This window comes from Vidua macroura, chromosome 2 (genome assembly GCF_024509145.1).
Source record: "Vidua macroura isolate BioBank_ID:100142 chromosome 2, ASM2450914v1, whole genome shotgun sequence".
In the NCBI taxonomy this organism is placed as follows: Eukaryota; Metazoa; Chordata; class Aves; order Passeriformes; family Viduidae; genus Vidua; species Vidua macroura.
In genome coordinates this window covers 106413796-106557974 of record NC_071572.1, presented here as the reverse complement: position 1 = coordinate 106557974, position 144179 = coordinate 106413796, and the positions used below count along the sequence as shown (strand labels likewise).

General features: G+C 39.0%; 1 protein-coding gene and 1 long non-coding RNA gene across 6 annotated transcripts; both read left to right on the top strand.

The window, feature by feature from the left end:
* The first annotated feature begins 25527 nt into the window (after window positions 1-25527).
* LOC128804219 (uncharacterized) lies at window positions 25528-34709 on the top strand. Of its 3 annotated transcripts, none has more exons than XR_008435977.1 (5): window positions 25528-25730; window positions 25876-26538; window positions 27026-27138; window positions 29506-29619; window positions 33812-34709. It is a non-coding gene; the product is annotated as an uncharacterized LOC128804219 (long non-coding RNA). The 3 variants fall into 3 exon arrangements; XR_008435976.1 differs by having other exon boundaries at window positions 25540-26375; window positions 26464-26538; XR_008435975.1 differs by having other exon boundaries at window positions 25549-26538.
* Window positions 34710-48703: 13994 nt separating this feature from the next.
* Window positions 48704-137115, top strand: USP25 (ubiquitin specific peptidase 25). Of its 3 annotated transcripts, XM_053970592.1 has the most exons (26): window positions 48704-48789; window positions 70234-70311; window positions 71396-71540; window positions 80560-80683; window positions 86647-86809; window positions 98330-98416; window positions 103002-103139; window positions 103989-104065; window positions 104839-104912; window positions 106386-106534; window positions 108781-108908; window positions 109678-109773; window positions 110077-110238; window positions 112615-112823; window positions 113034-113104; window positions 116478-116706; window positions 117958-118155; window positions 119548-119687; window positions 122340-122453; window positions 124232-124327; window positions 127635-127813; window positions 128569-128647; window positions 130429-130508; window positions 135063-135186; window positions 135877-136072; window positions 136519-137115. In XM_053970592.1, the coding sequence occupies exons 1-26, from the start codon at window positions 48745-48747 to the stop codon at window positions 136689-136691; spliced, it is 3354 nt and encodes a 1117-aa protein (XP_053826567.1). In that variant the 5' UTR covers window positions 48704-48744; the 3' UTR covers window positions 136692-137115. The 3 variants fall into 3 exon arrangements, with proteins under 3 accessions (XP_053826567.1, XP_053826564.1, XP_053826565.1); XM_053970589.1 differs by lacking the exons at window positions 122340-122453; window positions 124232-124327; XM_053970590.1 differs by lacking the exons at window positions 48704-48789; window positions 70234-70311; window positions 122340-122453; window positions 124232-124327 and having other exon boundaries at window positions 71424-71544.
* The last annotated feature ends 7064 nt before the right edge of the window (window positions 137116-144179 follow it).

Below are 144179 nucleotides of genomic sequence, written 5' to 3'. Positions count from 1 at the left end.
ACAAGTGAACTACTCAGAAAGACAGGCCAAGTTGGCGAACTTGCTCAAAATAAATGACCGATGCAACTTTCCATGTGTGCTTATTGAAACTCAGACACTGCTAGCTGGGCTGGCTGCTTGTCAGCCTGCTCCTGTGGCACTCAGCTCCTGTTTAAATCAGAACTTGTTTTGAGTGAAATGAAAGTTAAACTGACAGTCAGAAATGTGAAGTAAATGACTAAATTTTGTTTGTAGAGAAAGCTGAGCACTTATTTGCAAACACATAAGGAAGAAGTGGCTTCTGTTCAGTGGGACTGCTCCAACGTGGGTAGTTACTCATTTGCTGAAGTGTTCACAAGATCAGATCACAACATCCAGAAACTCAGCTGCTACACCCAAACATTTTTCCCACAGCACTCAGTTCTTAGTCACTGCTCTCCAGGGAGAGCAGACGGTGTAGAGAAGAAGTCATTGTGGTCAGTGTGTGGCTTATTTAGTAAAAGAACTTATCTTGCTCATTTTCCATGATTCATATATCAAGAATGCATTATTAATTTCTGTCAGACTAGATTTGTACTAAATCAAATGCTGCAGACAGGCTTGTCATTTGTTCTAAAGCATAGTGTAAGAACACTAACCTCACATATAAACAAGGTAACACTTAATTTAGGGTCAATAATATTAAGTTTACCAGTGATCGGTATTTTCAAAAGATACAAATGATTTGGGGTAGCTCCACCACCAAGATTCCTTTAGGCGGTGTGATACTCAAAAGGCAGGTCCTCGACCCTTCTGAAAAGCCAGTGGCTCCCTGAGATGTGTCAGAAGGGTCTCCTGAGACCCTGTGCCAATTTGGAATATCATTGCCAGTTATTTTAGTTATCCTGCAGAGAAAATGCCCTGTCTAACCTGCTGCTGTTTGCTACCACGCCTTTGGAGCCTGCAGTACTTTTGGATGTGGGTAAATAATGACATTATTCCCTGTCATAATGTTTATTTAGCCAGCTGGTAGTGGACAGTCTTAAGACCAATGTTCATTCAATTTATGAGCCTGAGGGAGAAGTAAAAGGTAGCTCTGAAACACCTACACACCCATTCCCAGCAGATTCCAGCAGAGAGAGCAGCCTATCTTCCTGCTCACTGCTGCCCAGGGAACCTCCCTGAGCCCCAGGGCTCCTGGTAAAAACTGAGGGGAGAAGCAGTTCCAGCTTCCAGCAGCTTACAGGAACCACTGGCTCTGCAGAAAGCAGTAAGATGCCTTCATTAAACAATGCAAAATTTACACTAGAAACCACACCAGGAGAGCTGAGGAAAAAATGCAGTTACATTTTTTAAATACCTCAGTCAATTCATTCAAAAAATATACATTGGCAGGAGGAGGGGAAGTAGTTTAATAATTTTAATGGCCAATACTTTAGAAAAGATTAAAGGTCTAATACATTAAAAAGGAAACTCTGCTGATGGTAATCAGTTCTGCTGCTTTTATGCATCATTTTGTTCCATGTTTGTGTATGAAATGAGGTGGGGAGGCAGGGTGGGGGAAATTTGAAGATTTAGGGAGATTATTGCTTTCATGAGAGTGTTTTATTGCACTTTGGCAGTTCTGGATTTAACCAGAAAATCCAATTGTGGAAAAAGGATGAAACAATCTGTTTTTCCTCTAATCAATCACAAGGTTGCAGGACACATTAAAATAAATTTGTGACCGCCATTCTTCTTCCTTCCCACTGCTGTCGTAGCAAATGATGATCCAAAAGCTGACTGACACTTCCCATATCAGCCCTGATGCCTGCTGCGCTCCTTCTTTTACCAATTCTTATGATTACAAACAAGTAACTTCAGAGCTGTTGCAAGAACATGGAGAAAAGCCTTCTGGCAGATGAAGCATTTAAATAGTAATAAAAATTTAACCCAAAAATATCAGCCAAATTACAATCAATCACATGATGCAGTAAGAACAGAGTAACAAATACTGCAAAGTATTCCTCCTTGCTTTTGCCTACAGCTGCCTGCTATTCCTAAGCTAGTTGTTACCTCAGATAAAGCAAGTAGCAAGGAAAATCAAAAGCAATGTGCTCAGATCAATAGCAATTGCAGAATCATTCCCTGCCATTGCAACAAACAGGAGCGGCACAAGCCACCATGCTCCTGTGCAAAGTCTCAAATCCAAGGTAAGCAGAATTTAATGTCCCAATTCAGGACACCAGGAATGTGCATCACATGTAGACCACTGGCAGGCTGCTCATGGTACCCAGCTGGTTCCTGTGACTGCCATGGAAATACACACCAAGCTGAGGTACAACTCATTGTCCTGTACTTAGGAATCTAGATTGGAATTATCTAGGCTATAAGAGAAAGTTAAAGGCATTACAGAAAATCCTTGCTGAGGAAGCTTTCTCTTCTGCTGAGACCAGGTATAGAATAGGTAATGAGTATTTAGGAAGTTAAATTCAGATTAATTCCATCCAACATTGACTTTTAGGAGAAGCAGTTATTTAGTTACTACTGCGCCAGTGATCCAAAATAGGACCTTTGCAATATGGAAGATTGCAGACTCAATTTCAGTTGATTGAGGTAATTAACACCATCTTTGGACAGCAATTTACAGTATCTTCCTAATTACTAGAATTACTAGGAACAATTTTCCCCAGTCCACCACAGATAGATCCCTGGACCTGTTCACAAGAGGAAGGTCCTCCCACACTATTTTTTTTTTTTTTTCTGGGAACTATTCCCTGGTTCTGTCAAAGTTTGTGGACTTGAACTCACTGCAGTATCAGAGCCCAACTGCAACATCTGCACCTGGACTGTGCAGCTGTGATGTGAATCCCTTGGAGAATTCCAGTAACAAAGAAACCCATCTAGGCATATAAACAGCACCCATAGTCAAAGGCTCTATGACCTGACAAGAAGTGATTAGGATTTGTTAGGGCTCATATCCTAATACCAGTGCTCACCTATGTGAACATTGGTATTAGATGTTACTGAGCAATTACCTTTTTGCTAATGTCCAGATAACAATTAATTGGGAAAGTGAAACCATTGGTAGGTATGGAAAAAAGTGCTGTATTAGATTCCTGTGTGGTATTTGTCCTGTGCCATGTTTTCTAAAGCCTTCTCATTTATCTTTTCTCTAGTGCCTTTCATGAGCTAAATATAAAAGTGGCGTACAAAGGTTAAAAATATAGAGTCTCTCATGCATCAATGAAAATGTTCAGGTGTAACATTGAAAAAAGTGATTGAAAAAATCTTTGCCTTCCAGCATGGAAATAAATGCTGCATAAGAAGATAATTAAGCAAAAGCCTGTTGCTCCTCAAAACAAATGCAGCAGTGGTCAGGAAGGTTTTGCTGAGTAACGTTTTAGTGAAGGAGAGAAAAAGAAACTCAAAAAGAAGCAGCAGACCATACAGAGACAGCTTAAAGAAGCACTGGAAATGTGCCCTTGAGAGAAGTCTTCAGACAAAATTCTGGGCTGACAGCTGAGTAGCAGGGGGCTGTGAATAAAAAAAAAAAATAACACCTGCTTGAATTCTCCCATGTGCAAATGAATGGCTGTGGTACATGTTTTGTGTAAAATACACACAAAAAAAAATCAGCAAAGGCAACAACTCTGCAGATCATTTCTCTTTCTAATTAAGTCACATCCTTGAAAATTAAGTAAACTTCCACACAAGGGGTAAGACCAAACTGTTATCATAAATATGGCTTTATATAAGGCACAATTTTTCTACTGTTCATTTGCTACAATCTTATGCTTGTTTGTATCCTTAATAAAATAATAAAGATACCACAAGTTTTGATCATACAGATATATGGTGAATATATGTTAGGTCTAAAGTGCTCACCACATAAATATTTATCATACGCATTTTTTTCTGTGCAAGAACTGCATTTAACTTCATCAATTCAATTTCGTTTAAAAAAGACTAAGCCAGCATATTGAACTGATTTCTGGCACAATGGTAAGATTTTTTTTTCTTTACTGTCATTTTAATTCATTATATTACTGTGCTATTTTTAAAAGGTCCCATTTATATTGTACATTGCAGTTCCAGAGATTAACAGTTGGAAACTAAAGATTAATTTACAGGAAATGCAAGGAAGGCAGCAAAGTGTAGTGATACGGCTTTTCTTTAGAGTTATTTTTGATATTATACCACAAAATCTTTACCATGGCATATTCTGTGCAGTTTTGATTTTAAAGGCAGGCTAACTACTCTTGACACTTCTGTGAAATAACATAAGTATACCATGTCTTATGCTAAATTACAGCTTCATTCTATTTTATCAAATACATCACATGGTAAATTCTGCTTACAATTTAAAAGAGGGAAATTAATTGCTCTAAAGTACCAATAATAAAGCTCAGAGTAGAAAATTACAATATTTCAGTTACAATTACAAAAGCTAACCCAGTGCAGGTGAACAGCAGCTGAAATTTATCACCACCTGATGGCTGTTCAGTGGACCATGTGAAGGGAATTAACTTGTCTGTCCAGTTTGGAGCTGAAAACTCTCTGTATTCCAGAACCTGCCACCAAACCTGGCACGTTCATTGGCAGAGAGCAAGGGTTAGGTGGGTGTTGGCGACGCAAGTATTGCTGTGCTTTTAACTGCTGACAGACTAAGTGCAGAACTTGATTTGTCAGAAAAGATGGCAAAAGCATTCAAAAGTTTTAAAAAAGTCCAGAAAAAAACCAAACAAATAAACAAACAACCAGCAGAGAGTTGCAGCATTTGCAGAAATTTTCCCAGTTCTTTTTTACTTGGAGTCACAGGCCTGGGCACTGAAAAGAAAATCTGTCTCTAAAAGAATTATGATCACACAAGCATGGGTTATGGTCTTGGGGCAGATATTAATGGGTGAGATTCTCTGGCCTGTGTGATACAAGAGAGTAGACAGAGCGATCATGATAGTCCCTCTGGCCTTTTAAATCTAGGAATCTGTGATCAGTAGATGGAAATCAAACTGTTTGCAAAATCAGGCAATGTCTCTTTTTGTTTGGTCTACACAGTGGCATCTGCATTGGACATTTTATGCTGCAAAATAATACAGAGGTGAATAGTCTATTCTCCATGTGTGTGGGCATTATCCATTCCCACAGAAAGCTTTCTGCATCCCAGACTCTATCACATGACCCGTCTCAGGTCCCCTTCTGCTGTCAGCATGGCAGACAGCACTTTATCACTTGAGTAATGAAACTGCGAGAGGAAGCAAAATAGATCCGTCAGTGCTCTGTGGATTTTAGGCTTGCACTTGAGGAGTGCATGAGCAAAGGCAAGGTTATTGTCTCTCTTCTTATTCTCTCTTCTCTCACTCTGGTGTATGATCAAGCTCCTTGCATCACCAAAATAAATGAGAAGCAATTTCCCTACAAGTACTAGGAAAGGCTAGGTGGGGCTCTGAGCACCCTGGTCTAGTGGAAGTTGTCCCAGCCCACAGCACAGGGGTGGGGACTAGATGATCTTTAAGGTCCCTTTCAACTCAGGCCAATCTATGGTTCTGTGATTCTGTGATTATACATGTGTACAGAACTACCACTTTTCCAACCATTGTCAACAAAATTAAGTTTACCAGTCCTCCTCACTGTTCTGTTGGTCATGATGGAGTGGCATCGAAATTTGACAGATTTAGTTTGGAGAAGCTGGATTTTCATTTACAAAGGCTTTAACTTTTCTCAAATTAAAAAAATTAAAAAAAAAAAAAAGGCCATAATACTGTCAGTTGGATAGAAGATAGCGCTGCAAACATAAATTGATAGACTGCCTATCCAAGTGAAGCATACAATTAGTTCTGAATACCTTTCTTTCAAAATTATACTGATAATTGGCAATCTTATTCACCTGAGTTTGCATTTGGCTAAATGACAGAGAATTCTATTAACTGATGCATTTTTTAAAGTTAATTTTCAAATAGCAGGATTTACTATTTGTGAGAGGCCAGTTTTCTTTCTATTAAAAATAGAGAAAATTATCAAAACTATTCTTAAGGCATGATTCCTTAGGCATGATCCTAGCACACAGTGTTAATCACAAGATTTAGGATTTTAGAATATGTTTAGGAGTCACAACTTGAGCTATGTGAACAGCAATACCTCCCTGTATTTTATTAACCACCTTTTTTTTTCTTAGTTCCTGCTTATTTATTTTCCTTTCCCTGTATGCTGGCACCACTCTGCATCTGGTCATGTTGGGAAGCAGCCTCAAGAACTGACAGGGCTTAAAAACCCAACCTAAACTGAACAATCAATAAAACCCAAACAGTAAAAGGGAAAAAAAAATAAAAACCTTATTTCAAAACTTATTTTCCAGGATCTGGGTGCTTGTGGGGCAATGGACAGAGCCATTCTGGCAGAGCAGAGGAAGGTTACACATGGGGCAGGAGCTTTGATCTACTCCAATCATCACTTCTGCCTGAAAAGAAGGTGTCTGGACTGTGTTCAGGCTTTGTGAGTGACTTACGTAAGGAGATAATTTCAGCCTCTCTAGTTTTGCAGGAAAGGTATTCACCCTCTCTGCACTTGAGTAACTGGGCCATTTCTCCTTGCCCTCGCTATCCCATGACAGTTTGCCACAAGTAGGTTCAGAATTTGATGGTGAAGTTATTCTTTGTAATGTACTTTATTGCCACTGATGAAAACCACAAAAAGTAGGAAAGATCTGCACTGTGTACTAGATGCTACCTGCAGTGAAGTAGAGAATAAACCCCCAGTACAAGACAGAACTGGCTATTATCTCTCCAAGCTGTTCTCAATGTCTTCTATTAGTCTGGAAAGGAACAGGAAAGTTTTGGATTTAGCAAAATAACATCTCTGAGGATCAGAAGCCTGGCTTCTGTTTCCCCTCATAGAACTCATGGCCATATGATGACCTATGCCAGGTACTTCCTAGGAAGGTGGGGGGGGAAAGTTTTAGAGCCTATTTTAATCCTTCCCCTCGGTGACACCTCATTGTTTTAGACTTGTAGTGATAAATGTGATAATGAGTAATGACATCTATTCATGGAATGTGTGAAAGCAGGTCTGAAATGTCAGGATTTAGCGTGAGGAAAATGTGTCTCCAGCAAGGTCAGCTGCATTGACTTACTTCAGCCCATCCCTCATTAAAACACAGCCTGGATTTCTCGTAAGTCTGGGCAGAGCACATTCTCCGTCTCTCTGTCTCCTTCCCTCTGTGCCTGCAGTTTTTTTAGATGGTGCTCAAAGGCCAAATTATGGGAATTTTCAAACTCATTGTTCCCCATTAAAATGCTAATTCTGCCTGTGATTCCTATTGTTTAATCCCTTGAGTGCTCTCGGACACACAAGACAGAGTGCACATTCTGTGAAAGAGCGCTCACCCCGTGTGTTTCCCGTCCCACTGCCAACAGCCAGCCAGGACAAATGGTGTGGCTTGGCGAGGGGACAAGAGGCTTCAGCGAGGTGCAGCAAACGAGCTGAACCCACTTGTCACGCTGACTGTGCCTCTGGCATTAGGTGGATGTACCTCCTCTCCTCCACACTGATCTGCAGTGCCCATCACCAGAGTGCCTGAGGGCTTTCTGATAGTGCAGCAGCCACAGCACCCAACTTCTGGCACATCCTTCTCTTCTCACCCTGCCCCCGGGAAGAGAACCTGTACAGAGAAAAACCTTTGGTAAAGGGAGTTCTTTTTTATGAGAGCAAGATAGGGAAGGAGGATTGCTTTTTAACCCTTTGTTAGTGTATATGTTGTTGTAAATTTATATGGAGCAAGGGCAGTGGTCAAAAAAATGTACTTGGAGCAAAAGGTTATGAAAGGATATGATGGTTCACAGTCTCTGGGGCATTTGACTCTACAGGGTTGGTGGAGTCTTGTGGAAAGCCTTGATCTGAACATCCCTGTGCCACAGTCATAAAAGTGCCCACCACAGTCCTGGTATATGGGAATAAGACCAAGATTTTGAATCTGACACCCAAAATACTACCAGTGGTCAACACCAACAGCAGCAAGCTTCTCCATTTGTTTTGGTTTCACTTTTGTACACCTTAAGACAGGTGAGACTAGACACTGACCTTTGCTTCCAAAGGAAAATGAAGATGTGACATTTTCACCTAGAAAACAGGATTGTTCCACTTACCATGATCAGCAAAGGACTTCATTTGACACCTATGCATGTGCCTGGCAGAAATAAAGATGCCTTTTTTGCAAGAAGAGGCAAGGAATCACAGATAATGAATTAAAATCTCCATGACTTAACTATTTTCTGCAAGATTGTGTATTCTCATTTTCATTCTGATACCTATCACTGTAGAAAACATCTTTGTTCTACTATATAATATTTTGCCATTTTGGTTACAACCATGGTCTGAGGATACGAGTGAGGAAAGGGAGAGGATGCAACATTTATTAAGTCAGATAATATTCTGGGAATTATGCTTTTGGATTTGGCCTTAAGGGATAACAAGTCCAAAAGCATTTCCATTTTATTCAACTTTATCAGTTTGTCTAGGAAAAATATGTAGTTTTTTCCAAAATGCCGCTATTAAACTCTCCTTATATTTTTTGTGACTATATCTAGTTTTTTAGGTCCCCGTTAAACCACTGATAGTTCTTCCTGCTCTTCTGACTTCAGTAATTTCTTTATACTTCCTGAACCATTTGGTTTTTATTCCATGATAAAATTATCATCCATGCTTGGCAGACATTGCCTGAGAAGACTCTGCAATACTTCATACATGCTCACTAGCTAGTTTAAAAGCGTATTTTGACAACACTGAATGGCTTATTGTGTCTTTTCTGTTTGCTTTATTTTAATTTGTTCTGATTATTACTGCCTTAAATTAACTCTCAGGAACTTTGGCTATATCCAGCTAAAATGATATTTGATCATATGCAAGTAGGCAGATAACAGGGTTTAGTTCTTAGGTTTGAACCTAACTCAAGGAGTCTTGCAACTGGATTATGCTACTCTCTGGAAATGTGCACTCTTTTATTCTGTGACTTCCTTGAATTTATACCTAGGAGAATCCCCTTCTAAGCTGTGTCCATTGTACAGACCATCCATGTCATCCAGCATCAGGTAATTAACACTAAGGTCATCAGCCTTGCCTTTTGACAATGAAAGGTATCCTCTTCTTAAGTTCATCAAGAAGAAAGGCAAGTTACTTAATTGGTATTGTAAGGTCTGGGTAATAGTTTGCTTTCTCTTAGCTTAAGTTTGCCTTTTGAAGAGCTCTTTGCTTTTCATCAGTATTTTTCAAAAGCAATTACAAGAAAAAAGCCAGAAAATCATGCTTAGCAGTAAATATTTTACATATTTTTATGCTACTGAAAGAACAAACATCTGTAAAGTGCATCTCAATAATTGCACTTAGGACATGGTAAAAAAAATTGTTAGGCACAGGCAAAACATGAAATCATCACACTGTGTTTGTGACTCTAATCCATATTAGAGGATCTGGCTTTAATATAAATGTACCAGAGATGTAAGAACATCTTGAATATACACAGTAGACGTTGCTCAATCAAGTCTGTGCTATTTAGCAAGTGCTTAGAGACTGTTTGCACAAAGTGATGGATTCACAATATATTGCCTTCATAATTTTCAATGACTGCACCCCTTGAGTCCTATCGTTTGTAGTTTCATAGGGAACAGCCATGTGACTATAATGTCCATGAGGAGGAATTAAAAAAAAAAAAGCAAACCTAAGTTTGCTAACACATCTTTTATTGGTCTAATTCTCTCAGGCCACCTGTTCTGTAGCTGCATAAAACCAAACAGCTGTGAACCCAGTGAACTCCAGGAAAGTGCATGAATCCAACTCTGCAGAGCAGTAGCCTGGATGTGACCTAACTCCAGTTTCAGAAACAAAACAAATAAAAAACTAAAGTGGTGTTTGCATGACATTTTTAGTGGCCTGAAAATCTGCCATATCATGTTGCATCTAATCTGCAGCTGACAGCATGTCCTGATCTTGCCCTGCCATCCCAGCCAGCCCCATGGTACCCCCAGCTCCCTGGCAGAGAAGCCAGTGCTCTGGCACCAGCTGCAGCAGGTTTTGTTCAGGTCGAGCCAGGTGATTAATTCAGCTCACCTTGCAGCCACACAATCATTATATCTGCTGGAGGAAAGGAAGAGGGGACACACAGCCAGGCACAAGTGGATTGATGGGGGACATTAGCCCTTTCATTAGCATTTCCCCATTAAATTGGGCAGGTTAACATGAAAATGGATGCTGAAAAAAAGCAACACTTCATTTCCCCGGTGTTTCAATAATCTATATAAAGCACTAACATATTCCCACACTCACTAAAGTCAAAATAAAACAATGTGGTCACAGGTGAGAATCGTGTTTGGTAAACTTTTAAGTGTGAATGTGTCAAAACCAGGGCAGAATGATAGAAAAGGGTGAAGATATGTTCCAGAGTGCAACAGTATGTATAAAATATTACACATGCATCAAAACAGAGTGAGATTTTCCATGCACTTCAGTTCAATCTCACAGCTTGGTTAATTGATTTGGATGCTGCTTTAAAAATCTGCTTCCCATTTAAAGCTAAAGACGGAACATTTGAGACTTCACACGAGTCCCTCAGCATTGACCTCATTCACACATTTTATAAAGTAACCACTCTGACAGTAAGGACCAAAGGACAGGGTCCCAAAGTCTCTGTGTGAGAGATGAGCATGTCATTTCAAAGAAAAGAGAGTCCTCTAGCGGAGAATTCCGAGTTTTACGCTCCATGTAGCATTTCAGTGATTTAACTGGGTTTGTAATGCAAAAAATAACCCAGCTTACGAGACCCTAAGTTACAGTCAACATTTTAATACCTACCTAAGTTCATGATCATTGTCACCTTCTTGGACAAATTTTCCTGTTCCTTTTACTCGGGTTTTTTGTTGTTGTTGTTGTTTTTTTTGCTTGTTTATTTGTTTTGGTATGCTTTTAAGGACATTACAGCTGTATTAAGAATCAACAAATATATACATGCTTTAATAATCTTATTTTTTCTGCTATTGAAAAAGAAGTGTCATATGATAAAGAAGGGGAAGGAATCACTTGTTTTATATGGCTCTCCCAACAACATGAAGGATCAAACAGAGCATTGGCAAATTGCTCAAACACTCTTGCAAAGAGCACATATGCTTCCAGGAACAAGAATTGGTTCACAAGTAATGTACCAGTAGCAGAAAGTTAAATTAGCAGTGAATATCAATCACAATGAAGCACTCAACCAGCTCTCGATGTGACACAACTTGAAGGGACACAATGTACTTTGAAAGGGCACTGATGTAATAGGATGAGACACGGTGACCTTTGTATGGTTGCCTTATTTGCTACACAGGCAGCAATCAAGCAACTATAAACAGCCCTGAGATTTCGTTCCTGACCTCTTCTGAACATTTTTCATTTAATAACGTGTCAATGGCTTTTACATTGTCCCTTCCTGTTTGGACTGCACAGAGGTGGGGAAAAGAGAGACCAAGGCAGATGGCAAAAGCCTGATCTGGTGGAGGAAGGCTCTCCCCTGTGAAAGACCTCTGTGAGTTACAGGGTTTAGGAGATAAAACCTGGGCTCATGTCAAGAAGAGGAGCCAAAGCAGTGCCGTTCATATTCTCTCATTTTTCTCTGACATATTTCATCTTAGTCCGGTATTCCTGTTACCAGCCCTCTATCTATCTCACACCAGATAGGGAATTTCCTGTGTAGGGTGCAGCTTTATTGTACCAAATGTATTGACAGATCTTGCAAATTTATCCCAAGACCTGCAATTTCTGGAAGTATTTGCAGAGACCAGCTGCCAGACCATAAAGTTTCAAAAGAATGTCAGCTTTTATTTAAGGACAAAAGGGGAAATTAAAAAAAAAAAAACAAAAAAAAAAAAAAACACAAAAAAAAACAAAAAAAAAAAACAAAAAAAAAACACCAAAACAAAACAAAACAAACTAAAAACACCCCCAAAAAAACCCCAAAAAACCCAAAAAAAACCCACAAAAAAACCACCAAAAAAAACACCAGAAAAACACCAAGAAAAAAATGAAGTTGAAGTCTCCATATCCAGAGTGTAAATGCAAAAATGCAGAATATATTAGTCTGTTTCATACTTTTAAAAGCCCTGTGGCACTGCTCTGAGGCTTGAGCTGTGATTTCCGACTGTCTGGATCTGCCACTTCTGTGCCTGTGATAATTTCTCATGTGGAGACTTTATTCTCCACCACACAGCTCTGACCACTTCTGAGTTGCAAGGCACAAAGTGAATTTGGCAGACAGCAAGATCTGTCTGTGTGCGTCAATCACGCTCACTAAAACGTCTCTCCTTATTCATTACATCCAAATGCTTTGTGAGTAAACTAAGAGTGAATTGCAGAGCAGAGGAAGTTCTAGTGGTTGGAGGGCACAGTTTGGCTAGAAAAATGGAGTAGGAACACCTAATTCTTACAGTATTTTTTTCCTCCTTGCCTCAAATACTGAAGTACTGGGAAACATAATCTTCAGCAGTATTCCTGCACATTTGCTTTCTAGTATTGTACCTGTGCTATCTCCCCTTTCATTTCCTTCCCTGGTAACTATATGCAATTGTTCACCTATATGCTATATGCAGAAGCATTGGAAAACCTGAAAATGCAAAGTCAAGATAAGTCTAAAGCATAATTTTTCTTCTAAGTTCAATGATGATTAAATAATAAAATAAAAAGAAAACATTATAACATCAAAAATAAAACATTATAAATACAGTCTTTACATTATTTTTCTTCAACTGTATTCTTAGTATTTTGCACCCTTTTCTTCTTTCTTATATTCTAGCAGATGGTATCTCTGGGTGTATGTGTAGAATCACAGGACTCTGGCAGTAACCTGTGTTCAGTCTCATTTGTTGTTATGAAAATTTTCATTTGGGTTAATTTCATCCAATAAGAAAACTGAAACCTACCTTAAATTACATGAGATTTCTCAAGTAAATTTTAGCTGGCAACGAAGTCCACTGCCATTCCCATGGCTTCTCTCTGATTTTTCAGCTCATGAGTTTTCTGGGTCTCAAGCATTTCCAAAACTACTAACTTTACTCGAGCAGTCCTCATCTCCCCACTCAAAGCAGGAATAATAACAGCAATTCTTCATTGCCCCATCATTACCTTAATATGCTAAGCTTATGCCCAGCTTAATACTTCATTAGGAATGGAAGGCACACCTAACCTATGGGGGCAGAGAAGAAAAAAAAGGGATCTAGAATGCTTTGAATAAATTAGTAGAAAATGTACATTGAGTTTTTTGAAGCCTAATTGTGCTGTGCTTCTAAGAGACTTTGAGGGCTTTTCCCATGGATCCTCTGAAGACTTGATTACTAAAAAGAAGATAAATTAGATTACAGCATAAAGTGAAGCATTTGGTGCTTCGGGACTGCTTGTTATACAACGCCAGAGGTTTCCACAAGAGTGAGCAAGCTGTGAATGCAGCATTATCACAGAAAGTAATATAAGCAGAGCAGGCAGAGTCACTGAGAGACAGCAAAGCTGATTTCAGGTCTTTTTCTCAATTTCTCAATATAGTTTTCTCTAGTGAAAGTAACCACTACCCCAGTTTTGACTGCTGGTGCCCAGACTGCTAGAAGCACCAGAAATCACTCCCTTGCACTGTTTTAATCCATTGGCTTGCTCTCACCATCACCTCCTGGAATGACAGCTTTTCTACAAGCGCTCCTAGACTGAGGCATAGAAAGGGGAAAAATCAATTTTCAGTATGAAGGAGGGTTGTAGACCTAAGTTTCAGTGGTGGACTGGTGTTGAGGGTTCAAGCTTTTTTTTTTTCCTTTTTTCAGGGAATTTTCTTCCCATTTGTTGTCAAGGAGATGGTGAATGGACAGTGATCTAGAGACCAGATGGGTGCCTTACTTTTGGAATGGTTCTGGGGGAGGGGGGAAAGCAGGCTGTTTTTGGCAGCTTCTTGGCAGAGTGGTGAGTAGTTTTAGCACAGTTGGGACCATGGTGCTTCTTCACCTTGGACCTGTCCCGTGCAGTAGTTTTCAACACTGCCATAGGGCTCTGCCTGCCGCTGGCTTGTGAGCTCGTCACTTGCAAGAGAGGAAGAGAGTCCCCACTGCTCCACTGACTGAGATTTCCTCAGCTGCCACTGCTGGGAAACCATCCCAGCCCGTGTGGGTGCCTGAAGGAAGTTGTCCCCCCTGCCACCAGAGCTGCAGTGTGGGAAGCTGCCTGGAGCAAGAGCAGCACCCCTGCTGGACCTCTTCTTTGAGATGAGGGAGAGGATCCATCAAGGATTATCACAGTGGAGGAGAAGGAAGATGATCATGATGACACTGAGAATAGGTACATGTGAGGAACCAATTTAATTTTTACTTGTACCTCAACATTGTCTGGGTTTTATGTTATAAATCCATTTTCTGACGTGGAGTGAAAATTACTGTTACTGTACACGTGCGGGGAGCCTTAACACGTGCCACATGCAGGAGGCAGCTCGGCCATGTGAGGGGGCAGAGGCCACTGACATTAGGGTCTCTAAGAGGACAGCCCATTTAGAAAATGGAGGGAAGCTCTGTCCCTGGGGTGACTTCGCCTGGCAGCTGATCAGGGAAGAGAAAACTTCCACCACTGGGCTTCAAGCAGCTCCCCTTAGAGGCAAGGAAACTCATGTTGTCTGGGAAAAGTTTCCCATGAAAGCAGTTAACTGTGCCACAACCGGGCTCCCTGCATTTTGCTAACACACCTTGCTAAGCAGGTGTTGTAAGTGCACTGCAGCACTGTCCTGCTGCTGGTTCTGTTGGAAGTGTAAGGTTCCTTACGAGGATCTTTCAGGCAGGTAAAAAGCTGCTTCTGTTAATTGTGAATTTCAGTGAGTTCTATGAACAGAAGGTGACAATTTGCATCTGTGCAATATGCAGTGCTGCAATATTTTCAGACCTAATTTGGTTACTATTATTACTTAATATGCTTTTTTAACTGGAACACCTTTTTAAATGAAGAGAAAGCATAAGTGTGAGGAAAACCATATTAGATATTTTCATCTGTTAATTCAACTGACTTTTAATCTACTTAAGAGTACCTGAAGTCACTAATGTGAGTTAAGGCCTTGATTCTGCAAGCACTGTGCAAAGGCTCTACTGCTATCAAAGAGACTAATTATATATAGATATTTTAAGTCTTTGCATAGATATTTTCAGAATGGTGGCTCATATGTATTGCTTCACTTTCAAACTCAATAAAAAAGAATCTCTGTAAGATACACTAAGTTAAGACGTGTCATATTTTACCAGTACCATTGAAGCTATCAAAATGTGCCTGGCTAGAAATTTAAAAGCTTCATTTCCTAATGAGTAAATGCACAACATGAAGTATTGCTCAGCTCTGAGCCACGGTTCCTTTTTGGAAGTTATTGCAGTTAGACTGAAGAACTGTTCAATTATTTTTTATACAGTATTTCAGAAACTGTTTTTTTTTTGTGTGTGTGTGTCTTTTTTTGTTTGTTTTTTTTTTTTTCTTTTTTTTTTGTTTTTTTTTTTTTTTTTTGTTTTTTTGTTTTTTTTTTTTTGTTTGTTTGTTTTTTGTTTTTTTTTTGTTTTGTTTTGTTTTGTTTTGTTTTGGCCATATAGCATGTGTGGGCCTAGCTGCTGATGGACTATTTTTCTGCTTCTGAGCCTTACTAGTTTAGAATATGGAATCTTTGCTTTATATCCTTTATGGAATCTTTTTGGTTCATATCCTTTATGGACCTCAGTTTGCCATCAAAATGCTGCTGTTGAATCAGTTCTTGTGTGTTTTCAGTCATCAAATTTAATCTAGTAATTCAACTCTTAAAAAAAGATGCTTTTGAGGGACTTGACAGCACAGGGTCATAAGCAGAACATGTAAACTTTGGTAATAATAAAATTGAAACCTCTTCTCTGTATGGTAGTGTGACATTGCAATAAAGCCCTTTTTTGTTGTTGTTGTTTGTCTTGTTTTATATATATATAAAACACATGTATATATCTATATATGTTTTTATATATAACATACATACATACATATATATGTTCTTGTAAAGAACTGTTATTCCTTTTCCATATTTTTGCCTGGAAGCCCTGTCATTTCAAAGTTATAACAATTTGGAGAGAGGGGGTCATCTTTCCATCCAGGAAGGTACCCACCTTCCTTGGCAGACATCTGTTTTAAACCAGGACAACTGACTAATGGGGACACCTTGTGCCCCTCATCATTCCTATTGCAGTCCACTTTCTCCTCAAAAACAGGACAGGCTGTTGCCATGACCTTCTTCACTTTAACTTTTGCAGATTCTTTAGGTATCTGATCTAGTATGCAAGAGTGAAAAAAATCTTTTTTTTTATCCCAGTAAACCCATAAACTCAGAAAAATACATAAAACACACAAAACTTCACATGTACTAATGTATTTCTTGAAACTATGTGGTGCTTTACATCACTCTATTTGCAAAAATTGTACAGTGGTACAGGTTAGTTTATTAGCAATGCAGAACCCCTAAGTAACATATATCACCTTTTTATTTGGACTGCCCTTTTGACCACACTAAACATTGTCTTTCGTTGATACTGGCAGCCTATAATTATATCTATTACACAAGTCATTTTTGGTCAGTCTTGTATTGGTCTTTCTTTGTAAGACAGTTCTAGGTCAATTGCTCAAGTGAAGTCCAGAAAATATTGAATGGTTTGAACATGTGTTTCTTTACTTTCTACTGGGAGGACTTGCTTTCTGGATTGCCCCATTCATATTTCATGTGCTTAAAAAGCAGAGCTGGATTATTCTCAACTATTATAGGTAGACCTGGGAGCAATATGGAAGATTCTCCCATGCCAGCTCTAATACTTTTGATTTGAAGCCCCTGCTGAGAGGACCTATAAAGGTTATGGTTACAGGAAGATTTCCTCTGGTTTTTAACAGGTAGAACGATGAGCTTTGTGCATTATAGACAGTCAAATCTGTTTGGGCTGAATCATCAGATCAGCGGCAACATGCTGACCAGCTTCATGCTCACTCTTTCCTCTTGTTAGTCTGACAGTTCATAAACATTTATCATTTTTGTTTTAATACTAAGGGGAAAGAAATGCTTTTTTACTTTTGGTTCTTTTTTTTTTTTTTCATTGTATTGCATTCCAGTCTTCATATACAACAGGGGCCTGACATAGTACAGTAATATTATTAACAAATAATGCAGTTTGACCAAGATGAAGTACATGAAATGAGAAAAAAAGTTCATATATCAGGCAATTCTGACAGATTATTAGCTCATAATGTACATCAACTGCTTGCAATATGTAAAGAAAATGAGTGCCTTATGAATGGTTTTCTGAAGACCCATTATCAATCCTTCAATTCCTCAAATATATTATAAAGAAACCAGAATCACAATGTTTTAAGATCACTTGCTGGCAAAGGAAGCAACCCCAAAGTTCAGTCTCTGGCAACAAACAAGGAAATGTGTCCTGTCCCATCCATCCATCCATCCATCCATCCATCCATCCATCCATCCATCCATCCATCCCCATGCTTCCCCCACCAGCTGATGAAAACCAAATTCTGTAGCAGGCAAAATGAATTCAATTAACTTATTTTCTGTCCTCTTATTTTACCCCATAGTTACAGGGATGCAGAAAACTTCTACAGTATGAGTGCTCTGGGCAAAATATAAATTCTTTGTCATAAAAAAAGAAATGCATAGGTAAGGAATCTGGGCTGCAAAAGTGTCACTGCAAAATGTTATGAGTCTTAAAGCTCATGAGATACAAACTAGAGGAGGTGAGGGGTTTACAAAAGAGATAATTCCAGACAATCCTTTATGCAGGCAGTGTACAGGGGGGAATTTAATCAGTTCAGAGGTGGCTCATTATTTTTATATAAACAACTCCTTTCCATTTCCAGCTAGCTGAGTGCTCCTGCTGCTGGGCACTGAAGGAAACTCAGCAAGAGCACAGATGTTAAGAACTGTGGTAAGGTAACTTCAAATGATTTAATGTCTGTACTGTAAGTGAAGTTAATTTATCATGTGAGAATGAATTCAGAAAAGAACTTCTTATTTCTACTAATAAAATATCTTCTTGCTAGAAACCTAGTTTCAGTTTTTCATGCAGGCAGCAATTTTTATTAATCTCTACCATTTGACTGACACATATTTCAATTTTCAGATGATTTTTCTGCAGTGCTGGAACAGTATATTAGCTGAAAAATACACTCTGGAATGTGAGTGTAAAGCATGCATCCATTATGCAGCAGCATCAAGGCAGAATTAGACTGCACTTTGAGACAAGATATAGTATCTGTCGCTCCTGTGAATGAGCCTTGATTAAATTAAATTCCCTACAGGGACAAAGGTTCAAAAGTTCCTGGTTTAATAAAACATACGGCAGAAAGTGTGGGAAATAGTCAAGTATGTGAAGCATTAGTACTGTAAATGGTTCTGTTTCCCAAGTACGTGCATTTCCTCTGTACACAGCTACAAATACTTTGTTCTTAAATAACTCAGTGTTTGCACTACTCACAGAATGTGTGTGAAATATCCCTCAGTGGGCATAGGTACAGCTTTGTGTACACTTTGAATGAGGAACAGAAATTTCAAGATACCACTGCAAACTGGAAATTCTGGGGTCTTTTATTTAACTGAAATATATTTAAAAATATAAAAGCCATTGATTTTGCTATTCAGTTCAACATAACTCTAGCCACATTTTCAGCCTTTAGAGAGCCCTTTTATCTTCTCTCAAATCTTCCATAGATAATGCCTCAAAGAAAAGTTGAACTACTTGTAGCTTGGGAAGATGATGGGAGGTAATTATCAGGGTATGGTTTTCACATAAGCATTTGATAGTGTTGAGCAAATATAAGACCATTACATAAACAAAAGTTTATAAATTATATTATTCTATAAACCAAAATACAAAATCATTCCAGGTCCTGGAATGGAGGATGACCTGCCCAGAGACAGTAGGATGTATAAGTGGAAGGAGATGACAGAGGTTTGGGGGTTTAACCATCTTAACTGAAACTGTGACCAACTGTAGTGCATGCTGTTGAACTTTTCCTGATTTTCCCATATTAAGGATTCAAATAGTTTGGTAATGTCTTCTGGGAAAAAAACCTTTTTGATAAAAGAAACAGAACTGCAAACTATTCATAATTTTCATGGACTGCTATTCAAACTTTTTCATGTATCTGAATTTTGAGTCAAGTGGTTCAAGGGAAAAAAAAGTTTATTCCTGACAAGAGACAAAAATCCTACCCGGAACAACCACCACATAGAAACAAAATCCTTCCACAGGCTTATATTGAGACACAACACCATCAAACACGAGAACCGAGTGGATAATTTTACACTATATAGTATATATACTAGTGTGTCTACTATATTATACTATATATACTATACTATATATTTTTAATATGCGTTTCCACAATCTTTTTTCCTTTCAATGAGTATAGGACTTTCAGAGGGAAGGATATGCACCTTCAGAAGGAAGGACAAAACCAGCAGATTCATTTTCCACAGAAGAGCATAACTGATCACCACATCCACTGTGAATTCTGTCAGGACACTGTCAGCACTAAGGTCTTAATTGTTCTGACCAGCTTCCCTGGAACCACCCCTCCCTTACCCCCAGACCTCCTCTGTCCCTGTTCTCTAACAGGGCTTCCCAGGTGGATCCCAGGTTCATGCCCTCTCCTGTGTCTGGGCTCCTGTCACAAGCCCGTGGCTCTGCTCACCCCAGCTGTTAAGGGCATTGCCTGTGCTGGAGTTACCCTTGTCCCCTGGCTCATCCTCCCTTGGGAGCAGCCCCACTGTCACACTGTTCCCTGACAAACAGGACAAAAGTTTACTGAACTTACAGCAAAGTAAGTTCTGGACAACCATTAAGAAAATTTCCCAACTATGCCTTTTTTTTAAGGTCCCTTCCAGTCCTAATTTCCCAGAACCTGTGAGGTGCTTGCAACAGCCACAACTGAATCTAAATTCACTGGTTATAAAGCTAAAGGATTTCAGGTTTTGGTGTTTGTTTTTTTTCTTTGTTTGTTTGTTTGTTTTTTTGTTTTTTTTTTTGTTGTTTTTTTTTTTCTCTCCTGAGTGGCTCCAGGGTGTATTTGCACGGTTCTTCACAATTACAGCTGACACCTCCTCTTCAAAACTCTGTGGAATTGCTGCTCTGCAGCAGACCTGTAACTGATATTATAACAAAATTTCAGTTACCTGTCAGCTTTGGCTGACAGTGGTGGTCCCACTAACCCAGCAGCTCCTCTTTAGCTTTTCTCACAGAATACAAGTGGATCTGCAGACAATCTGCTCTTGATGCCAGTAAGTGCATCTTGAGACCTTTCTATCTGCCACTAAGGTATATTCTGGCCATCTTCAGAAAAAAAAGTAGACCAGATAAGCCCATATGGGATTCTTATAATATCTGTAACATTCCAGAGTAACAGATTTTGCTATTTTGCAAAATACCACTGCAAGCTTTCCTGCACAATGCATTTTGTATGAGGCATGAATAAATTTCCTTGGTACTGATATGCCCAGCTGGGGTGTCGTAGGCCACAGCTCGTGTGACACAGCACCATGGCATCAACATGACGGCTGCCTCCGGACAAACATGTTAAATTAAAATAATCATGAGCACAAACTGGAAAATAAATGAGTTAGCTTTGTATTTGCAATGGAAATCAATCAGGGCACACGAGAGCTTTCACTTTGATGTTCTCCCAGATTTGTATAATTGCTGTTTTGATGTTTGCCTGAGACGTGCCTCCATATTTTTCCAGCCCTGTATCAGGAAGGTGAATACAAATGTAGGAGCTGACTCTCTCTTCTCCTTCACTTAAGTCTTCCATTGTGTATCAACACAACGAAAGCAATCCAAAAGATATATTACTTCAATTAAGGAAGTCACGTACAGGCAGTATGATGAAGTGGGAGATAAACACTATGTGTATGGTCAGAGGAACTATGCTGGTTACAGCAGAGCTGAATCGATATTTGATTGCCACCACCCACACACAAGCACCCCCTCACCTCCCCAGAACTGCTTGTTCTCACCTTTAGCTGCTGCCTCAGTGAGATATCCCTGCCATTGGATTTGGGTTTAATTTGCTTGTTCCACTTTGAACAGGATGAGGTATGCAGGCTCTAAATCAGTTCTGAGAAATGACCCAAATGAAAAAGAAGAAGAACGCTCTTTATAAGAAAAGGGTTGTTTCAAGCCAGCTCAATCTGCTGGCGAGAGATCAGCCAGGCAAATACTTAAATGAATAGTACTGAGAGGTGAAATCTCTGTTGGGCTTGAGGTGTGGGAGGAGGAAGGGGTCAGGGAGATAAAAGATTTTCCTGAATCTGCCACCTGCAGCACAGCTTGTATGCCCATTCCATAAGGTGAAAAGCATTACCTAAAATACAGAAATGAGAAGGAGATTCCCTTTACAGCACCCTCATTAGCTGTCTTATTCTCAAATGACTGAAAGGACTGATTAAATCAGTTTTAAGACACTATAAAAGAAGTCAGCTCTACTAGTGGCTCAGCTCTATCAATGTGAGGCTTTTCTGCAACCAAGAAGTTGAATCCAAGTGCTGCTAAATTAAGATTTTAATGAAGTTGCATTAGATTATGTTTCTTATCAGGAATTTGGTATCTGCTGGTTTAGCCTCTCCTTTGTGAAGTGACATGCTTTTAAACTTGTCAAGAAAAACATTTGTCATTTAAAAAAAATCTCTAAGAACTAACCCATCTGTAATTATTAGAGTTCTATGCTCTTCATCTTACTGCCTGCCTTCCGTGTCTTCTTTGACGAAGGTTTCTCTAGCATTCATAAATTATTGACACTGTTGATGATTTTTCTTAAAGTATGACATCTATCAAAGACCTTGAGAGAATGGCAAAGATAAAATAGCATAGCATAGTTTCTTACCCAGAGGAGAAATAAAAAATTCCAATTCCTGAAGATGCATGCCAGTTAGGATAGATTTTTCATTACTATTATTATTACTACCTTCCTCTTTTGTCTGTCTTCCTTTCTGTTTTTGTTTGGTTTTGGGTTATTGGGGTTTTTTTAAGAGTACTAAGGTTTGATAATTCCTGTCAATAAGCAAGGCAACACTTGAATCCTCCTGCACATTTGGGGTTCTGGCTTTTGAAGAAATATAAAGTAAATTCTTCTCAGTAAAATTTTCTTTGTGGAAAAAGTTGTCAAACATTGGAACAGATTGCCCAAAAGTGGAGTAACCATCCCTGGAGGCTTTTAAGAAATGACTGGATGTGGCACTCGGTGCCATGATCTAGGTTTCAGGCTGGAGATCTATCAAAGGCTGGACTAAATGATCTTGGAAGTCTTTTCCAATGTAAATAATGGTGTGATCCTGCCTGGAAGGGCTTCCTGCTAAATTTTTTGCCACTAAACTGAAAGGAAGAAGGGGCTGATTTTCCTGTCAAAGAAGAAAACTCTTACAAGTTATGACTTTGACCTTCAAAAACAAGGGCCTGTTTTCCTAAGGTGAAGGCTTATATCAGTGGTCTGAGACCCACAAATCCATAGGGTCACTTTCCAGTGCATCATGTGAATACCCAGATACTGCCCACTAGCTTGGGTATGAATGGGGCTTTTTTCAGAACAAAGTATAAATCTATCTAGCTTGATCTTTGAAGACAGTCTAGGTATGCTTTTCTCCTCTACTGTTTATACTGAACTAGACCCTTTTCATGACTGACCCTGTGTCTGAAAGTGAAGGACTGACCTGTATTAGTCCCAGCAAGAGTTACACTGGCTGCCAAATTTAATCACACAGGCCCAGGCACTGCACACTAAAAAGGGAGGACAAAAGTTACAAGATTCATACACTCCACAAGCTCACTGTAGTCTTAGATTAACTATGAAAATTTAATCTAGTCATCAAAACAATATGTAACTTCTTGAGAACATCACTGGCTTGGATGGTAAAAGAAATGGTCAAAAATGGTCTTCTGCAAGGTGTTCATCTCAGATTTACACTGTGGTTTAACTTGCAAACACTGAAAAAAAATAGCACTGTCAGACTGAGGGTAGTCTCTGGTAGCTGCTAACACCTCAGGAGAGAAAAGAATTAAGAAGCTATTCAAGAAGATTAGGTGCACCTGCAATATATCTGTAATACTGTAAGTCAGGGATAAAAACCTGAAATTAGGTGGAGAGCAGTATTTGCAGGTCTATGTCTAAAAAAGACACAGAGTCAGTATGCTATGACTGTAAGGTTTTAGAACTAAGGGCCCTCTTCTGGAACTAAACAGGTCTAGCCTTATGAAGGCAGTATTTTATTTTTTTTTCTGACTAGAAAGTGCTATATTGACAGACAGTACAATTGTCCTAAGAGAAGGCAGCCCCACTCCACTTACTAAGATGGAGATATTACTCAGGAGGTGATGGGAGGGTTTCATTTGGTGGTTTATTTTCTCTGCATCAATGGTGAGATCACTGTCAAATGCTGTGTCCAATTCTGAAACTAGTGCCTCCAAAAAGATACTGAAAAATTTGAAATGGCCTCAGAGAAGAGCTCTGAGAATGATTGAATCTGGAAAGGTCCAAGAAGGAAAGAAAGAAAAACTGTATGTATCAGTAAGAATATAGTAGATTACTGAAGTTGCACACAGATAAATGAAACCAAAGGTTTTGTTTGCCTTTACAAAAAAAGCTTACTCAGGATTTCCCATACCAAGCAAAAGTTGAGTTGTTTTCAGTCCCTGATGTTACCTCCAATGGTGTGAGAGATGGTCGAAGTTTCCTTCATTTGCCTTACGACCGTCGCAAGGACCCTGAAGACCCCTGACAGGAGTTCTGGCCTGGCCGAGGTGGACACGGACGCTTGCTAAGTCACTGTTAGCAGGTGCACTCGCTGTGCTTCTACAGAATGCTGCATTCGAGCAGGTTGTGACAAGTGGTGGCTTGTACCTGCATGCCTGCACCTGCTTCACAAACTAAGGGGCTCTTCACAATGGACCATCAATCTTGCCCACCTTCTGGCCAGATGCCACTCGCTTTGGCTAAAGACTATATAAACTGTAACTTTTTGGGAAGACTTTGGTTAACCCCCACGGACGAAGGCGAATCTATGTGGCTGGACCATTGAGGATCTCGTCTCGGCGGTGGTGGCTATATTCCCCTTCCCCTCTTTTCTCTCTATTTCCCTTTTCTGTCCCTTCTATCGCATTTTCTGTTGGTACCTAAATAAAGGTACATTTGTTGTGATTAAACTGATGGTCGCCTGCTGTTTGCCATTTTGCACTTTTGGGATCGGTTAACGAACCATCACGACACCCCGCACGAGCGGATCGTGACATAAAATTGGCGTCACGGACAGTCGGACTTTGGACTGTCTCTCACAAATGGGAACCGTGGCTTTGTGAAGAAAGAGCTGGGGTGGGACCCAGACGATCAAAGGCCAGGGCTGCACGGCAGGGCCGGGGAGAGACTCAGAGCAGCTCCTGCCGGTCACGGCAGGACACACAGGGCCTGCCTGGAGCTGCGGCCATCCTGAACGCAGGACAGCTGCTCCCAGCACCGTGCGGGCCACACTTGGGCACGGGGGTAGTAGATGGCTGCTCCAGCCATAAGAAAAGGGTTCAGCTCTGTCTTTGTTGCCTTTTCCTCAGCCTTCCTTGCCCAGGTGCTGAGCTGGGATTAAGCAGTGGTATGGGAGGGCTTTGCCACGGCAGCCCTGTGACAGGGTACAGGGGCACGGGTGAACCAGGGCTCTCTTGTGTTCAGGGTGCTGCCACCCCAAACAAGCTGACCAGTGATCGTGTTCACCCTTACAGCCCACAAGGCTGGCTGTAAAACAGCGAGCCTGACCTGACTTATGAAAGCCTTAAATCCGTAGTAGGCAAGTATTTCCTTCGCCTCTGGAACAGGGGGATTGACTTAACGGAATTAACTACAAACATAGCTGCCTCTCAGGCGTCTCAACAATCCCCTGGAAAACACTGCAGTGGGTGAGGCAGGTGTATGCTCCCCGGAAATAACCAAGCACGCGTTCGGCGGAATCAGGAGCGAATCACAAACTGTACAGGCCCGACCACCGCACCCCACCACTGCCGCAGCTGTCTCAGAGCTCGCCCAAAACCGGCGTAACGCGGCTGCCCGGGATTGCCCGCGGGTGTGCGTTCCCCAGCGCCGCTCCGTCCCACGGCCGGCGGATGCTGCGCCACAAGGTGGCGGCACGGGCCGGGGCTGTGGGGCCGGGACCGCCCTTCTCCCGCGGGGTTCGTCCTTCTCTGGCCGCCCTTTTCGTGCGGGTACCGCCCGCTTCCGGCCGCCTTTTTCCTGCCGGGAGTGCTTTTTTCTTGGTGGTGGTTGTTCCGTGCCCGCGCTCGCCCTCAGCACGCAGCCGCCCGCGGGAGGGAGAGCCGGGCCCGCCTCGCTGCGAGCCCCGTGCGGAGCTCGGAGCGGGAGCGCTGTGTGGGCTCGGTAGCTGAGAGGGGTGTGCGTTTCGGAAAACAGAATCACAGCGTAGTTCGGGTTGGAAAGGGCCTCTGAGATGACCTGCTCTAAACCCCCTGCCAAGGCACGGTCACTTGGAACAGGTGACACAGGAACGTGTCCAGGTGGGTTTGGAATGTCTCCAGAGAGGGAGACTCTGCGCCCTCCCTGGGCAGCTGCTCCAGTGCTCTGTGACGCTTAGTGCAAAGTTCTTCCTGATGCTGAGATGGATCATGTGTTTTGGTTTATAGGCACTGCTCCTTGTCCCGTTGCTGGGCACGACTGAGAGAAGCCTGGCCCCAGCCTCTTGGCACCCACCTTGGATATATTTATATGTATTGATGAGCTCCCCTCTCAGCCTTCTCCAGACTGAACAGGCCCAGCTCCTTCAGTCTCTCCTCATAAGAGAGATGCTCCAGACCCATCATCGGCTTTAGTCAGATGTTACTGACCTATAATTATTTTTTTTTTATTCTTTAGAGCATTGAATATGTCAGATTTGTGAGGCAATAACACTCTTATACTATGGTGTCATTACAATTCTGCCTCGGGGACATGCAAATATAGAGAGCCAGCTTGTGTAAATTCATCATGGTAGTGTATTTAGCTGGATTAGTTCCTTTAAACAAATCTCCTCAGGCTTAAGTTTTAAATTAAGATAATGAGCAGTCCTGCTGAAGTTGGAAAAACAGAGAGTTTGGTATGGAAATTCACTGAATCAGGACTAGCCTACGTATTCAGCCTCTTTAAAACATTTTCCTCTTTGGAATGTGGGTGGAAAACAGGTGGAAAACCTGTTTTACCTCCTTTGGGTATTCCCAGTGTGCCTGCACCCATAGCACATCTGGTCAGCCTCCCAAAATGTGTGAGGAAAATAGTAAAGATGCCACAAGATATGGTTCTCTTCAGTGTGACCTTAGATATTTGTTGGCTTTAGCGAAGTTCTGCTCAATACAAATGAAAGTCTGAAAGGGATAAAGGTATTAATAATTTATGGTAATTCTGTTATTGATGGTAAGAAAAGCAAGCTCTCTAAAAATGAACACAAGCCATGGTGTTTGTCTCAAGGATTCTATTACTCAAGCTGAGATACCAACAATGCACTTTGAGGGTTAATTATGGACCACATGATGGCAGCAACAGGTGAGATGTTGTAATCGTGTCATCACCAGAGATGCTTTAGAGACTTACATCTCCAAAGGTCTATATTTAAAAGATGAAGAGAGATACTGCAAAAGGTAGGAAGTGGTGATAGAGAAAGTATGAAGAAAAACTCACCTAGTGAGCAGTTAGAAGTGACACTTGAGTCAGTGAAATACCATTCTGCTTGTCTAGCATGGGACGTTCCATTTTAGCATATAAAGGAATTCAGATGTCAGAACAAGTTTACAAACCAGAGATTAAACAACCAAACTTCATTCACACTTTTGGTTGTTAAGGAGAATATATGCTGATTTACAGTGACTATTAAAAGTTACCATATTATTTTGAAGGCTTATATATGGTTATAGCCTTTTATTGCTGACCAAAAATCTGAACTCCTAAGATAATTTTTAAGTCAGTTTCCTATGATGAAGGAAGTCTTGTCAGATGTTAGATGGATCCTGACTAATTAAGAAACTGCTTTCAGGCTCTGCTAGAAGATCAGAGATTGTTCTTCTTCATCTTAATAAGAAATCATTGATGGCCTAAAGAGTTGCTTTGGTTATTAAAATATGACCTGAATATTGCAACCTGTTACAGGTAAGTGTATGTTGATATGGAAGTGGCACAGAGAGGATAAATTATCACACTTTTCTATTTTTTAGTTGTTTCCAGTTCATACTGTCTGCAAATCAAATTAAGGGACTCTAACATTCTTACTAAATTTACTGCTCAGGAGCTGAGGAACATTATTAAGTGCTTGCATTTGCTGCTTGAAATACGACAAGAAGCAAAGATGTGTAAGACACCAGTAAAGAGCAATTTTATGCCTGGTGCTTTCAAGCTCACCTCTTTAGATACTATTTAATGTCATCACTAGTCCCTCTTCATCTTCCACCTGCAAAAGAGGAGGACATGGCACGGGCAGAGGGAATTAAATAATAAAAGGGACGAAATTCAAATGGAGGAGGAGGCAGAGTAATAATGAGATTTTATATAATGCTCTTTATCTTGAGTACTTCTTAAAGCTGAAGTGAAGGGTAACTGTAAACAAGGTGTTGCTTCCTTCCCTAGCTCAGAAATCCCCAAGCTGTAGCATGATTAGCTGTCAGTCAGACTGCGGCATAAACCCCTAATCTGTCTCTAAGGCTCTGTGCATGTGTTAGGTACTGAGGGTAGTGTTACTAAGAGGTTACTCATACCCTTCTCTCACATGATGTAATTAATACAGAACAAGTGACTCTAAAACCTAAGAGCGGCCAGAGCGGAGTAATTGTGGATTGTCCCAAATCTCAAAGAATGTATGAGTGGATGGTGTTAATTGCCTGATTACGTAGCAGCAAGGGTTTAAACATAGATTATGAGGCATGTAATTTTATTCCTTAAGGGGCAACTAATTTGGCAGGGAGCACCCTTGGTGGGGGAAGATGGCTTTCTAGAGGAGCTGTGGGACTGGCCAGCTTTTATTTCAGGGAGCACGTAAGTCCTGTTGGATGCCCCAAGTGTTCATACCTGATCTGTAGTGCTCTGAGAGCATTTACAGGCACCCTGACTCACCAGGATGTCTCCTGCTTTTACTCTTTTTTAGGGCTTAGTGTTTTACGAAAAATGTTCTACCTTGTTTATACCAGTTCTGCATCTGTAGCAAGATTTCTATCAGATGTCACAGGCTCACTCCTTAGAAATTTTGCATAGCAGACATTTATGTTTCAGAGGAATGGCACTTGGAAAAATCAGCTCCAAAAACTTTGTTGACCTTCTGTGAACTATGTTAAATGATCTCTATTAGAACAGAGAAGCAGTAGTAATTGTGTGCTCAGTTTTAGCTGCCCAAGAAAAGGTGCAATCATACAGGTACACAGAAGGAGTCTGAGAAGACTATTCCTGTAAAGTTTTATGTTTCTTAAAATTTTCCTTTCTGGTTATTGATGAGATCTGCTTTAGAAGGTTGTAATTGTTTATAACATAATTTCTGTTCTGTAACACTGCCTCAATTCTCTCACTGTCAGAGATTCCTAAAACACAGTTGTGCCTAATCCTATAGAAATTTAACTATGTGACAATTTCAGAGGAAGTTCAGCTTTATTTGGGCTGAACAGCTGGAAAAATTTTAGATACTTCATGATTTGCAAAAATGTTTCTGAGTTCTCCTAGAGGTTTTTTTTAAGAAAAATCATGTGATAGCTGCACAATAAACTAAATTATTGTAACACCAGGCATCAATCAGAAATAATTTCAAGATACAAGGAGACTGTATATATGCAAATATCATACAAGATATTTTGTAACAAACCCTTCAAAATTATAATTTGCAACTTGAAAGGCTAAATAATCTGATTTTCTTAGAAGTGTATTTCAAATGCCTCTTGATTTGGAGCAACTGATACCTCCTAATTTGAGGGACCTTTTCAAGTCTGGACTAATCCCCATTTCCTTTTTAAAACCAGAGAGAACGTGTAGGAGTTGCCGCTGTGAAGATGCATTACCATCTCAAAAGCGGCCGCTAAGAAATTATTTTGAAATAATAAACTGGAGTTCTATCAATACTTGAACTAGCTTTAATTTAGCCATTGAAGTAATGGAAGTGGCAATGCAAGAGTTTGATAGGAATAATTGGCTCTCAGCAGGTAAGCTGGGTAAAACTCTGCTCCTTCCTGCTGTGGATGGCCTTTAATATAAACTTCTCACACTTGACCAGCCAGTTCCAGGTTAACTTGGCTATCTCTGCAGTGCTGCTTGCTCTAGCTAAGTTGTCTTTGTGTGAAAACTGCTCTAAGTTGCTGGCCTTAAATGGTTTCTGAATCCTCTTTTTTTCTTTCTTCTTCATTCCAAAATAATAGCAATACATGCTCATTCATAAAGCAAGACATATTTTTCTTTTAGGAGCATGGCATTTATTTCTTTAGTCCAAGCCTATCTTCTATAAAAGTTCAATTCCCATAGATTAAAATCCTGTCTTTTTTTCAGCTGAAAGAAGAGATTCAAATGTTTCATCCTTGAGATCACCACCTCAAGCCTCAACATTGAAGATATTGAAAAACAGCAGATGAATTTCTTACTGTACCAGCTGAAGCAGAATGAGTTAAGTATGGTGCCAAGGTCAATAACCTATTTTAAGACGTGTATTTTATGTCAAATGATCCCAAACATTGTACTCAAGTAATAGTCAATTACTGCTATCGAGAGTGTTTACCATACTGCAGTGTGTAGTGGTTTCTTTTTCATATGCTTAGAAAATAGGTACAAAGATAGACATTCACATGAAAAATGTCCAGATTTTTATTGCTGTGCCATCTGTGCTGAATAATTCTCTAGTTTCTGGTTTACGTTAATGGCATCATGACAACTTATGACAAAGAGGAGGGAAATAATCATAGGTGATTCAAAATTATTCCTGTAATACCTGAAATCTGTAAATTTGTTGGATGATATGTATTTAAACATTTGTCTCAAGGAAAAATAAAATTGTTGAGCAGTGGTTTGAATGGAAGGGCAGGCCACAAATGTGGCTGAGAAGTGAATGGACCAGTCTGAGCTGTACTGTTCAGGTAATATGGTACCTATCATATTCCCTCAGAGCCTGCTGATTTTAAATTCTTTAAATGTCATCTTCCTTTTCTTCTTTCCTTTCTTCTTTCCTTTTCTTCAACTGTATGTATGTGTATTGTATGTGTGTCTAGAACAGCTTAGTGGAAACCTTAGTTCAAGAAATGAGATTTTAGTGAGAAATGTTGTTGGTATGGAATGAGATTTAGTCATCCAATTTTGCAGAAAAGGCTTCCAATGTATGAATCCAGTTCTTGGAAGAGTTCTTTTCCTTGCCATAACCATTTCTGTAAGAAGGATGCCATGATATATTTGTAGCTTTCTTTGAATTCAGAAAAAAAAATTGCACATACAGAATTGCAGTTATTTATAAAGATCCAAAATATTGTTGTATGGGTTTGGGAAGGGATGGCTAGATCTCAGAGTTTTGATGGCATCATCATTACTTTTAGTTTTAGCAAAGTGGCAAGAAGGGGTTGTGTTTTTTTTAATTATATATATTAATTTCATTTCTCCTTCTGTTTCATTTCTACTTAAATAAGTAGAAATACTTATAAATACTTAAATAAATATAAAACTTATATAAATAATTATATAAAAACTTATAAATACTTAAATAAGTAACAAAAGTTAAGTACAGTTTTTTAGAAATTCTTGTGGAAGTTTAAAATGTTTGCCATAGTCTCTGCAATGTTTTTTCTGTAGGTGGAGAAATTACTTTTTAAAAAAGAATGCTCAAAAAGATCAATGCTTTGTAACTGAGGGTGGGACAGACCCCAGCGCAGGGAGAGAAGATTCTTTCACAGGAACTACCTGATGTTGTTCAACAACATGGAAAAGAATCTTGCTTCTTTGTGGGTCTTTTGCACTGAGAGTTTGGAATTTGGATTTCTAGGTTGTTAATGATAATGCTAATTACACAAAGAGGGTATGTAACAGGTAGAATCATAGGTTTCAAGGGGTTTTGATATTATTTTTCCCATAAATTCTTAATGACTATGGTGTTATGTTGCTGAAAAAGCTCAGAGTATTTGGGTCATAAATTACTGTCGGTACACTGCCTTGAAGAGTGTACAGTGAACTATGGGCTGGGGGCAGAATGGCTGGAAAGCTGCCTGGCAGAAAAGGATCTGGGGGTGCTGGTCAGTAGTGGCTGAACATGAGCCACCTCTGCCCAGGTGGCCAAGAGAGCCAATGGCACCTGGCCTGGATCAGCAATAGTGTGGCAGCAAGACCAGGGCAGTGATTGTGCCCCTCTACTGGCACTGCTGAAGCCACACCTCAGATCCTGTGTTCATTCAGTTTTGGGCTCCTCACAGCAGGAAGGACATTGAAGTGTTGTATATAGGTACTTCTTGTAGGGAAGGTTTAGATCAGGTGTGAGGAAACATTTCTTCACAGAAGGGGTTGTTAAGCATTGGAATAGGCTGCCCAGGGAAGTGTTGGAATCACCATCCCTGGAGGTATTTAAAGGATGTGTAGATATGGCACTGAGGGACATGGCTTAATGGCGGCCTTGGCAATGCTGGGTTAATTGTTGGGCTTCAAAATATTAAAAGTCTTTCCCAACCTTAACAATACCATGATTCTATCTAGGCAAGAATTGACCAGATGGAAGTCAAGCTAGAACCTGTAATATTAATTTTTAGCCTGAAGTCAGGTACTTACTCCAGACACTTCTAGACACCTGGTTTCAGTGCTGAAAACTACACTGCTAATCTCTCACATTTGCTAATAAAGAGCTCAGTGTTCTGGGCTAAAAAAATTGGAACTCCTGCAGCAGTCTCTCTCTTGTAACTCTGTAGCAGGATATAGCTGACTAGATACCATTTCTTGATCAGAAGCAAGGTACAACTATCCTAAAAACCTTGAAATAACTCCACAATCAAAAAAAAAAAACCCCAAGGAGAATGCATTTATAAAAAAACATCAAAATTACTGCATTTGACATATTTTATTCTACACTAAGCTGTATCTTTAAACAAAAAGGTTACAAAGGTAAACACTGTCTCAATTTTAACATCATAGTTACAGAGAAACCTATCTACTGATTTTTCTCTGCCCTCCCCCTTTCTAATTTTACAGATGCCTTCATTTTGGAAGGGGGAGGGGACAGAAGCAATAATGAGAAAAGAGAGATGTATCTGCAGTGTCTGACTGCTGGGAAATAAATATATCCCATTGATTTCTCCATATGCCATATTTCAGCAAAGTGACTGTCTATTTCCCTGTGTGTTGGCTAAAAAGTTGTTGTAGAGGCAGTGAAGGCCCAGCCTTGCCGTCGCCCTTGTCTCACAGGGTTTTTGCAGAGGGCAGGATCAGACGTGGCTGATCTCACATCTTGTCCTGCTCTGAGTTGTAACATCATCACAACTTCAGAGCTCGCAATGTGTGGGACCAGTGAGTGTTGTTGCCTGCCTTAGCCTGTGAGGAACCTGGAAATATCAGTGTGTCCACTTCCATTCTTCCTTGTTTGGGCTTTCTCTGCAGTTGTCTGCCCTGACCTTGAATGTTGCCGTAGTGTTTCAGAAAGCTGCTTCGTGTGAAAATGGCCTGGCCTCTCCTAATTACAATAGCTCCTTGTTCTGCTGCCAGGAAAATAGCATCATCAGCTTCTTGGATTATACAGAATATTACAGAATAAAGACAACAACAAAAATGCACTGTTATTTTTCCTTCCTTATATCCTGCCTTGTGATGGGAATCCCTCCCCCTGCTAAGTTCATTGGTTAATAATAAACAAAGATGCTTTTAACAGCTGTCTCACTATAGCCTCTGTCCTCTGTGGAGAGTAATACACTACAGCCATGATAATTTTTAATACTGGCTTACCATCATAGTTTTGATTTTTTTTGTAAACTTCATTTGACTTATAACCTCTCCTAAACAGAGATGATACCCTTTTCTTGCATCTACATACAATGGAGCATCTGCAACCCAAATATTAAAGAATAGCTTAAATAATTTTTTTAAACTGTTTTATTAACATCAGCAGAGGTAATTGTTCACTGAAGAGAAACCGTGTCACCACAAAAATCCAGAAGTGACCAGAAGTTGTAGTTTAACTTGGGGATTTGGGCTTGCTTCTGCCTTTCATTCCTATTAATAGAAGGTATCGTTTCTCAATGTTTTTGGAAATTATGTAAATGTATTTGGCTGAATATCAAATACTGATTTATTGGAAACATTTTTTTTAAAAACCTTAGAAAATTGTCTACTTTGCCCATGGGAAATGCTTTGAGGAAAGGATAAGGACTTCACTTTCCCTAGCTGTAGGTCACTAATTTTGATCAACAAAATTAAGATTTTAATTTCCAAGGACCCCTCTGTAGTCCACAGAGAGGAAGTGGATCTCACAGCGAATTCCTATCAGAAGTCTATTTCAGATATTCTGTGCCACCCTTCAGGGGAGGCTTGTGGAGGAGAGGAGATAGAAAATGGTCTCAGACATGGTCTGCAGTATGTGAGGATGGTGAGTTCGAACATCTTGCAAGCCCAATACCTGAATTGTGGGCCACCAGTTCACAGCCACCTTTTCTTTGGTGCATCAGTCTATCCTTTCTCTTCTCTTACAGTTTCTCTGTGAACACCTGTCTTTTGTTTTTCAAAAATATTGTACATGAGGTATCTGCCATTTTGGGGCACGATCTTCTTGCTCATGCTTACAGCAAGCAAATTACATGACATTAAGTTCTGACTAATGCTTTGTTCCAATTGTGGTTGTCAGGTGTGGGTGATAACGTTTGCATTCAGAAATCACTGACTCTGCCTTTGCACATGAAGAGTGGTCTCAGGAACGTGCTCCAGCCCCTCTGCCCTGCCATATGCTGTCCCCACAGCTGTCTCAGGCTGCCCATGAGGAGTCTGGCCACTTGGATCTATGAGACTGGAGCTGCTCAGCTTTTTGAAGTTATGGGTGCATATTCACCCATGTCCAGGATTCTGATATTCAAAACATCACAGTTTTGGATCTGCCCATAACTGGACTTCAGGGGAATCACCAAGAGACTTCAAGATGCACTGACTGATTTAGACAATTCTCAAGGTGGGCACTAACCTCCTGCATCTTTGTGATGAAAGTCCTGCAATTTGATGTTCTTTTGCACTGCACTGCTCCATCTTCTTAGTTTTTATTAAACTTTTATTCAATCAGGATGCTTTAAGTATCTGGATCTTGAAATTCATTGCTAGATTTTTTAGTATTCATCATTCTCATCCAATGAAATTGTTCAGCTCTTCTACAGCAATTGAGAGAAATAAAACTTCCTTGATTCTGAAATTTTGTTGGTTCAGAAGTCAGAAGGATACTGTCTCTTCTGACTGTAATGGCTGTGCTGTTGCTTTTGCTGTCAGCAGTGTTTATTTTTATTAATAGATACTACTTTGTTTTGTTTTCATTTAGCCTGGTAACCTAATATTTAAAGTAGCCAAGAATCAGATTTTACCTAAAGAACATCTCATTTATTGAAGGCTCTTTGAAATTACTGGTTTAATGTATGTATTGCATCTTAGCCAATAACCAATAACCTCATCTTCTTTCCGTGCAATTCCAGTTCTGCATAACAAAGAGAGGGCCATATGTATCCAGGGGAAACTGAATCACTTAAGCAGAAAATAAAGTCTGTCAAAACACTACATAAATGCTGTGCATGCATCTTTTTTAATTGAGTTGGGTAAGTTGGGAGATTTCCAGTGTATTCTGAATGTCTAATCCCTGGACCAAGTCAAAAAATCATCTGCCACTCCTCAAGCTAAAATACAAATCACAAGTGAAACAATTAGTCCTTTGAAAGAAGAGTGAATATTTGTAAATTGCTGATGGTTTTAGAGCTCCTTGATTCAAGTCATCTCATGAATTTAGTTTATTGATAAATAAATGCTGTGTCAGGAGCTTCACTGCCACCCTCCCCACAGAGATGGAACCTAATGTGCTGAAGTACAGGCAGACATGAAAAGGGTTTGAAGTCTACAGAGCTAAGCAGAGATGTGCCTGTATCCAAGAGTAGCTCTTGTGGTACATTTGGCTTAGCAAATGCAAAAGACCTCCAATATTTCTATCTTGTAATGAGGGCTTCAGAAACCTCCTCTCATAAAGAAAATACTTGAAGGGAGGTGAAGAAGCTTCTTAGTGATTCATTTCAGTGGGTCACTGCTCTACAGTGGTTCTCTAAGCTGCTATGGATTTTAACATTTTCTTAAGCACAGCTGGGCTTTCTTTTTTCTCTGGCATTTTTCATTCAGATATAAATAGTTACTAGAGCAATATTACCAAGAATATCTTTAAAGAAATAACTGATGAAGCCATAAAAAACATCCTGAGCTAAAGCTTTCCAGAATGACTGCTATCATTTTCATGCCTCTGTTCAGAGTGCTCATGAGTCTATCTAGGAACTGTAAATTTAGGGAAAGAAATAGAAAGGTGTATGATAAGTGTAGCAGATGGGATTAGTGTATCTTTTTAGAGGTTCTTTTTCTTAATGCAGCATTATTTCTGTCAAAATTAAAATGCTCGGAAAAATATGCTTAGTTGATGTAAGTCTGTTCAAAGGAGAACTGATAAAGCATTAAAAAGTTCAGCAAAGAATATTTTGATCATTTTTACAAAATTTTTAAATGTGAAATGTCTTATTTAAAAAAATCTAAATTCTAAGAAATGTTTTGCAGCAACAGAACAACAAAATGGGTTTAAATGAAAAAATTGAAATTGGGGAAAGAAATTCTCTGAAATCCAGTTCCTGGCCAGGTCGGTTTAGTGACAGTTTCCTAAATCTGCAAATACTTTTGATTCATAGAATCATGAGTCATGGTTCTGTAAATACTTTTGATTGATGGTTTTAAAGGGAGAGAAGATTCTTAAATGTCAACTCACAAATGCAAGTGGATTAAGATCTCCTGAGCCACCTGCTTGTTTTAGTGGGGATGGCTTGGTCGTTGTGTGGAAGCCCTGTTCCACATGTTTCTCAGAATGGTGCCTCAGCACTGAGGCTTAGTTGTACTCTTCTCTGAAAACCGGGTGAAGAGATTTTCCCAAGCTTTAAATATCATTAGTTTCAGACTAATTGTGCTTTTGCAAAGCATAAGGCTCTCAATTACCTGAAGCGTAGGCTGCTGTTGTGCAGGGAGAAGGGGGAATGTTCGGACTGATGGGCTTTGTCTTCCCAAGTTACGTGTGATGGAGCCTGGCATTCCTGGGGATGGCTGGACACCTGCCCATGGGTAGTGGGGAATTAATTCCTTGTTTTGCTCTGCTTGTGCATATGGCTTTTGCTTTCCCCATTAAACTTTTATCTCAACCCGCAAGTGTTCTCACTTTTACCCTTCTGATTCTCTCCCCCATCCCACTGAGGGGGAGTGAGCATGTGGCTGTGCAGTGCTTAGGTGCTGGCTGGGGTTAATTTTCTGTATAATTTAAATTGGATATTACCTTTGAAGCCTAAAGAACATGTCAGATAAGCTGTTACCACATCTCAAATGTCACCATGGAGTGCTGCAAGACAGGTCTCACTGGGAGCTGGCCAGCGTTGGCAGCGGAAAGCTGGGAAACTGTTATTATAAAGACCACCTTCATAACTGGAAGAAGTGTTGGTGGAGGCAGAAGCTTTTAGTGTGAAGGAAGCAGAGCCCATTCATTAGCTCTTCTTGCTATGTAGAAATTCAAACATGAAATAAAAAGGACTAGTTGTACTGTGCAACTTATCGCTGTGCAATGAGCACTGCACTATGCTTTGACTATAACACCCACCAAATGTAATAATCTTCTATTGGCCAAATTATCTTTTTCCTCTGGGGATTTTGACCTATTTCCTGTTGAAACAGATTTTTCTTGTGTCACATCCATGCATTTCCCATCACTCTGTAAGCTGAAGAAGAAATATAGTAATTAGCTAGAGTTCTCCTATGTAGGAGACCATGTAGGAGTGTGTAGACCTTAGAGGAGTATTTGTCACCAAATGAACATGTCTGTGCTAGTTCAAAATGCCCTTCAAGCAATGTTTGAATTATTTGTCTGTTCAAATGAGTTACTCCTTCTTGTGGGTGGACTCAAGAATCTTGTCCTTCATCTTAATTTGTATACAGCAGATTCATGGCAGAGTAACTTAGTCATATGAAGGAATGCAGATAACGCTCCCTTGTACACAAGGGAGCAGAGCTGTTGTAAGCCAAGGAGTTGTACAGGTAACAGACTAGTAAAACCAGGCCTGGGATGTCTACCAAAACAATCGGGTTGCAAACTCTACATAGTCAAGTTAAAAATTTAATTTAGCTATTTGTATGGGTTCTTAATCATACATTCAATGTGTACAAGTTCACATTAAAACTGGAATTAATTACATCTTTCAACTCATGCATCTAAATGAACAATGCTTTGCTTAATGCAGGTTTGTTTTTATAAATATCCTCCCATTATGCAGCAACTGAATATTCCTGTTTTACCTTGGCTTTTGTGTGTGGGAGGGGCCCTCTGGAAACTAAATATATCCAGTATTAATTAAACTATGCATCTCGGAAGGACAGCAGGATAATTATTCTTTATAGTTTTATAATGAAATTTGTCTGAACATGAAAAAAGCTCAGCCAATTCAACATTTTTTGTTCAATTTTAGATCTATCTTTACATCAGCAAGAGTGAGCAACAATTGACTCCTGTATTTCACAAGCTGGTACTTAGGAAAAAAGACCATTTTTGAAACTGAGTTTTGCAAATACACAGAAAACAGGAAGAAACAATGCACAGGGAAAGAGGAAATGGAGAACAAAACATGGAGGAAATAGTAGACATTTTTGGCACTTTAAGAAATGGGGGGAAAAGAAATGCAACTGAAATACAAATCTGAACATGAAAGTTGCTGAATCCTAAGAATGACTTGCAGTATGTTAGATCATGATTTTCTTTCTCTGTTATGTTTCTTGCCCTGCTAATGCCTCACATATCCCACATTTTATGGCCTTTGTGCTTACCTCCCATCCTCGTGCCCCATATGAGCCAGCAAACTTACCCTGGCTCCCCTTGAAGCCCACAAAGCTGGCATATCCCATGTTTTGTGCCACGAGCTCTTTGCAGAGGGTTTCCATTATCCATTTTCTGACTCAGAAATGCTGAACACAAGGGCCGGATTTTGCTCTCAGCTGTCCGCAGTAACTATGGAAAAGTTTCACTTCTACCTTGGATTCAACAGAATCCAAACCTGGAGGTATTGTGAACTGGATGATGTGAATTCAATGAACTAGAATTTTCCTACTGAATTACTCTACTTACAAATGGGAGAAGTCCCCAGTTTACTTCACCTGTCACACAGGTACTGTGTTATTCATAACTTGTGTGTATTCCTTGAACAAAGCAGTTTAGCCACTCTTGCAGCCCAGGGATAGGGAGAGGGACAACCTTGCAAATTGTGCTGAGGTTGTTAAGAGGCAGAATCTCTCCAGCTGTTTTGTCTGTCCCTGCCACAGCTGGCTTGCAGGGGTGGAGCACCTGCACGTGCCTCAGCACAGTGTCTTCTTTCTTGGCTCAAACCAGCTTTTGTCAGCACTTTAAAGAAAAATTGCTGGACTTTGCATCTGAGTCATGTACACACAGCCCCAGCAGCTGCTTTTCTATGGGGATGGTTTTCCCTGGTAAACATATGATAGCAAATTGTGAGGGGCCTAGAAACAGAAGAAGGAAAAAAATAATGAATTTTCAAAGACCTCCAGACTTTTTTCCATATTTCAGAAGCCAATACTTAGCCCCATATAATAGACAACAGAAATCTATTACAAACATTCTCAACCAAATGAAAAAAATATGTGGCAAGCAAGTACCAAAGATTACAAATATATATTTTGCAAAACTGCTTGTAATTATGCAAAGTAAATTTTATGCAAAAAGCGGCGCCACCTAAATGGCAATATAACATATGCATGCATTCAAAAAAGACAGTCTTTTCAAACAAGCTATTGCTACAGTCGTGCAATAGCTTGAGTCTTTAATTACAAATTAATCTATCCTATTAAAATGAATTCTTTAATGTGGGGATTGGGGTTTTTACGATTTTCACTACTTTCTACTCTTCCAAGTTGAAACAGTAAAGAGACATTATAGGAGAAGGCAGAGGTACCTCCACGTGTGACAACATGACAGTAGTTTTGCTGCAGCTTTCCACCTGGCAAGGTAAGAAATCCAGTTTTAGATGGCTCAGATGTTACCAAAGCAGGCCTATAGCTAAAGTCTGTTAATTTCTCACCTTAAACTCAAACACAAGCAGTAACTTTGTGCTAGCAACAACCCTGAAAGATATGGTATGCTCCAAATTACACCCTTTTCTGTGTTTCCTGGCAAGTAGAACTGGTCTCATGGCATTGGGCTGCAGTGCTTTGCTGCATACCCAGAGAAAGCAGGACTGTTCCAGCCGTGGCAGTTTATACGTGCTGCCTACACTTGTACCACAATGCATTTTCTTCTTGCAGCCTCCCCAGAGAGCTGGGCTGAGGTTACAGCACTGTGGTTCAGAGTGAAACTGCCTTAAAGAAGAGGAGGATACAAGTTTACAAGTTGCAAACCCAGATGTCCATTATTTAGTTGGTACAATGAGCTGGCTTTGTACTGCTTGTGTTTTGAAAGGTTCCAAAAAAGTGCATGGAAGGGCTTTTAGATGTGCTTTTAGTTGGTGCAGGTGCAATGATAGCTGCGTCAGAACCAGAAGGTGTTGCAACTTCCTCAGTAGTAATAATAGATGGGTTGATGCCATCCACTTCCCCAGTTTGTCTTTTCCTGCTTTGTCATGAGGATGTCTGTCTGAAAGGGCTAGAAAGCGGAAGGCTCTTCAGTTTTGAAATATTTTCAGTTGTAAGCAGCCAAGAAGAAGAAGGATGAGTGCCTTGACAGAGGCAGAGTGCTTCCCTGCAGTCTGAGTGACAAGCTGGGGTCCAAGCTCCACTACACAGAAGGGGAGTAGTGGTTTTGAAAGTTAAGGGTCTCAGTTGGCCTTTATAAATTCTCCTGGTCATCTGTGGCAGACTTAGGGATGTGACTGTCAGTAAAGACACAACATTAATGAATCTGAGTTTAGATCACTTTAAAAAATATAGTGGGTGTGAAGAACAGATCAAAATTGAATGTATCAGAAGAAGCTACATTGATTCTGAGAAAATAGATTCCTTCATGTAGGGCCTTTCAATACTGATTCTGAGGAAATAGATGCCTTCATCTAGGGTCTTTCTAGATGAGTCCTCAAATCCATGACCACTTGAGTCAAACTGACTCTACAATCCATAAAACTTGGTCTTAAAGTAAAGATCCCAGAGCCAAAGTTTTCCTTCCACTGAATTCACCTAGTGAAAATCCAAACTCATGTCATTGTGTGAATTAGCAAATACACCTTTTGAATCACAGAACCTTACACAAAGATGTTGAATTTGTCTATTACATTGATCCACATGTCTCCTCTGTGGTGACTAGAGATCACTAAAGAACAATTTGAATTCTTTTTTATCATATAGCCGAAAGAAAACAAACAAAACAACAAAACTCCCATATCATACATATGTGTTTACCTGAATTTTTCGCATTACTATAGATACACAGGTGGTGGGATGGGTAGTCTCGAGTCTCTTGTTCTGTTTCTCTTGCTCTGTCACCATGTGTGTGGAACTCGTATTTCCAGTGCAACATTATGACTTTTTGACAGGCCATGAAGGTGTGTTTACAAAGGCTCCCAGCATGCTGGAACACTGTATCCTGGCCACTTCCTAGGCTGCATTCTGCACAGCTTCCACACCAGTCACCTGCCTAACCTGGTGCAGAGAGCTGCTTGCCCTCATAGTGTGGGGTTTTCCCACAGTCCCTCCTTGCAATTGTGTCGTCCATCTACAGTTAATGCTTTGCCATCCCTGAGCTCTGTTTAGCCATTCCATCTCCCAGCCTTGGTTAACAAAAGTAGAGTGAGCTCTCTGAATGAACAGCTTTGCCCACATTTCTACATGGACAGCTAAACTAAGTGTATGAGATGTCACCTCCCTGTAATGCTTACCAGCTACTGATGATAAACCTCTGTCTCTGCCTTCACACTTAGCTAATCAGTCTCCATCTTTTTCATGTGATGAACTATTTTATTGTCTCAATTTTGTCCATTTTTGAAACAAACATTTCCATTTGGTTTTTGCCTTTGGGGTGTATTTCTTGTTTCATTGACTCTCTGAAATACTATATTGAGCTTGTTTTAAATTGTAAAGTGTGCCCATGTGTAGTGTGCCTCAATGAAACATGCATGAACTGCTGTTCTGAGCAGCTCCTGCTGTCAGTCTGTACGCAGTGTTTCTGAGGAGGCCGCTGCTCCCAAGTTCCCCAAAAGCACTGCCTAATGTCATCACTTCAGTTCCTGTCTCCATTTTAAGCCATGGATTCTGCCTCTCCAAAGTTTACCCTTGCTGGAGCTGTTCAGCACGGAGTCCTAGCTAGTGTAGCACTCCCCTCTTCTGCATGTTCAGTTCCATGGCAGCAAGGCTGACCCTGAGGATGATTTTCTTTGGAAAAGTTTACCAAATGTGCAATAGTGTAAGAAGCTGAATAGATTTTTACCAGTGAATACTAAAGATCATCAATGAAAGTCCCCAATGAGAAGCAAATGCCACTGGAGATCATTTCTCAAACAGTCTGACTAATGCAATTTATGACCCTGTGTCATCTCCTCAGGTTCCTGTTTAGCTAATGTGTCATCCTTTCAATCTTATGTTTCACCCCAGCTGTCTGTTTTTACATTTAAAGGCTTTGCATGAGCTGTGCCTGATAGTGTAGTAGTAAAGGTCACTAAGCTGACTTTACTATTAGGTGGGTTTCATTTTTATATACCAAACGTGATGAGGAAGAGTCACAGTGAAATATGTTGACAAGATCAGCTTTAAATGTTGAACATATTAAATGACTTTGCTTTCAGTTGGTCTTCTCAGAGCAAGGGGGACTGGAAATCTCATTAGAATATATAAAGTGACAGATTTTGTGGTGCCAAGTGTACTCTTGAAGCCCAGTATTGTCCCTCATGTGAATACACAAAGAGTAAAGTTGCATATTTATTTGGAGGTTGGTCTACAGCTGTGTCTAGAGCAGCCACTGACAACAGCCACAACCACCCTCAATGCCTCTCTAAGAAGGTTAATAGCAATAAAGGGGTCTTAAAGAGCTATTTTATATATGTATGTATATATATATATATATATATATATATATATATATATATATATAAAAAATATACATTGATTAAATATATATACTTAATCAATGTATTATATATATTGATTTAAGACTTCCTTTTTCTTTCTTTCTGGTATGTAACCTCCCCAGAATTAATTATTAAAATGAAAACCTTTTAATCACCCAAATGAACACTATCCTCAGATAAAACAAGTCAGATATGTCAGGTGAAATGGTCTGCAACTGTCAGCATTCTTCTGTACCATTTAGGTAAAGTAGGCTTGCTGGTTAAAACCATGACAAGAAAACAAAACACTTTTTTGTTTTCTCTTATGCCTTCTGACTTACAAAATTGCTATTGTTACAGTCAGTAAATGTGGTCAGACACCATGGATCATTGAAGTAACATGGAGAATACATTCTTTTCTGCCAAAAAATATATTTTAGAAAGCATTTAGTTTCTATATGCAGGTAAAAAATACAAGATGGTGTGAGCCTGACCATGTATATGTCAGTAATATTTTGTATCTACTCGATTTTTTTTGCATATATCTTACAGTCAGGAGTAAGATACAAACCAAACTGACAATTATTTAAGAAAATTAAGGACATATTGTTCCATACCTGGATATAAAAGAGAGGAAACCACTTAGGGAATGTAAAAATGTAAACATGCAGTTCCTTTTGAGGAAATTTCTACACTTTTTACTCAGTAGTTTCATCTGATCCAGACTGAGAGTTATTAAGTTAAAAAAATTCTTTAAATAGGCTGAGGGCATGAAAATTTTAGGTTATAAAAGTCCTACAAGATCCTATTAAAATCCTTTCTTGGGGAAATAAAAAACAGAAGCTGGAATTAAATCCTACTATGGAAGAAGTCATAGTAATTTGTGAGGGTCTTTCCTGATCTTTCCTTTACTTTTTTACAGGATGAATACAATGAAATGTGCTAATGCCCACCATGGTCTATAGAAAACTGCCTGTCTACAGCTGAGTAGACTGAAAATTAAGATTTATAAAGGAAAAGAAAACAAAAAAAACCCCAAAAAAACCCCAAACAAACAAACAAAAAACCAAACAAAAACAAACAAACAAACAAACAAAAAACACCACCCAAACACACAACAAAGGCAAACTGCCATGTAAATTTTTAGACAAACAAATAGTTTCCTATGTGCTGAGGAAGCTCTTTCTGTGTGTGTGCTTCTACCCTGCCAGGGCTGAATACCTAGGAACATTCCCTAAATGGGAAGCAGTGGTATTCCCCAGTTCATCTTCCCAGAGAGCACTTGATAGCTGAGCTCCGAGCATGCTGACAGGGTGAATCAACATAGCATGCAGAGCCTTGGGTTCTTCATTTAAAAATACAGCCACTGAGGGAGGCAGTAATGATGTTTGTTCCTTATTTAAGATCCTTGTATTTAGAGTACTGTCCCAGTAGATGGAGGATTTGAGTGCTGCTCCCTCCTACACTGTCAGGGGTTTGGTGTCCACATTCCCCTCATTCCAGAGGAGTGGCCGGGCAAGTGATAAGGACATGGGCTGGTTGGACCTGAGCAAGGATCATTAAGCTTTAGTTGTGAAACATGAATCCTTATGTAAAGCCTCTTCCCACCCATTCAAAAGTATCTTCCCTGTCCGTAGCAGGGTAGGGTATTAGGCACGTGCCTCCCCAGCAATTTAGAAGGTTGTAGGTGGCTGGATGTTGTACATCCCAGCTTGAAAGCATCCAAGGCCATTCCATGCCTAGGATGAGGAACTTGGGTAACCAGCTAAGGTATTTTAACATCACCCTAACAACTCAATACCTGAAACCTGTATGAAATCATGCACTATAGTCTGGGGCCTTTAATTTCTTTATCTTTGATTGTGGGTGGCTAGAAAGAAGGGCATACAAAATTACAGAAGCAAAACATGGGAATTTTGTGCTAGTCCCATCAGCTTTGACTCCGAGTTTTATGTGTGGATTACATGATTCTGATGGAGAACAACCATGTTTATCCACTTAGACCATCAAATGTAAGGTCATTGTCTAAGAAAACAATTGTCTGTGATTATTTATGTAAGGAAGAGTGCAGCATGCATTTACATGACTGCATGTATGGGAATCTTGTCCAGGAGTTGTGATAGGCTGTCATCATGGTCAACGAGCTTTTGTTTCAAGAAAAAGCAAAAAATGACTGAGAAGTTGAATAGAAGAGAAGAACAGGGAGTTTGCCACTTGAAAAAAATACATGCAAAGTAAGAATGGGGAAAAAAATATGTAGAACTGGCTTGATTACTTTGTAATCCAAAATAAATTGTTTAGACCTTGAATATGAGCGTTACACACTTATGGTGCTAAAAGCAATACATTTTTGAGCAGAAATAGTTTCAAAACAAACATTACAATAATCATTAGGTAAAGTCTAAACCAGGGGGAATATTAATTATTATTTTGCTTAAAATTAATTCCATGGAAATAGTGATTTGTTGTGAACATGCTCATTTAAATGAGTTACCTTTTCAATAACAGAAAGAAGTATTTTGGGAACAGCACTGTAACTTTCTACTCCTTGAAAAACACTGGGTAATGCCTATTGGAAGGACTACAAGTTGTTGCTGAGCTCTAAATTACTTTCAAACACATACAAAAAAATGTTATGGCCTCTCAGGAAAGCTGTGTGAAATAATATGATCAATGGGCAAGGGTGGTCAAGAATAAAATGAAATAAATAAAATAAATAAAATAATAAAGTAAAATAAAATGCAAAGCTAGCTAGGGTAAAAAGGGCACTTTAACCAGGTTCTTGTAAAATGCATAATTTCTGTGGAATTCAGCTACAATTACATGAACTCAGGAGTCTAAATCTGAGAATTTTTATTTTGAATGTAGCACCTGACTTTAAGAAGACATGTGAACAGACATCTGCTGTCAGGAAGAAATTAGAAGGTCAGGAACCTTCAATTTAAGATCAATAAACAATGGAATATGAAGTTATGTTTTGCGTAACAACAATACTTATACTCACCTCATTTTAGTTTTACTTTTAGATTTTCAAAAGGCTTTCAGAAGATGATTGCTGTCTTTCCTGAGTTACAGCTTTGGTTAGTTTTTGTTTTGGTTTCCTTGGATGATAACCACCACGAGATTTTGCAGGTGCCAAAGCAATGCTTGAATGGTTACCAGTGACACAGAGATTGCCAAATGATGATTTCAAAAGTGTCATGCTATAAAAGCTGCTTGAATGGCCATGGTTTTGTCAGTTGGCTGAACTATTTACTGCAGAGCCAAAAGGCCTAAGTCAAAGTGCTCCGAGATGGGGTTTATAAATGTGAATTCAGGGCAGCTCTTGTCCAGGGTTAACTACAGAACCTGTGTTTGTAGCGTTCACTGCGCTTTTTAAAGCAGTGCTTTCTCATCCCCAGTATAGCAGGTTACACATTTGGGAAAAGAAAACCAAGAAGTCCTGACTTCTATTTCCCCAGCTGTAACTTATGAAGCCACTGTCTAATTAAAGCCCCAAATAAATGTTGCACTTAATTAAAGACAAACCCAAGTCTATTGAAAATGGAGGGAAATAATGAGCTATTTCTTGTTGTACATGATCTTTGTATACAATAAAACATGTGCTAAAGTGTTTTGTGGTTGGCTGATGTTTTGGCTGCTCTTTGCAAAAATGGGAAAACAAGGATTCCTGTGAGCAGGCACAGGCTTTCCCTCCAACTGGCAGTGTGCAGATCAGGAAGGCACAATCACTTACTGATTTTAGAAATAGGTGAAATGAAACTTGCTGGGTACTCATCGCTGAGCCTGGGTCACCCTCTCTTCTGGGCCAGCACAGCTGTTCCTGCAGCCAGTCAGTGAACCACTTTGGGGAACTGATGTAGCTGAAGAAAACAACCAGTTTAGGGGGGAGGGGAATCTGTGCCTGTGTTTCAGGTGAATCACTTCTCCAGCACTGCTGGTGAGGAGGAGATGCAGACAAGGGGGAGCCTTGCTCAGGGGACCAAGCAGCTGGAGGCAGAGGTTGTGCAACGTGTCACCAATTATTTAACAACTAAACCATGTTTGGTAACAGCCAAACCCTGTAATATTGTTAAAAGGTGAGGAGCAACTAAGGGGAAACCTGACAAACTTCTGTGAAAATATGCATATATATCTATAAATATATATGTATTCTTCCTAAACTGTGACCCTGACAAAATCATTAGTGTTTTCTGATGAGGTACAAATTCCAGTCTTGTGCTGAATGTACTTCATAGTGAGCTTGAGCTGCAAAACAGAACAGGGAACTCTGCTCCCTCTGGTTCCCAGCAACACTGTTAAGTAAGACAGAATCCTCATTTGCATGGCTGTGGTTCAGATTATGTATTTCAATGGCAAATTTTGGGATTGGATTGCTCAGCCTTTTTTTTATTTTAAAGAAAGTTAGGAAGCCAGAGCCCTTAAAAGTGATAATTTTATTGAGGAGGGGAATTTAATGGAAGGTGATGCTTTGTCATTTTATCCTGATTTAAAGAGAATTGAACAAAACGTACGATTTCTTTTTTCTTTTTGGACTCATTTTATTTTTGGACACAGGAAAGCTATTAAATGAAACAGTGAAAACACTTGAAAAAATATTGCAAGACAAATGCATTTAATTTAAATGCTAATTTGTTTATAATATTTTCAAATAATGTAAATAATAGTTTTGATGGGAGTTATCTGAACATAGCAAGAAGCTGCTGTAAAATTGTATAAGAAAAAGCATGATTATATATTGGAAGAGGACAGAGGAATTGGACTAGCACTCCTGCACAACTGCTACAGAAAAGTTTTTTTTAAGAAAAGCCCCAAGCTGCTACTCTTGTCTTTCTTACATATAGCCATCAGTCTGAGCAGAGAGAATTTCCCCTCCTATCTCCAGTAAAGTAATTTGCAAGCCATTTCTGATCTCGTTATATTATATGCATACTTTCTTGTCTTTTGCACAATAAATTCTTTGGGAACATTAATTTTACAAATTGCCTTGCATATTGCAGCATAAAAGGAAAAAAAAAAATTAAAACTGATACAATCTATAGGCAACAAACCTGAGAAGTGCAAATATTGATTATATTGCAACATCTCCTGCACCGAATCTACAGTGAAACGAAGCAGTGGTTGCAGGTTGTCATGAGTTGTGCTTGTTTTACTTAAAGTCCAGGATCTTCCAGTGATGTTATTACCTGATAATGTCAGTTTTAAAAAGATCCATACTCTACTATGTGGGGAGAGGAGGGCCCTGAATTACAGAGTCATAAAAACTGTGTGTGACAGACAAGCAGTAGCCGCAATTCATTTTGTTGCATTGGGCTCCCAGCTCATGTTTTTTAGGTACCTGGGGCTCTCAGAACTGTGCTGCTCTCTGCTGCTTTTCCTACAGACTAAGCTTCACCAGCCTTGGAAGTGGAACTGGGACACAGGTACCATGCACTGGGAAGGCATTCAAAATGTGGGGGTGGGCTTCTCTGCTGTCCTTCACCTGCTTCTGGGCAAACGTGTTTTGTCCAGCCGAGTCTCTTTGCCCTGCTTGTGCTGATGTCCAAAGCAGAATCCTTTCTCGCCCCTTCCTTGATGCCCCAGAGCAGGGTGACAGAGGGACAATTTTTTCCCTGATACCGTTTATCTGTGGTGCCAAAATTCACTGTGGGCTGCCAAGACAAGACAAACACAAGAATTACCACATCAACACGAGGAAGAACTTCTTTTTTTTTTTTTTTTTTCTGTTGAAGATGGCAGAGCAGTGGAGCAGCTGCCCAGGGAAGGTGTGGAGTATCCTTCTCTGGAGAGATTCCAAACCCACTTGGACACGTTCCTGTACCACCTGCTCTGGGTGACCCTGCCTTGGCAGGGGGGTTGGGGCGGGTGATCTCCAGAGGTCCCTTTCAACCCGAACGATCCTGTGAGTCTGTGATTCATTTGGCGATACGGTTTGTTGTCGCCACGAGCAGCGACGGCGCTGGAACCAGCGCTGGCTCATAAATTCCCTGGCGATCCCCTGGAAAGCGGCACCGGTCCGAGCTGTTCTCGGTTCCCCCGCAGCGGGGGCAAACTTTGCCTTCCCCGGGGACGCGGCGGGGCCGCCCCTGCAGCCGGCGAAGGACGCGGAGCCCTTCCCGAGGGAGGAGCGGAGCGGCCGCGGGGACTCGGCGGGGCCGCCCCGCTCCCGCCGGGAGCTCCCAAGATGGAGGCGGGCGGTGTGACAGGGCGGGGAAGGGGCCGGGCGGGGACTGCGCCCGGGGCAGGTGCGCGGGGCGGCGCCGCCGGGAGCCGTAGCCGGGCCGAGGGCGGCGCTCGGCGCTCCGGGAGTGGCGGCGGGGCCGGAGCGGGGCTGCGCTGCCCCCCCCGCGCCGGGCGGTGACTCGGGCTCCCCCTCCCGCCCCGCCTCCCGCCCCGCTCGCCCAGCCCGGGCCCGGCCCAGCTGCCGCCGCACGGCGCCGCCGCCACCCGCCGAGCCCGGGGCGCCGCCGGGAGCCGCGCGGGGGCCATGACGGTGGAGCAGAACGTGCTGCAGCCCGGCGGCGCCGCCAAGGTGAGTCTCCGGCGGGGCTCGGCCTGGAGCGGCTCCGCGTCCCCGCCGCGCCCGGGCCTGGCCGCGCCCGCTCCGGCTCCCGCCGTTCCTCCCCGCGCCCGTGCTGAGCTTCTCCCGGGCCTTCCCCGTGCCGTGGCCTCGCCTGGGCCCCGCCGCTCCGGCGGCCGCGGAGCCGCAGCGGGGGCCGCTACCGGCCCGGCCCCGGGTCATCCCGGCCCCGGGCTTGGCACTGCCCTCGGGGGAGCCCCGACGCGCTCCCCGCGGCCCCGAGCGGGCCTGTTGCGCTCGCAGGCTGCCCGGCAGAGTGGCGGGACCGGGGCTGGGCAGGAAAAGCGCGGAGTCCCGGCCGAGCCCCCCGTGGGCCCGGGAGGAGATGCTGCACATGCCCGGCGTGACCCTGCAGCGCCGGCATCCGCGCCTGCCAAAGGTGAACGCTATTTCCAGCGAGTGACGCGCTCCTGCTGGAGTGAAAAAGTGCCGGGTTTAGGGACTCGTGTTAACGTGCATCATGGAACGGGGTTAAGGGAATGACGGCGCTTACCAGTCTTTTACTGCGCGCCAGGAACTCGATGGAGAATGTTTCTCTGTCAAAAGAAGAAAAAAAAGGATATCTTCTAAAGCTTTCCTTTGCTTGATCTGAACTGTCAAGAGAAATGTCTAAAATTAAATTGCAGTGCTTTTAAAATAATATGTTTTAAAGGTAACTTGTAGGTTAACGCAACTCTTCTGGTTAGTGGAATGACTGTTGCCTCTTTCCTGATTTTTATTAATGTTTTAATGGCATGTACTGCCTTCATAAGAGGATAAAGGTGTATGTGCTTTGGTATAGTCGGTGTGGAAGTTAAATGGCTGCAGCCGTAAGAGTGGACAGTGGGAATGTGCTGATTAGGGTATAATTGGTTAAAGTGGTACAGCTCGCATTTAAGAAGCTTTTTTGGAGGGAGGGTGTGTCTGGCCGAGGACTGCTCTCATAGTTGGAAGTAGCCGTGATTTTGGCGGCTTCAGCAGGAAGGCAAGCGCTGAACCGTCTGATTTTGTTCCTCTCTCAGTGTTTTCAGCTGGGGTGTGCTCGCAGGTTAATGTAGCAGATTTGCTGCTACATGTGCCTGCTGTGTGTGAAAACTGATGTTGCTGCTGTGCATCTGACAACTTTTGTGAGCAAGTTTATCTTTTACAAAACCTCTTGTCAGTGGTTTACTTTATATATCGTAATTATCACGTCAGATACATAGTGCCTTCTGGACCCTGATCAGTACTGCCTATTTGTGCTTTCTGACAATAATCCTGAAGGAGTAATGTTTTCAGCTAAACTAGAAGGATCCTTAGTTTTCAGCTGAACTACTGCTTGTGGGTCAGTAGTTCAGATTCACTTGAGCTTCAAATCGAAGATAAGCCCAAAAGGACGTTGAAGATTGATTGTGGTATATGCCAAGTAATCCATGCTGCAGTAAAAAATACAGCTAGCAATAATTCTGAAGTTGTAATCAGCATCTGTGGGTGTTGGTCACTTTTTTAAGTGTCTAGAGAAACTGAATAAAACATCAAGGTTTTTTCGTGGCAGGTGTTTTTTATTATTATTTCTGTTGAATCATCTGATTATTTTATTATCTGCAATTGCTTTTAACCTGTTTTTTTTCCTAATTGCATGCATTTAGGGAATGAGGGAAAGGCAAATCTTAAAAGTATTTTGTAAAAAAAGCTTTATTTCACTCCAAAGTGAGTATCTCATTGTTAGTGAGACTAATGACAAACATTAACATTGATCAGGTATTTGCATGTAAGAAGGCAAATGGTGAAGGTGCAGTGGGCTGATGGATAGATGAAAGGTGGAGAGGCTACCATAGCAATAACTTACTGTTTTCCCTTGCAAGAGGAGAAAGCCAATGTCCACAAATAAGGGAGTTTGTTCTGGAGACCTCAAAGTTTGTTACAATTGTTTTCTGTTAGTGTGAAGAAACCACATACAAGCAGAAATATATTGGGCTTACAAGAGATGCCTGAGTCATCAGCATACCTTATTCGGAGCCGTGGTTCCAAACATTGTTCATTAGATGTTTTCTTACTGTCATACAGGAAGTGTGTGTCAAACTTCAGCAGCACTTGGAGATGTAGGTTTGTATTAATAAATGCTGTAACTACAAACAGCCTGCTTCCCACTGAAGCTATCTTTAGTTTATTGTGTAGTTAAAGCAGTTGCGTCAGGTCAAAAGAAGTTTTTTCTTTCATCTCTACTGGTCATCTTGACCCTTAGTTAAAACTTCTAAATTATGTCCTGAAGCAAATAGTTAATCAAATTATTCTTGTTGCTCATGGCCCTTGTGTGCTTCTCTGACATTGTTCAGTGTCTGAAGGTTATAGGTAATGATCACGGTAAGACTAAGGCATGTGAATAAAGGTAAACAACATGAGAAGTTAAAAAGAAGTAGCTTCTTGTTTTGTCCAATCTGTGTTTCTGCCCCGTCCAATCCTTTTTTTTTTTTTTTTTTTTTTTTTTTTTTTTTTTTTTTTGTCAGGCATTTTGGTGCTGAGGAAATAAAGCACGTGTGTTGCAGGATTTCCCGTACTCCAGGCAGCCCTACATGGCTGATGCCTGTGTACCTCAGTTTTCCTCCTGGAGGAATACCTTCCCAGGCTGCCCCATGTGCTGTGCAAACCCTTCCCTTGGCCAGTGTCCCCTACACAGCGAGTTCAGGGGCTGGTGAATGGTGATTTTTCTGGTAACTGGAGGTTATGATGTGGGGAGGTTAAACGTGTTTCAGCAGTATCTCAGCTCTGATAATTATTGTGATGGTCATCTTGGAATGGCAGATTGAAGAAGCTGGCTTTTAATTGGTGGCACTTAGCTGGCCTCTCAGCAATGTGTGTTATCAAGTTCTGCTGCTTCTGGAGAGAGCCTGACATTTGGTTGATGCATGGATTTAAAGGCTGTTTTATCTGTCCTTTGGTTTCCCACACCCACTGTTATTTCAGACCTGTGATTCAGCAGAGCATTGGCAATGTAATCTCAGGAATAGTAGAGTAGTAGAATAGAGCTGTGTCAGCTCAGCTAATTTTTCTTTTTCTAAGAGAAGCACAAACTTTTAAGGATATTTACCACTTGAAATAATGCCTGGCTTAAAGCAAAGTCTGATATTAAATTCTTCTCTCTTGCTGTTTTTTGGGGTAAAAAGGTGAAAATTGTGCTAGCTCATGTGTGCTTCTGTTGTGCTTTTCCCATGGTTTTGATGTACTTATTTAAAGATTTAGCTAATAATATGGCACTGAGTTTTTTTTCCCTAAAAGCAATAGCTACTTCCTGCAGAGGATGATAGAGTCATCTGTCTCCACCAATTGACATGATGCAGTTCTGAGTGGCAGGAAGTGATTGCAAAGTATCTACTGAGCACCTGGTACACAAAGAAGGTATCTTGGGAGCTATGTACTCTTTTTTTTCCCATTTTAATAGGTGACAAGCTTTCAAGGATTTAAAATTCAAATCTTTAAAATCTCTGTATTTTGAGAGTTGAGTTCAGAGTTGCCTGGTGGATCCAAGAGGCTGCAGGCTCCCTCTCTCATCACTAGGCCAGAGCCACCCTTGCCCGTGTCCCTCTGCACCTGAGAAATGGCCCCTGGGTCATGGAATAAGGATGGTTTCTGCATCTCCCCATGAATGGGGAGCTGTCTGTGTTTGGACTGTGTGACAGGCGAGCTTGGAGGGCTTGAGTATGGGCGGGGGTTACAGCTGCCAGTGCTGGTAGCCAGAGCTTTAGTACCTCTTTGTCCAGAATGAGCAGAATAACAACACTAGTTTACTGAAAGTGTTTGCACCAACTACTCAGTAATTTGCAAACATTACTTGCAGTACTGTGGTGTTATGCTGTTAAATATGTGCATCTTGTTCTGTATTTAAGAAGCTCATATCAAAAAACTTTGTAATACTTGTAGTTACACCTTTGACACAGATTCCTGTTGGTATTTCTGAAAGCTGGAGCAAGGTGCAAAGGCCAGTGATTCAAAGTAATTTTGAAAGCCCTTGTCAAACTGGTCTGCTGAATGCCTTCTGGTTTTGTGACTGTTTTGATGGATTTTGTTGGGAATGGGTGGAGGTGTGTGTGGCTAGTTCTGGGGTTTTTTTTTGTCTTTTTTTCTGTTTAGTATCTATGCAAGCTTGCTGAATCTTGGAGGGTTGTGTTTATTGGTATAATATGATATGAATCAGCACCTTTATGAAACCTTTAGCAGCAGTTTAAAACTTTTTGCTTTCAGAAAATCTTTCACAGAAATTCAGTAATGATTTCAATTGTGTTTGCAGGAGTTTACAAGTATAGTACTACCATTAGAATTTGTCTGAAATAATGTCTTTAAATATGTTCGGTCCACACCTTGAAAGAAAAATACTGCTTCAGAATATGAAAGTATAAAGTTTATAGATTTTCCTGGTAACCTTTTGTAGTATTATTTTAAAATATCTGTAAGAAATCCTTAACACACATTCCCCTCCCCCCAGTATTTTTAGGAGAACCCTGTATTCACAGCTACTATGAACAGCAGCTACAAAAGATAGTAAAACCCATCAGCTTCTGTGAAAAGGTCAAAAAAAATTACCCATGTCTTAAAAAGAAAATTCTTTAACATTTTAAAAAGTGCTTTGTAAGGATAATTGAACAGTTGGCCTTTCTTACACTCTTGTGCCTAAGAAGATATGTTATGGTCGGCATCTTCTTAATTCTGTGAGTTCAGCTGGTATTCGTGGACTCGAGTAACTGAAGGGGAATGAAAAGTAGAACAAAAGATGGAATTTCTGTTCTGTTTCTGGCTAAATCTTCTCTACTTCCTTGCTGAAGAACCCATCCAAGAGTTGACAGCCCATTTTTTCAGTCCCTGAGAAGCTGACTCTATAGCTCCAGTGATGTGAGTGGTGAGGTTGAGGGATGTCACAGGTGCTGGGGACCGAGTGGCCAGGTTGGTAAATCAACCTGAGGCCCCAGGGCACTTGGAGGATGCCTTTTCAGGCTTGGCCCAGATCTTTGCAGAACCAGCAGGGAGGTCTCTGGCACTCACCTGTGCCAGGACTTGTCTAAGGAGCTTCATCGGTCACCCCCTTACAGCCGTTGCTAGCAGTGCAGGTGACAGGGGGATTTTTGAGGTGCTCAGAGGTACCTAAAGATAATTAAAATAGTATTGCTCTTCACTTTCTCTAGTGGAGGTACTGATTTTCAATTCCCAGCTGGTCAAGAGTCAAATGTGACATTCCTGGTATTCCATAAAAAGTAAACAAAAAGCTTCAGAGCTGTGTCTTCACTTACATGTTTTCATGTAGAAATAAATTCCTTTAAAGGCCTGAATTTTCAGTTTTGTTTAGCTGGTTGTGTTTGTGTTTTTTTTTTTTTTTTTTTTTTTGTTTTGTTTTATTTATTGATTTTCTGTTCTTTTTAGGGAACAGAACTCTTAAAAATCTGAGGGGATGTGTGTGCATGAGTTGCTGGGACCTGACTGAGAGAGAAAAGTCTTTCCTACTTTCTCTGAGTAGAAAAGCCACAGGTGTGGGAGCAGATTTTCTTGAAAATGAAAGTATCCTGATGGCTTTCACTTTCTAGTTCTCTTGTGGAACCACTAATTATTTTAAAATGGGTGGAGGTTACCTTGAGTCACAGTGAAGGGTTCTGTATACAGGTATTTTTTTTCTTTTTTGGTGGTTTTTTTTTTGTTGTTGGTTGGTTTTGGGTTTTTTTGTCTTTTTTTTTTTTTTTGTTGTTGTTGTTTGTTTGTTTGTTTGCTTCCTTGTTTGCTTGGGTTTTTTTTAGCTGGCTTTGTTATTAAACTTGCCCATCAGACCCTGATGACTAAGTTATCCATGTGATGGTCTTCAGTCAGGAAATGGACACCTTTAAATTGAAAGAATTCAGGTTCTCAGCAGGGGCCTGTTGATTTGTGCTGGGGTAACAGTGTCACGTCACTATTCAAATCACAAGTTAAGGTGAGTAAGTAGGAGAGGCTGTTCTGACAATGTAATTCAGAAGGATTTTGTGAATTCAGGGTAGAGTTCAATCTTCTTTTCACATTATGAAATAAAGGTCCCTTTTGTTAGCTGATGATTACACTTTATCAGTTGTGGTGCTGTTAAAGGAGTCAACATCTGCCAAGAGTGGAAAATATTTGACTGGAGTGAAAATTCAGTTTCAGTAGTCAGGTGAATCTAATGTCACTCACGTGTGATTTCTGTCAGGGAGCTGAGTGTGTGATATATGGGATAAAAGCTCCCTCCATTCCCTTTGGGACTGTGATGTGTCCAGTGTTCTGGTTAATGGGTGGTCAAGCATAATTCATAGGGAGGAGGTGATACTATGAATCACCTTGTTGCTTGGAAAACAATGCAAGTTGAAAGCTTTCTATAAGCTCATCCCTTTTGTTATTTAAAAAAGAAAGAGAATGCTAAAGCTGTGGGGCTGAAGGAAAGATGAGGTGGTGAGATGCCTTGCTGCAGAGCATACCTTACATGATAGTACAAACTCAGGCTTTGTGCCAAGTAAAGGTACAAAGTCAGGCTTTGTGCCAAGCAAAAGGAAACACTTTTTCCTGTTTCCTCAGGTTGACGAATGCCATCTCTTGCTGGTTTTTGTGAGCACTTACCTTGGCAACACAGTGTGTTCTGAACAGCACGTGTCAGATTTTTCCATGATACTTTACATTAATACTGTGCTGAATATAGATGTTATCATAAGCTGTACTGTGCCTGCACACCTCAGCTAAGCTTGCAAGTTAAATTGGGAGCAGCTGTAGTGTGTGCTGGTGACCATCTAAAATGTTGCTTTCTTCCAGCATTGCAGTTTGCTCTCTCATTGTATTGCAGGGTTTACAGCTTTTTATTGCTAGATTTCTGTAGGAGTTGAAAACTTGCAATTGACTAAGAGCGCTACAGACCACTAGTGGAAAATTTTCATGAAACTTCTTTTTGAATGATCCCATCCATACCACCTTTGTGCTCTGTTACCACCCCGTTTTTCAGAAGTGGATAAAGTATCTCTTGGCTTCAGAGGGTTACACCTCCCTGCCTCAATATTTGAGACTAGTGCACCAGTCTGTGTTCTGGAGTGGCTGTGGTGGTGTGCTGAGTCCTGCTAACAGTCATGGAGCTCTATCTTCTGGTGGAGGGGTGATTTTAGCATACTGTATGCTACACAGTAGTTTTCCTGTGGGTGTTGTACAGAATCTGTGGGTTTGGGCTTTAATGTGAAATGAAATGTTAAGCAACATTGACTCAAAATGTTGAGGTTGCTGTGAGATGCTGTAAAGGAAGAACTGTGTCCTAAGGTGGTGTAAAGGACAGATTGACACAAAATATCATGAGCTGGACACTTTGATGGCTTCAGTTGCTGAAGTGAAGGTGACCGGCTTTCTCAGTTCCTGTCTAATGATAGAGTGGTTTTCCCATGTATTTAGTAGCATCATTCATTCTAAGAATTTGAAAATCACAATGAAAATAATCTATTCAGACTAGACTCTTGCAATTTAAGAAGGCGCTGATTTTTTTTTTTTTCAGTTGGGTTTCTTAGTTTTCATCATTTAGTAAATGCCATTAGCTTTTCTTTGCCATAAAAGATGAAATTGAGGAGCATGTTGAAAGCCATCAGCATGAGAGTTTCCCTGAAATCTGATGTTACCTGACTCTTGATGGTGATGGGACTTGAAAGGGAGTAGCATTGTTGTGAGCAGTAGCACCACTGATTGCCCACAGTTTTAAGGTATCTCTCCTTCTGAGGGTGTTAGAGAGGTGGAATCCAAAGGACATGTGATGTGGAACAGCTTGAAGGCTGGAGTGCAACTAGGTTAACTTTGCAAACATCACCTGACAGAGATCTGTGTGTATGTAAACCACTTTTTTTTTAAGGGCATCGGAAATATTGGTATTCAAAATCAAACAAGTTTCATTCTGACATGCACAACTTTGACTTGATGCTTTTATTTATAGCTGGTTTCTGAATTATTTTATCTGGTGGATTCTTGCTGAAAAAATTATACTCTGCACAGTATTTTTTTAAAAATGTTTATTATCAACTAATTGGCAACAACAGTCAAGCTTATCAAAGTTCAGGTGCCAAGAAAATGGAGATTGTGCTCAAAATATCCTTGGCTAAAGCTTTTTTAGCCGTCAGGTGAAAGCATATTTTCAACTTTACAGTAAGCTGCGGTAGACAGAACAACGTATTTAATAAAAGCTTGTCAGAGAGCCATTAGTGTTTGCAAGGCGTGATCTGGAGCTATTTAAATCTAATTGACTCTGGTATCTTACCATACACAGAATCTGTGGAAATGAATGCATGTGATATAATGGCCCCCCATGGCTTTGTCCTGCCAATTGTCATAATTTCACTGGTGTTGTACCCCAAAATCCAGAGGGCTCCCTTTAGAAGAGGCTGTTCACTTGACATTAAGGGTCTGAGTCTGAGGTGTGAAACTTTTGGATTGTGATTTATGCAGCTGTATTTCATGCCAGTTTTTAGTTTTGTTGAATAGTAAATGTTAGGCTTGAAGTCACCCATGGTTTATGTAATAATTGTCCTTCTCACAGCTGTGTGACTCCAAGGAAAGTCAGATACCTGTGCTTGAAATTTCTATTCCTATTCTCAAACCAAAAATGACACTTTGTGATTTTCAATCAAATTTCTGTTAAAACATAAAGCCACTTTGAAAAGTTAAATTTAGCTTTGTTTCTACTGGGTTTAAGCTGGGAAAAAAAAAAAAAAGGAGAGTGTCACATGGAAGTTGAAAATAATATTCATTTACATTCAGGTATGTGCCGTGAGAGTGCTTTAAAGTAAGCATCTGGAAAAGCCTGGGTGTGTACTGACACATCATGTTCTTAATTTTTTTCAAAAGAGAAGATGGCAGGAACAGACTCCTACTCCACTTCCCTTTTGGTTTTGGTTTCATTTATTCTTCTGAAAGTTAGTTACTTTGAAACAGAAACTTCTCCTGGGACCACAGTTTTTGGAAGAGTGCTTTTCTTTTTTTTCCCCTAACACTTTACACTGCATAGATATAAATGGCCTGATTAGAGGACTGAATACTATATTGAATCCCAGAAATCTTAGGTTATGACTGAGAAAGCATTCCTATACTTTGTGGATTTTAGCTTTTGCTTTGTTTTGATATGGAACTGTGGGAAAATAGATGAGAACATTTTTAAGCTTGTAAATATGATTCTTTTTTTAAAAGCTAAATAGCTTTATAGATGGCTTGCACAGGAATTTCCCTTCTTGGTATTACCTATTTTCCCATGTGTCAGGTACTTTTCTTCAAATTCTGCTTGTATCTCTTATGCAATTTCCCACCTGTTTGAGGATTTTTTTGGGGTTTTTTTTGTTGGTTTTTTTTGTTGGGATTTTTTTGGTTTTTTTTTTTTGTTGTTTTTTTTTTTGGTTTTTTTTTTTTTTTGGTTTTGTTTTTGTTTTTTTGTTTAGAGATTTTCCCACTACTGTGTAGTTTTGTTACTTTAGAATCTTTTAATTATTTGGTGGTAGTAATTGACAAGTTTTATTTAATTCTGGCATCTAAACTTGTAACATTGTTTTTTTTTTTAATGGGGATACTAGAATTAAATCTTCTCTGTCTGTATCCCATTACTTGTTTGGAAATTAAAAAATAACTGACAGCTTACTGGCAACTTTTATAAGTTCTCTCTGGTCTTGCATGTGTTTTACGGGGCTTAGTGCTGCAAGCCACAGAACGTCTCTTGTGACAGCCCTGTCTCGACCACAGTTGTCCCCTTGCCTGAAGCTGCCTGGGCTGCCTTTTTGGTACAGTCTGCAGGTCTACAGGGTAAGCTCTGGACTTATTAATGGTGAAGGCAGACGGATTTCCTCATCATCACCAGTTCCATCTCTTGCTAAGTTGCTGTGTTGCCTTGAAGCTTTTTCTGGGGCTGATTTTAAGGTGACTGGTAAATGTGCCACCCTCTGCTGGTGCTGAGTGGAGGGTGTGTGCAGTGCACAGGCTCTGCTGAGTTGTTAGAAGCCAAGGAAGGTACTGAGTGCTTTGTGACCTAACTGAATAGAAAAGGATTCAAGATTTCACTATCAGAGTTTATCATCTCTGTCGTTTGATGGAGAATGTGTTGGCATACTGCTGCTAAGAAGGCAGCACAGAATTTAAATTTTTGTTTCAAATAATTTTCCAAAAATGTGAACTTGTTAGAGGACTATTTTGTACACCTTTTATTCAAGTCAGCTTCTGAATCTTCAGGTAGGTGTGTGGTGATGGTAGAAAGTCACTCTTGGTACGACACCACTGACACAGGGAAAACTGGCAAGGCTAAATTACAGCGAACAGTGCTTACAAACCAAGGTGGTTGTAGATTTCTTGAGACCATGTCCAAACATATTAGAATATAGCACCTTCAGCTTTCTGTGGGAGGTGAGGCAAATGTGTGTTTCAATATAAGGTCCATTAAAAAGCGCCCCCCAGACTTTAAGCAATATCTTTCTTTCTCTATGAAAGAAAATGGCCTAGAAAATTTCAGTTGCCCTCTGTGGAGTGCAATGCTGAATTTACTATTTCTTTAATTGTGAGGTAGTAAAATTACAAACTGATCCCTGGTATAGATCTTACCATGTCTTTGAATACTGTAGTGTCTCTGTTGTGTTTGAGGTTCATTGTCACACTACGACACGAAATAACTCACACACGGATGCCAGATGCAAAAGAGGGAAGAAAAGAACCAAAAGAGAGAATTTTATTTTCTGACTCCACTATATATAGAATAGCAAAAGTGACAGTGGATTGGAGGGTGAAATTGCCACTTCTCCAACCATGTTGGTCAGACCAACAGTCCATCAATTCTCTTCACCCACAAAGAAGAATGCAAAACAATCATTATTTACATGAACAGTGTGAGAAAATTCAGTAGAAATATGTAAACATCAGAAGGCATAAAAAACTTTCAGAAGAACTTTAAAACTCTCAAAAGAACAGGGCAACAGTTCATTCAATTCTAACATTACCTGCATCCATGGAGGTTATTACCCAATGCAAGTGAAAGCTTCTGGCTGCCGTTCACGGGCCGTGGTGTGGCAGTGGCCTTTCCGCGGGGACACAGCACATGCCAGCGCCTTCCTGGTGCTTGACCCAGCCAGGAAAGGCTGTCTTGCCCCAGAAGCTGGAACTGCTGTCAGAAGCCTGTCACCTTCCAGGCGACCTGTTAAATAAACACTGCCCCAGATTTTGTGGCTTAGTGTTATCTGTAGGCTCCTTCTTGTGGAGAGCTGTGCCTTTTGTCTCTCTGTGCCCACGTGCCCCTCCCCAGGCTAAAAACATGTCTCTTCACAGGATTTCTTTGTAGATGATTAGTGGAGGGCAGGATAAGCTATCAAATAATTTTACTGAATGCTGCAAATAGTGCTGTGTGAATTTCCTGATGTAATTTTGTCTTATAATGCACAACAGTTGGGGGGGTGACCAGTTGAGACTGTGGGATGAGTATATCTCTGGCAGACTTCACTGCAGTGGAGTGGAGGTACTGCCCCTCTGTTCTTCTTCCCAAGCCCTCTGTGTTGTCTGCTCTAACTTCTTGTGGCCCAAGATGTGGGCAAGAGCAGGTGGTGAGATCAGGAGTTACATGCTGGCTGGCCAAGGTGCTAAGAAGCCTGGGGGTGCTGCTGGGGCTTTTGGGGATCCCTGAGGCCAGGCCAAGTTGCTGGAGGTGACCTTGAGCTGTTACTTTTGAGAAGTAGGAGGGTAGACGTGCCTGGGTACATGCTCACTCTGTGATTACAAGGCTTGTTTCTGTAGGAAATCATGTTACTAATTTTTTTTAATTGGACTATGTGGAAGACCTTTATTGAAAGGCTTTCTGTTAAGTTTGGGGTTTTTTTCCCTTCCTATTCAAAACAGACAGCTGAACTCTTTCCCCAAATGTGTCTCTTCAGTTGAATACAGTGGATTCTTTGTAATACAGACCTGTCTGTGAAAAAGTGCAATTTAAATTTTATTTACAGTTTCTTTGCTGTACTGTGCTGAATTTTGTGTGGAAAAATTGTGAAATCTTCCTGGTATCACTTACCTAGGGCATGTAGCAGAGTTGTTTGAGGTGAAATGGAAGCTTTGATCTTTGTGCCATTAACAGCTGCAGAAAATGAAATCCTTCTGGATGTGCACACCTAAAGCAGGGAGTAGAGAACAGTGGATGGCATTTCAGCCCATGCAGGAGCAGGTTTGATTGTGCATGTTCACTTGTGAGAAATGTACACCAGGAGCACCACATCACTGTCACTGTGAGATTTTTAATTCATCTCCCGTTGGTGTAAGTTTTCTGCTATAGTGCCTAAGTAGGATGGGGACTGCAGGACACTTTTTCCCCATCCATTTCCTCTCACTAGATAAAAAAAGGTTTAAAGTAATGGCAGAGAAACAACTCATTCTTTTAAGGCTGCTGCTCCACAACAGTTGAATCCGGTGGAAATTGGAGCAGTCTTGGTCTTATCCCCTCCCTGTCCCACCCCTGGTTCTCACTAAGTTGGCAGGAAATCAATGTCTGCAGAGAGTGACTCTCTGATGGTTTATTGAGAGCCTGGCCTGGCTTGCCAGAGGTTTGGACAAGTGGTGCTGCTGGCTCTTAGGGAAGAATGGCATCTGGCAACACCAGCCTGGGCTGGCCAACACTGGCAGGAGCTATAGCCTGGGAAGAACAGCTGACTCCTTGGAAGCAGCTTGTGGTCTGACAGTCCCTGTGAGTGTTATTGTTTCTAAGTATTACAGAGCCTGGGATCCCACTGATCTGAGGACACTTGGAATTTCCAGAGTTGGTTTGTTTGTTCCTAGAATAGTAGCTCTTGTTATCATAATGGCAGAGTGAGGAGAATGAATGGAGCTAGCTTGGTGTTTCCTTGGGAGCTCTTCTATATTGTGCAGAGCAGGGTGAGGCTATCATGATGTCTGTTCGGAAAAAAAACAGCCCTATAAATATGCTGAATGTTTGAATGGGCTAGTGGGACTGCCTTTTCCACTTGAGAGTTAGGACTGTGAAGAGCATCAAACATGAGCCAGAATAGCTCATATTTGGTGTGATGGGTTAAACTGTGATTGGGATGCAAAGGAAAACATCTCAAAGTGTAAAAATGTGGCTCTAGTGGCAGTGTTGTTTTAGACCAGAAAGACAAGACTGAACATTTTAATAGTGGCTACAGTAAAATTATACTCTAGGCAATAATCATTCCTTTGAGGAGAAAGCCTAAGTCTTGGTGGTGCTACCTAGTCAGACATTGTAAATTGTGATGTTTATGCATGATGATAAATACCTGTGAACTGAAGAAAAAAATTAGGAAATAAACTTTTAGAACAAAAAGTAGCCAGAGGGTTTGGAAAAACATCATAGAATCATAGAATGATCTAGGTTGGAAGGGACCTCAAAGCTCATTTTGTTCCACCCCCCTGCTGTGGGCAGGGACACCTTCCACTAGGCCATGTTTCCCAGAGCTCCATCCAGCCTGGCCTTGAACAGTCCCAGGGATGGGGCATCCACAGCTTCTCTGGGCAGCCTGTGCCAGGGCCTCCCTGCCCTGACAGTAAAGAATTTCTTCCTAATATTGATCTAAACCTACTCTCGGTTTGATGCCATTCCCCCTTGTCCTGTCACTCCAGGCCCTTGTGAATAGTCTCTCTTCATCTTTCCTGTGGGCTCTCTTCAGGTACTGGAAGGCTGCAGCTGAGTTGAACTCTTCATCAGGGTGTTGGTGATCCCCAGAAGCCTCTTCCAACTGCTGCTCCTGTGGTTCTGTGTTTGTGCATTTATGTACCCACAGTTTGCTGTTTATCTGTCATCCTCCAGCCTTCTACTCCTTTCTATCTGTATAACATTGCCTCTGACTGGTCCCACTGGCTTTAGTTTACCATGGCTTGTGCATGTTTTTCCTGGTGACTTGGTGTTGAGGTGGGATGGGCTGTGAACCACTGGTACCATGGCACAGCTGTTGTCCATGGGTGGGCTCTTGGAGGAATCCTCCTGAATTTGTGTGTAGTTTACAGGTAATCTGTGCTGGTGCTTTGAAAGACCCCTCCTGCTGCTACCAGTAACTAATTACTCAATAGAATTGTACTGGAGCAGAGATTTTTGCTCCAGTAACTGCGACAGTAATTAGTACATAAGAATCAAGGCAATTTTTGTGAAGCAGATTTTCCCATAGTGGTTCTAGTGAATATAACCTGAAGTTTAACTTGTGTCTAGTTAAATGAAACTGAAGATCTCATTGGTTTTAGTGTAGTTAATTAATTTCAGAGCTGCTGTCATTACTATTGGGAAGCTCACTGTTATGCTGAACAGGGTATGGAGAAATCATGGTGGTTTAAAACAAAAAGACCTCAAAATTCTCAGTAATTTTGCACTTCTGACACCTTTTTGTTTTCAGTAAGTACTAAGGTTGCTGTCCTTTCTTGATTTTCATCCTGTCACTGAGGCTCATTTAGGACTAGCTATCAGTAACAACTAGAAACACAGACTCAAGCAACAGTGTTCATAAATCAGTTCATAGACTAAGTTTAAAATTTACCCCTGTGTACTGAGCAGGTGGTTTTCCTGCTCATTGAGAGAGTATTCCCATGCAGGTGATGATTTGGCTCATAACTTCTGGGTGGTTTTATGTAAATAACTGTCAGAGGTGGCTTTTGCCTTATTTTTAGTGTCAGAGAATACAAACCAAACTCCTCAAGCCTCTCCTTAAAATCTTATTTCAAAATCTTTAACTATTGGCTTGTATAAAGACAAAGGTATATGCTGAGAGTGAAAAAGATTTTTTTTTTGGCCACATATGAGGCTCAGAATTGTGAGTGTTTATATGAATACGTGATCTCATGTTGTGTAGAAACTTTAATATCAGACATTGAAATTCATTGCAAAGTCACTCGTTAAAGCATGAAAAGCATGGAAATCTGGTGAGGGTATTATGTGTGTTGTCTAGGATCAATATAGGTTACATAAAACTATGATTAAGTAGAATCCTTAATTTTTGTGAGAGGAGTGTACACACCTAAGTAGGGCACTCAAGCCTTTTCCCCCTGCAAGTTTTATTTGGGTTAGGCTGTGGTTGGCTGAAAGTTCCTGCCATACACTGTGTCCTTTTACTCCTTGAAGTAAGTTTTTGCTCTCAGTCCAGTTGCACTTTGTACCAGCTGCTGCTGTAATTGCCAGATTTTGGCAGCCTGTGCAGAGCAGTCCCAGACTGAAAATCTGCTGTCTTTATGCATGTCCTTTGCTCTCCACAGGTGATTTTTGTCTGATCCAAAGCTGAGGTGCATTTTGCATTACTGTGTGTATAAAAATATATCTTTACCTACTTTCTTAGAGGATACAATGTCATGTAAGAGATTTCTCTTTTCATGCCCGAACAAAAGGAAGCCCAGATAGCAGATGCTGGGCAAGGCAGTCTAATTCTCTTGTGCTTTAAGGAGCACCTTAGAGCTGATGCAGAGATTTAACTTGGTCTTTGCATTAGCAAAAAGTGTTTTAAAAAATATATGTATACATATAACTACTTTCTAATTTATATATATTTTATAAATATATTTATTCTGCACATACATGGAGAAAAATCTTGAGGACAGAGCTGGGAAAAGTAAAGCCTTCTGGAGCTGACTGCATGTTTTTCCTGTGTTTCAACTCAATATTTTCATGGAAGGAGTTAGTTTTTATTTGCCTATTTGGAACTTGACCAACAGCATATTTAGAAAATGGTTAATGTATATTTGTTTCTGGAAGCTGTAATGTACAGCAGTGTCTGTGGGCCTTTTAACTATTCCTGGGAGATATGATTAATGTGGCAGAAAATTATATTCACAGTAGTAATTGAGGGTCTTCAGTATGCTTGTCCTTTGTACGTTAAACTATTTCTGTTTGTTTGTTTGTAGCAGAAACTTAAAGCCTCTTTGTGGAGGATTACATTCCTCTAAGCTCTCAGTGTTCTTCTCATTACAGCAGCATCATATGAGGAAACCAGCTTATTAGCTGCTTGTCTGTAAGCAATGCCATTAGCAGGTCCTCTGCAGCTCAGGCTGCATTAGAATTGTCTTTAATATAAACTATTTGTGCAGTGTCGTTTGAGTTTTCCTCCAATAAATAGGTCTAATAAATCAGTGTTGCACTAGAAAGTAAAGAAAGTAGGATTTGTTTGGAGGGCCTGAGTCAAAATGCCATTCTCAGCATTTATGTTTTCCTCTTTCTTTCTTTTTGTCTCTAATAAAAGTATTCACCCCTCAGGAATCAGAATCATGGCTTGGGTTGGAAGGCACCTTAAAGATCAGCTGGTTCCAACCTTCCTGCCATGGACAGCGACACCTTACTCTAGACCAGGGTGTGCAGAGCCCCATCCAGCAGCCTGGCCTTGAACACTTCTGGGGGTGGGGCACCCACAACCTCCCAGGGCAACCTATTCCAGTGCCTCACCACCCTCACAGTAAAGAATTTTTTTCCTGATATACAATCTTAATGTACTCTGTATCAATTTGAAGCCATTGCCCCTTATCCTGTCACTCCAGGCTCTTGTAATAATCTCTCTCCATTTTTCTTGTAGGCTCCTGTGGTGGAAGGCTGCAGGTTACCCCTAAGCCGTCTCTGTTCGAGGCTGAACAATCCCAATTCTCTTAGTCTTTGCTCACAGGAGAAGTGTTCCATACTTCTAATCAACTTGGTGCCCCTGGTGCATTTTCATTGTGTACTATTGAAATGTGAACTGTGTAGTGAGGCCATAGATCCTGTTTTCTCCTCCTAATGGTTGAATCATCTCATTCATTCCTGAACATAGAACTTTATCTGTGCTTGGAAATGGGTTGTTCTGTCTTCTGAGTTTGTAAGTGCTTGTGTTGCAGATGCAAATATTTAGATGTTGCCATGAATAAAGCCGAAGTTTACATGTGTTTCTTCAGAAGCTACAGAGAGGAGAAAATAAACAGATCAAAAGGTGGCTAATTTCCCCCCAAATTTATCTTCACTGTAATTCAGTACTAGTCAATTTATTAGATCTGCCTTGTTCAAAAAAAAAAAACATTTTTGCTTTGATTGTAGGAAGTTATCGGAGTTTACAGAACTGTTGTGGAACTAATTTGGGCACGGTATCTCCCTAAGCTGATAGTAGTGCAGATCCTTTTCTTCTTCACTGGTGCTGGCATAGCTACTGAATATGCTATTGTGTGAGGTTATAAACCAGATAATCTTAATTGGGCATTTCCTGAGAGCAAAGGAGGGAAGGCTGAAAAAGGAGAGACTTGGAAATAAGGGCATGCATTCCTAATACACAAATTTGGCTTCCATCCAGGAAAATGGGAGAATTTCCTGTTAGTTAAAATCTTCCAAGAGCTGAAAGCCTGAGGATACATAATGCCTACATACCTCAGGGAGCCAGAGGAAAGGGAAAGGCTGGGAAAGCTTGTGCATGGAAGCCCCAGGGAACAGACTGCTGCATGGTGCAGTGGGACTGAGGGGTGTGAACAGCTGGATCCAGGGCAGCCATACCATCAGTGAACCATGTCCTTTGTGTGGCCAAGGACTTGGGGTACCCTGCAGCAGCTGTACCAGCACAGTCTGGTGTCAGAGATCAGGTTCTGGGTGCTTTTTAGAGTTGAGTCAGATACTGTTCAGGCTTCATGGAGAATACGTCTGTGCGTGACAGGAATGCACGTGCGTTCTAACGCTGCAGATATTACTGGAGTCTTGACTCACTAAACTGGAGGATCTCTGCTAGAAAAAAGATACAGAATCAGTCATGTAAATTTGAGCATAGGATGGCAAAAAGAAGTAGGTATGGGCAAATTTGAAAGAGTGGAGGTGGGTTTCTTAGCACCAGTAGTTGTACTGGTTCTGTTGGAATGATCTGGTTTGTGTCTCCATTTGAAAAGAGAGGCTGCTTATTAAACTGAATTAAAGTACAGTGAGTTATAATTCAGAATTTGAACCTCTGCTGAGGCAGGGTTGGAAAAAATAGGGAATCAGGAAAAAGCTGCGCTGAAAAAATATGGCAGCTTTTTATGGTAGAATGAGTAGTTGTGATCTGAAACCTCCCTCACTGACCTGATTTAATTAGTGTACATTGATAATAGGTACTTCAGACACTTGTAAATACTTGTCTGCTGCCTTCTTCATTTTTTATCTTTGTTTTAGCATAGGGTGAGCTCTTTTGGGTATTTTTGGTTATAGCCTGTGAGTGAATTATACTATAATTGTTTAATGTATCTATGTGTTTTTAGACATTTGAGGGTCTATATGCTACAGTCACTTCAGCTCAAGTTAGCCAAAGCTTCTTGAGCTTTTAGGGTAAATGTAATCAGAATGAGCATTAATAGGAGTAAGGAGGGTGGCTTGCTTCATGTGTAGAAATCTGTCTGTAGTATTGAATTTAATATTTCTTACCATACAGAAGAGACTTAACTGTTTAGCAGTTGCACTAGAAGTTGATCTCTAAGCTTCAGTCCTGGGCAATAGTAAGTATAGTATACTTACTTATAGTATACTTACTTATAGTATAGTTTTCTATATGCCACAATAACCACAGCTAAAGGCATATTATTCAAAACAAATAAAATTTAGCCATTTTGACTTTGCAAAGTAGTACAGATGCACTAAATAAAGTCTTAAGTGAAAAGAAAAGCATAAAGAAAATTGAATCTCGTCCTCTGATAGTGAATGAGGAGAGGGTTTGATAGTTGCCTGCTCTGTCACTTGTAATGAAAATAAATAGAGTTACTTGTGCTAATACAGTTTCATGGGTGATAACATACTCTCATTATAACAGTGAAGGAGACTAATGACAAGTTAAACATCCAGTTGCAGAAAAGGTCAGTGCACAGTAAAGATGATGGATGCAGTTACATCAGATTAGTTAGGATGAGGGCAGATGGTGAATTTGTGGAAGAGAAGGCCACCAGTCGGAGTTTTTAGCTGCCTTATGCAGTTTTACAATTGTTTCTGAAGATCTGTTAGTCTATTAGCAAGTATTAAAAGAAGATGCTGATCAAGTGGAAATAACGTCAATTACGCTCCTCCTAGAAAGGGAATATGTCCATTCTTTAACTTCTGCATGATCTGAAGTAAGTCAATTAGAAATTAATGGCAACTTGTCCACATTTAGCTGAAGAAACAGTAATGTCTAAACCAGGCAAATGCCCCAAAGCTCCATTTAAGGTGTTCAGGAGAACTGGTAATTTTCCTCTTAATTCCTGCCACTTCTAACAATGGTGCTTATGGATTCTCCATGCTGTTCTTTTAATTACCAGTTAGAAATTTTGGAGCTGAGTACCTTAAACTCTCGGCCTCAAAAAAATTATACTTGGATACTTAAATCATCTCTTGATGAGAAAGGAGCATCTCTGGGTGCAGTTCGGATTTGTTAAATTTGAATGTCCATGGGAAGGGGGCCTTGAAACACAGCTTTTACACTGGAATGCTGAAATGTGGATAGAAACTACAGATGTCTAAGTTTATAAGTCACAGCTGTGCCCATAAATTAACAGCCAATATTTTGAACTGCTAAGAGATTGTTTGTTGGTAAACTGTCTCTTCTATCTTTTCGCAGTCTCTGTGAACGATGAATATCCTCCAATCAGCCTTTCCAAGTGTTGTATATATTGTAGAAGACACAGAAATCTGTTATAACTTGTTGTTGTAATAATTTATAGTGAAACTATTTTCTGTTTTGTTCACCATCATGTTGGTGGCAAATAAAAAAAGAAATCCACTTTATTGCCATGCCCTTGAATTGCTGCTGCCAATTTCAATGCCATTGTAATTTTTTTTCCCCCCCGAATACTCTATTTAATTTCTTTGATTCTTGCCAGACATAGGAGTAGGAAAGAAACTTTATAGGGGAAACAAGTCATGGCTTTGTACAGTGCTATGAAATGCACAGAGTAAACAAACAAGGGGGTGAGGGATAGGGATAGAGTGGGAGTTTGTTTTCTTGCATCACTTCACTTTTCTTTTGCCAACAGAAGGGTTTTTAAAAGGAAAAGAAAAAAGAAGGAGGCAAATTGGATTGTTAGCAGTGTCTCTTAGGATCATAAATGAAGGGAAGATTGTGTATGTAATTCATAAACATCCTGAACTATACGCCTTCTATTTCAACTTATTAGGGCATGAAGTAGTGCCTGCCAGGTTAATTTCTCACTGGGGAATTCAGCATTCATGCAGATTTTAATTTCCTCCTCTATACAAAGCAGTGATAAGGGAAGAATAAGGGTATTTGAATATTTGATTCCAGATAATTCAGCTAAAAATAAGTCTTTTAGAAGAAGCTGCAAGACAATTACAGTTGCTATTTTAAATGAATTTGGAGAGTAGCAGGAGAATGTTTATTTGTTCCTGATAGGAAATATGCTTTTTGTCATGCGAACAAAACCCTGTACTTTACAAAAATTTTCTCTTTCATAGATGAAATTACAGTTTTGAGTTCAGGATGTGGTGGGCAAAGAATAAAAAAGAAAACCATTTGCAAATATTTTTTTCTCCATTTCCCATCTGCCAGAGGAGCAATTGAATTTGTTGGTATGGAACAATGGTCAGTGCTCTGTTTTTCATGGTTTTAATGGTTAAGATGCTTTCAATGGTTAACAGGAGTTCAAGGATTCTTCCAGCTTAGTGCCTGCTTTTTGCTCCTGTGTTGGGATAGCTGAGCATGACCAGAGTGAATCATCTGTTGGCTCTAAACAGGGGTGGGACCAGATTTTTATTTAAGTAAAACAAAACCAAGCCTCAAAATTCTTATGGAGTGAATATTTAAGAGACCCATAACCTCTTGTTCTTTTTCTAATTCCAAATGTTGCTTTAAACTCAGTCATGGGTGCTGACTTGTGTGATTTGGGAGAGTTGGAAGGTCTAGGAGTTGGAACTGGTCTAAGAAGGCAGTTTGGATGGATTCCTAAAGTTCTGTTTCAGTGTCAAGAAACTTACTTTGTTTGGAGTTTTTATAGTATTTCTCTTAAAACACCTCCATGGTCAGCAAAGTTGAATGTCCAAGTTTTGTGTTTGGAATGACTAGGAATTGTTTATGTTAAGGAAATAATGGGGTTGAGAATAACTGTGAGTTAAAGAAGTTGGTTTTGGTGGGTGTTCATTCAGCTACTTCCACTACTGCCACTGGAGACCAAAGCTGTGGAGTTTTATTTGTTTAGAAGGGCCAATTGTGGCTTTATATACGCTTCTTAAACCCATGTTGCATAAGCTTACCCATTTTGTTTTGTTTAAAAAAATCCAAAACTAAGCAAACACACCAAAATGCAAAATGATAACATTTGGGAATTAATGATTCCCAAAAAAGTGCCCAAATTGCAGAAACTAAGACAAACTCGAGTAATGTAGGTTCTACCAATTTGTGGTGCATAAACCTCATATGGAGATGCCTTTAATGTTTGTGGAGGAGTGTACTCTGTTAAGACTTGGTTTTGCTGTTATTTGGCTCTAATCTTATTTTGATGCTCTGGGTTTTTTTTTAGCACCAGCAAACATTTTTAAATCAGCTGAGGGAGATCACCGGTATCAATGACATCCAGGTACTACAACAGGCACTGAAGGTAAGATAACTGACTTGTAGCTTAATGAACCTGAGTGCATCTTAACTGCCTGTGAAAGCCATAAATCCAACCCTTTCTTGCTCTGTCCTTCTCTTCCTTCCCTTCTTTCCCTTCCCTGCTTGAGTTTATTTCAGAGGGAGGAAAAAAAAAAGCTAATAATCATGGCTTATTCACTTTGCATGGAATCTTGTTCTCTTTTGGTACTGACCTAAAAATTAATCAAGTGCTCAAAAGGAAAAGACAGGAATGTTATGACTTGCCTTTAACCTTTGTGTGAATTGTTTTGGTGCTACTACAGATGATCAGCTCCTGAGGAACCAAGTGGTGTTTTCTTGTCAAGGTGTGGCTGTTTTCTACCATGCACAGGCCTTGCTCACTGTGTAGAATGAAGAACAGCTTGAACTTGCCAACCTTTGCTAATTTGACATTGTTTCAATGTTTTTTCAACCATTCTAATTTATTTCATAGCACAGAATAGTTCTTTGATGCAAGTAAAAAATGGCAGATCTCTCTATAGTCTGTTTCCATATAAATAAATATATATAAAAATTTAAAATCTTTGTTTCCCTCAAGCAGAACTTTTTAGCCGTTTATGCATGGTAAATGAGGATTTAGTAATTTAAATAAAAAATATATATCTACACAAAAATAGGTAGTTGTTGTTAGCATAAGTCATGTGCACAGCTGCTTTTCAAAAGCCAGGATCTCTGGCTTTAAAAATGAAACTATATTTTCAGAAGAATTCGTCTTGACTCCTGTTGAAGTCTGACTCCAGTAAATGTGCTGGTTTATTGGGAGGTTGACCTACACTACACGACTTTTTTTTTTTTTTCTTTCTTGAAATAAGTGAAACTCCACCAAAACAATTTTTATAAGATGTTTTATCTTTATTTCGGTTAAAAATAGTGAAATATGCAGAATATGTCAAGTTTGCAAACTTTCTTTTCGAGTCAGTATTTTACCTGGCAGTACAATGGTTACTGATTTGAAGTTGCTAATCATGTCCTTTGTTTTTAAGAAAAATTAAAGAAAGAGTGAGGGGACTCTCACTTGTTTTTTTGGGGTTTTTTTTTTATGCTTAAAGGACAGCAATGGTAATCTGGAGCTGGCTGTGGCTTTTCTCACTGCAAAGAATGCCAAGGTTCCCCAGCTAGAGGAAGCAACTTACTACCAAACAGCCCTTCCTGGGAATGACAGATATATCAGCGTGGGCAGCCAGGCAGACACCAGTAGGTATTTTTTCTTTTCACAAGTTTAGTTTAAAGTAATGGGAAATAAAACCTTGCCTAAGACATAACTATTAATCTGCAGATAATTCTTACTTATCAATTCTTAAATTATTATGCATTCTTTCTTTTCTTATTTCAGTGGGGCTTGTTATTGTTGTTTTTTTTTTTTTTTTTAATTTGAGCTACCTTTAGGTATTACCTTTACATGTATGTATGATACTGATGAAAGGGTGAGTAACTGGGCTTTCCATCTTTGTTTACCTTTTTTTTCCTCCTCCATATTACAGGTTTTATTTTGGGGTCATGCAGTAAATAAAAGGCAAAAGCTAGGTACTCCTGTGTCAAAACAAAATTGGTGAAGATTCTGTCATTGTTTGTCTTAATATGCTAAAGCTTAATATTCTTAAGAGTAGCTCCTCACTGACAGGAATGACTTTCCCAAAGGGAGAAGTGGGAGGCTAAGTGTGAATTTTGTACTAAAAGAATAGGTATTTTATATATGAAATTAGCATTAAATACCCCTAATTTTAAACAATTTCATTTAGTTGATAGAGGAGGTCCCACAACCTGCATTTCTCTAAATCTTGCAGGTTCTAATCCTCTGCTTTAGTGTATAGTTATTTTTATGGGGAGAAAAACAAATGTGTTCTGCAAATAAAAATAGGAAATAACATAGAAGTAAAAGTCAAAGGAAGTTTTATAGTGGGATTGATATCTGTAAAATCCGAGTTTCTTGTTGCTATAGTAACTTTACACCATTTGCAATGCAGATGGAGAATATTTTAATTGTATATCAGTTCTTTGGCCATATATGTAGTACATCTATGTAGATTTTATTAAGCAAGTAGGATTACTTATTAGTACCAGGATTATTATTTAGTGCCTCCTGCAGTAGCATTTTTTCCCCTTTGTTTTGCTCATGGTTGCTTCAATGTAAAAAAGTTTAGTTAGATCTCCTTATCAATTGTACAATTATCTTTTTTGTCTGTAGAACCTTAACATGAATTTTGTAAACTTTTTTTTTAATTAGACACGAGTTTATTCTCAACATGTTTGATCTGAAAACTGCATTTAAATCCTTGGTATTATTAGCAACCCTCTATAAAATGTCCTGAGTACATTATAGATATTTGTGTTATCCATGCAGTAAGTTGTGGTGGGTGGCTTGGGGTGTTTTGTGTATTTTTTCTTTTCACTTCTTTGGAAAGAAAACAAACACATCCTTCCCCATGTGTTTAATTTTCAGTGTCAGAAAATTGCCATTGAGGAAATGAAGGCTTTTAAGAGCAAACTCACTACTGTGTCACAGTTTCTAGTACTACTAGACAACCTACTATGGCAGTGGAATAGTAAGCTGGATTCTCTTGGAGTCTGTGTTTAATTAGATTTAATAGCAATCCCATTAATAGAAGTATTTAGTTTTGCTGTCACTTACTGTGCTGTACAACCTTACTGAAGAAATGAGGTGACAAGGGATATGAATCAAATCTGCAAGAGCCCACATTACCCATGGCAGATGGTCAAATGAGAAGGGTAGCTCTTGAGTTGCACATTCCAAGGTGAATTTCAGGATTCTCTTCTCTTCTCTGGAGGGCTGAAGGCAGATTCCTTACAGTTATCTAGCACAACAAGTCAGTGATCAAGAAACACCAACTGCTGTGGGAAAAGTAGGTTTTAAATTTTTTTTTTTAACATCTTTAATATCTGGTCAGGTCATCACTGGCAACAAAGATGAGAGCCCTTAGCCAGTCTTTGCTGTTTTAATTAGACTGAAAACACACTTTTCATCAATATAATGAAAAGTTCACAAAGGTATCTTTGAACTTTTCATCATATTGGAGGGCTTACAAGGCAAGAACTGAACACCTACAGCAGAACAAAAGCTAAAACCAGTGTGACCATGGAGCCCCCCACAAGCTCCTGCAGAGATCTAGTGAATGCTTCTGGAAGAAACCTACACTTCCCTTGTAATGTGCTGGCCTGTAATTATTTGGAATCTAGATTTAAAAAATGCAGTGCAGCAAAAAAGACAAGTCTCTGTTAGTAAACACTGTCTTGTAAGGCAGTGTGAAAGAGCAGTGGCTTGTGAGGAGAGAATGGAAGGGTGGGCACAGGATGGCAAATCTTCAGCAGATGGCTTTGACCATCAGGGCTCCCTTCTGCGAAAGAACACGTATTAGGCATTCTCAGCGGCTATGCTGAGTTGCTGACAGGATCTTGTCTCTCAAATTTGACTCCCTTTATTATCCCACATAGGTATTATTACATTTATTAATTAAAACTCACCCTTACTGTTCCTTACTGCTTAACTACCTCTGTGTGTTTGAAACTGGAGATGTTAAGAGTCATGGAATGCTGTAAATGGAGCTTTGTGGTCCCACCAAGTTAAAGCGTCCAAACTGGGAATGAGAGAGTCACAGATGAATACCAGAGCTGTCTTTTATGCCCCAGAAAACCTCCAGCCATTTACAAAGGCCATTGAATGTATTCCTTGTGTAAAGATATATCAGATGTGAACTTGACTGACTGCATTTCTTTGACATGGTTACTTAGTTAAAGGGGTAAAATGAAACTGTTACTGTGTACCATAACAGCCAGAATTGTGTAGTGGCTCTTCCAAAAGTGACAGTGGTCATAAGTTGTTTGAGAGTTCCATCCTGGATGGTAGGAGGTATAAGGAAACCTGGTTTGTCTTATTACCAAATGCAACATTTCAGCAGCTGCAAAAAAAAATAGGTTTTCATTAAACGTGCTCCATCTGTTAAACAAAGACTGACTTGCACAGTCAGTGTTACTCATGATGCTTGCCTTTTTGTCTGTTCAAAATGCCATGTGCAAACATCTGCAAATGTAGTATTTTCACATCAACAGTGATTCAAGCTTAATCTAATCCTTTTGCAAAGGTGGTTTTAACATTTTGACTTTCTTTTCCTTCTTGCACTCTATGAGGAAAAAGTGCTTTAAGCATTAGGCTTTCAGTGTACAGATGCACATTTTTTAGTCCAAGGTAATTTCAACATTCCACTTGGTAGAGGCAATCCTAGGCATTGTACTTAAAGAAAAACAAAAGAAGTTTAGTAGTACTTCCAAATATTTTCACTTTTTTATTTCTCTAGAAACCTTTTTATTCCCATTTGAAGTAACTTATTGTATTTTCATCTGTGTCTGCACAACAGAACTGTTGGATTGCTAAGAATGCATCCATTTTCTTCTTATTATTGAAGGAACTTGAAGCACCCAGGGTTAAAGGAAGGAACTGAGTGAAGAGATGTATTTTGGAAGTTGTGTTGTGTTCCAGTGAAACAGCTGTCAGGACAAATTCTCTCCTTCCCTTCTTTTGGAAATGCAGTTATTTTTCATTAAAACTGAACTATTAGTCTTTGCAATTGCACATTCCATAGCCAAAACAAAAGACTTCAAGCCCTTTTATAAGGGCATGTTACAATAACTATGAAATGCCCTGCACAGCAATTCAAGGATTGTAGACTTCGTGGCTTCTGGCTTTTTATATCTTCCTGTTCTTTGAGCCTTTGCATGTGTCTCCAAAGTCACACAGCCCTTTCCAGTGAGGTAGAGGTTAGGCTCAACGGTACCTAAATCCTTCTTGAAGTGGTGTTTATAAAATATTCCTTACTGTTCCATTCTAGAGAGACTGAAAAGTTTATAGGGTAATTTCTTTTGAAGCTTCACTGTCCCTACTTTTAGACTCCTAATGTCCTGCCTAAATCCCTTTTGCTTCAGATTATGTCCTTTACTCCTTGTGTACCCCTGTGGAAATTAAAGCACACTTCATTCCCTTTATCTCAGATGACGTGTTGTGTGCTTGAAGACAGTCTATCAGATCTAAATGAAACAGCCTAAATTCCTTTCAAGTATTTGGATGCATTTCCTGTACCTGTTGTCATTTTTTTTTTCTTCTCATCTAGGCCTTCTTTAGTATACTTTTTTCCTGAGCTGTGGCACTCAAAACTATAATGAAGACATCAGCTTAGTTCTTAAGAGAAATAGGTGAATCTCTATAAATATCCACATAGTACTCTGACAGAAGTGTAACACTTCCTATTTTCTTGCTGTGATGATGTGAATTGCAGATTGAACATGAGTCAGCTGTAGCTCCTGGATCCTTCTTGGCACAAGTCCTAGTTAGTCCTCATGCTCTAGCTGTTCATTTATTGTTTCTGTGAGTAGAATTTGACAATGCCTTCTTCTGTCACCTTGCCTAACTCAGCCATCGCTATGTGTCTTCATCACATTTCCTTCTATTTCAAGGATTACTTGTGTCATCTCCATCCAGGTTCCTGGCAGTTCTGCCAGCTTGGTATGTCCAGGTCCCTGCTTCAAAATGTCAGAAGTATTGTACCTTAAGGTCCTCTTTTCATCTTACAGATTCACATGTTGCTGTGTGTCATGATTACCTCTCTCGTTCCCCATCAGTGTGTGAGTGATAGGTTTAAGGTGTTAAACTTGTAGGATGTTGTAAATACAGCTGAGATGAGGAAGCTGTGGGATAAGGGTGGCCAATATTTACAAGCTCTTGCACCAGTACAGCAGTTTGAGTTGGCTGAATTGCTGCAGGGGTACTGGGTGCTCTCTCTCCAGCCAGTTTTAACCAAAATTGGCATATACAGCCACCGAAATTCCTTTAAATCTTCACCTTAGGAGCCTGAGACCACTGTGAATTTAATGTCACAGAATAGGTGGTAGCATGTAGGATCTTGCTTAGCTCTGCTTGTAATAAATAAACCAGATGTAGTCTCAACTCCCTTGAAAAAATGTTTATATTGTTGATGTGTTGAAATTGGAATGTTGCTGCTGGGTTTTTATACTTGGCACTACTCTGTTGACCCCATCAAGGCTGCCCCTTCATTTTTTTTCCCCTGTTCCAGTTGTTGCATCACTGTGGATGTTTATTGCCTGTCCCTGAGTTCAATTGCTACTTCTGATCTGTCTCTCATGCTGAGTTTCCCAGCCTACTTAAGTTTGAAGTTCCTACTGTCTGCCTCCTCCTTGTATAAGTACCAAGTCAACAACACAGTAATTATTTTAATGACCTAGGCAATAACCAAGTAAGAACCATTTATTTAAATGATGATAGAAATTTCCTAAGTAAACAGATGAATAAGATTTTTTTCAAAGAGGAAGATCTATGGGGATAGATAGATGTAGTGTGTGCATTCATTATGCATACATTAGTATGTTCAATATACAACTTAAATTGTTTTGTAGAATTACAAACAATATAAAACTCTCTGAATCTAATGTATTACAAGGACACATTATTTTATATTAATAATGTTGTAACCCAAGAATACATTTCTTAGTAAAACAGATGATTAATTATGAATGTTAGTTTTCATTGAATAAACACACATGCACTAAACCAGACTGTGTTGATAAGTTTCTTCACTTATGGAGAATTTTTTCATAAGCAAACTTTATTCACTAGCCATGGCCTGGTTAAGAATGTTTGCATTTTCTAAGGCTATTTGACATTAAAGTAACAAGTACCTTTATGAGGATAAGCCAGTGAGAATTTAAGTGTTCTGTGGGCTAAATGAGAGGAGTGTTACAAAACTGGCATGTGTAAATTAAAGTCACATAACTAAATTTGGACAAGTGGCATTATTCTTACACCTTCATGAAATGCATCCTTCAGCCTATCACAGAAAAAACTTGTGTGTCTGATAAAAACTTTGAGTAAAAGTCATCTTTTTTGTTTTTCTTCAAACTCATACGTAAAACAGAGTAATCTGTTGGTCAGATAGGAAACTTCAGCAGCTCAGTTTCACTCATGAGTTCTACTACTAATAGCAGCAACATTAATATCCCCATGCAAGAATTTATAAAACATGAAGATATTTTAAAACAAAAACAAGAAAAAAGAAAACTACATTAATTTAATGTATTATATGTACATTTGTACACATCTGACATACATCTTGACATACATCATAGGTACATCTGACAGGAATGCAAAATGCGGAGACAAGGTTATATATATATATATATAAATTTATTTTTGGTTTCTAGAACAAAGAGTTTAGTCTCAGACTTACCCTTATTTTGTGACTTCTGTTGAAGTCTTTATCATCTTATGATTTAGGATTCAAGTTGTATGAGGTGTTGCAGCTTCATGAATTACTGAGTCAACTGTAAAGACATTAGCTTAAATGTCAAAACGATTTTTATTTGACATTTGCTATGAACTAAAAGCTTGCATGAAATAGGTTACCATGGATGAGCTGATATTTATAAATGTATTTTTTGACATAAATTATGCTAGGTAAACCCTCTGTGATGTGAACTGATTGCACCACTCGCATGTAGTGGTAATATCTGGGAGTGTGTCTTCACTCTGTTGTCTTTTTTTCATGCAGAGCAGGAGCAATGTATGGATAGAACATTTCTAAAGAGAATCCTATGGTATATGCTCCAAAACCCTTACATGCCAAAACAAACTTTTTTGGCTCATCTGCTTTTGGGAAGCAAACAAAAGTAAAAGATTTGGAGTTTTAATATTAAAACTATGTAATCTCTGGTAATACGAATGGTAATAAACTTCTAAATACATAAGGTGGTGGTATAGATTAATAAAAATTAGAGAGCTAAGGAGTTGCAAAGGAGTTGAATATTTTAATGTTTTGTTGATCCAGATAGGTTTTTGTATAATGGAGGAGGTTTTGTTAAATACATAATTTTCACCTACATCAAGAATTTTTTTCTAGAAAATAGTCCCCATATAGAGAAGCTGACTTCTTAATCTAACTTTCTTTTTTGTCATGTAAAAATGTCATCACTCTTACCTGACTAGAAACTTGCTCAAGGAACATTCGTCACTGTAAGGAAGTGACCAGAGCAATCCCATACTTGTCCATCAGCATGTGTGGCTGCTGGGTTGTGACCACTATTCCTACTTTGAGAAATAGAGCTTGGCTCCAGGGAAGATGAGGTGCTGTGTGTGGCTCCTTGTAAATGTGCAGAAAATACAAGATAAGCACACATTTTAGAGCCTAATAGGTAGTGCGTGTCTGGTGAGGAGATCCTCTCATTTGTCAGCCTTTCTAGTCTCCTCCTGCTGTCAGGCTGTAGGACAGTCAGGTTTGCATGTGACCCAGGCTGAGGTGATATTTTTGCCCAAATTATGTTGTTCTCAGCATGGCAGCATATTTATTAAAACTTCTCTAGGGGAGACTTCTGCTCTTGGTGGTTGTAATTGCTTTAGTACTTCTGAAGGAGAATTTCAGGCATCTGAGTTGAAGTACCCTTCTGTTACTCTGGAAGATCTGACCTGACTATAGAAGGCCTAAGAATAAAATTAGGAAGTGCTGCTTTTATAGCAGTAGTGTTTTTGCATACTTCTAAGTCATGACAGATTGCCCAGTATACTCTGCAGGTAAGAGTGCCCCCTTTAAAGACCCACAAAATAAAATAGAAGTTCAACCATTATTTAGAGAAAACAGGACTGAGTTTAAAAGTAGGTTTTGAAGATGCTGGTGTTAACAGAAAAGTTTCTTTACAACTTCTTTCTGATTTCAGCTTTTTTGCAAGGACAGGTCATCCTATTTTCTGTTCCTGCTATGGCAATGATTTTTGTATACTAAGTTTAGTGTTTTGTTCCTATCCAATGAGAAACATCCCAAAAAAGAAAGTCCAGGGGAATAAGGGAAGCTACAGTCTACAGCAGACCAGCCCATGAGGAGAGAAGTCAGAATGTAGGCAGACAAGCTCTTTGGAGTAATTGGGTTGACCTGTGGAAGGAGAAATGCTGACTAGCCTCTTGGCTCTCTTTATGAGCAATTGCCAGTTTCAAATCTGTATCTCGTTCTCCCAGAGCCTTTCAGCTTCTAGTGGCCAAACCCCAGGTTGGAGACAAATCCTTTTCATAACTCTTTGGGTAAACTTTGCCTTGGAAGAGGGAGACTCAAACCAGCCAATGCTTCATGTGTGTGTCTGTCTGATACTGCATGCAAAAGTCCCTTTTGCACTTTTCCTTTCTTTCTGCCTGTCTCACTTGGAAAATGAGACTTCTGACCCTTGAAATGGTGATAACCAGTGACCTGGTGATAACCAGTGAAGGTCTTGTGCAGCTGATGGACATTCCTGTGGGCTCCAGCTGCTCTAAAAGCTTGGCTGTGCCTGCTGGGGACATGATTTGTGTTGTGGTGTGTAGTAGGATCCCACCTGAATTAGGAGCAGGGGTGTTGTTGCTGACCTCAAGAAATAAGGAGGTTTATTGGGGATATCAGTTTTTGATCCTTTGTATAATAAGAGCTGATGAAGAAGGCAGAAGTAGAGCTGTTTTCAGTCAGTAGTCCATCCAGAATTCCCCACTTATCCAGGTATGGATTCTCATTTTGTCTCCAGTATTTGTTTTTTTCCATGTTGAGATGCAATACTTTCAGTAGATGAAATTGAATTTAAATATGTTCAGAAGAGGAATGCACAAACAGGATAGAAAATAATTAGGTTGAGTTAGGAACTGTTCCACTTGTTATGAAACTGTGTGAAAGTATTTGGCTTACCAGGATGCAAAAATACTTGTAGAATTTGGGGCTATGTTGGGAAAACACATGTTCCTTCATGAGGAGGAAAAATCAATTAAGGTATCCTTTTATCCTGCTCAATTAAGGTATCCTTTTAAAGTAAGGTCCTCTCCATCATGTGTTCCCTGAAGCAACTGATCTCAGTAGCTGAAGTAATGCATTTTAGTGTATTGCTTTAGGAAGGCTTTCAGAAAACATGTATTCCTAAATTTGTCCCATAGCTTTGTGAAACTTAAGAACATTAGGAGCAAGGAGAACTACAGCCCATCATGTCCAGAGTGAACTGCTGAGGTTTTTATCTGGCTTGGAGGCAAAAGGGAGCTGTTAGCAGGGTTAGTGGTTGCAAGAGCATAGGGCACAGGAGGGATGGACTGGAATGGTGCTCAGCAATCCATGTGGGCTCTCTCCTCTACAGTAAGACTTACCTTTCATTCTGTTTCACTTTTAATTTTGAGAAAGATAGTTTTGCTTTTCAGATGTGATTGATCTCACTGGAGATGATAAAGATGATCTTCAGAGGGCAATTGCCTTGAGTTTGGAGGAGTCAAACAGGGCATTCAGGGAGACTGGAATAACAGATGAGGAACAAGCCATTAGCAGGTAAACAACCAACTTATATAAAGCAGAAATTAAATTAAAGAGTTGGAGATTGGCCTGTATTGCTTTTTTAAACTTTTAACAAATAATAACTTGTTTACTTTTACTTGTGCTACTGATATGCCTGGCTTCAGGATGCTGATTTAATGTATTGTATGTTCTACACTGGAAAATAGTCTATTATGTGTGGACTAGGATTTAATATGTTTCATATTTTTGTATTTCTTTAAATATGGAGGAAGTGGATGGAGATAGAGAATGTGTGGTCATATTTAAATAGGACCTAAACCCAGAAGTTTCTCTTGTGTACCAGGTAAAAACCAACAAAACCAAAACATAAATTAAGAAGCTAATAAATACTTTGTCTTGTTTTTTAAAGTGTTCATTTTCCAATAACATTTTCTTCCCTCTATGTTAAGGCTGAGATTGAGGGAGTGGGTATTAATATTGTGACTTGAGGATACTAAGAGCAGCTGCTCTATTTTAGCAGATGAAGAATGTTATTAACCTATTTAACAAATAAGATCTATAGGCTTTGAGTGAAGTTCTGGATTTAAAGTTTTATAAACTTAACTCTCTTAGTTTGGGTGTTATAAGAGTCTCTGAGCTAACTTTTGATCAGATTTTATGCTAACTTTTTGTACAGTGTATGTTTTTTTGGTAATGTTGATACAATTATGAAATATTTGGGACTTGAACTAGCTTGGGTGTACACTTGTGTGGGAAGGATGTTGTTTCTTTTTTTCCATCTGTCACTGGCCTTGGGAAGAATGTTGAGTTTTTCATTTGTGGCTGGCCTTATTCTAAGGGAAACAGGCAATGATTTGATCCTTGATAGGAGGTAAAGTACTACTTCCTTGTAAAAGACCAATTTTATAAAAAAATAATTTAGATGGGGGAGATTAGCCACAATAATTCTTTTTCTCAGTTCATTGTGTTTGACAGGCTAAATGACTTATTAGAAAATTCCATCTCTGATAATATTGATATTTTATTGCTTTATTTGTATTACTTTATCAACAGTAATTTTATTTTCCCTTTTGAAAAAATAAATATGTTAATTGTGAGAATAAACATACCCCTCTGTGCCCCCACTTGTGATAAAAGTTATCTTGTTATATGAATTTAAGACAGCATATTTTAGGAAGGAAGGGTGGGATGAAAAAGATTCATATTCTCATTAACAACTGGAAAAAGCATTTAAGGGGTTGTTTTTTTCCTAAAACCTCAGTATGTGCATTTATACAAGAGAATGGTAGAAGTTCTGTCCAGTTTTTTTTCAGAAGGTCAGCTCTTGCATGTTCCTTTTTGAAGGGCAGAATTGCTGTAATTACAGAGTTGTGATTTAGGCAGGCACTCAGAAAGATGGACCTATTTCTGGAGATGGAAAATTTTCTCCCTCTTTTTCTTTACCCAAGCCTTGCTTGCTTCTGCTGTGCTCAATTCTTGGGAGCCTTGAAGATTTAGTATTTTTGCTGTAGACTGTTTTTCACTTCTGAAACTAAAAACCCCTCTTTGGTCCTATCTGGTTAGACAATAACTTAGTATTATAAATACTTCCTACTTAAATTACAGTGTATATTTTTCTGGCTGCAGAAAATAACAAAGGATTCCTTTTTTCTGTATGTACAAAGGCATCTAGTCAATCTGTTTGTTTTTATGAAATAGAGACTTGCATCTAATGGCAAAATTGCACACAGTAACATGTGCAATGTGAAATGAAGAGCTTGTTGCAGGTCATGTCCCCCTTGGTGCAGTGCACCACATTTTCTATGCTTGCTGGAGGGTTCTTTGGATCATTTGTTGCACAAATTCATTTCACAAAGCCATACAAAAATATTCACTGAAGGACCCATTGTATTTCATGACAGAAGGAAGGGAATGGGACTTTGCTTGTGAATGGAGGCAGAGAAGAATGAGGATCTTGAAGGTTTTGGCAGCATTGAGACATTAGATCAACTCAGTAATGTAGCAAGAAGCACCCCGAGCTGATAGCAAATCATATCAGCGTTGAACAAATATAGGAAGTTCAGAATTCTTGAATCCTTGATCCAAACTGTTCTATCAGTTTCCTTAAGGACAGAGTTTCAGACTGGATTTATTACAAAAAACCAAACCAAAAGAAAAAACCCATGCCACTTTGTAGTCAACACCCCACAGAAGAATGTTGGCATTCCAACAGAAAGTGTATGATCTATGCAGAACTTCGCAAAACAAAAAGTAGAACACTGGTTGTCAACAAGTCAAACTACAGGCATTTACTTTTGATTTTCTAGATAAAACAAGAAGCAAAAGTCAAATAGAAGGTCAATAATAAGCAAACTTAAACTGTGGAAATGTTTCATTTTTAAAAATGTAGGCCATGTGCATATTTAAGTAGTTTTTGCTGTGGTAGATATTTTTTTCAAAGGTATTCGTAGTGGTTTGGAACCTAATTTGTGCAGATTTTGTTAAGGTTTCCAAGGGAAAATTAATGGAATTTCTTGACTTGTGTAATTAATGTTGTAATGCACATAGAATTTGTCTTCCTGAATGTAATTACTTTACACTACCTAATGATTGCTGTGTAGGTGTTGAGAGAATGCATCTGAAATGTCCGAGTGTCCAAACTGAGCATCTCGTACATGGCACGTTTCAAGTCTGTTCCTGTTTCCTCTCTAAATCTAGAGCAGTGTGCTTGATCAGTGTATTTCCTGTTGTGAAGAAGTTTCTCCTGTTTATATTACTTTTTGTGGATTGAAAGAGTCTGAAACTGGCGAAAGAGGGCTTCACTAGGGAAGCCAGTGAGATATTACTGGAAGGAGAAACCAGCTGGCCTGGATTGTGCCTGTGGTACTGCCCCTATAAAAATGAGTCCATGCTGTCAGTGCATAAAGGATGTCCATAGCCCCTGGGCTTTTTTTTTAAAATCAGGGTTATTGAAACTGCTTGGGACTCTGCACTATGGTAAGCATTGTGTGTATAGATCTAAGGTGGGGTTGTGGAATATTGTAGAGTCAGGGATAGATTCCTGGATGTCCAGCTGTAAGACAGTCACAGTACAAATACCTTCCTATGCTCTTCTAGCTGAGTAACCCAACAGAGTGGGCTTTTCTGCAGCATGTTGAGTGGGCTTCCTTAGAGTGTGGTTTGACTGAATCTTTGTGCTGTGGACTTGCCTTGCTGGGGGGGGTTTTGCTTTGTCTGGTGAACTCTCTGCAGTTCTGCAAAGGTGCTTGGCGGTGCCCAGCTTGTTACAGAGAAATAAAACACTGCTTTCAAGCCTCTTGCCAAGCCTGGCACTAACTAACTCTGCTACAGCATTTCCCTCCAAACAGGATTCCAGCCCTTGGAATGTGGGGCAGCTGTAGGTCCCGTGAGTTGGGGAGGGGGGGAGATGCCAAACCCTGCAAGTAGCTAGCTGATGTAGCTGATCGTCTGTGCTGGAGACTGTGCTGTTGTCCTCAAGGGTCACCAAGTGGGGCTTCAGCTCTCTCATCAAAATCCTTGTAGTAACTCTCTGGAAGGATGCTTGTTTTGTCAAGCAGTGTAAGATTCTTGATCCAGGTGATGTCCCAAATTTGTGACTCTATGAATGTAAGACAGTGAGCATTTTATGAGATATCCTCACTGTGCTAGTAAATACATTCATTTGTGTAGCATTCTAGCTGATCATTACGTTCCTATTTACTGTGCTCACTGCACTTTATTTCACTTTTCATTTTTGATTTAACTGCATCACGGCTATCATTATATCTGAAAATTAATTCAGCACATAGAATGTGCAGTTATTGCATGTGCTCTCTGAGGACAGATAATGTTATAAGTAGAATTAAGGAAAAAACACCATGATGCCTTCAGAAGCAAATACTTTATTAACACATGGAAACACATTTTAGGTCGAGCTAGAGTTCACTAAATCCCTTACCTGCTAAAGGAACACAAATTCAAATACAAAGAAATTTTAGTAGGTAATTAAGCTGATGAATGGTAATACTCATGGGGCCAGAGGACTGTTTCACTTTGAGAGTATTTATTTTTCTGAACCTGAATCTTGAAATACCTTGAAATATTCTTGAACTTCTGGGGGGAATAAAAAAAGAGAAGTTGAATCTTTTTACCTGAAACACAAGTGGGGTGAAGTAGGTATTGTAATCCTGTTACAACATAATTTAAATTTATTCCAGTCTGTCAATCTTCTTGTCAGTTTTAAAGGTCCCTTCAAATTAGTTTAAACAAGATTTTAAGCAATTCTACCTGCATGACAAATTATTTGAACTTTGTATGACATTTTTTAATTGATTTTTAATGTCCCCATTGACCAATTTTTGCTCTCAAAGCAGAGATACACAGGTCATCCAACACTTTTGAAGGACTGTATTAGTGAAAAGGGAAATGAATTTGACTGTTTCTTTACATTTTGGGGTTTTCTTAGTAGAAAAAACTATCAGAAAAGACTCTTAGAACAATCAGAGTCACGTTCCATCCCTATGCAGTGTTTGAGGAGATGTCAGAACAGAAGCTCTTAGTGGATTATATGTCTGTCCTTTCAGTGCTGTTTACAGGGTGGCGTAAAAAATAAATTGATTAATTTGTAGGAAATTACCAGATTTAGGTTCTTTCTGAGACAGATACAAAAGTGGTATTTGTATCAAATGGTCTCTCAAATTTAGAATGCCTCTCTTTTTCTGCATTTTTTCCAAAATAAGTATCAATCACAAATTAGTCAAGCAGTTATCTGCAATAAGTTCATGTTTCTTGCTAAGATAGCTTTTCTTTCTTTGATAGGAACATAGCTTGAAATAAAGATGTAGGTAGGAAACTGAAAGATTATGAGGAGGGGGGTTGTCTGTTTCTATGTTTTTTCTAAGATGTTCAGACTTTATTCTTTAGGAGCTCCCTTTAATGACCAACCTAAACCTGCCTTTCTTTGGTTCTTAGTGAATCTAGGACTGAGAGGGGGCAACTCTTCCTGCTGCTCAGACTGCTTAGATGCTTGTGATGCAGCCTGTGAAATCCTGTGCTTGGTGTTGGAGAGCAGCTCAGTCTGAGAGCTGGACTGGATGGCTGGGGACAGTGACTGTGTCAGTAGTGCACACACCAAACTCGTGGCTTACGAGTTAGAGAGCCACTGTTACATGACCTCAGTGCATCCATCTCCATCTTTCTATTCAGAATACATCTACCACAAATTGCTTTTAAGGTGTATTTTGTCACCAGGCTAAGCATATGTGCTGATACAGAAATAACATATCAAATGAGGCTTGAGTTGGAGAGCTTCACACCCATCAGGTCTTACTGTCATGTGAAATACGGATATTCAGCATAAATCACAGAGGAGCAGTTTCCAGCAAAGAAAGTGGTCATTGGAGCATACAATTAAAGCGTTGGGTGGCATTTGAAAAATTGCAGGAAGATGTTTTTCCATGGCTCATAAAGTAATTACTTGCCATGCAAAGTGATTAACACAGTTGCATAAGTTGCAAAAATAAAAACTAAGAAAACTGCCTTTGTTTTTGAAAGTTGTCTTGCTAGCTTTGGCTTCCTGTCAGTAAATGAAAGATTGGTGACTTTGTGCTTCGCATAGCAATAAAAGCATTCGAGGATGAAAGCACTGTACTATTAGTGCTGCCTAAAATTGTCCATCCAGTTTGAATCTGGTTCTTAAATAATTGATGACTTGTATACATGGCTCTTGTATCTAGAGCTCTCACAGGAGATTCATGCACTCACCGATACCATTTTCCAAAGGGTAATGGAATTGCTGTAGCATAGATAAAAGTAAAATAGCATTTTTGAGACATGCTATTGCGTATAATATAATATATTGCATATATTGCTCAGCAACAATAAGTGAATGATGTCATTATGATGTCTATATTGCTACCTGAATGTCTATTTTACTACTTGGTGGGGGATTTTTTTGCTTTGTTTTTCTGGGGTCTTTGCTTTTTTCTCACATTTTTCCCTCCCTTCTGTTCTCAAAGAGTTCTAGAAGCCAGTATTGCAGAAAATAAAGCGAGTTTAAAGAGGACGCATCCAGAGGTATGGAGTGACTCTCCAAACCCTTATGATCGAAAGCGGCAAGACAACTGCCCAGTAGGATTAAAGAATGTTGGAAACACGTGCTGGTTTAGTGCTGTCATTCAGGTAAGCACTCTTCAATTAGCTGTGTGCATTCTTCATTGTATCTGTTGGAAGGTGAGGCAGCTCATTTTAAGTGAATAATTTAAAATAATCTCTTTTCCTGGGAAGTTTAGGCCACTGCATGAGATGTTTTTGCACATTATTTATTTATTGCATCTCCTAATGTGTCTGTGTTTAAGTGAGATTGAAGTGTAGAAAGTGCTAGAAGCATACATAAGAGAAGTTTCAAAATGTTTCTTATTAAGGAGTTGTTGAAGACAAGGAATTGACTCTCTGAAGATCCTGGGTATATGCAGCTCATGCTGACATCAGTGACAATTGTGTCTGCTACAGACTACCCTCCTCAGGATGAGGATGTGCATGCAGCCTTTTTGAAAGGCAAGGAAGTCTCTGGATTACAGTCTGTGGTTCCCATGGGAAACTTCAATGAACATCCTGACCCTTGCTGGGTCCAACACAGCAGGACACAAGCAAACTAGATTTTTGAAATGTATGAGGAAGAACTTCTTGGTATGAGCACTGATGGGCCAACTAGGGGTGATGCACAGCTGAATCTGATGTTCCCTGAAAATGGAAGAACTGAAGGTGGAGTAATGTGGGTACTCTTGACTGCAGCAACCATGAAAAAGTAGAGTTCAGGATGCTGCTGGGAGCGAGAAAGGAATAACAGGACCCAGACCCAGTTCAGGAGAGCAGACTTTGTCTTCTTCTAGGAGTTTGGTATCTGGGGTTCCATAGGTGGAAGTGCAGAGATGCTTAGGAAAGCTAACAGCATTCCCTGATTGCCAGAAGAGTCCGTTCTGCTCTCAGGGAGCTCATAGCCAAGCTTCACTGCCAAGCATGCAGTGTGCAGGATCTGGAAGCACAGATGGGCTACTGAGGAGACTGGAGATGTTGTCCAGGCATGAAGGAATGGTATTAGTAAAGTGAAAGCTGACCTGCGTTGGTGCCTCAAGGGTTGTCTAGAGTAACAAGAACAGGTTTTGATGTTATACTGGGCATAAAGGGCTGAGCGAGGAGAATTTTGCTGAATAGAGCAGGTGAGGTACTCAGTGCCTTGCTTTGCCTCAGCCTTTACCAGTGAGACCTCAAAGACCTCAGACCTGTACATAGTTGAGAGAACTCTGAACAAGGATTTGAGTGAGAGATTACTTGGACAAACTTGACCCACAGAAGTCCACAGGACCCACTGAGCTGTGTCCAGTGGTGATGAGAGACAATGGGAAGAAGTCTTAGCAAGGCAACTCTTTCTCATTTTTGCAAAGTCATGGACAATAAAAGAGATTTCTGATGTACTTGAGCCAGGCTTTTTAGAGCAGTGCATACTAGGAGGATGAGAGGCAATAGGAGTCTTTGAGATAAGGAAGATGAAGCCTGGATATAAAGAAACATTTTTTCCTATAAAGACAGGCAGGCAGTGGAGGTTGCCCAGAGAGGCTGTGCAGGATTTGTCAAACCTTGGAAAGTATTAAGATGCCTGAAAAAAAGCCCTGAGTAGCCTGGTCTGATCTCAGAGGTCAATAATGTGAATAATGCTAGTTAGTTTAGTGTCCATCATCTTCTATAAATTCCAGAGTTGCCTTCCACCATGTACACATAGCAGTTTTGAATATAGCTTTCTTCTTACATGAATACTCAGTCTCACATGATGTTTCTGTCAGTTCATGCTTGCCAGTTCTTGTTTCTACTACACTGCAAATCTCTTTACTGAGCAAACATGGTCAAAACTTACTGCTCTTTTTCGATCACTTCTGAATTTTACTTACCAGTGCAGAGTTGATGAATTTGCAGTAACCTCCCTTCAGGCTGGAACAGATGGTTGCTTCTTGTTCCTCTCTTAATTTTTAATTTCCTCTTTGTTTGTACCTGGACTTTCCATCTCACCTCATTGGTGCTTAGTTAAAAGCTTTTGTTGAATGAATTCTTCTGAAGCTGTCCTGAAATCCCAGTAGACTGGGATTGGATAAATTGGATTACTGTTATGCATGTTCTGCTTGATGGAGGTTTTTGCTTTTGTTAGAGGTGGGTCATTTTGTTTGTTGGTTTGCTTTTCTTTTTCAAATGGGAAGGATTTATTTACCTTGTGTTTAGGTAATGCTGTAGATAATGAAATTAGAAGATTGCTTTAATTGTTCTGTGACTTCCCCCCTTCCCACTGAAGTTTTTATGTTCTTGGGCCTCTTTTCTTTCAGCATTTAGGAATCTAACAGGTATTTGAATTTTCTGTGTTCCTAGAGATCTTTTGCTGTTTCCCTTGTTCATCTCTCCTCATTTCCTTATTCCATCGCATGCATAGCTCTTTTTGCAATAGCAGAAACATTGTCTTTGTCCTAACAGAAGCAAACATTTTATTTCCATTAAGATCTTTATGGAGCTATTGTGACTTGGTGTTTTACCTTCTCTGTGGCATAATCAGATTTTATATTCCTAGCAGTCCCAAATCTAAAGGACTGATTTTATGTGCACTTCTGTTAAAAGCATTCTATATAGGAAACTGAAAATCTTTAAATAAAAGTTTTTTTGGAAATGTGAATTTTTAATTTGTTAATCAAAGAGAGAAGAGCAGAGGGCAGAGAATGTAAAAACCTATGCTAGACCTATGATCTCATGTTATTTATACCCAGTGTGCAACTTTATACCTTGAAAACAGATTAGAAAGAGACCTAGCTAGTTCTTATGGTCACCAGCCATACCATGTGAAAATCTGTGGTGTCTGGAATTATAATGGCTTGATCCTAAAAGATAGTGAAACTTCTGGGGTTAGGTCTATGGAATGTAATTCAAGCAAACCATTGAAAGATTTATAACTTGATTGAAAATTTAGGTTATTAATAATCTGTCAGCCAGGAAGATTTATGTTTCAAGCAACCATCCCAGGAAATTTAATGCATGTTAATTTAGAACATTAGCTAATACCATACTTATGTATCGACAGGGCAGATTGACTACTTGGGTTGCATTGACTATGTAGAAGTATTTTCTTGCTTTCTTTGGGAGGCTTTTGTAACCTGACACATCACATAGGTCAACAATATCTAAATGTTAACTACTGTCAGTCACAATGATATATTGTGTAATATAATCTAAAACTAAATTGCAAAGAAAGAAAAGTCATCATTCTATTTATGGTGTGCTTGTTAAGGAAAAAAGAGATTTTGACATTTTGATGCTTTCCTTTTGCAATGTATGGTTTTTATAGGGACCAATTAACTGACTTAGTGAAATTCAGTCATAAATGTTTTGTGTATTTGCATTAAGAGTATGAAATTCCTGAAGAGATGTTCGTAGTAAGTGACAGCAAAGTCTAACAAGATTCAAACATCACTGGAGATGTTGCCTTTACCCTGTATTTATTTGTGCTGTAGAGAAATATGCACATGTGGAAGTCATCTTCTTCTGCACAGGAAGAGGGGAGTCTCTCTTCAGAGAGCTCCAAAACAAAGTTTTGCTTTCAACAGTTACATTCAGCAGTGTTAGAATGAACAGTAATTTTTTCCCCACAGTGTTACTTCTAAAAATCTGCCTTGCTGTTGAGGACTTCTGACTTGATAATAATGTTAATATAAAACTGAGTCCCCAAGACAGTATGTCAAAACAAAACTTTATTAAGTCATGTTCATTTCTTCCTTACCAGCCAAGAAATGAATCAAGTTCCTCAATATTTTTTCTACCTCTTATTGAACTTATAATAATCCTACATTTGGGACAGGAGTTCACCCATGCATGATTTTGCTACTGTTTAGTTAGATGAACATTTATAAAAGGATCCATAAATCTTGAGGCTTTAGAATATTTCTGTGTTGGTTGTGCATTATTTTTTATTAATTTCTTTAAATTCTCATTATTGTAACTACATAGGTATGCTCTTGAAATAGAATTTAAGATATCAAGTTCTTTAAAGAAACAAAACACAAATATACCACTGTATGTTTTTACTTTTCTGCAATAGATTTAACGGCCCTTTTGTGAAAAGGTAATGTCACAGTTTTTCTTGGCTGTAAGAGTTTACAGCGTGAAAATGGCTTAGAAATAATAAACTTATGGAGTCTGTGGAGTGGTTCCTTCATCCCATGCTGAGCACAAGTTGAAATTTTTCAGGACATGGGACGTAGAAGGCAAGTAAGGACAGGACATGGATATGTTTTTGGAATCATGTCTTAGGCTTGCTGCCTGTGCAAGTTCTCCCCCAGAAGTTTTGGTTTAAGACACTGCACCAGACAAACTTTATCTTTCGGAGTCCCAAGTGGGTTCTGGTCATGTGGAAGAAGTAATGTCCTGGCAGGACCTGCCCTGTGGAAAAGGTACCATGGGAAATGCCCAGATGGTTCAGAGGATGTCACAGTGTGCAAAGGTAGATTTCTGTGGGAGAAGGAAAGTGTGTGGGGAAATCAGTGAAAACTGTATTTTGAATGCTGCTGTTTCCTCTTTCTCCAGTGCCATTCCTCATGTACCATGTGCACTCTCTTCCCCAGTCTCATGACTTCCAGAAGGCCAGGTTGCAGCTTCTCCCTATACCAAATGAGGTATCCTAACAGGACAGCTGGGGCTTGGCATCCCCACACGCTTTTCCCTATGAGTTTGTCAAGAGTCAGAGGAGAGATTTTTTTTTTTTCCCCCAAAAGTGCATAGCTTGCTGAATGAAGTTAACAAGCATAAATCTCCAGGGTTGCTCTTTAACTTTTATTTTCAGGGTCCCTAACAGCACTTCTGGCATCTTAATCTGTTGCATTGTGTTTGGGAGCAGCCTTCTTGTTTTCCTAATGTCAGTATATTGGGGGTTAGGATGTCCTTTGATCCTAAACTTCTAGTTCTGGGAAGAAGTGAACCAGTTTGATGGGTGAGAATCAAACAAGTATTTTCTTCCCATTTGGTGGCTCAGCTACTTGCCAATATTGTTCTTATTTAAAGCAGCCTACCATGAGTATCTAACTTTTACATTATTTTTTGTTTCTTATTTGTCATGATGGATGGAAAGGATTATGATGGATGATGTGGTAGTGCATTAGTACCAAAAAGCCTAGGATTATACTATTAAATGTGCACATTTATACATTGTACATGAGTCCCTTACTTCCCTGGCCATGCAGTGCAAGGTTGTAGGCTGAAGAGCAATCAGTGCTCAAATCCCGTATGAGTTAAATGGTCATTGATGGAATATTTTCTTTCCACTATTTACACTGTGGAACAGCCTGAGGCAGGGGTGGGGGATATGATATAAACTGCTCTGTAGAGTTTCATGTGCAGAGGAATAATGATGTTGGAAATGTAATTTCTTGTTTTCCACTCCTCTGTCACTCCCTCGGTTTCTCTGAAAAGTGAACCTGTCCCTTCCAAATTCAGTCATCCTGTGATATTTGCCGACAGGGTATTCTTTTTCCTGCTTTTTGTGCTTCTGTAGTCTTTGGTTCCCTCAGGTTGCTTGTGTGATATTTTGAATTCTTACTTTACATTTAGTGATTTGTAATATTGCAAAATTTGTTGCGAAGGTATGGAAAGCTTTAGTGGATCATGGCTTTCATTTTGACTCCTAAATAATTGCTCATTTAATTAAAATAAAGGATACAGGATGGATTGTTTAGGTGTGTTATTTAAATTTGCATCACTTAATTTGGGCAAGAAGTTGAAAACTGTAACCGTGTAAGGAAATGTTGGCTGTGACTTTTTGTCCTAACAGAATTTTTTTTTCTTGCTTTCACCATGTTGTAGAGAAGTGGTTGGTTGGCATTTCTTAGTATGTGCCAAGACACAAGCATAAAGTGAATTCTTCTGGACACATATCATACTTAGCTGTCTTCTGAATTGTAGTCATGTTCTGAGTTTGTTGCTATAAACAAGTAAATGTTCTCTAAATGCAGGCTGGTAATTCCATGGTGAGCTGTTTGTTTAAAATGTTGACTTAACCCAAGCCTGCTAGAGGTCTTAGTTTGACTTTCGAGCTCAAACAGTATGCAAGCTGTTTTCCATCTTCTTCCTTGTTGCACCTCAGCCTTCTGGAGTTATAAGACATGATAGCTTAAAACTGCAATTTATACCTAGCTTTTCAGCAGTTTGGAATGCTAATTGGTTGTTTGTTTATAAATAAAAATGTCCTTTTAGAGGTATGTTCCAAAGCTTTTGACTCTGTGATTCTCAAATTGGTAAATGTTTTCCTCATCACTACCACTGTATATGTGGGGTGGTTGTGCTGAAGTTCAGCCATCAGGCAGTGCCATATCTGTCTGTAAGGGTTTTTGCTTCAGAGGAGAAAAGAAAAAGACAACTCCTCTAACTATACTTTCACAGTAAAGTTTGAACAGGAACCTGCTCAAGTCCCAGCTTTGAAGCTGCTTTGCTCACTTCCCTTCTGTCTTCTTTACGTGAAATTTTCTAAAGAATGCGAGAGAAGCTTTGGACTGTGGCAGATCCTCAGTGTATATAAAGAAGCACAAAACTATGTTTTGGGTGACTTCCTAATTTTCTTAATGCCTGTCATTAGTCTCTGTTCTGGAAACAGGATTTACCAATTAACAGGAATAAGACATGAACAGATGGAGTGGGAGACAACCCCAGAGTAAGTTATAAGGAGGAGCAGGGTAGAAGGGAGCATTGTGCCCAACAGAGTAATAGGTGCAGTAGCAGCAAGCAACCATTTTATGGACTTTGTTGTAAGAAAGTACTTTCAAGAATATAAACTATAAAGAAGGAAAAAAAATCAATAAATAGGAAAAGTCTGCAAAGCCTTAAAGAGGAGAGAGAAGTGATTCTCACAAATTAGAACCAAAGAATGGCCTGGGTTGGAGGGGATCTACTATCTGTTTCCAACCCCCTGCCATGGGCAGGGACACCTTCCACTAGACCAGGTTGCTCAGAGCTCCATCCAACCAGGCCCTAAACACTTCCAGGGATGGGACCTGTGTCAGTGCATCGTCTTCACAGTAAAGAATGTCTTCCTAATACCTGATCTAAACCTGCTCTGTGAGTGTGAATCCATTCCCTCTTGTCCTGTCACTCCAGGACCTCCATCTGTCCTGTAGGCTCACTTCAGGTATTGGCAAGCTGCAGTTAGGTTACCCTAACTTCTCTTCTACTGGTTGAACAATCACAATTCTCTCAAGATATAGGGATATAGAGTCCAAAAGGCTTGCAAGTTGGTGAGAACTGGACTCAGCTGTCAGCAGCTCATGTTTTTGCAATATGGAGCTTTGGACAGTAATACTCAGAGGCATGCAAGAGTATTAAACCACTAATTTGTGCAATATTTAGGAGTACTTTTACTTTGAACCTTAGCACTTCAAATATTGATAACTAGTAAATTTCAAATTCTTCATTACATTGGAGGAAACATGGCAATGCATGCAGGTAAGACCATATATTCCATAGCTCTGTGTTTTTCTTTGATTTGAGTTATTAACATGAATGTTAACTCTGATAATACTCAATGTACCCCACTAAAACTGGCTCTATATACCTTAAACCACCTAAATAGTTTATAAAGTGAAGTAAGAACATAAATCTAATTTGTCATGCTGGCAGAGGAAAACTATTCCAAATAATATACTTTATGCCATAGATCTCTATTTTTGCTTTTTATTATTAGAACAGTAATGATTGCTCTCTGCTTGTAACACAAAATGAAGGTAGAGATAGTCTTGGCTTTGTGGCTTTAAAGAAAAAAAGGAAATAAATAAATAAAGGCCAAACTGAAGTGCATAAAAGGCCCCAAATGACTAAATGAGGAAAATGGGTGTTGTGCTGTGCTAGTGCAGATAAGTTTTCAAGTTATACAAGATCATGTTTAAGCTAAATGCTAGTACCTAAAGGAATTTGTTTAGGAGCTCTATAGGAATACATGCTTTTCTTTTTTTCTTGCCAAGAGTTGCTTTTCAGCACTTTCAAGCTCTCCTAGTAAGATATATTTAGTTTTTGGGTTTCTTCCTTCTGTTCTGTCTTCTCTCTGTCCCTCCAAGCTTAACCTTTGCAAATTCAGTGGGAAGCTGTCTCTGTTCATGGTCTTACAAACTTCAGGTTTTCATGCAAACTTGTATAAAGGTGATGCATATTAAAAATGCACAGTTCTTGTGGACTTTTCTTGCCTTTTTCTTGGTTTTTTTTTTGTTCTCAGTGCTGGAAACAAATACAAAACTGGTAGTCAAAGAGAAACAAATGTTTTCATCAATCTGTTAGTGAAACAGCTGGGTTTAGTTCCCGATGCTACAAACTTGCAAGAGTCCACCAGAGAGCCCATCTGAAGCTCTTTGCAGCAGCTTGTTGGGTTATCTTGTATCTAGACTCAGAAGAAGTGTTTTCCTGCTCTCTAAGTGTTATTGGTGTCACTAACTTTTTTACTTTAGGACTCTGCTGGTGGCTTTTAATGACCTGTGTTGTGTGCCAGGCATTTATAGATTTAATATACTGACTAATTTATATTCTTGCAGCACTAATGCAGCATCACCATTCTTGAATGTTAAGAATTAATTCTTTACTCAGTCAACCTAAATTTTGGCAAGGTCATGTTTGATAATCTAACATAACCTTTAGCAAGGTTATGTTTGATAATCCTAGACTTTAAGGGGGGAAAAAGGGATAAGCAGACTGTTTTAAGGAAAACCCAGGCAACTTGCATTCAGAAATTGTGTTTGAATTCAAAGTAAACATTACTCATGAAAGTGAATGTTTTAGTATCTTACAGTATGGAAGCTACAAGTCTACCTAGTTCTCTCTGGTATGACTGAAAATACATCATAACTATCTATAGCAGGGGAAAGCCACAATGTCTTGTATTAATTTTTCAGTATTGTTAGTGTGAATGCCTTAAACTGAGACTGGATTTCTGTTCTTGTTTATTCTCGTTTACTTTTACTGTCTTGTTCACCCCCCAAAATTGACAGAATACAAGGCAGTATTGTAAAAATCTGTTGATGTTCATGGCAATTTGAATTGGTATAACTTAGCTTGGCTCAGTCAAGTTTCTAGATGACAGCTTTTAAATTATTTAAATGCATTGGGGAAAAAAACCCCACAAACCCACCTTGTAGAGAGGTTTTCTTTCATGCATAAGTTTTGCATACTTTAGTCAATTGTAAAGATATTTGAACAAGGACAGTAAATGTGAAGTATCCACCTTATAGATGCAGCCTGTTTTCTTGCAGTGGGACTCCTACACCTTCAGTGTAGCTGAAGCCAAATGCATAAGAGGTGAGATGCTGCTCCATGCAGTGTGTTTAGAAAGCAAATGTGTTTGGAGCTTTAGGCTAGGGCCAGTGCATGGCACTTGGGCCAGGTTCAGTCTCTGTTTTATCTCTTGGTGGCTGCAGAGGAGCAGCTTCTGCCTCATGGACCACTTACCCTGGGTGCAGGCAGCCTGGACAAAGCTGGCTCTGAAAACTAGAAAGCGTTTTACCTCACCCCTTTCTGGCCTCTGGGTGGTTGGCCTTTGGAGGTCTCTGCTGGGCTTAGGTGAGCTCCTTTTTATCTCCTTAGCTCAGGAAGAACTGCAGGTTCCTCACTGAGATACTTCAGGCACTAAAACAGTTGGTTTCAGGCACTTGTTTACACTTAAAGTGGGGAATGATCTTTTTTAAATGAAGGTAGCAGTTTCTTTAAGTTGATTTAGCTCACTATAGGAGAGCTACAGCGTGACACTGTCCTGTGTGCATTAGTGGTGTTGGCAGCAGATAAACTGTGAGGGTTCTGCTGCATCTCACAACAACCATGCACATTGTAAGCTTTTCTGGCAAGAAGTTTAACAACTAAACATCTTGCATAAGAAATTTTGAATAGTACAAGGTTGAAGAAGAAAAGAGCAAAACTGCTATACTTGTGTACAATTCTCTGTACATAATTTGTGTGTTTAAATTATGAAATTGTCCTGTTCAGCTGCTTGGCACTTTGATGGCATTTGGATTAGTTATGGAGAGAATTCAGCCTTTGGACATTATATTTCAGCAGCTGGTTTATTTTGTACATAAAACATTGCTATGTTTTGCGTGCTGAAGACCCACCAGTGGAATGCTGTTACATCATGAGACATAACTTCAATTAGTATCAGCTTCTAGACTGACACTTGAATTAAATATTAACATTTTCTGTGCTTTGAGTAAGTAAACAAAGGACTCTGTTTTAATCGCCCTTCTCTACAAGGATGGATAAAAGGGGAACATGTATTTTGAACAGCAAAATAAGAAAAAAGTTTGACTACTCAGTTGTCTACCTTGATTCAGCAGGGTCAGAAAGATCTTTTTTGGCTGATGTTTTTGATACTTTTTAAATCTAAAAAGAAATGTGACAGTGGTAACCTCTTTGTTTTGTTGGGGATACTGTATATTATGGGGTATGGAAAAAGGTTAGAGTCTGTATTCTCTTTCACAAGGAGAATCAGGAACATGGCAATATTTCACAACCTTTTTTTTTCCTACCAATATGTTCTAAATTACTGGAATAAGTACAGAGCCTCTTCACAATTTGCGTTTCACTTATTTGGCACTGTGGTGTTGAAAACCTATTAAATTGATGTGATCTGTGACTTAAGTCTTTACATGGGTAGGACAAGTTCTGGGATCAAAGTCTGTTCCTGGGGTAAGCAAACTCTACCTTTCCAAAACAAGTAGCTAACATATATGATAGAGTGGGAGGAGTGTTAATTATAGATTGGAAACCCAAGAAAGTACAAATAGGAAGGCAGATCTTTCTTGTACTTCTCTGATGAGCATGTTTAAGGTACTTCAGACTTTTCGTCCTACTCTGTCTTCATCAAAATGCTCTTCTATAATGAAGTGATTTTTAGTTAAGATGACTTTTGTCTGTACAGAAAAGCAGCGATGCAATTCCACAAGTTCTGAGGCCTCCAAGTCTCAGCCCAATGTGTCAGACTTTTACTGTTTGCAGCCCAGAGTCATCTTGCTCTTGTACTCTCTTGGCTCCAGGCTCTGTGTTACACTGTGGAGTTCTTTGTGGGTGCCTGCAGTCACCTGTTTTGCTGTCCTAGACAGACACCTGTCTATTCATGTGTCCATAAAATGGGAATGCTATCAGTCCCTTACCTGCAAAGTTGTGTAACCCAATTTCCTTACACTAATGTGCATGCCTCAGATCTTGTGGGAATGGGAAGAGAGGACAGAATGCAAAATGTTCAGCTAATACAAGTGGAATTAGGTTGGACATGCAGAGATGTACTCTCTGCACTGAGGAGTAGATGATAGAGGGCCTACAAAATAAATTTTAGATGGCTAAACAGTGTTTATGTCATTTTGAAAACTGACAGTTATACAATTCATAAAATTCTTGTTGTAAAATGTAATTTGCCTATTATGTAAAATTATTGTTCCTTTTATGTGATTAAGTGCAGAGATATTTTTTATTACGCTGTTTTCTTGGCAAAAGTAATTGTCTTCTGGTGAAAATATGTTTAGCAATACTCTGCCTTCTGAAACAAAACTTAACATTGCATATGTTTGACACTTCATTTGTTTTGCTAAGGCTTATTTGGAAGAGTTTTGTAATGTTTGTACGAGTGCTTAAAGGTTTTCTTAATTTTTTTCTTTTCAGTCATTATTTAACCTACTGGAGTTTCGAAGACTAGTTTTGAATTTCAATCCTCCTGCAAATGCTCAAGATTTACCCCGAAACCAAAAGGTAAAAAAAAAAGCTGATTTCCTCTTGTGGCTGATGAGGGCATTTCTGTCTTGTACTTGAATTTTGCACTGTTCTCTAGCTCATATCAGCGTGGGTTTTAGAGGTGCCAGTTAACAGTTCTCTGAGCTTGCTGTTGTGGCTCTTATATAAATGGCATCAGCCTCGCAGCAGAGTATGGGGCAGGGTGCTGAGCATTTCTCATGTGAGTGTAGCTTGTCTTAGCAGATGTATTTTATCCCAATTCCCTCCCACTCATGATCTGTCATTGAGCTTTCATTTATTAGCTTGTCTCTTCTGGCTTTTTCAGGTGGTGATTATAAGTATAAATTTTCTCATGCTTTCCCTGGTACTCATATAGGATTAGGGAGGAGAAGGCCTTGGCTTAGGTTGCTTGTGGCTTCAGACTGGCAAGGGGAACTGGTTGTGGAGTGGGGGACAAAGATCAGGTTTTCTTCCTTCATGGGCCTCCTTTGAGGACAGATGCAATGGGGGCCCTGTGGTTTCTATGCTATGAAATGGGAAGGAAGAAATGGAGAAGGAGGTGCCTTTATGAAGACACCTGGTTGCCTGATTTTTAGCAAGGTCTTACAGAGCAATGAATTTCTGCATATCCAGAAATCAGAATCATAGAATGATTTAGGTTGAAAAGAACCTTAAAGATTAACTACTTCCAACCCCTGTGCCATGGACAGGTGTACCTTCCACTAGATGTGGTTGCTCAGAGCTCCATCCAAGCTGGCCTTGAACACTCCCAGGGATGGGGCATCCACAGCTTCTCTGGGCAACCTGTGCCAGGGCTTTACCACTCTCACAGTAAATTAGACTATTGCCTGTTGCCCCTTTCTGTCAGATTTAAAGAAGCAAGTGTGTTGTTCTTAGTTGTTTGTCCCTTCAGGATTCTCTGGAATGTTCACTATCAAAAGTAAGAGCTGTAATTAGAGAACCAAAAGAAAACAGAAAAGAGAAGACAGTGTCCATTTTCTAAACCTCTGGGTATGTTCCATAAAAGGGAAGTTGCATGTTCAGTCAGGCCTGGATAATTTCTCTCCTGCCCTACCCCCTTCTTTCCTCGCCACATTCAAAGTGCAAGAGGTCACTTTTTTTGGTTGGAAAGCATATTTGCATTAGGTCATGAGATGATGTGAAAAGAAAACATGGGTAATGTTTGCAACACAAGGTAGGGATGGGGCAGTGTATTTTAATAAGAAAGATAAGTCATGCTTTACAAATAGTTGTATTAAATTTTTTAAGTTTTTATTTTAGATAGCCTTTCTGCTCAGTATTTAATTTTTCATCATGTAATTTTATTAATATCCTTCAGTACTCAAATTCTATGTTCATTTTTCAGCACGTAAAAAGCAATTGGCATCTAAAAAGTGGTATGAAATAGCTGATAACAAGCTGTTGTCTTCATAAACATCTTGCTCAAGCATTGACACTTGCAGCCAAATGACTTCAGCTGTTCCAAAGTGCTTTATTTTAGAAATTCTGACCATGACAGACACTAAGTTTGTATGAAATAGTATGACACCAGACAAGTGGATGGATTTGGGCAGAAACCTTGCATTCTGCCGGCCTGCTAGAAAGAATCTCTGGCAGTAGTTTGTGTTCTCTCCTTTCTTAACTTACATTCTGGAATGAAGTAACATTATTACTTGGTGTACTCATCTGTCTTACCTACAGCTGAAAAAGGATTGAGGAGAATTTAGGATAAGGGATTGCTGCACTAGTTGGAATTTAGATGCATAGAAGACATAAGCATGCATATCCCCAAATATGGTGTCTTTATTTCTTTGTAAGTGAAGGCAATTAGAGGCAAATTGATTCAGAGTTTTAATATAAGTTACCAGTTGACAGTAGCAAAAAAAGTAAAGCCCTGGAATTTACTTCCGACTGCTTACTTATTTTAAAATTATTTTGCTTCAGTTTTGTTTTTGTTTTTAATTTTATTCCTGTATTAACTACCATATGTGACCAACATTCTCCAGGATCAAATTTCCTTGCCTAATAAAGGATATGTTTTAATAATCCCAGATTTTGAATAATTGGGTTTACATCCTGTTGTTCTTCCAGTTGGTGGGAATTAGAGTTTAATGCTGGGGTCATGACAATCTCTTGATTTAGAATTAAAGCATGTGGTTGTACTTCAGGGAATATGCAGAACAGGGTGTTGGTTCTTTCCCATCAATGTATTGAATCCAAATGCTATGAATAATTAGGCATGTAAACTTTTTAATCCAGAAGTGATTGGTATAAATTTTTACTTGAAAAAAACCCCAAACAAACAATAGCCCCAACTTATTTGTCTCTGCTAGTTGGGCTTTGAATTTCTGGATTTGGGCATACACTTGAAATCTTCAGTTTGATCTTGCTCTTCTTAATTTGAAAATAATTTGTCTTCCTTGGTTTCTTTCTGTAGAACAAATGCAGTTTTCTGTAGTTGCTGCAGCTTCTTTACTGTCCCAGTTCTCTTGGACCTTGCTGTCACATGAACAGATCTTTTTGCTGTTCACACTGAGACCAGCTAAATATTTGGCCTCAGTAATGTCTTCAGGAAACATTTTATTATCAGAGGAGAGGGGTTACTGCACTCCAGGTTAGCACATCCTTCCGCCTATTCTGATATTACTGAAATATTATCATTATCTCACTCTCCTGGCAAACTGATTGGCCATAATGAATGTTTGCTGTGTATTAAATATGTAGACTGCTTTAAAAGCATTTCTAATAATAAATTATTCCGTCATGTGTTAGGAAATTATTTATGCAGCCAGGATAGGTGATAAAATGGAAAATGTCTTAGATTATGAGATTTCCATACAGTGCTTACTTAAAAACTTTAATATTTTTTTTGTGTTGGTGCATGTACAGGATGCTTTAGAGGTGAGAGCAGTATGCTGTGCTGTGATCACTTGATCAGTTCTTTGTTTTGATGTGCAAGTTCTTTCGTGGAACTCAATACCTTATCTTAGGGATTGGTCCACCTTATTTTGAAGATTCTAGGTTTGTTCTGGTCAAGGATCATGTCTCATGGATTAAATTGAGCTTTTTCAAAAGCAGCAAGGATTTCCCTAGTTTTAGAGAACTTTGGTAGCCTTTGTAGATATTTGTTCTGAGTAATACTACTTATATTGGTAGGCAGTTTTTCGAGCTAAGGCTACAAGTATGGCTAAAACTCAGCCAAAGTTGTAGTGTAAATTTGGGTAATGCAATGATGTACTATGTACATTATAATAATGCCTATGTACTTCAGATTTAACAAAAAGAAGGTAAGATCTAGAGAATTCTGTGGTTAATAATTTATTTTATGCATATGAACTATCACTGCTATTGAAGCATCTTCATAAAATGTATCTAAAAGTTGAAACTCCTTTTGTTTTAATAGAACACTTGAAGAAAACAGCAAGAAAAATACAACTTTTGCAATTTGTTTCCTTCTTTTGTTATATAGTGCTTTAAGTATCTAAATGGGAGACTGATTTTGTTCTTAAATTAAGATGATTTGATGCTGAATTAGGGTGGCACTTAAGTGCAGCCTTTTCTGTGAACGGTGTTTATGACTGGCGGGTGTTTTGCAAGGTGGACTAGAAGAGCAAGTTAAATTCAGAGATTTACACGACTAGAAGTATTTCCTAGATATTATGTGGAACACATTGAATTCACTGTGCACTTTTGAAATCTGAAGTAAACCACGTTTTACATACAAAAAGCTTTATGCCTCCTGGATTGACACAGGAGTGACTAAACAAGTCTGCTGTCTGATGAGCATGTGAAATAGTTTGTCATCAAGTAATTCCAGTTTGACCAGTATCAGACATCTGTGCTGACTTTGATACTTTGTTCTAAATACAAGTGGATATTACATGGGGTTTAATTTCACAAGTATTTGCCAACTATCTACTCAGGAGTAGATATTCAATCTCTGCAGCATTTGTAACCTGTGATTTAATCTATGGTATTTGTGTTCCAATTTATTTGTTTTTCATCATGCAGACAGAAAGTATTTCTTCTTTTCTGGAAACCAGCAGAAGAATGCCATAGTCACGTGAACTGTACTTCAAAATTGGGTGGCAAGGAGAGCAGCCTATTTTACTTGTGTCAAGAGAAATAATAAAGGTTAAGGTAGACTTAGAAGCTTAGTCTTCAGTGAAAAATAAGCTTTAAAAAGGTGCTGAGTAGTGTGTAGGCTATAAGAAATTCTTCTAGAAACACAGAGGAATAATGATTTCAATAAAATAATGCCTATTGTTGCAGGGCGTTACTTAAGGCTTTGTAAGTCTCGAGAGGAACATTTCTGTCCTAAATACAAGTCTGCTTGTCCAGTTGTCAATTCAGGCCCACTTCAAGACAAACAGTATCATCTAGATAGGATTTCAAGGAACCTTTAGTTTCTGAAATGGAATTTTCTTCCCAGAGAACTGCATTATTTTGTAACATTGACAAGTAAAAGGCATGCAGCATTACCTTAGTAGTACTACCAGTAACCTTATATATTATTTTGACATTACTCAGGTTATTGGGCAACATTTCTGTTTAGTAGATTTCTGTTATCACTTTGTTAAATATTTTTATTCTTCACATACAGGAACATAGGAATCTGCCTTTCATGCGTGAATTGAGGTACCTGTTTGCACTTCTAGTTGGTTCAAAGAGAAAATATGTTGATCCATCAAGAGCAGTTGAAATCCTTAAAGATGCTTTTAAATCAAATGACTCCCAGCAGGTAAATTCCATGTATTTTCAATCAATTTTATGCATGTTTTTATATGGTCATATTGTAATAGGAAATACTTACCGTAGGCAACAGAATTTCAAAATGTCCACAGAAAAGCAGCTTCTAATTATCAATCTTTGAACTTATGTGATTTCTGGTTACATTTATTAGAAAGATGTAAAAGAAAAAAATTCCAGACAACAGGACTATTTTATTCGGTACACTTTCTTCCTATTATTTTAGAAATGAACTAATAGTTCAACATTCTTGCTTTTAGGATTTAATTTACCTTCTAAGTCTGGGGTTTTTGAAAGAGAAATACTGTTCTGATCTACGCCCAGGGCTGTACTGTTAATGTACAGTGCCATTATACTGCTTGTTTAGATACTGGTTTGGAGGATCTAAATACTCATAGTGAGGATTATTACCCAAATCTTAATGTGCATATTCTGCTTTTTTGAGAAATATTCTATTTTTTCAGATGCTTTGTTTTCTGACATGAGGTTATGTGGCTGAGGTGTTTAATTACAATAGCACACTGAATTTAGTGCTCGATGAAAGTAATATTAGTCACCACTTGCTAGATACCAAAGGGTTTGGACAATGGGATTCAAGAGATGCCTTTGGACTAGCGTGGTGTGAAAGCTGAGCCCAAGTAACAAGGATCACAGGACAGTGTCACTGCTGAGGAACACCAGAGCCACTCATAAAAAAAAACAATCATGAAATAATCTTAGACATTGTGTGATTCTGGAACACTGGTGGAGGGGGAAGGGAATTCTGCTAAACTGGTCTTGTAAGGTGACACTTTGTTGTGTTCTGTTATATATGTGTACTGCTCATTTTATTTTTTAACAGCAAGACGTTAGTGAATTTACACACAAATTATTAGATTGGCTAGAAGATGCCTTCCAAATTAAAGCTGAAGAAGAGAGGTAAGATTTTTTTTCTAGCTCTGCATGTTGAACATTTTAGATGAGAGAAAAGCAAACCAAATGACCAAAAATCCAATTCTCTGTATGGCTGAAAAAAATTTGACTCTGTAGCTTGTTTTAGTTCAAGTGTGATTTTTTTACATACACATCAATATTTTCAGGTATTTTCCACGAGTAGTCTGTTTTATTTCACTGTCTTATTTCATGTTATCTAACTCCATGAAGTCCAGAGCATATAAAGAGTAAAATAGAGAGATGTTTTGTAGATAGTCAATTAGACTTTTTTTTTTATTTTCATGCCATTTTGCTTTTTGATCCTGTAGTTAAAGTACTTCAAAACCTAGCTCCTCTTTCTCATCTCAAAAGAAAATACTCATTGTTTATATTAGTGAGCATCTGGAAACTCTTTTGAATACATGATTTTTTCTATAATCTTTCAAGAAACAGTTTTTACAAGGGTTTTGTACAGTTTAAACTCTCATTATTGAATCTGGTTTGTGTAGATTGTCTTAAAATGAAATGCTTCTGAAAATTAGTTTCAGAATATACTTTTCCCTGCAAATATCTGAATCATTCTTATTGTCATTAGAGGGAAATACAAAAATAAATTAACAGTAAAATGGGCATAATTTCTATAATCAATTCAGAGGTTTTTAAACTTCTGAATTCATTCATTATGAACTCTGAATTTGAGAAAAATTAATAGTTTTATATCAAAGTTTGTAGCTTTGACTTGGATGTTTTTTGCACTAACACAGCTCCTGTTCTTTTAGGGACGGAGAGAAACCAAAGAACCCAATGGTGGAGTTGTTTTATGGACGCTTTCTAGCAGTAGGTGTACTTGAAGGTATGCATCAGAATTTACTTGGACTTCTCTGGTCATGTCTGATCTGTACTTGTCCAGGCACACAGATTAGTGATGCATTTTTAGGATTTTAGCTACTTCTGCAGAAGCAGATGTGGAGAGCACACATACATACATTTGACTGTGACAAATGGTTGGTCAGGTACGAGACTGAGGAGAAATGCAGTGAGCTGCAGGGATCCACAAAGACTGTTTTCATCACCTTCAGGAGCTGAGTGTATGTTCTCAGTGCAGCAGAAGTTGGGGTGAGATGCTGAGGGAAGATGCTGGGAAGAAATTACTGGGGCGCTGTTACCACTAACAGTGTACAGAAGGCAAGATACTGTATTTCACTGAGCTGTTCTCTTGTGCTCCCTCTGATTCATTTAATGCAATTGAAAACTTCAGTAATTGCATTTCCTTCTGCACAATTTCTCATATGGAAAACTCACCCTCCTAAAAGTACAGTTTGTTGGAAAGCAAGTCAGTGGAAACTTGCTCAAGGGCAGTGTTGGAGAGTGCTAAGGAGGAAGAGACTGTACAACAAGCTTCCTTGTATCTTATCTGTATGTAATTAGTAGATCTGCAGAATTGTACTGTTCTCTATTTCCAAAAGGCTATGAAAGTATTTTTGAGTCATTTTAATGTTGATGATTCTGCCTTCCATCCAAATGAATGACTTTAGCATTTGAATGAAGCAGGTGTAGTCTTTTAAGTGGCTTCCAGGTTATTCTGTGGCCTTGACCATGTTTCTAATGAGTTGTTGTCAGACTTCAGAACCATTCTGCAGATTTCTTGCTAATAGCATTCTTGCTTCTTTATATTTAGCTACATTCATCCCTTAGGTTCTCATTTTAACAGAGGAGATATGTAAAAATCAAACAAATGAAAAGAAACTAGGAGATGCAAGACTTATTATTGACTTTAGGTTGAAATAAATTGAATTTCTAGGTTGAAATCGCTTATCCCCCATATTTCTCCTCATCTTTACACTTACATCTTTATACAGTGTTACCAAATTATAATCTTGTTTTCAGGACAGAAATGAATGTTCTCTTTTGTGGCTTATTTTTGCAAAATGTCCTTATACAAAGGGCTCTTTCATACCAGCAATTCCACTGACTTTGCTGATACAATATATATTTGTATTATGAAGCCTCTATTTGCAGGGGAGGATTTGGAGGACTTTGATTTATATGTGTCAAACTTCCCATACATCTGTAGTGCCAAGTAATTTTGAGTTTTGCTTATTACCAAAAGATGCTAAAACAAAATAAAAATAAAAATAGGCTGAAGGGGAAAATACAGTAATTTTCAATATTGCTTGAGCAACAATTTGAATAAATTGTCTTTTGATATATAAGAACAATGTGGGTATTGTTCAGTAGACTAGATCAATTGACCTAGGATCAATAGGGTTTTTTTCATGGTAAATTTTTGTTCTAAAACATTAACTGTTTAATTTTTCATGTGAAGGTAAAAAATTTGAAAACACAGAAATGTTTGGCCAGTATCCACTTCAGGTTAATGGCTTTAAAGATCTGCATGAGTGCCTAGAAGCTGCAATGATTGAAGGGGAAATTGAATCTCTCCATTCAGAAAACTCTGCAAAGTCTGGTCAGGAGGTGAGTTAAGTGCTCCTGTGGACTTCTCTTGGGATGTTGTTGTAGTGCCCTTTATCTTTCTTTGGGTTTCCTGTCTGGTTTTTATGGTTCAAGGCACCTGCTGTATAAATGGGAATCCCCATTGCCTGTAAAGGCTGAGCTACTTTCTCTTTACACAGCTGCTCTTGTTTCATCACAGTTATTTTAAAGGTGTGAAATCTTAGCAAGTTTTTTCCTACTTAAAAAGTTCAGGTGTAATTTCTTCCTTGATGTCAGTCTTTTGCAGTAATGAAATTTTGCTTCCTTTAATATCAAAGTACACACGGGGTTTAATTGTGAAGCCTAGTGACGCACACTGAAATCATCCTCTGGTCTGAAGTTCTGGTACCAATTCTTGTTTTACAACAAATGTTCTATGGCATCTCTTCTACAACGAGCATAACTCCTGAAATGTAATTTGAAGAAAACAAAACCTCATAAATTTCTTGGTACAATCCCAAGTTTAGATTCTCCATGCAAGGTGAAACCTTGTATGTACCTACTACAAGAGCACAATTGTTCATCTTACGAACTAAAGGTTGTCTTGCAGTTATAACCTGTGTGTATTCATGCATAAAAATGCCAGTTCTATTATAAATGCTTGACTAGAAATGTCAGACATGGGTTTTGTAGGCTTTTTTAACTTGTAATATTGGGAAACTGGGAAACAGCAGGATAGTGATGTATAAATCTATACTGTTGAGCTTTAAGTTCTGTAAAATTGTAAGCTTTGCTTCTTAGCATGTGGAAATAAAAGTGAAATAGTCATATGACAGATTGACAGAGGTGGAAAAACAAGAAAAGTAATGTGTTAAGTCCTACTCTAGAAAAAACATGGCTTCATTATTACTAGGACCAAGTAAATTGGTTATGTTTCCCTGAAATAATCCATAGTGATATTGCTTCTTTTAGTAGCTGTGTTTAAATGTAATGCCTGAAAGATGTTACAGTGCACTAGAAAGTTTGGAAGTACTAAAGAACTCTGAATTTCTTGTAGCTTTAACATGGTCTGTCTCAACTGAACAAAGACTTAAAGAAACTTTTCTCTGAGTTGATTGATATCAAAGCTTAAAGGGAATAATAATGTGGTACTCAAATGTGTTGAAAGATCCTCAAAGTAATGTTCTGTATTTCTTCTCTTTTTTCCCACCATTGACTCTAATGTGGTATTGATTTAACTTGACTAGTATTATTAGTAGTATTCCTATCATGATACCTAAAAGCCTCAGTTACAGAGCAGGGTGTCAGCTAGTGAAGCTAGTGTAGGAAAGAAGAAGGAGACATTCTCTGTCCTGAGGAACTTAAATCCTGCTTCAAGAGAATTTTAGCCATTAGCACAGGAAGAAAAGGCTGTTTGCTAGTTATTATATGAAAGGACTATTCAAGACATTTGGCTGGATAGGAGAACTTGAAGTGAGCCCTGAGTCAGATGCCACATCTGGGCTATGGCACTGATGACAAATGTGTCAATAGTGTCTGCAGCAATCAGAGAAACTTCAGGTGATGGTTAGACACCCAAAAATTATTAAATGGGTAGACTGTGGCTGTTATATGTGAGAATGGAGAGGAAAAAAAATCTTCAATTCTGGAACTGGAGCTGGATTTGCTTTGTAGTTGAGAAACAATGTATGTAAAAAAAGAAATGAGGACTGTGGATAGACCTCTGCTGAGTAGTCAAAGACAAATGGGGTAAGATGATGATAGTAAGATAATTAGAGACGTGAGTAGAAACTTTAAGCTGTTAGTATGGAGGAAATGTCAAACACTCACTGATCCTATTTCAGAGGGGGTCATTAGAAGCTTTGAATGTTACTAGGTGAATGAAAGGATTAGGAAGTTGAGTCTAAGAGAACTATAGCAGGAAGAGCACTTGCTAACTGTGCAAACAACCCTTTCAATATCATTGAGGAGTTAAGGGAACAAAACAGTTGGCAAGGCAGGTAGGCTCAAGCATGAGCCGACTTTTGTATGAGCAAAATGCATGAGTGGAAAAAGTATTTCTGCCTCCTCTGCTGGAGCACAGATAGCAAAGCTCTTATGCAGCATGGGCAACAAATAGTCTTTGTTTACATTGAAGGGAGAGGGTAGTAGCATTGGAAAACTTATGCTGACCCACTCTAAAACCAGTTTCTGTCATAGCTGTGTCAGTCTGCAGGTATTGTATCATTATTACTGAATTTCTGCTATTGGAAGGCATTAATTTTGGGGATTTTTGTTTCTTCATCCAGCACTGGTTCACAGAGCTTCCTCCTGTCTTAACTTTTGAGCTGTCAAGATTTGAGTTTAATCAGGCTTTGGGGAGACCAGAGAAGATACACAACAAATTAGAATTTCCTCCAATTTTGTATCTAGACAGGTATGGTATAATATTATCAACAAATTTCTAGTGTGGATATAAAATAAGTCTTGTAAGTTTGTTAAAGTTGATGATGTGTCTTATGCTCACTTGAATCATAGTAAATTTATGTTCTATTTACACAAGTTAGAGTTTTCGTGGGTTTCATCTGTTTCAGAAAATACACATAGATCACAATTTAAGACATACTGCTGCTTTGTGTCAAAAACCTGCTTCCACTTTCATTTATTGTTAGCAACTTGTGTACACAGGCAAAATACTCTGAAAAATCAGACCCTCTATTTATGGATCCCTTTGGGAAACCGGGTGACAAGTTGGATATTTTGTGGTGTTCCAGATACTCTTCAAATGTGCAGTCAGTTCTCAGCCTAAGTGCACACAGTTTCTCTGTAGAGTAGAAATACCAGGATGGCTTTCAGTTAGCTGCTGAAAGTTTTTTGTGAACCTAAATAATGAATCAGGAGTATTGCTCTATGGTTGCCACTTAAACTACTTAATTTAGAGTCTCTATAATAGTGGCTTTCTAATACATGTTTGTCATCCACGGTATCGACAGAGCTTTTGACACTGGGGAAAAAGCATCTTCTGAAAGTTGTGGAAGGGAAGGCTCATTTTCTTCTCAGTTCTGTTTTAGTGCCGAGTATGTTGTAGGTTCTAGAGGGTGTGAGTTTTTGTTAGTACTGAACTGCATGGCTGATGGAGACAGACCTCAGTTTCACTGTTGGGATACTATGGGCTGACACTACTTTCTAAATTTCATGTTTTACAGGTATATGCACAAAAACAGAGAAATAACAAGAATTAAACGAGATGAAATCAAGAGACTCAAAGAGTACCTCACCGTTTTACAACAGAGATTAGAACGGTACTATAGATAACTGTGCAAATGCAAATATTATTATGGGCTACATAGAATAACTTTGCAATCATGCACTTTGTGTATTATTATTTACCTGAGATTTCCTTGCTATATCTCTTTTCTTTTGCCATTTCTTTGGAAGCTGTGTATAAGTGTTGTAATTCTGATTCATGAAACATGCTAGGAAAGGTTTGCTTTAATTAATTGCAGTCAATCAGAAAAAAAATATATAATTTTTTTTGTTCTTTAGTTTTTTTTTTTTTTTTTGTATCTGTGAGTCATGGCATTAATACGTTTTGTGGTTAACAGATATTTAAGCTATGGTTCTGGTCCTAAACGATTCCCCTTGGTAGATGTCCTGCAGTATGCCCTGGAGTTTGCCTCCAGCAAGCCGGTGTGCACGTCCCCCGTGGATGACCTGGGTGCCAGTGCCCCTGCCAGCAGCACACTGCCACCACAGATCCCTCCCAGGTAAGGGCTGCCTCCTGCTCCCTAGGCAGAGGCCAGAGCAAACCAGCCTCTGGGAGAGAGGGAGCACGTTCAGCTGCTTTGTGCACCAGACCAATAAAACCGGGCATCTCTAGGGCGGGGAGGGTAAAGTTTCTGCTCATTTCTTTCAGCATGGCAGGCTTAAATAAACAAAAATGCTAATGACCTGGGTTTGTCTCATGCACTTAGAAAAATGTCTTCACAAGGAGATTACCATTTTCAAGCACAGCCCAATTCCATCTACAATTCTAAATAGACAGAAGATTCTGGTGAGGTCATTGATTCCCATGTGTATTGTTTAAGAATCTGAATTGGGCAGTGTGTATGTGCTGCATAGCATCAAGGTTTCTGGTGTGCAATTTATCTTTTACTTTTTGCCTGAGAGCTAAGCTCCTTTTCTGCCATGCAGTGTGCATGTCTTACCAAATTTGTCAGGAACATAAATAATCTGACTTCTTAAATGCAGAGTAGCTAAAGTACCGGAGAGATCAGTGTCCAGTAATGTTGTTTTTCTCCCTATTTAAGCTAGTAAATCAGTGTAGGGGATTGAGTGTATGTTCAATCATTTTGCAGATGATGCCCAGCAGTTAAGGACTGGGGGTGCTGGTCAGCAGTGACTGAACAGGAGCCAGCTCTGCCCAGGTGGCCAAGAAGGCCAATGGCCCCTGGCTTGGATCAGCAGTGGTGTGACAGCAGGACCAGGGCAGTGATTGTCCCCTGTGCACTGGGGACTGGTGCAGGCCACACCTCAATCCTGTGTTCAGTTTTGGGCTCCTCACTGCAAGAAAAACATTGAGGTGCTGGAGAGTGTCCAGAGAAGGGCAATGGAGCTGAGGAAGGGTCTGGAGCACAAGGCTGATGAGGAGCAGCTGAGGGAGCTGGGGAGACTCAGCCTGGAGAAAAGGAGGCTCAGGGAAGAGCTTATCACTCAATACAACTGCCTGACCTGAGGGTGTAGCCAAGTGGGAGCCAGCCTCTTCTCCCAGGTAACAAGTGACAGGACACAAGGAAACAGCCTCAGGTTGCACTAGAGGAGATTGCACTAGATTGGATACTAAGAAATATTTGTTCACAGAAGGGATTGTCAAATGTTGGAACAGACTGCCCAGGGCAGTGGTGGAGTCATCCCTGGAGGTATTTAAAAGATGTGTAGACATGGCACTGAGGGACATGGTTTAGTGGTGGACTTGGCAGTGCTGGGTTAACGGTTGGACTTCATCATCTTAGAAGTTTTCTCCAACCTAAATACTTCTATGGTAATAGAGTAAAATTTTGCATAAGTGGCCATTTAACAGTTTGTAACATAGCTTTGTATGTTGTATTTGGGCAGTAGGGTTCTGTCTTCTGGGTCAGTCAAGCTTGTTAAATTTGTCATTTAGAGAAGTGAAGTACATGAATCTAAAAAGGGTTTAAAAATATGTCCAATGCCTTACTGATATAATGCCAGCAGAAATTGTGATGATTGATAAGAGAAGACAAACTTTTAAAAATTACCATTGCTTGCATGAAATGTAATCTCAAAAGTAATAAACTGCTCAAACTCCTGTACAGGAAGTTTGTTCTGTAGAAATGTAAGTATTGTGGCTTTTTTGTCCCTCTGTATAAAGCAGCATGTTATATGGAGTGACATTTTCAGCTCTTTATCGTTCTCAGAACTTTCTAAACTCCTGAAGAATCCAAATTCTTTAGGCTGTATCATGATGCTGTACACAAAGTAAAAATTCAGTGGCATGCAAGAAAGATCTTCAGATTCCTCTTATGCAGTGTAATTATATAGAGGTGATTTTGTTGATCTGTTGAACTGCTTTGCAGTTCTTGTTAGAGTGGTTTGGAACAAATTTAGCTTGGTTGGTAGCACATTTCCAGTGTGGCATAAATATCAGAAGTCCCTTCATTATTACTGTTCAGCTAAAATAAATTGGAGGTAGGACATTAGAAAAAGTATGTCTGCTAGGCATAAGACACATGAAGGAAGTTATGAAACAGAGAATTTGTGCTTATTGGATATTATGGTCATTGGCCATAAGACAAACTACTGTGATTTCTCTCTCTGCCATTTGGCTGTAAATTTTTCAAACCACAGTTAATTACATGTATGACATGATTTGAAATTGTTCAGTAGTGTTTCAAATAAAGCAAACTTTGTTGTTGTGCTAATATGTAATACACATCAAAGTTTTCATAATTTAAATACTAATTCCATATTGCTATTGTAGTTACCTGTTCTGGATTGCACTTTAGGAACTTGTTACCTTTAAAATGCTCTTTTTCAGATGAAAAGCTTATTTTCATGGTGTAACTTTTAGTCTGTCTATGTGATGATTTAGTTTTTATATTTCATGTTTTGAATGAATGCAGCACAATAGAGCAGCAGGGGCCTTCATCATCAGATGTCCCAAGCACATCTCCTGTACAAAGATCAGTAATACACAAACCATTCACACAATCACGGATTCCCCCTGACCTGCCAATGCATCCAGCACCAAGGCACATCACAGAGGAGGAGCTGTCTGTCCTGGAGGGCTGTTTGCATCGCTGGAGGACTGAAGTAGAGAATGACACAAGAGGTAATGCTACACACTGTGGAATGCATTTGCTGTAGGAAAGGATTTGTGCAAGTAGGGGAAATCTTTCATCCAAGGAGGTTTAGCATTTGGCTTGTAGAGAGATGTACCACGTGTCAAATGCACCCGTTTGGCTTTTCATGAGATAAAGATGTAGTCGTGTGCAATTATACAGCCTTGTGGAAGAGAGGTTCTTTCTTCTTTGTCTTTCAGATTTACAAGAAAGTATATCTAGAATACATCGGACAATTGAATTGATGTACTCTGACAAAACAATGGTCCAAGTAAGTACAGTTTTGGCATGAGATAATTGAAAATAGATCCTTTTTGGCACTTAAAAAAAATTCTTAGATGCTTGAAAACAGAGCAAGTATACAATTATGTACTGTTTTGAGAAATTTCATGGCAAAGTCGTAATAGGTTTTGTAAGCCCTTTAGTTGTGAAAGACAGCATTACAGTATTTTACAGGTGACATGCTTAAATTCAGGCAGCTATGATGAAAAGCCCAAATATATTCTATCTCTGATCCCCATTTTTTACCTGAATGCAGATTCGCACAACAAAATTGTCTTGCCTTGATTTGCCCACATTACTCAGTGACCTTATGGCTTTAAGATGGTGAAACATTAGACACGGGAAAGTACTCTTTATTTGGCTGCTTAGTGCCACTGCGTATTGCAACTTCCATTCTAATACACAGAAATTCAAGGCTCCTGATTTTGATTTGTAGTTAATTCAAGTGAGTGGTTTTTTGTTTTGTTTTTTTTTGGGTTTTTTTTTAACTTTTTCTAGATTATGTATCAGTCACAACTTTGATTATTAGTTTAAGCGATCTTCTAGCAAATTCTTACTCTGTTTTTAGAATGTTCTGCTATGGAGTTGTGGCTCCTCTGCTGTTTCTTATGTTCACATGCTCATGTTTTCTCACTCTGAGAGGTTTTAAGGTAAAGGATTACTTCCTCTGTTACTTTTGTTGGTAAAAAGAAATATTTTCGTTACAAGTAAGATCTGTTCAGCTTACAGGTTTTCTTGAGGTATGTTTTCATTTTGTACATAGCTCCTAATAGTTACTAGCAGCTGAACTCTGATGTTAAGGATATCAGGCAGATTTGCCTAGATGGCTTTCTTGAAGCTTGCTACTAGCAGGCACTTTTTTCCCTTAATACTTGTGTTCTAAGAATAAGGCCATAGGTTACATGTCATCTAACAGTAAAATTAATTAATTTGGTAACTTGCATCTAATTAGTCTGTATTGGCTTAGGTGTTACAGGAAGAAATACCTCTGGATAGCAAAGGTACTAGTCAGCTGTCATTACAAAAGAAAAAAGAGATTACTTAGTAAAACACAAAGTAGGTGCTGAACCCCTTTGAAATCACAGGCTGGAAGGGAAGCTGCCCTTCTGCAGCTCACCTGGTTTGTCCCTGTGGCTGTTTTGGCACAATAGGAAGGAGGCAGGTATGCAGAGCTGTCTACTTTTCCCTGCTTCCTCTGTCTCTGGGTGATTTGATAGCTGGGTATTGCCCCATTCCCTGGGAACAGTTTCCCTCTGCAAAATACAATTGCAGGATTGAAGTCTTGAAGTCAAGTTCTATGCACATAAAACTAGACACATTTTTAAGACAAACATACAATATTTGCAGGATGCTTCCTAGTGTATTTATGAATTATTTGATAAGCTCTTTGTCTTCTCCTTTTGTCCTTTTGGATTCTAAGGAGATACAGTAGTCCATAAAACCTTTGTCAAATTGTCATATGAAATACATTCCAGAAATCTTTGTTTCATTGTCCTGAATGAATGTTTTATCAGCTGCTTATTTATTTCCTTCCTTCTGTGAACTTGTTGTTGGGAAAGAGTCACAACTGTTTTTTCTGTGGGAGTTCATCTTGGATATAGCAGCTTTGACATACCTGTTCTGTGGCTACATGTGATTGGGCTGGTGAAGCTCCATTCCTGGTTTCTGAATAGTACATGTAAACTGAGAAGTTTAATGCCACCTATGTTTGTGTTACCTTGTGCTATTAATTACTGTTGATATAATGACTTATCACAAGAGATGCCTGTTGGCACTGGACTCACCTGTCCCCTGGTCACAGACCTCTGTGGGGAACCTTCCTGAAAGCTCAGTGTGGGTGACTGACAGCTGCTTCTCTTGGCTTGGAGGAAAGGGTGGGGACCCTCAAGCTGACCCAGCTCACATGGTTTTAAGTAAAACACTTTAAATTCAATGGGGATTTTTAGTTCCTGATTTTAGGGTAAGAAAATTTTGTTTTGACAAAGTCTAAAGAGACACCTTTTATATTAAATCAGGATCTGCATACATTTTTGTGCATATACAGAGGCTTGCAGTCATGTTAAGGAGGCTTTCGTACTGGTTTAATAACAGATGTTAAAAACCCCAGAGCATTCAGATTTAAGGACTTGCCAGGATTTCTTCTGGGTATACTCCTTGTGTTTGGGAGATTTAGAGTACGGTTTAGTCTCTGGAAAGACAGGTTGTTTGATTCCAGCTGCTGTGCAGTCACTCTGCTTTACAGTTCAAGGGGAGTTGCAAAATCTCCAGCATTGCATATAGCCTGGAAGAGAATGATCAGGCTAAAAATAACTTCAAGGAGTTTCTCCAGTCAGGGTTATGTGTATATTTATGATTGTTGTAGTGCTCAAACAATATTTGCAAAAAAATACTGAATATACCTTGAGTTAAAGAGACTATTTATCTTCAGTCCAGATTGTGACACCAGCACAAGGTGGTTTTGGGGTTTTTCATCCCATCTGAGCTGTTGTCATTGAGGCACACTATGCACAGCAGAGAAGCTCAGCTTTCCCTTTTATGTTGCATGTGCTCTTCCAGCAGGTTAAAATGAGTCAATCACTAAGATGTTCTCAGAAGATGTGTAAGTAAGGAAGAACTCATTCATTCTGCTTCTCTCTCTCTCCTTCAGACTGCCAATTATTTAGGCAGAAACTAAGTTTTCCATTGTTCTTAGTTGTTGGATAACAGATGTAGCCTGGAATTCATTTTCCACTGATCCTAGAAACTGTCCTTTGCCTCAGGAGGAGGAGAGGACCTCTTCAGGTCTTCCATGCTTTATTTGTCTTTTCCTGATACAGTTAAAACACTGGAAAACAGTTGTATTCCTATTCTACTGTGGGAATTTTATTTTTGGGTAACTGAAGCAGATACTAATTTAAATCAATTCTTTTTCTGTCACACAGAAAGCACTGAGTTTATTACTTAAATTTGCATGTGCCTTTCCAGACTTTTCGACAGGTTTGCCAGGTCGGAACTGAAGCAAATCATAGACAGTCAAGGCTGACTTATTTGAGGGGTTTTTTAGGTAGATACAATGAAGGTAGGAATATTAAGGAATTAAGAAAAGAGGATGAGTGGCAGTAAAGACAGCAGAGTAGGCATATATGTCGTACACTAGTATTTTTAAGATCTCCTGTAACTGGCAGTGGTAAGTAACATAGATCCAAGTCCTTATGCTTAGTGAATTGCTAGTTTTACTTGGTTTTCCTCTGTGTTATGTTTTGATCCTGATTAACTTTATTTCAGTTACTTTTATTTCATGTAGCAATTATTGATGGCATACAGTAGGAACTAAATGCTGTCAAGGAGGGTTTGACATTTATTTCCTATTTTGTTTTTTTAAGGTTCCTTATAGGTTGCATGCTGTCCTAGTTCATGAGGGTCAAGCGAATGCAGGACACTACTGGGCATATATTTATGACCACCACCAAAACAGATGGATGAAATATAATGATATTTCTGTGACAAAGTCAACTTGGGAAGAGTTGGAGCGGGACTCTTTTGGTGGTTACAGGAATGCCAGTGCATATTGTTTAATGTATATCAATGACAAGGAGCAGTACTTGATACAAGGTAATGTAATCTACACAGATTCTGCATGATATAGAATAGCTGAATACATTGGTAAAGCAAACTTCTTTCAGATAGATTTCCAGATTTTTGAAATGTTTTTAATAGTTATTGAAAGTTTTATTCCTGCTGCAAATTATTAGATTGTTTTTGTGGGTGGAACAATTGCTGTTCAGCTTATAGATCAATAAAGATGATACCTGTGTTTCAGCATTATTAAGCTAAAAAAAACCACACTGTTTGTAAATATTTTACAGAAGGGATTGCAGAATTTTGGAGGGTTTATCTCAAGATTAGAAGAGAAGTATGGAAATAGAGAAATGAGCCTTTTGAGATTAAAATCCTCATGTAGCAGCTTTTTTCCCTATAAGCTTCAGAGCCCTGATACCCTCTACTGGAGCATGGAAACTTGAAAGCTTATGCAGTAAATTGAAATGTGAATAACTTAGTCCTACCAACTATACATAAAACCTAAGTAATACATGGGTTAGGAAAAAATTTTCAGGTCATGTAGGAGTATGCAGCTATAAGGCTTTGTTTGGAAGTGATTAAAGAGAGGACAGTGATCCCTTAGCACAAAGTTTTTGATAATGGTAGACAGAGAGCTGTCTATGAAAGGGTCCAGAGATTCAGTAGAAGGTCATGGAAAATATTCAGGTTCCTGTTTTTTCATAGGCAGAAGGCTCAAGTGCTCATTTGTTCAGTTTGTGAATGAGAACCAATATTACCCTTGACATTCCTGGGTTGCCATGTTGGTGGTGCACTTGCAGCCATAGGGTGTTTGGGCCCTGTAGGCTGCCTGTGCCATTCCAGTTAAATCTGAGGCCTGCTTACTGCAGGGCAATTACTGCTGGTGGATCCCCTGGGATGTAGGATACCCCTGCAGAGACCATTCTCAAAACAAAAGGAAGATTACTCAATTTAGCTAGTGTTCTTATCAGCTGGCTTTCTGAATTCCTGTAGGTCCACTCTCCCACTCTCCTTCCCCTTTTCTCTGGGGAAGTTTAGTTGTGTCTAGCTCTTCATGGCAGTACTACAGTCAAGCAATCGTGGGGATTTTGTGAGTATTCTCTGAATGTTCATATAGAGAGCTCAACAGATAGCAAAACCAGATAAAACTTACATAGTTTTGGGGGTTTGGTGCTATACCATACATTTCTGGTAATTCACTTGAGGATATCTGTTGAACATACTTTCTACTTTCTTTTGTCCTATTCTTTCTTTTTCTGAAACTTATATTTCATGTTACCACAGAGGAGTTCAACAAAGAAACGGGGCAGATGCTTGTTGGAATGGACACGCTGCCTTCTGATCTAAGGGATTATGTCAAGGAAGACAATAAACGTTTTGAAAAAGAACTTGAAGAGTGGGATGCAGAACTTGCTCAGAAAGCACAGCAGGAGAAATTGTTATCTCAGATACCCAGGGCACCAGCACCCTCACCTGCTCCAGGTTAGCTGCTTCTACTGTTTGGAAAGGGAGTAGGACCAAAAATCACTGGGGCTTGTATGTATATTTTACAATGTAACAAAGGAAGCAAAAGTTAATTTGTGTAATCTTGAATTACAGTTATTTACTCGGCCAAGATAACTGTACTTGGGGTGGGGGTTTTGCATTTCATTTTTTATTTAAAGAAAATAATTATTAATTGGTTCTTCTGCCTTTTCCCTCCAAGTTGTCCTGAGCTTCTTTTTTCATTTTTTTCCCCCCAAAGAAACTGAGGCTTTTTAAGATAGGTCTCACCAGTCTGTTTTGAGGATTTGTTAGTCTGTAAATTACGCATTTCTTCTATTCAAGATGATTTAGTGTGAGACTTACATTCACATTTTAAATTAGAATACCATTCAGATCTGAAGAGCAGAATAATGTACTTGGTGCAGTGCATTGAATAGATTTAATGATGAAAATAGTAGAGCCTACTTAAGAAATTACTGTGTGGAAATGAGGGTGTTAAAATTGTGGAAAATATTCTGACCAGCAACTGCAAGGCCTATGCTTGTAGGAACCCAGCTAATAAGGACCACTGGCAATCTGATTATAAACCAGAGCTGCCAGGTTTTTTGGTAACATTCACCTTTTGCTCCATTGCAATATTCTGTCCAGATGTTCCCATTGCTGTATTTGAGTCCTAAAGATTGAGCATGCATTTCTCACAACTATATGTGATTGCAAAATGAGTGTAAGAAGTGCAGTGATTTAATGGGATTGTTTGTTTTGCAAACTCTACAGAAAGTTGCTTCTTTTGTTATGTTTTGAATTCACAAACACTTTGAGATTCATGCTATTTCTTTTGTTACTAATGGGAAGTACAAAATGAATGTTTAGTCTGCCAAAATTTGGTTTCATCATGTAAGAAATATAAGACACTATTTATACAAATAAATTTATTGCTCTCAAGTGGAGGAGACTGAGATCTCCCTTCAGGCAGAAAAATACCATGTGTTTATTATTTTACAAAGTAAAAATGGATCTTGCACTCAAGTGGCTGGAGATCATTCCATATGTTGAGTCTGTATCCCACAGAAACTCAGCTAGAATCTCACCTTTGTTCTCAGTCATCCCTGGTGATTGATTGATGAATACCCCTCACTCAAGAGCCTTAATGGGTCTATAGACAGGACAGGTCTATTGTTCCTAATATGAAATCAGAGATCCATTTGTAGGGAAGTGTTTAAAATGACCTGAGATACAGACTTGTGTAAAGTTGTATTTGTGAATTGTGTGACCTACCCTGCATTTTCTGTGTGCTTACCTTATATATGAGACAGTGATCGAAATAAAACTAATCAATTTAAAATTCATGCTTATGTTAACACACAAAATTGTCTTATTTCTGTCACTAAGTTCAAGCAGGAGAACCAGAGTATTTAGAGCAGCCATCAAGAACTGATATTTCAAAGCACTTAAAAGAAGATTCTGTACAAGCAATCAATAAAGCTTTAGCTGAACAAGAAGATAGAGGTCCAGAAGCTATAATGGATACGGTGAGGACATTTTGAAGCTTGATATACTTTTTCTGCTTTTATTTTGCAAGTGAAAATGATACAAAAACTGATAAAAGGGTGTGAGTCTGGAAATTTTGAACTGACAATTGCTTTTTCTTCAGGGACTGTCCAACACTAAAGTCCATCCAGAAACTGTGTACAATGGGTGTAGTGCAAAAAACAAATCACTAAGATAGGTGTTCTTTATGGGATTAAAGTCCTTGTCAGGAGTACAGCGTATTGTTCAAATTGCAATCAGCTATTTGTGCCCACCATCTTTTAAAAATGTTAGATGGTTCCATGTATTTTTGAGGAGTAAACATTGACAGTCCATGTAAAAGACTTGAAAAATATTGCTTAGACATTCAGGGTTTTATCTGGGAAATGTAAGAATATAGTTGAGTTCCTGTGGAAGTTAATGTAGCTTTCAAAAATAAGGGGGTATTCAACGGTATTCTGTAGCTTTAATGCAGATTTACAACTTGACAAAAATAATTTTTTGTGATTCATGGGATGCCTATATTAATTTAAATTTTTTATAATAATCAGTGTTGGGTGTTTTCACTTTGTACAAAGCATACTTACAGGAATGGGACATTAACTATTTTATGGGCTATTAATGAAACTAATATTTGACATTTTCTTCTTTCAGCAAATACTTTTTTCCTTCCCTATAACTATGTAGATAAATGACAAATGTGTTTGCCACAAAACTATGTGCCATTAAAACAATATATGCATCTGTCGTGGAACTATATCCATAAATGTACAATGGCTTCCATAGGCATCCCTAGTAACCACTAAGGATATGAACAGTTTAGATCTGTGCAAAATGCTTCCTAAGATCAAGTGTGACTCCTCATTAAACAGAAGCAGTCTGGCCCCAGATACCTTACAATCCTTGAAAATTACATGGCAGCTTGTTGGCACCCTGTTGACCTGCTGTGTTTACCACCCCTCCTGTGGTGTCAGGAAGGCAGGGAAGCACGCTTCCTCTGCTAAGCTGAAATTGAAGCTAACAGGGAAACTCATCTAACTCTGGATGAGTTAGATCACTCTGGAGAAGATACTCTGCCACTAAAGGCTGCTGCATATTGGCCTTTTTTAAGTTCTCAGAACAGCTTAGTGGGAGGCTGTTTAATACATGTTACTCCAGCCGAAAAGGTGGCTGTGAAGATACCAAAACACATGATAAATTTTCTTTCAAAAGGCTGTCCTCCTTCCAAGCTTTGTGGACACCATCCCAGTGGGATGTGAAAGAATCTTATACTTTTTTCAATGGATCAAATGTTGTAGTTCAGGATAATGGTACATGGCACAGTGGTCAACCTTAGGACTTGACAGAACTGTGAGACAAAAGAAAAAAAACAAACCATGCGAACATTATTTAGAAACAAATGTACTTCTATTTCTAGTTAATCTGAAGGTACTCTGTTAACATTTAAAAGCTGTTCTCTGTATCCCCAAATTTCACTTTTACAGAATTGTGCTTCCTTCTCAGTGTATCAGCATGCTTTCAAATTGTTCTGCTTCCATATGCGTTCAGACATGCAGGCATATATTCCATTACTTCCCTTTTTGTTTGTCCATTTATAAAAGAAGGAAGGCCAACATCAGCACATGTAACAGGATTGCAGGTTACTCACCACATGTTCATTTTTTCCATTTTATGCCTTTTGTCCTTTTTTTCTGCCTTCTGATTGCACAGCCCTCCTTTGTATTTATACAGTGTTGGGTGTAAAAAGATACTGTTTTTTTGGAATCTTTGTTAAGAAGTGAGGCGATTGTTACAGTTGCAGAACAAGGAGCATAGCACTTGTGATTGCTTGGATTAGAGTCAAGATTTAAGTTCTGCAAATGTTGCAAACTACCTATTATTCAGTGATAGACCATAGGAGCCAAGATTCGTCTCCATTGTTGTTTAAAACTTAGTTTAACATACCAAGAATTTTAGTGACTAGGATAATCTTCTGATTTTCTGTTTAATTACTCTTCTAAAAAATAAACGAGTTTAATGTAATGCTCCTTTAAATGTTCTTTAAAATATCTTGATTGTTAGAGGCTTTTTTTGTATTTTTTTCTTCCAGAGCATTGGGAAATGTTAGCTTTCTGTTTGTTTCTATCCTTAAATGTGACTTCATCAGGTATTTCAGATAAGAATATCTGACTTGGCCTTCTTCAGGGCCAGACTGGATGGGTCCCTAAGCAACCTGATCTAGTGGGTGACATCTTTAGGAGTCCCTTCCCAAACTGTTCTGATATTTTATGATATATTTAGTAATTTTGGGGTGAAATGTACAAAAATACTGCTTCACAGACTCATCCTTTGCCAAGTGATTTATATTTGTAATGGATATTAGAGTTGTAATACTGGTATACTAACCTGTAAAGATAGAATTAGTGAATAAAGAACAAATGAAAAAATTCTAGTAATTATGGCTTAATTTTAAAATGTACTGCTTAAAAAGTTATATCACTTATATTCTCTAATTAGATGCAGTTTCTGAATTTCTTCAGAATTTCAGCAGTGGACATTGTACTAGATCAGCCTGTCAGTTTGCATCTCTCCATAATTTTATTGTATTTTCTGATAATTATTGTGATAATTCTTCTATTCCCCAAACACATACTGATAATGGTTTTCTTCTGCAGAGCTCTGATAATGCCCCAGCTCAAGCAGCTCCTACCCAGCGAGTGGTAGAGGTGGCGATCCCTGATGTAGGGACTTTTGTGATTGAGTCAGAGGAGGGGGGTTATGACGATGAGGTACCTCGGATTGCAGTTGTGCGCACCGCTCCTCCTCGGTGCTTCCTTGTGCTGCCTGATGAGAGTTTTTGGCATGTTTGCACACTGTGACACCTAACAGACTTCTGCAAAACTAAATGCTTAGCGATTTGTGATCTTTAACAATGTGTTAGTTTGTTGTGAAATATGGAAGGAAAGCACTACAAACTCTTAATTGGGCACGGTTTGCATGCTACCATTTACACTGGAGGTGTATCTGTCTCTTCAGCTGTGGAGGTTGAATGTTTGTATTAGGCCAGGTAGCCTTCAAAATGCTGGTGAAAGACTGCACACTGCTGCATTATCTAAAAGGTGACCAGACACTGAAGAATGTTCTTAATGTTTGTGCTTTCTTGTCATTCCAGTAAAGTCTGATCTCTTATTTGCCAGGGTTAAGCTTTTCAGGCTTTGAGGGTTAAATTAGCCATGGAAATAATCAGAAAATGATATGGCTGGTAGAACTGAATCTTGCAAATCTTAAAAATAATTCAGACTCGTGGTGGTACATGTAATTGCTACTACTTGAGGAATAATTGAGGGGCCTGTTGTTTTTCTGGGAGACATTGTTTTTTGCTGCCCAGTTTCAGCAGTAGAAAGCAACACTGCCAGTCATCAGACTGCCCTTCATCGTCACTGCTTACTCCACATTTGTTTTGGGTGGGAATAGAGTTGGTGCAGCCCATATTCTCAGGGCTCTAGACATGGGTTCTTGGGGAGCTTTAGCTTCCCTAGGCAAATGAATACCTGACTTTCAGGTCATTCTGCCCTGAAGTGTGATCTGTTATAACTGGGAGGATAGGGTAGGGAATAAAATGGTTTCATTGACATCATCAGACTGAGTTTAGCTTCTCACAGATGTGTAGCCTCCACCTTGAAAGAAATGAGGATTTAACGTCATATAATGACCTGCTTGTTTGTTTTTACTTTTGTCCCCGTGCCATTGTGTTCCTAGAGGAGAACTTTCTTGCCTATTTCCCTATTTGTTTTGTGAGTATATTCGCTTTTTAAAAATGTTTTTATGTGTGGGAGACACGCAGGGAGTTTTAAGAGCCTTCATCGTTTGTTGCTGCGCCAGCAATACCTTAGGCAGGGAGGGAGTGTTTTCCTTTGCTTACAGATTAAAAAGGAGAAAGGCTTTTCTGAGTAGCTTGGATGTATCAAATTGTGTGTAACTGATGTGAATAGCAGTGAGAGACGTCTTGTCTTTGGCTTGGTGTTTGCTAATTGTTTTGGACTTGATGGTTATGAAATTGTCTGCAGATGTTTCAGGGATTGATTGCATTTGCAGCAGTGAGTCTCTTATTTTGACCTTGAAATATGCATAAAATACAGGTGGCTTTAGTGCAGTATATCTGAAGTATGGTTGGATGATTTTTCTACTTAAACTTTTTTTTTTTTTTAATCCTTTGATGGCCATGGGTAGCACTCATTCAGTGTGCGGTTTCTGCTTGGTACTAATGCTGAACTGTGCATGTTCCTTTCCTGGGAAGTTTGGTTCATGTAACTTTTTTGACATAGATCTTTTCCTTTTTTTTTTCTTTTTTGTAAGATTCCTTTAATGTTCATACAGTAAAACTATATATACACATGCCATGATTTGATTTGCAGAATATGCTCACCAGATCTGTATTGAAATGTGCTATATCAATGTATGCATGCATTAAGTTGCTGTTTCATCTTGCATGAGACTAAAAGCATATTGAATTTAGTCATTAAAATATTAATCATTCAAAACTTTTACCTTAAATCCCTTGTGGCAGGTCATGCTGACCCCGAACATGCAAGGTATTATCATGGCTATAGGTAAAGCCAGGAATGTTTATGACAGGTGTGGGCCAGAAGCAGGGTTCTTTAAGGTACAACTAACATTTTCAACTTTTTCTCCTCTGACTTTTCTTGTAAGATATACTACTCCCTCTACCCCTTTCTGTATATAAAGTCTTTTCTAGCATTTACACATGCTTGTCTATATCAGTCCCTCATTTAGATGTTTATCTTTTGAAAAATACAGATATTTGCCCTGTTGATATCAGCAGCTCATATACCTTTCTGCATTTTAGCTTTTTAATAATAGTAGTGAGTAACCTAATAGTGACTGAAACCTAGGTGTGTGATTGCACGGTAGTGGTATATGGGTTTTTTCTGCTATTAGTAATAAAACCCATGCTTTTGCTAGACTGTGGAACATCAGGATTTTTTTACCCAGGGACTTTAGCCATTTGTTGTTTATTTCAAAGAGATGTTCTTGGTTTGTACTCCTTAAAAGATTTTTAATAAATTTAAATTGCTTGCTTTTGTATAACCGCATGGGTGTCAATGCTATTTATTTAAGCAGTGTTTTATTACTTGGAATTAGACGTTAGGCTTTTTATGGTGATTAGTCTTCACGGTGACACCAGATTTAAGAATGTGTTCATTTTCTTAAATACACAAACTTCTGAGCACCTTTAGCTCGTGGCCTTTTGAATTTTCAGGGTATTAGAAAGGGAGTTGCTTTGGCGTGATGTAAAGTGTAAAATCCTCTCAAATGTGATTTGGAGAGGAGCAAAATGTTTCTTGCTTGTCATTGAGTAGCAGTCTGTTTTCTTCTTAATTGTTATGGTGTACTTCCACTAGAAGAAATTCTAAAAACCACAAAACCCCCAAACAAGCAACAAACAAACAAAAAACCCTAACATCACCAACAAAGCTCTGCAACCCCATGGTAAGGAAATTGAAACCTCAATTGGTTTGTCTGTTTGTGTGGGTGTTTGAAGTGGATACTTAGAGCAGGGTTATAACCATAATGTGTGTGCAGGGCTGCCTCTGTTAAATGTGCCTGATCTCAGGGAAGGGAGAGGCACCTGCCACAGCCTCTGTTCAGTGAAACTGGGGTTGTTTGGGATTCAGTGTTGGTTGCTCTTTTTATTTTTTTTCCAGATTTATTAATGAAAATATGTAAGTTGTTTTTTAAGTTGAAAAAAAAAAAAAATCCTCATTTGATCAAATCACTCCTTGATTTGAACCAGAAAGTTCAATTATGCCTAATTATATTTTTTAATATGAAGGGTGTTTTGATACTTTTAAAACAGAAAATTACTTCAAAATAAAATTACATTTAATGCTTTAGAGTTATCAAAACAATACTCAGTTGAAATAGTTTTCAGTCTTTAATTTTGAAACCTTAAACATTTAGGCTTCACGGGAGCAGAATGTCTTTGAGTGAGAAAATGTTTTGACATAAAGTAGAAAACTTTCCTTACCCATTTTCTGCTGAATCGTGTTTGCAATATTTTAGAAGAGGTAAAACATGGTTCATTTTGAAGGAATATATTAGTATGAATGGATGCAGATGATGTGGGGTTGTTTTGGGAACAAAATTTTTTGTTCTGGGATGCATCAGATGAAATCTCACGTTTTCCCATAACTTACCATAAAAGCTTCTATGATGTCTTTTAATACTGTTACTGTGTTCCTTTGTGTGTTTGTTTTTGATGAAATTAGTGTTTCCAGAAAAGTGGGGGGGTTCTGTATCTTTGTTTTAATGTTACAGAGGTGAAACTCCTTTGGTGCGGGTCATTGTTACTGCCAAACTTTCACTCCCCCTCTAGACCTCAGGTTTAAGACATGACTAACATTCAGATATTTCTTGGTCAGCGATCTCTTCAAATCATTGTTCTTTAACCTTTATAGACAACTCCTTGCAGAATGTTTCCTTTAAGATCTTTATTTAATATCATCAGTGAGAAAATGAAAGCATACAATACCTTTTTCTACAGTCCCCTTTTTTGTGTAGAAACAGTGTTTTTTTCATTTTGTTAAAGATTTCTGGATCTGTAGAATACCACATTATTTAAAAATTATTATAAAAATACAGAGTTTGTGTTGCATTTTTTCCCTACTTCTAAGTAATTATATGAAAAATTAAATGTCTAATAGCAGTTTATTTTTACTTCCTCAATAATCAAGATTTAATGTTAGCCATGTTGACTTTCTAATGGTAGAACATCTGATGTAAGATAATAGAAACTCTGTGGCTTTTGGCATTTATAATGTTGTCCTAAACATCCTATTTAATGGTAATGCAAATCATGAGTATTTAAAGATTGATGCAGAACATTCTCTTAAGTTTCAAAGGTCTCCACATGCTCTGTGTTTAAACCTGTATGATTATTACCCTACATGTTTAGTCCTGAAACAAAATGTGTTACTACCAGAGGATGGGAGCCCAAATTTATGATAGTTGACTGTCAGGTATTACAGCAGAAAGGCATTTGAAATACTGAGCAGGGTTGGGGTTTTTTTGTCACTGCTTTGATGCTTTATTTTGTGCATACTGAAACTTTGCTAATGTGTTAGGAAAACATCTGAATATCCTCTCTGTTTTCAGAGGGAACTTATGGAACATGTATTGATTTCTCACCATTTTTCTAATTCGTTTTCTTGTTGTTCCTGTTCATATAGTTGCTGTGTAGTTTCAGTGAATAAAATCTATAATGAGCATATCAAATGATGTTCATTAAAACCTAATGTGCTGGCAAAGCTGGAAAAGTAAATTATTCTGGTGACCTCTAAAATGTCTCTAAAGTATTCAGGGAAGGCTGCATGCTGCCTGTAGGGCAGTGCTGTTCATATGGAATTATTATTTTCTTCAGAAATCCTATCATTTGTTTTTCATTCAAGGACATATTTCATTCCCACTTCGTATTTTCCAAATCATACATGTTCACTAAACTTTCTGTAGGGTATTTTTTATTCATGTCTTTGCATTTAACCACGTATTAGAGGTACTTTTTTACCTTATGAAACTTCAGAAAATTCCTTAAGGTCAAGCATCTGAAATCTTACACTTGTCTTGGGCTTAAAGAAACCTCTCTAAGGATTGGATAAATCTCCTCTCAGGGAGACATAGTGCAGGATTGGACCTGCTTTTCAAGGGAAGGTTTACTTGGGATTTTGCCAGGCTTAACTGGTGTGAGAAATTACCAACTTGACACTTGACAATTTATCTGTGGTTTTGTTTGTTTTCTTTTTAAAAACATAGTTTAGACTTCTTAGAAGGGTGTCTGTGGAACTGTTAAAGTTTTTTATAGGCAAAATGCTGTGGCACATAAAGTATCTTGTGTCTGTGGTGTTTGAGTTAAAAGCCAGAAGGAATAATGTCTTTTTTCTTAAATTATGTAGGCAATTAAATTGGAATACACACGTCTGCTAAAATTAGCCCAGGAAGATCCACCACCTGAATGTGATTATCGTTTGCGTCATGCAATTGTTTACTTCATCCAAAACCAGGCACCAAAGAAGATAATTGAGAGGACATTACTGGAGCAGTTTGGAGATCACAATCTCAGCTTTGATGAAAGGTAATAAGATCTGCACATCTCATTTCCTGTGTTCATGAATGTTCTCTGATGTGTGGAAACACCCCTTCATATTTGGCTGGTGTGTTTGGCTTTATCACCTAGTTAATAGCTTGCATGCTTACATTGTAAAACAGATTATAAAAATCCCTGTTAAAAGAGTAATCAAGAAGTTGAGTTTCTACTCATCTAAAATAAGTAGATATGCTCAGTGTTGTTCATAATTTTGCACATAGATTTCTGTACCTTCTTTCACTGTGTTTTCTCACTGCCTTGAAAGCCAGCAGTAGAGAGCAAAGCCTTTTCAGCTGGGTGAGTGACTGACTCGAGAGCAAGACAATGTCTCTCTTCCACTCAAAATTCTTACTTATATAAATAGGTAAATTAAAAGTTAGAAAACAGTCTGATTTCTGTGTAGGGAATAATTTTCTAAAGTTCTGCAAAGTAATTGTCAGGGAGTTTCAAACTATCTGAAATTTAAAATTAAAAGAAAGACTGAGCAGTGACACTTTAGTGAAATAAAACAAATAATCCTTTAAATAGCACAGACCTCCATCACACATACTTCAAAAGTGTGCCCTCTCCTGCTGATTATACCATACATAATAAAATGTACATTTTCCAAGGCCTTTTTCATACTGGTTTGCATAAGGCTGTAGCTCATACTGTTTGAGGCTCCTGTCTTTGTAAGGATAATACCTTCTGTGAATTCCCAGTAGTATTTAATGATTTTTTTTTTTTTTTTTGCTTTTTGTAAGATGCCGTAACATAATGAAGGTTGCTCAAGCCAAACTTGAAATGATAAAGCCAGATGAAGTAAACATGGAGGAATATGAGGTCAGTATTTCTTATGCTTTAAATTAAGTTGTAAGGTGAAATAGTTATCAATAAAGCTGAATTTTGTCTTCACAAAATTCTTCTCGTCTCAGACTAAGAAGTTAAAACTGGCTATTTATTTAAAGCCCTTATTTGTCTAAAGGTTGCTCTTGAGCTAAAGCTGTTTTTTTCACATCTGTAATTCCAGTGTTTGAGCCATTAATAAGTGCCAGGTTGGAATCTGTCCTTGCTTTGTTAACGAGTCTTGACGTCACTAACAATATTTTGTAATTTATCACCACATGAGCCACATGGCTTTTTCTAGGCAGCTGGCAAGGAAGGAGGAGAGTGGTCTGTGCCCAGCCTTGCTCATCTTGAGAGTTGCATAGCAGGCACAGTCCCATTTGTGCTTCTTCTCCAGCTATCTCTGCAGCTATTCCCATTTTCTTATGAGCAGCAGATTCTTTTCTTTGCTGAGACCATGCATAACCAGCTTATGCACTTAATTCTTCCTCCTGTGTTGTTTAGAAAAACTTGGACATTAAATAATCGTGACTAATAGTTGCTAAAATAATTAATCTCACATTTAAAGCTAAGCCTGTAGCTGTTTTTCCAGCATCAGTTTCAAGTCTGAGTAATATTGTTCACTAAGACCTCGTAACAGTGGATATTTATGTCCTGGGCAGATTCCAGTGCACCACCTGTACTTCCTTGTTGTGTTGGTAGGTCCAAACAACTTGATCAGGAGGGTAATGGAAGTAATCTTTCCCTCACAAATCCAATGAAAAATATTTTAATTTTCACTTCTCATTACCAGGTTTAGGACACTTCATTACAGTGTGCCTCCCTAGTCACTGATAGGGAAGGGACCCTCAGAGTGGCATTTTAATTATATTTTCTTGGCTGTGCAGGGCTCAGCGTTTTACCATTTTCTGAATGATGCTGCACAGAGAGAACAAATAATTCTGGACTTAGCTCTAAGAGTGAGGAATGGGGATATCTTCTGTTCCTCTGCAGAAAAGTACCCCCTTTTTAGCTCCTGCAATAGGTAGTTTGGGGTTTCTTCATAGATTGTGTCAGTCTGGTATAGCAAGTTGCCATTTTATGGATGCTTTCTCAAGATCTTTCTGTTGAATCTGCTAGTAGCTGTGTCTTATGGTGTGCTATCCCCTGTTTTATCTTTAATGCTCAATTGAAAGTCAGCACTTAACCCTCTGTAGAGAAAGGGTTCTTTCTCACCTTTCTCAGAGGGAGGGAGAAACCCTCTTTCTCACCTGGAGCATTTACCTGTAAAGTGAACCAGGAGTCACTTGATATAAATCGTGATGCAGTAAAATAAAAGTTCTGCTTCAGCACCAGCATCTCATCAGAGTTGCATTTTGGTTTTTTTAGCACTTCCCATGTAAAGTGTTCAGGCTTTTTCTATGTCATTCTTGTATTGAAAATTAAGCTTAATATCTGGCATATGAAAAAGCTTTCCAGCACTTCCTGAGTAATGCAGGGAAGAAAAACCAAGATCTTGTATAATTTTACCTGTGGTTCTCCAGAGATGGTTTGTGTTCCTTTCAAATGGTAATAGGTTCTGTAAGAACAATCTCATGTTTAAGACATTTAAGAATTTTCTTTTTATTGAGGGAGGGTGGATTCTGGTGGACTTTCCTCATATGCAAGCCTATTGGCATCCTTAGTACTTACTGTAACTGTTGGACACTAAATTTAACTGGAGGGGGGTTTGTGTTTAAAAAAATTAATTATATTTCATTTTTGTGGATGAAGTTCTATTTACCCTTTCTTACATGCAGAGATGGCATCAAGACTATAGACATTTCAGGGAAACAACCATGTTTCTCATGGTAGGATTGGAGTTTTTCCAAAAAAAGAGGTAAGTGGTAGTATAGAACTCAAATGTAGTAGAACGATGTGAAGGCAAAATGTAATATTGATAAGTAAAGCTGTTTTCTAAATTAAGAAATGTTTAATGTATTCTTAATTTCAGATAAGCATTTATTCAGTCTGCTAATGTCTTCAGTCTTGCATCTTCCTATTCTTAATTTCCATTTCCAATCTCTTATCAAGCCATGGGTTCTTTTCAGAGCACTTTCCACACCTACCCCTATTCTTCTTTCCCTTCTATTCTTAAGTGCTCTGGGTGAAAATCCTCCTTCTCTGGCACCACCTGTGCACATACATTTATCTGCTTTCATCAGCAGACACAATTAGTCAAGTCTGTGTCTTTCCTGCTTTTTGGCTGAGTCTCCCACTGAAGCAGTTTTACCTTCTGCACTAGTCTGAGCCAAAACTCCACCTTTGGTGGGCTTTAAAGGTCAGGAAAACAGAACATATTTGAGAAAAGCTGTCATGCATAGCTGTCATAGTTGTAGCTGATTGTCCTGAACTCTATGGTGATTCATTCCCTTCTCTTTTTGAACCAAGTCAGAAATTGTGGCTGTATAAAATGGGTGGCATTTATGTACTTGATTCAAAACAGCTCATATTTATTCTGATCTACACATGCAACAAGAATGGTAATTACAGTATAAATGTAGTCAATCATTGATTTTTCATATATAAAACAATAGGTAGGGAAATTTATAGCAGGAGTCAAATTTAATTCTTTGTCTCTTTGTTGAGTAGTAAATTGCTCCATATTTGTCATCTTATATCTTCCCAAAAAAGAAAGGTCCTAAACAATACAGGAAAATTGATTGCAAAAGACACAGCCTTGCCTTTGTGATGATACATCTTTTTATACTGGCTAACACAATGAGCCGAGAGTCTTGGGTTAGTTTTGGGTTACCACCATGTAATAAACAGTACATTTACTAATTATCTAAACTGAAATATGTTACACTATTAGTCTTAAACAGTTTGTGTACAGAGGTTAGTCAGAAGATTGCCTGGCTTATTTGAAGCCTGGTGTTGCTTAATTCCTTAAAGAGGCAAAAATGTCACAGGCATTGGTGTGGTTTATAGGACCCCCTTCATGCATTCTCTAAGATTATAGGCAAGGGAGAAACATCTTCAAGTTCTTCAGCACTGGGACTCCAGAGTGGCACCTTCAATTGTAAATTACCAGTGTTTTCAATAAATTCCTTCTTGCCATAACATATCTGGTTATGCCATGGAGAAGAGAGGGAAGTACAGGTTTCTGCTATGTGCTAAATGAAGTTCTCCACTATGTACAATAACTTGAAGAATTAGGGTGAGGTGTTTGTTAGAAAGCACCTTCATAATTTAGAAAACAAGCCTATTATCACCAATGTGATAATACTTACACTTTAATATGGGTCAGAAATAAAAGGTACAATTTCAGAAGCGCTTCACAAAGTTTCTGATACATAGATAGTAGGACTAAAGGATAGTTAGTGGATGAGTGAGATCTGGCTATCCAGTGACCTGCTCCAAAGGCATCTTGTGCAAATACATACCTGTGTTTCATCTTCAGGTTCCCAAAGAGATTTACTGAGGTTCCCACCTTGCACACTTGAGAGAACAGTGGAAACAAGACTAAACTGCTGATCCCTGTCAGTTCATTTAACACTAAAATCGTAAAAACATAACTTCAAAAATATTCATGAAAGGACAGACTTGCATAATAGAAATATGATCTTCATTCGTAGGACTGTTTTGAGGCTTTTTTCCCCCTGCAAACCCACCTCTCTGTTGACAAACTTTTCTTAGCTTCAGTAACACTAAGTGATAACCTAGCAGCACTCTATGTCTTGATGGACACAAAAGTCGACCTTTATTCAAGCAGTATTTATTTCTTTAATTGTAATGTGTTGAAGAAACACAAAAATCAGAATTAAAGTAGTTTGGTCTATCTTTTTCATGCCTACTTTCAGTGGTCACTTGTCATCCCTGATGGTAGGTGACAAGGCCCACTTTTCACTGCAGGTGGAGAATTAAGGGGTCTTTCAGGCAGATCTCCTCTGACTGTAGTGAGGAGTAGTAACCTGCTCTGGCTGAGATGAACCCAGGCAGCTAACGAGCCGTGGTAGGAATTTTGCCTGCAGCTCACTCTTGTGGCAGCAACTTAAAAGTGAACAAACTGCATGCTTTACCAGTTGCCTTTTAAGTTTCTTGGAAAGGTAGTACAGTAGCTTTTCAGTTTTGACTGAAATGCCTTTTTCAAAGCAGTGCTAAAATTTTGCCATTCTGTGCTTTCTGTGTATTTTCCAATGCCTCAAAAGTAGTGAGCACCAGAATTTTTTGTGAGCAGCTTCAGTGATTTTAGGCTTAGGCTGCAGACTCTGGAACTTATGTGCAGTTCAGCTGTGAGAAGGCAGAAAGCCAGCCGTGTGCTGGGCTCATCCAGAGCCCCGTGGGCAGCAGGGCAGGGAGGGGATTCTGCCCCTCTGCCCCGCTCTGCTGAGACCCCACCTGCAGGGCTGCATCCAGCTCTGGGCTCCCAGCACAGGAAGGACAGGGAGCTGCTGGAGCCAGGCCAGAGGAGGCACCAAGATGATCAGAGGGATGGAGCACCTGCCCAGTCAAGACAGGATGAGAAAGTTGGGGCTGTTCAGCCTGAAGGAAGAGAAGGTTCCATGGAAACCTGAAAGCAACCGTTGAGTATCTGAAAGGAGCCTACAAGAAAGATGGAGAGAGGCATTTTACAAGAGTGTGGAGTGACAGGACAAGGGAGAATGGCTTCAAACTGACAGAGAGGAGGTTTGGATTGGTTATCAGGAAGAAAATGAAATTCTGCAGGGTGGTGAGGCACTGGAACAGGATGCCCAGAGAAGCTGTGGCTGCCCCATCTTCTGCTGGAAGAATTCAAGACAAGGTTGGATGGGGTTTTGTGCAACCTAGTCTAGTGGAAGGTGTTCCCCTGCCCATGGCACAGGGGTTGGGACCAAATGACCTTCAACTGAGGCCACCCTATGATTCTATGGATCTGTTTGCTAATTTTACTGTAGTCCCATTGCTCAGGCCCAAGATATATAAGGAGTCTGATCTTGTATATACAGTCATGATAATCTAAAATAATTTACCTTGGTGTTAAATGGTACCACAGTTGTGTCAGGAAAGGGTCACACATAGGTGAGGGAAGGAACAAGAAGAGGGTGACTGGAAATAAGGCCACTACCACCAATGAGTTTTAATTTGCATCAACAGAGCTGTTGACACACTGTAGCTTCAACCTGCAGTTTCACAAATAACTGAACTAGGAACAGAAGGAGAAGATCCTCCTCCTCTGGCTTTATAACCAGCAGTTTCAGTTCTTGTAATCACCTTTTCTTCCCCTTTCCTCCTACATTGAATTTCCAGCTGTCTGGTCAGTTTTATTGGTGACCAGTGGTATGAAGAGTTTTCATGGCTAGGAAAAATTGACTTCAAGTAGCCTTTACCCTTATTTTTGTATTATCTCATTGGGAGGTATTAGTTTACATCTTGAGTTATTTACTTAGGAAAACTCTTGACTTGTATTTAGATATGCTCTGTGTGTGCAGATAATTTTTAGCCTTTTTCAGTAGCTTGGTAGTTTGATTTTTGTAGTTTCAGCTTGACACATGAGCTCATACTCTCATCAGGAGGCAGTGCACAATTTCATGTTCCTTTAACTGCTCCCTTAGGAAATTTCTCTTCCTCGATTTTTTTTTTTTTTTTTAATTATTTGAGTAAAAATGAGATATCAAACTGCCTGTTTTTAGGGTAGCTACCGTAACTGCTTTCAGTGCTTGTCTGTCATAACTGGGTCATTGTAAATCAGAGAATTAACCATTTCAGGTGTTTGGAGGAGATGACATGCAGCAGTATGAGAGTGTTCATCTGTGCATGAAGGGATCTCTGTCAATTACTAGCTGATAGGTTCTTGGGTGCTCTCTTACTCCTTCTCTACCAATTAGCCTTGCATTTATCTTTTGCATTCTGATTAAAGACAGAAATATCAACAGTCTGACAGCACTTCTGTTGAAATGCTGTGATGGCTTCTTCCATCATATTAGATTTCAAGTAACTTGGAAGAACTTTCAATTAGTTTAGTGAAGCTTAAAATTCACAGTTTTTGTTCTAGAAATAAGTTGACAGCTTTAAATCTTATTTGCTGAGGTGTAGAATGCTATCAAGATATTCATGGCAATGGAAACTCAAACCCAATGTGACATAAATGCAGTCAGGAAAAATTAAGTTTTCATGGGTACTGAAGGCCAATCTAAAGTTGTTTTTGAAGTGAGTGAAATGATACCCATTGGTTTCAGTGAGCTTTGGATCAGCCGTCATGTGTAATGGTCTAATCTAATAATAAAATAATTTGTTCTAGTGTGTGTAAAAGACAAAATTGTATGGTTAAAAAAAAAAAAAATCATGAAGAAATTGGTGGGAAAGGCTGGACTTGCCATCCAGCAAGTTCCCTGTCCTTGGAGGAACACAGTAGTTCTCTTGAAGCAGGTGGTATGTGGATGTTGCACCTAATGCTTTTGTTTCTTCACTTCAGTTACATGGAAGCCTTGCTCTACCTTATCTATGCTTACCAGAATAACAAAGAACTCTTGTCCAAAGGCCCATACAGAGGGCACGACGAAGAGCTGATATCTCACTACAGACGAGAGTGTTTGCTAGTAAGTGAAGGGGGAACTGTGTGTCTCAAAATGTTGAGTTTGCTGCGTAGCTCTAATAAAATTAATTCATAGTTTAACAATAAGTGTTGCCATCATGTACAACAAACCTCAAACCTCCCTGCATTAGTAATTTAATACTGAGGCTGTAAGAGGAAAAAAGCAAAAGTAAAAAATTAAAACATTCCCCCCCATATTTTGTGACTAGCCAATCATTTTCTTTACAATTATAGTGGGCTCACTGTTGTCATGTCTGGGCTAGGTGGAAGAAGTAGTTGACTGAGTTGGTGAGCAGACTCACCTTGCTGCCATGGTTTGATGAGGAGACAAATATTGGCAAAGGCATCAGCAATGATGCCTTGCCTGAAACAAGGGATTTTTTCCTTGTTTATGTCACTTTTAACAATAGTGAAAAAATAAAAGCAGGTGATAGAATTTCAGTCTTAACAAAACAGCTGCAAAATTGGAGTTGACAGGTATGAAATGAAGTGGCTTGAGGAACAGTACAAGTTCAAGTGGATTAGTACAGCATATGCATCATGGAGAAAATGTTAAAATACAGCTGTGGCTATTACAAACTGCCAGGTAATTCTGTAGGAAGACTGTACTTTAAAACCAACTGATAATGATGCATGGTAGACTGTGAAATGCTGTGTACTTAAAGGCTTTCCTTTTTTGTGATGGTTTCTGAAGAAATTAAACGAACATGCTGCAGCACTGTTTGAATCGGGAGACGATCAGGAAGTAAATAATGGCCTGATCATAATGAACGAGCTTATTGTCCCATGTTTGCCATTACTACTGGTGGATGAAATGGAAGAGAAAGATATTGTAGCTGTGGAAGATATGAGGAACCGTTGGTGTTCCTATCTTGGACAAGAAATGGAACGTAAGTCATTTATTATTAACGTAAAAGGCCCTTGTGCACCTTTTTCATAAGTATGATGTTTTGAATATCTGGAATTAACCCTGTATATTTTGTGCCTTGGTAATGTTTTTTGAGCTACCCTGACTTTTAAATAATTCTGTACACATTTAAATAAAAGATTTTTCCATATGTTGCACCGGGGTATCAGGCTGTAAAGGAAACATGCTTTTTGAATGGGAAAACATTTGTGTTGTTAGACTATCTAAAGGGGAATTTATATCAGCACCTTACTAGGAATTTGTATGTCCTAGTTATTGCTTGGTAGGTCTAAAGAATCTGAATTATTCCAAGTGAAGCTCCTCCTCTTCTACCCACTAATTTTAAAAAAAGTCAGCATTGGGCAGAAAAAGGACAATTCTACACGTGGACATAAATGCTTATATTTGTTTTTCTGGTTTGATTTGCAGCCAACTTGCAAGAAAAACTGACAGATTTCCTGCCAAAACTGCTAGATTGTTCTACAGAGATTAAAGGTTTCAATGACCCGCCAAAGTTACCCTCCTACTCCACACATGAACTGTGTGAAAGATACGCCCGAATCATGTTGTCACTCAGTCGAACTCCAGCCGATGGAAGATAAATTCTGCAGACCTTCCTAAGCACATTGTATAAACTTCTTTAGTTCTTAAACCTTGCCTTCCTGTCACAGGGTTTGCTTGTTGCTGCTATAGTTTTTAACTTTTTTATTTTAATAACTGCAAAAGAGACATGACTGTACAAACTTTAGCCAGACTGCAAACGATTAAAGCTGAGAATCGCATGGCGCTCAGTCGTTTCAACCAGAATTGATGCAACATGCAAGTCTGATCATTATGGCAAAACTGCTTTTTTGCCATTTATCTGTTACAGTATTACTTTGCTTTTATCTTAACATCCTTTACTTTATCAACAGCTGTCTGGATCATTTTGTGACTGCAACTACTTTAAGTGTCCAGTGCTGTGTAAATACATGGTACTTGGTAGCTTGTAAATGAAAAGAAAGAATAAAGTTTTATTTATGGCTACTTCTGTGTTTGCAAGCAGATACCTTGTATATTATTGTAAAATACGGGTATTTTTAGAAGAGATACAGTATATTGATGGGTTACTCAATTTTTTAGACAAGGTTCTTTAGGATCTGTGGCCAGTTTCCTTTCAGGTACTCAGAGATTACTGTATGTGAATATACTGAAAAACTGTCACAGTATTATATACAATGGTGTTTTGTATATTCTTCACTGGTCTGTTTGATACTGCACCTGAGCACTTTAGTGTGCATGTGAATGGCCATGCCAAGTCTTTTCTAATGGTAGGGACTGGCTTCTGAAGCAAAACAATAATGGCACCTTCCTTCTATTCCTAGAAAAAAATGGAAGTAAAAAAATTAAAATATTTTCAGTATAAATATAATACACCCTCTAAGCAAAAGTTCTAAAAATTGATGTAAGTAGAGAAAATAAAGATTTTAAAAAATTGCATTTATGAAGCTTAAGGATTAATCAAATTTCAATTGGTATTTGAGTCATGTAAGTGACCAGAAATAAAATCTTAATTTTAATTCTTTGCTTGAAATGGGTTGCTATTGTTGCAACAAAAAAATATCAAAAATCTTTTATCTGTCCTAATTAAATTTCTACTGGAAGTAAAAGAACATATCTATTGGGCTTATTTTGTAGAACTGAAATACTGTCTGGTTTTAATGAAGAAACTTAATTATTTTGTGGAAAAAGATTTAATGCGTCCTTAGGTAATCCTGTTACCTGACACTATTTTGATTCCTTCTCTTTTTAGAGAACATTTTGTGTTAGATCAGTAAAATATGTGAATATTTATTTGTATGTTTTTATTGGAGCGACACAACTTTTCCTTACAGGTTTTCAAGTGGTGTTTGAATATCTGCTAATAAAAAGCCACAGAGGGAAGGGAAGGAGTGCTGAAGTTCAGACTACCTAGAAATGCAGTGGGCAGAAATGTGGGCATCTCATATGCAAGAGGCAGCAGAGTTCAATCTTAGCACATATCAGTCTGAGAATTTGTTCACTCCGGAGAGACACTGGATCACAATGTACAAGGAATAGAATGTGGCCTTCAATTCAAAATCAGGGCTGTTCTCCACTCCTCAGTATTTCAGTGCTTCATGCTTTTTCAAACCACCTATTTATTTTATCAAATTCTTTTTTTTTAAAAGAATATTGACCTTTTAGAAGTGAAATACTGTAAAGGAGAATTATTTTAGGTCTGAGACTGTTGATATGTGAAATATCCCTCTTAAAGAAAAAAGGTATGTTTACTATGAAGTGGGAGAGGATACATTTTAGAAGCTTTTACATTTTGCTCCTGTTCCACTTTGATTTGAAACTCAAGAATATGCCTACTTAGCACTGGATTTTTAAACAAGGTTTTCAACAGATCAGGCTTCCTACTTTTTTAATAATAGTAAAAATAATTAGATGTGAAAGAGCAACTTTATTTCATTATGGATAGCAGATTTTGAATTTGAGTGTTTTTGGAAGCTTTTAAGGAAAGCTCCCCTCTTACCCCAAAGGAGCCAGTTAACCTCATCTGTTTAATCTTTCACAAAAAAAACACATGGGGAAATGCACTCTTTCTAAGGTAAAAAAGAGAAATAAATTATTTCATTTGGGAAAAATATGTAAGATTTTTAAATTAAAAGGAAGACAGGAAGGATAAGACTTGGTTTTTGTTTTGGATTGGTTTTGTATTCAGTTTCTGAAAGTATGAAAATAATCCATTGAAGTTCATAGTAGTGAAGATAAATGTGTATTCCTTTGCAAAGACAAATTTTTGAGTTGAATTCAGAAAGTAGAAGAGCAGAAATAAATACATATGTATTTTGCTATTTTAATATATTTTTAATATATGAGTTTAAACCTTCAGTGGAATCATTAATGATGACATTAATGTGAAATCATTAATGGTTACATTAATTTTGTCTTAAAAGCCTTGCTTTTCTCACTGCAGTAAGGCAGTTGATAGCTTGGATTCACAATGCCCAGCACAAAACCTCTACAAGTAACTGTAAGGTAGTAAAGCATACAGTCCATTTGGCTACCTGATAGTCTGTGGCTGAATTGTGTAAGGAGGTATGGTCTCTTCAGGATGGGGATTATGAAGGGTTTTATCAGGGTTTTTTTCTCAGTTAATAGAACACAGAAAGAATAAGGAAATTTAACTAAAATTCATTTACAAAATCACCTGTACCATCAAGTGAAAGGTGGGTTTTTTCCCAGATGTTGCTTCATAGTGAGAAAAAACCTGAATTTACCCTTTTTCAGTTAATTGCCTTTTTTTTTAATCTCTCCCAGTTATGTCTCTTCATTTTACCTGCCTGATCCTCTTGCTTTACTTGAAGTGGTATTTTGGTAGTATCAAGAATCCTAGTTGTTTCTAGTTCAAGTTACCATAGCAGGTCTGTCAGTCTCAGCCTAGCAGAAAACCATGAGCAGCAGGAGAATTGAGCTGAACAAATGAGTGGATGGAGTCAGTTTGTACTTCTTAGATGTGGGATATTTGGAATCACACCAGACACCAAGAACTTGACCTTCGCTAGTGAGTCAGTGTTGCTTTGTGGGCAGTCTGTGCTTTACTGCAGGGAACAGGTTTGCTCGAGAAAACCTGAAGTATGAGCAGAGCCAAAAGCACATGCTTTGGGTTCAACCATGAACATACCAAAATTTCATAATATCTGCATTAAGTATCTTTCAGGTTATTTTTAGGCTACTCCTGTGAAGATTGCAGCTCCTGAAAGGAACTGGACACCACCAGTAGCACACAGGAGACAGCTGGATACTGTCCAACAAACATAAAGGTTCATAAAGGGAGACAGTGGTTGCTGCCCATATTCTTCATTTTGTCACGTTTCCTTCTCTCAATCTCCAGTGACTGCAGATGTCTGTGGGAGGCCTTATATAAGCACAAGGTAAAGAATTTTGATGGAACAATGCACCGCTCTAGGTCTGCAATGAGTCACCTCATCTGTGCAGCATTTTTCAACATAAATGTGTGTTTTTAAAAAAATGTATATTCTAGGTTTGATCCTATAAGAATGCAAGAAAAGCGAGTATCAGTCTTCACAATGAGAGGAAAGTGGTTGCATCTTTCCATTTTTCTTTTCTGGAGAGGACAATAATACAGCTATGAAAATGCTCTTATTTAAAGAGGTCTTTTGGCAAAATGCAGTAGGTAGAAGTCCAAAGGGGAGTGATTCAAGAGAAACAATTATTTTTCATATGCTTAGATCCAGTTTTTCTTTACGTACTGCGTCCACGAAGATCTTTCGAGGTCATGGACTTGGTGGATAAGTTATTAACCAGAAACACTTTTAACTCCTAAAGAACATCTTTCTTTGTAGAAAAGAATCAGCAGAACATTCCTGCTTGGTTCAGCATTTCTAGTTCGGTTCTGATCATACGGGAGCAAACTTTTGCAGACACGTCTCTTGCTGCAGTAGGCACGTGTGCTCCAGGTTTATTGTCATGCCCTTAAAATTTTGGACTTAGCCATGGAATGTTCTGAATTACACATTTCAAATTTTTGCTGTAAATAGCAGGAAAGGACTCGTGCTTCTCAAAAATTGTTGGAGGTAGCACTGTGAAAGAACAGATTGGCTTGCTTTCTGGTGGTTGGGATCAACCCAAATCCCCTTCTCAAAGCCTGGGAAATGCATAGTGGGAAAGGCTTGTTTTCAGGATGATGGTCACAGGATGGATTCATCATGATTGTTAAGATAGGGTCATTCTTCATCGCTCTCTTCATATCTAAACTGAAGTACTTCTTAAATAAAGTTTTGGCTCTATGATTCATTCTTTCACTTTTTATTTCCCCCTCTCCTGTTGTTCCCCAGTGAAGGTCATGTAAATATTGACTTTTCAGGCTTTGTAGTGGTTGAGTCTTTGATTCACCATCAGCTTGAACTGTACCTTCACCACCAGGATTCCTCTGCTTCCATCTGATTAGTGTGGGCTTCAGTTTCTGTCTTGTTTTTCCCAGAAAGGCCTGGGCAGGATCTGCAGGTCATATAACACCATCCACATGCATACTGTCTGGCAGCTCAGGATCTGAGAGCCTGAAAGAGGGAAGTTATGGATAGTTAGCCAAAGCTAACTAAACTGAAGAGTTTTTCTGTGCCGTGTCTTGGCATATCAAGAGGAAAAAGGAAATAATTTGTTGGAGCCTGACTTAACTGAGCACTTAAGGAGTGTGAGGGGTGTCATGTGCACTGTATCTCAGCACTACCCTGGTTTATGAAGGTCATAGAGGCTGTTCCTCTTGTGTCGTAGCTTTCATTTTATCCTGATCTTTGTACTTTGTTTTGAATTATTAAAACTGCATTCAAACGTAACTTCTGGCAAAAAGCAGCTTTTCCTGCTGTGCTGATTTCCGTTGGTAACTCGGCAGTCCTTACCCCATGTCTGTGTTCTGTGTCTGCATGTTGCCTATCAGTGTTCAGGAATGTATCTGCTTTGTTATCTGTGTTGAAGTTCCCTGGACTCATTTGTACTTTGTGCATATGCAGACAAAAGGAGAAGGGCACTAATTCCTGTAGATATTCTTCAAGAAACAAAATTTGCATTTTGTCTGTGACCTTTAATTTGTAACAGTAAAACTTTCAATTGAATGTGGACTAAGGGCTTTGGAAACCTGTGGGAGTTTGGGGAGGGGTTGCTTTTTTAAAAAATTGTTGATAATACAGGATCATGAGATGGAGAGAATGACTGTATAAAAATAGTAAACTTTTATGTGGATTAGAAAAAAAAATCATTAGTTCAAATAAGTTTTGAGCAAGAAGTCAGTGTTCCATAATGCAATTTGAAGAAAACCTCCTGTGTTCTTAGGGAAGAGGTTGGAGTGTTTGGCTTTTGTAAGGAACCTTGGTCGGTGAAACTGAAAAGCTTTTAAATTTTAATAGCTCAATGTAATACATTCTTGTAATCTGCATATGAAGCTTTTTTGTCTGGAAAGTAAAAAAAAAAAAAACCCAAAAAAACCCCAAACAAACAAAAAAACCCTGTCTCCACAAAAACAAATAACCTCTCCACTCCTCCAGGAAGATAATATTGTTCTGCAAAGTCTAAGTTTAGTTTGGATATTCAAAAAACTTATTTCCTCCCTCTCTTGCTCAGTCTATTTGAACAAATACATTTTATTTTCAAATGCATATAATTTCTGTTTGAATTTCTGAAGGAAAATTTGTCATCTCTGATATTTTTCAATGTGAGATTAAGACCTGTCATTGTATTTGGCACTACTGGCACTTGTTCCATCCTTAACTGATGGTGATTTTTAGTTATGTGGTTATTGCAAGAAGCTTGAACAGATGATTTGTCACTTTAGCTTCCTTCTGTAGGATGTAATCTTCAACATTCTTTGCATACTAAGGTTTATACTGCAGTGTTTTAGGAATTTACTCCCCTTCCCCCTTATCTTGGTTCAGTTTAAGGCTGTTATTCAAATGCTTTGCACTGAGCAAGTGAAACAGCACTGATTCTGTTTGCCAGTGTTCTACTCCACTGGAGACCGTGACATATCTGTACTGCTTGGACTTCTTAAGAGATTTTTGGTGCTTTGTGCTCTGTGAATTTGTTTGAAATGCATGGCAATGGAATTAATTACCTGTTGGTAATTTGCAGTTGACAGAGAAGAGCCATAATGTTGTTTTCTATTTAATAACAAAGTAAAATGAAATAATTTCTCCTTTGATACATATTCCCACAATATTAGGAAAGCTGTGTATCTTTTCTAGGAAAGTGGAAGTTTCTGGGTAAGATCTGGTAAGTGTTTAAACTGGTCACAATCCCTTCTGGAGGGCACTTGCATGAGATAATGTCTTTGTCCTCCTGTCTTTGTTCTAAACACACTGATTCAGAAGTATTTATGGTGGATTATTATTTAGTCTTTAGTAATTTTATATATTTTCTTTGGATAGACTTGTTTTGTAAATGCCTAATGTCAGTTCTTGGTGTTAAGCAAGAAAGTATGATGCATTCCAATGGGAATTTTTGTTCAGTGAAGCTCTGAAACTTTGCAGTAATTATTCTCAGTTATGTCTATGCTATTATCTGGTTAACTGCCTACTGTCCCCAGCCAAGGCACTTCTAAAACTAAGTAGAGGGCTCAGGGCAAGCTATAATTTTATTGATTGCTTGGGGTTTTTTTTTTTTTTGTTTTGTTTTGTTTTGTTTTTTGTTTTTTGGTTTTTTTTTATTCTTCTTTTTCAAGGAAAAGACAAGTTGTGTGGCAAAGAGAGCTACAAGATGTTTAAGATAGATACCAAATATTGGTAAGCTTTGGCTAAGAGAGGGAGAGACACAGAGAGCTAATACAGCCAGGTTTAATCTTACTGTCTTTAGTTATTTCTGCTATTAAGACTGAATAATTTGGAGTGGTTGCAAATGCTGTTCACAAGCCATCTATAAAAGGGTGCTGTGCAAAGAATGTCTACAGAGAAGTGCTGGATGATGAGTAAGTGTTGAGGGCTTCTAAGTACTGTAGTCTAACACCTCTTTCCAGAGAGTTAGTGGAGTTTAATCCCTGCAGAGTTCAGAAAAGATATGACAGGTGGTGTCAACGACAGAGACACTCAGAGGTGTGAGTGGACAGAGATATCTGTCAGGAATTCTGCAGGTGTCTTCATTCCCTCTTCCTGTGTTTGATTAACCACAGGCTCTTCACCCAGAGGAGATTCAGTGCTTCTCAATAATGTAGGCAAAGTTGGGTTTGTTCATGAGAAATGATGGAGTGGGGCTCCCTGCTGTAGAAGAGAGGAAACAGGTGTATTTTGGATAGCAACCTTAAGGGGACAGGCATGCCTTTTATTGGAATAGGGACAGCTGAAAACAGTTGGGCAAAAGCCCATCTTTTCCACTGTCTTCACACTGGCTGTTCCCCTCCTTGTCACCAGCTGAGTCTCTCAGCTGTCTGCTTCCTCAGCTGAATGCCACCTTTGCCACACTCTTGTTTACTGTCACACCTGCAAGCTCATTCCTACTTCAAGTCCCTTCTGAGCCTCTCCTTTCTAGGGTACAAGCCCTGTCGGATAAGGAAAGGATGGCCTTACTTTCTGAACAGT

Bases quoted from the DNA above. Each gene is read 5' to 3' on its own strand.
- USP25 (XM_053970592.1), top strand. From the start codon at position 48,745: ATGACGGTGGAGCAGAACGTGCTGCAGCCCGGCGGCGCCGCCAAG. The intron at 108,909-109,677 runs GTATGGTATAAT...CATGTTTTACAG, and splicing joins CCAATTTTGTATCTAGACAG to GTATATGCACAAAAACAGAG. The intron at 113,105-116,477 runs GTAAGTACAGTT...TGTTTTTTTAAG, and splicing joins CTGACAAAACAATGGTCCAA to GTTCCTTATAGGTTGCATGC.